Source organism: Achroia grisella, unplaced genomic scaffold, assembly GCF_030625045.1.
Source record: "Achroia grisella isolate CSIRO2021 unplaced genomic scaffold, CSIRO_AGI_Agris_v1 utg1295, whole genome shotgun sequence".
In the NCBI taxonomy this organism is placed as follows: Eukaryota; Metazoa; Arthropoda; class Insecta; order Lepidoptera; family Pyralidae; genus Achroia; species Achroia grisella.
In genome coordinates, this window is record NW_026712613.1 from 842,522 (window position 1) to 986,700 (window position 144,179).

Here is a 144,179-nt window from a genome sequence, read left to right on the forward strand (position 1 = left end):
CATGGTCCAAGTAATTACCTGCGGTAGGTGTCAAGCACGAAACGTGGTGGCATCGTACGATGAACAGGGCGGGCGGAAGCTGCGGCGCATCCCGCCCTCGATGCAGTCACCCCGGCGTGCCCCGGTCCCGGCCGGCCGCCCCCTGCGCCCCCTCGCACACCCCGCGCCGAGCACAACCCCCCGCCACCCGCCCCCCACGCCGAACACGCGAGCACAGAGCGCGTGCGCCCGCCGGCCGGCACTCAGTTCACCGCCGCGTCGCGCGAACACCACACGTGTGATACATGACAAATCGCGGCGTTTAAAACGATCGACTAATTCATACCAGTGACTGAGAGGGCAACCTCTCGTAGCCGACAAAATAGCTTCACAAGTGGAAATGCCTTCGAGCCTGTTCGGGGACTTGGGAGGAGGCGGCAGCCTGATGGAGGACCAGCGGGCGTTCCAGCTGGCGCTCGAGCTGAGCATGCTGAGTTTAGGAGAGAGTCTGCCGACTGCTAACCCGCTGGCTAGCCCGCTCGGATTTGCGCCGCCGCCCGACGACCGTGCGAAGAAATCCCAAAACATGACTGAGTGCGTGCCCGTCCCGTCTTCGGAGCACGTCGCGGAGATCGTCGGACGACAAGGTAGGTTTGGTAGCGGTGGCCAGCCTAGGGGTGGGCTGCGATGTGGACATGACGTGAGCCTCCCTTACATAAGGGCACGTGACGCGCCGGCCCGAGAGGTTATGTTCGATCACAACCGACACCCCTAGCGACCGGATTTTGCACAAATTCGCACGAAAACCGTAGAATAGCATGCGTTTTTTATTTGTTTACCCCCCATGTAAACGTTGTAACCGTTTTATGTTTTGCTAGTACGTAATAACGGCTTTGCGTTACGTAGATAACGTGCAGGTTCGAAATAATGTCGTTATTGATAACATATTTAATATCGCAGAGGAAAGCTCGCGTTTTCTTGTCGTTAGGTTGTCGAGATGTATTTTTCACGTTACTAAAATTTAATTGTACATGTAGCAATTTAGACATCTGTACAACTTACATGAAAATAGTGTCTTGTTGTTTCATGACAGAAAGTCAAGGACATTCAAGATATACTTACGTTTTTTAAGCTATTAGTTTAGTTTTTAACTAACTAACTAACTATTTTGTTTTTTAAGCCACGTGCAATTTTTATAATATAGAACCAAAAATTGTCCTGTTTGGTTAGGTATTTTTGTGTTAACTTCCAAATTTTGCCTTAAAAGTAGATAGTATCAAATTTAGAGTAGAGTAGTATCAAATTTATTTGCTAGAAGACAAGTTAAATTTATTAGACTACATATATCGATCTTATTGTTCCTAGATAATATTGAGAAGTTATCAAAAAACTTCAAATCCATACATAATGTACCTAAGTTAAAATATCTTTGTTCATGTAAGTAGGTAGTATATAACAGAGTCGAGTCCAAATCTACCGACAATTTCAAAATTTAGTTACAGAGGAATCGAATTTGCTATTATGTAGTAGAAATAGTAGATATGTAGACACATATATTTTGTTTTTTTTATAATAATATCTAGTAAAAAAATTTGGAATGTTTTTATGTTTTATGGAAAGCACAGTACATTGAGTAATTAGAATTAGAATGTTCTAATTTAATTTATGTTTATGTATTAATATTTTAATGCTTAAAATACTCGCAATATTATCATCTGCATTTTTTTTTCTATTTTAAGCATCGTCTTAGTATCTGTTCTGTTGTGAAAATCTAATTTAAATGCTTCGTAAATCTCATATCGCAGCTTCACTATCATTTTCTAGGTTTAGGTCGAGTAATAAAAAAAATAGGGAAATCTATATATTTCATACAGACTGGTCTGTTAACTCTTAACAACTAAGTTTAAGGGGTCAATTTATAAAAACTTAAAAAGGTAGCTTATCATTTTATAAATTTCTAAAAATACGAAATAAAACTGAAATTTTTCATTCTCTAAAAATATGGAAATGAAATAATTAATATCAGTATTTGTTGTTCTGACATAACATTGAATATTAGACATTTCTTGTTTTTATAGATATGAGGCGGGGGAGGGGGGTAGACTTTCATAATAGAAGTATTCATTTAAAGTACATGAAGTAGGCGTATATACTTTGTATAAAGTGTCCCTTTAAAATTGACCAGAGGGAAGACTTCATACAAAGTCGTCGACGTGGTTCTCTTTGTACCACCTGTTTATGTTAGTAGTGTAGTTTGTATAGACAAAGGAACCATTTTCCTTCAGGTGGTCCGTAACCTTGGTTGCCAATTTTGTCCCATAAGAATAGGTATCCTTACTAAGAAAGTTACGAAAATAAAAAAAAAATCCAAATTACGAAACGTACCAACAAAGTACAACCAAAACATAAATATTTTAAATTCTTTGTTAGTACGTAACAAACATAGTAAATGTCTATCTATAGACACACCCTCCTATAGTCGCAGGTTCGATCCCGGACGTTACAAATTTGTCAGCGCAGTTTTTATTTTATGTACAAAATCGTCTTCACAATATCTATTATTATATTATGCGTATATTAAAAAATAAATTCAAGTATTATTAACGAAGACCTCGGCGGTCTAGTGGTTTATCACACCGCCTTACACCCAGTCCCAGGTTCGATTCCCACACAGTACAAATATGTGTATTATTGTGTATAGTATTTATTTGCATGAGTGTATGTATTATTCTAGGTGTTTTTCTGTATGACATACATATACTACCTGACGGCCTCGGTGGATTAGCAGAAGAACACACCTTACCTGTTGCAAGTTCGATTCCCACATAATGTGTTTTTCTATGTGTATATTAAAAAAAATAACTTCTTCAGTCCTACACTCTTGACAGAGTGAACGTGGCTTTCATGATGGTATCTCTTTGTTGTCCTTCTTGGGAATCCTCCTTCTCCTATCCTACAGCTCCTCACAATCTGCTTCCATCTGGTAAGTTTTGGGCTGTAAAAAACGTAATTGTATTAAATGTCTTTATACGTATCTGTAAGTTATGCCTTGGTTTGGTACTAGATGGCGCTGTTTTTACTTGCCTACTATCTATACATATAAATAGAATTGGAGTGTCTGTTTCTAATATTGAAATAATCATTTTTTACTACATGCATATAAATACGGTACATACACCAAAATAACATTTTTTTAAATTGTTGTCTAATCTCTGAAATGGCTGAACCGATTTTGACGGGACTTTTATTTGACAGGTAGCTGATGTAATAATGAGTAACTTAGGCTACTTATATTTTAGAAAAATAAAGTTAAATTCCACGCAGACAAAGTCGTGGGTACAGCTAGTGATACATAAACGTAAATACTAATTAAGTTCACACAACACAGATTAGATATGAACTGCGCAAGTTTATTTACAGTCATCAACTTACACTACTACATTATCACGTTTCTTTTTATTCCACCGCTAGCATTGAAATGTTTTTTGAGTACTAAAATAATACATACAAGGAAATCAACTATACATGTTTAAATAAAATAATACATACAAGGAAATCAACGATACATGTTTAAATATGTTATACTAATAATAAGCTCTTGCCTGCTACATGTTTGCTTTATGGATTTTTTGTTCACAAAATTTGACGTAGACAATCCCGTCGTACCGGTACTAAATAACTAAAATCTACTTAAAAAATAAAAAAAATGTTTAAATAATATCCCTAATAATCATATATATATAAAAAAGCTTGTATTACTAGACAACGAATATAAATAGGTACTCCATACTACTACATACATACTACATACTCTATAATTGTTTAACAATATAAATTGATATCGGCATTGAAAAATAGGGGTTGGTCGTAGAAGGCTAAAAATCGGTATTTTTAATGCCACATCTTAAAAAAGAAAAAAGATTCAGTACAAAAATTAAAAAAAAAGCTCGAGGTGGTCTAACTTTATTAGTTAGGGGCATAAAAAATAGATAACAACCTCAGACCTACCTATGTATACTCACATATAAGATTTCATCAAAATCAGTCAAACCTTTTCGCAGAAAGAAGAAAGAAAGAGAAGTGGCAACTAACACTAACATGAGAATTATATGTATATACTAGCTGTTCTCGCGACTTCGTTCGCTTGGAGTTTAACTTTATTTTTCTAAAATAAAAGTAGCCTAAGTTACTCCTTATTGCATCAGCTACCAGCGAAAAAAAGTCCCATCATAATCGGTCCAGCCATTTCAGAGATTAGCCGGAACAAACAGACAGACAGACAGAAATTGTAAAAAATGATATTTTGGTGTATGTGCCGTATTACATTCATAAGCATGTAGTAAAAGACGGTTATTTCAACATTACAAATAGACATTCCAATTTTATTTATATGTATAGATATACATACATACATACATATATGGCAATATGAGTACACTATCAATGAAACTGACGCTGACGAAGTTACATGGATCATCTGGTTCTCAAGAAATCAATTGCCGAATGTATCATAAGCGGTTAGTCAACAACGAAAAGTCGAAATTAATTCTTACCCTCTTTATTTTACGGTTGCTAATGGAATGATACACCATGATCGGGACAAATTAACTACGACTTTATCACAATGATTTCGAGGGAAAACTGCGTGGAGGTCAACCTGACTTGTTACAGTTCTAACAACTCACGTCCCTTCCTAACAAGCTTTTGCTCATGACTTTCCAAATTGCATGGGATATATCGATCTCCATCCAAATACAAAGTAGGAGATAAATACAAACATTGATTTTTACATAAAAATATTTAAGTCGGCTGTATAGGAAGATCTCTGCGTTTCATCTAAAATAAAAAAAAATATAGAATAATAGGAAATATTTTTCGCCTAAATTAACATGCTTTACAAATAATATTTTTAAGGACAAATGAATAAAAACTCGGGATATAGACAGATTTCTAAGCGCTATGATTTGCAATTTTCAATTTTAATTATAAAAGTATTAAATCAATTTTTCGCGCCGAGCAGATACCGTGCGCATTTTAAAAAAACCTAGTCCCAGATATGTTCTGCCCGGAATCACTTTGTCGGTATTTTTTGTTCAACCCTTGACGAAAAAATACCAACATCCCTCAGGGGTTGCCTTTTTTGTCCAAATGGTATCATTTAATTAACAGTGGAGATATTTTTTTCACACTCGAGTTTCGAGAAATGTAGGTTGTTTCAGAATTTCTGATCGACATTTTAATACTATATTAATTAGGAGTATCGGAGGAAAGTGTTTTAGGATCACCAATACCCAGGTTTATTCGTAAAGTATATACCGACACAGGAAACTGAACCATTGTCACCAAGAAATAAAGCAGAAATTAACGCAATCATATTCAATTTAGTATGAAAAAAATATTTTCACATATCTGATCCTTATGTACTACAATAGGTATAAGTACATACGTTAGTCCAAAATCATTTAGAGATTGTCTCAAAAGGTCAACTGTATTACTCTGCTTTATCAATTTTTTTTTCTAAATTGGTGATAATGGAATGAACCCACCCGTCTTTGCTATCGGCATACCCTGGCGGAGTATCAGCGACGAATCATATAATAATGATTAGAAGTGAGGTCTGATTGGATAACTGACCTCATCCCCTATGAGAGAAGGGGATTGTTAGTGATATGGATTGATGATCTTATTGCTAGCAATGTACCCTGACAGGTTGACCTCCACGCGGTTCCCCCAAGAAACCACCGTGATAAAGTCTTCGTGAATTGTCACGATGGGCTAACTGACCTGACCTCATGCGGGGCACCAGTAGAGGATGATAAGATGAGCATCTTATCATCCTCCGCTGGTGCCCCGCAATCGTAAACCGTTAGCGCAGCGCACCATTCCATTATCATCCATGGAAAAAAACCACATAGTCATCTTATCATCATCCACTGGTGGCCGCCAGTGTAGGCAGTGTCCTCTGACCGAAGTCTTATCCGTCAACTAGGTTGATTTTCAGCCGCTCCATAAGTCCATAGTGGTATGGGCTAACTGACCTGAACTCATAGTCACCTTATCGTGTGCATCATTCCATTATCATAAAAAAATCTTGACCTCCTTTAATTTTATGTCTCCCTAATTTATTAATAATAACAATCTTAATATTCAGTTAACAACCGTTAACCGACACGTTAGAATTGTAGCAGTGTTCATACGCACAGAAATGGATTATTTTAAACTGGTAGGGAGATATGCAGACAAGTACCTATTATAGTTCCGACCAGTCTTCGTAAAGCGGTGGCTCCGAGGCTCGTTTCGCTCCAAAACCTTTCCCATAACTAGAGAACAATACGATATACTCATTCAGCTATAGATATACACCGTCCCTTGCATTTCCAGACAAGCGTCGTAAAACCAAAGCAAAAAAACGCAGCTGCTCCACTTGCAACCTTGTCTAAACCACCGTCATCGCGTTCGGCCAACGATCTCAATGGCGATACTCCGGCCGCTCAATGCGACACGGTACCATCGCGACGTATTTCATGTATTGTTATGTAGGTTACGTTATATTTAGGGCGTTTCGTTTTGTTTATTCATTTTGTTTGTGGATTTTTGTTTTATTTATAAAATTATCTTTGTAAATCGACGTTTAGGATTAAGAACTGCGCTTTAGATGTTCGTATGCGAACTGTACTATATATTTACTAAATCGCTGGGTGTAGAATTAGTTTAACAAAGTGGCAACTAATTAGTTGCGTTTGTTGTTATAAATTCATATTTAAACAACTTCTTAAAAAGAAAATTTATATTGTGTACCACAAAACTCATTCAATCTTTTTAAAGTCAATAAAGTCAATAAATATAGTAACAAAAACAGACCTATTTAGAACAAGCTATTAAATAAGTTAGAATTTTTTTTTATTGTACACACAAAATTTGTAATATCTCAAATATTTATTTTTATATTATCCATCGCAAACATACGAAGAATAATCTCTCATATTTATAATATAAATATTTGTCGTATTAAGAACACAATTATATAACAGACTAGTTGATACCCGCGACTTCTTTCGCTTTAATAAATAGTTAGGTAGATAGTCTATATCCGTATTGATTAAATCTATATTCAGTGTAAATTTCATTAAGATCCATTCGGCCGTGAATTCGTGAAAAGGTAATAGATAAATAGACAGACAAACTTTCGTTTATATTATTATTTAGTACTAGCTGTGCCCGTAGTTTCACTCGCGTTAAATATCAATACACAAATTTCAATAAAAATTATAGCCTGTGTTATTATGTTACATAGGCTTAAGCATAAGCATAGCGTAACAAAGATCCATCCATACTCATAAACTTTCGCGTTTATAATGTTAATAAGAATGTAATAATAAGTATGGATTCTTTAAGATTTATCCGTACATATATCTGTACATGATTGTTGCGCTTCGAAATAATAACATGGCCTACCTGCGAACAGATAATTCCACAAAAAAAAAACTTTCCTTTCAATTTAACACGCAATCATAAACATAATACGAAAACAAAATCCCAAAAGGACGTTCTGAGAATTTCTATAGAAAGTTAATTTTTTTTAATGTACTCTGCAGAAAGGCAGGCTAGAAACCCAATATCTTTGCTGAATGTTCCGTCTACTGGAAGACTCATTGTGGGACATACAATTACCTGATGTATTACCAGGTACCTACATGTACGATTACCAATCCATCCTTATATCAATAATATTATAAACGCGAAAAGTTTGTGATTTGGATAGTTATTTGTTACTCTTTCACGCAAAAACTAATGAAACGAATTTTGATGAAACTTTACAGTAATAGCTGTACATTAAAAGGCTTATACATTAAAATAGGCTAAAAATTTGACGCGGGTGATTGCGCGGGCACAGATAGTTTTATCTTTCATATTTATGAAAGTAACTCTGTCTCACCTAAAGAAGAAGATCTGCATCATATTTTAATGGAATGTGTTCGTAACGCATATAAAAGAGAATATACCATCCAAGCTTTAATGTTAAATAGGTTAGACGTAGGAGTATTTCATGAAATATTGGCAGAACCCTTCCGATGCAGCCAAGTTATTGTTCTGAATGGTATCAAAAAAAAAAAAAGTATAGGTACGATGGGATTGTCATCGTCACATAGCACAAAAATCCCCACGTATACAGAACCTGAAAAGAGACATAATACTTTTTAGTGCGAAAAAAATATTGTAAGTGATTGAAAAGGGAGATGTAAGTATCGTCATTTTTGAAGCTTATTTTTAGGCTGTCAGTGATAAAAATAATTGATGCTAAATTACAAAACACTTTGTAATTTAATTTCAAATGATTTTATACATATTAAAGTATATATAATATAATTTAAAGTAGGTTCATTAAATGTTACGTTACAAGCGTGCATCATAACAATATTTCTGTCACTTTCCCTCAAATTCTGTGCAAGTATTCCTTGTAAAACGTAACTGATTTCCTGAAATTCAGAAGTTTTCTAAAGTTTTGCACGAATTCAGCCTCGGGCGGTAGAATACTAAATATAAACTTTTTCATGGTTGTTTACAATTTTATACATTGTCGGTATAATTATATATTTTTCCTGTATTTTTCTATACATTTATATTGTTGTGATCTATTTGTCTCTCCGGTGATGGTAACGCAGATAACAAACGAAACTAATCCAAGAGACGGTGCCACGTTGAATTCACATGACTTATACCTACTGTGATAACTGTCGTGAAGAATTATGCTCTTTTGCTTCTTTTTTCCCCTCACAGGGAAAGGAAAAAGGACCCGGCCTATACAGCCATTGTCTTCAATAATATTCTGATTTTATATTTCCTTCGATTTATTGTCTTAACAAATTATTGTGCACCGTATATTATACCATATATACCTTGTTATAATATTGAAAATTCCTATTCGAACTACCTCGACCTTTTCACTACGCACTTTACTTACGATGAATACAAAATAATAATATAATACTAACGATTCTCAACCTTAACGCGTCCCAATAAAAGAAATAAAAAGGCGACATCTTTGTTTGTACCAATGACATCTGTTCGGCGATGTACCAAAGCTTGTTTAAAATGGTCGCGACATCGCGTGACGTCACGTCCGGCTGTCGACAATCGTGTCCAGTGCAGACTATCGATGTCAATATGATGTATCGGTTTCGATCGTGCCTCCTGTCGGTCTGTTTGTTCTTATATTTAAATACTGACGTCGGTGCTTTGCGTCTGTTAATATTGATTCAGGAAATATCCTAATATTGAAAGTGACTATTATAGTAAAGCGATCTTAGTAGAATAAGAAAAGCAGAGTGTACAGTCAACCCTAAATTAAAAAAACCACGATTTGAATTTGAAATAACGAAGACAATGCCGTTTGAAACCAGGACCTAGTAATAGAGCTTCAATAGTTAAATTAACACGTAGTGAAAATAGGTGAAATATAATTCAAGTAATTAAAATTTTAATAAAAGTATTTCAATAAAACTCTACGTGTTAAAAACTAGTTAGAAAAAAAATTTCGCGTGAAATTTAAAAACTCAGTACATACGCTGATTAAGAACTATTCAAGACGTCCCAGGACACGTCAAAGATTAAGGCATGTTCTGGGAAACCGGGACAGTTAGCAACTCTAATCTTACCTATTATGTCGCTGTAGTTTGCTTTGCATGCTGTGTTCCAGATTCAATGATGAGATAGATCACCTATTTCGTCTGGCGGAAAAAATCTTAGTCTTCAGCAATCAATGCATTGGAGGTATACTGGGTCTAATAATGTATTTTGTGGTAGCATATAGGCAACGGTTATCGTTTCCAATAGGTGGCTCTACAGTTTCTTGTCCATTCCTGATATACAAGAAAAAAAATCCATCTTATTATCCAAATTTATGTACTTTTAATTCGATCATTTATAGAATTCTACATCTTATTAATATATAAACGCGCAAGTTTGTGAGTGTGGATGTATGGATGTTTACTACTCTTTCGCGCAAAAACTTCCGAATGGATTTTAATGAAACTTTACTAAAATATACATTAGTATAATTTGTTGACACAACCAGTACGCTTTTAAAGTATAACACCAGTGTCTGTTGATTTATTTAAAAAAAAATAGACTTGCTTGCATAAACTTCACCCGTGTAAAGCCAGGGCGGATCGTTAGTGTTATCTAAATAGATGCAAGTCATAACAGTGCTCCCAAACTGCGTTTCGTGTGAGTAAATCATCGTTCATCCCCGTCCGTCAAGAGCCGGTTCCATGACGAGTCGCCAAGACCGGTTCCACATCAATGACTGCCAACCCCTCTCCCGGCCTCGTATTTACTTCTTCACTCCTGATACTCGCCTATATTTTTTGTACACGGCTCACAATAACTCTCGATTTTGACTTACCCGTTCGTTTCGACGTCTGTTAAGGAATTTGTCTCTGTTCTATTGTCAGACAATCCCAAGTTGCTTTCGTAGATTCTGGCTATGATTCCTGTTTAATTATTGTTTAGTGATATTGAAGCAATAACACATTGTTATTTTGCCCCTTTACGTGTTGATCTAAAAATCTTATTTGAAAAGTTAGAACTCAGATTCTTATTGACTCTTAGCTTTATACTACACTAGCTACACGCCCCTCTTCGCAGGGGTGTACATGTATTATACATATTTACCTTCTTGAATCACTCGTATCTACTGCTAAAAACTGCTTTAAAACCAGTTGCGTAGTTTAAAAGATCTAAGCGAACAAACAACGGAAGCGACTTCATTTTACACTAAGTAAAGATTAGAGTCTATAATAAATTCACTTGAATAATAATATTGATTCATTAGCAGTTACGTTTAGTTTTAATTAAAGATTGTTAAACTATTACAATACATCAACGAAAGAGAAAACAATCTATCTAGTAAACCACACATGTGACCGGAATGTACTAAGACCGCAATGTTAGCTAGGCGATGTGCGAGAATCGACAAGATTCGCAATGTGCCTCAGCGTGCGTTCCGGTCGACGCCACCGCAGTCAGGGTCAAGGCTTCCACTCCTGCACACTGCTGCATGCCTAGTATATGCGGGAAGCACCGAGTGACTTGCTCTCGCCTCACCAAGCGGAAATGGATGTACGCTAAAAGCGAAACTGATGATAGTAGAATACGCGTTTTCTCACGCTTGTAGTATTTAGTGCATACAATTGTCACCTTCGAAGAGTACCAAAAAATATTATAAACGGGCCGCCGGAATTTGATATCTTATTTAGATAAAATTCTGAAATAAAAGTAGTAGATATTCCTTATAACCTGCGAGTAAAAGTTGCGTCAAAATAGGTCAAACCGTTTCAAAGATTATGAAACAGTCAAGACAAAAATATTTATTTTTTGAAATAAGTATATACTTTCATATGCATTTATTGGAAGGCTATTAATATGAAATCACAAACAGATATTTCATTTTTATTTATTTGTATAAGTAAACCTCATATTTTATTAAAGTAAATCTATTTTATGAAAATTTAAAAGCTTAGTTTAACTTAACGGTTATAAACGTCACCATTGATTGTAAAGGGTCTTCAATGATCGCTAAATTGGTTGTTAAAGGGCTAACTGCTATTACTTTAACAAGATTACACAAATCTCCCTATCCGTTGACAATTTTTGAATGAATCTACTCCAAGGTAAAAAATAAACGAGCATATGTCCCGGCGCTGTGGAGACGTCCCGAAATTCCAGGGTTCCATTTTTTGTGTACCTTGACAGATGCATTCTGGGATGCCACTAACCGCATCTTGCGTCCTTATCGCGCTTTCCGAAATGAGATCTACGCTTGTATCTACTACGACGAATTTGAGGGTTATTTTAAGGTGCATTTCTCCGTCCTTGTCACTCACCGTGGCGCCACTGCCTCGGAAAGAGGAGAGCTGCAAGTGACTCGCTCCTGTTTGTATAGTGCGCTCCGTCGCTGTAGCAGCATTCTTAAACATGGCTACTTTTTTGTTTTACAATATCTGTGCAACTGTACACTAGTAGGAGAAAGAACAAGAGATGATTGCGTATCGTGGCCTGTTGCAAAAGAAGCAGAGTGACGTAACAGTGCGACGGCACCCCCACGTCTGCGAAACTTAGGGACCCTAATGAATGACTTCCTAATTGCCGCGGCAGCACGAATAAGCCCATAATCCGGAACGAGAGCTGATACTTTGTTTAATTGTAGACCCTGGGCTCTTTTGTTTCTAAGTTTGAAATCGATTGTCAAATGTCTCGCGACATGTACTTCTGGATGCGAGCATTAATCATAAAGCCTGTTAGTCATAAACGGTATATCGTAATAAATAAAATAGAGTCTTATTATTTGCGTAGTTAGGTTTACTTTTGGATGGGATATTTCGTTTTTGATCCTTTGTATCCTGCGCGAGGTGACACGCGATTGTAGAGCGACAAGTCGAAATGCTCCCGCACTAATGTTGACAACAATCCATCTCGGATTGTCAGTATTGTCAGCCGACGGCGTGAATTGAACTCACTCCCATTTCGATTTACTACCATTGAGAATGTAACAAGTTGCTAGCTTGCAAGCAACTTTCATTATTGTACTACCATTTGTTCTACTAGTGTATCAGAAGATTGCCAGAGATTTCAACAAGATATTAATTGCCTCGTTCTACATAGCTTTACAGAAAAAACACGTTCGTTTTCTCGAAACTAAAGGTTTAATGACAGGATATGATGTTAATGTGTTGTCTTGGAGCCGGGTAGGCAGATGTGCGAAATGTCGCCTTGTTCGTTCTGCTCTAGCACATGTGTTCATTATTGAGCAAGCGTAAATGGTTAGTTTATAATCTTTATAGCACAAGATTTTTTATATTTAGGTATGAATTATGGAGTTCTTACATTTTTTTGTATAAGGAATTTCCTATAGTTTTACCTTACTAAATCTAATATCACCCGAGGTCTTTGACCAAACAACTATCATCATTAAGTACTCTTGCTAGGTTTAAAATATTAACTAATTATAGTTAAATGATATGTTATAGAGTCGTAACAGCATGCGACATTACTACAAACATCTGCCAACCGTCGCTACGCGGTGGGTTCGGCAAACCGTCATCGTACACACCTGCCGCGTGCCCGCTGCCCCAACCGTCGTGACTCCTAAGGAATTCTGTTAACCTAGTAACTGAAAATGACAACGAAACCGTCATCAGAATATTTTCTTGCCTGTTTGTTTATTGAACAAAGAAGTTGTTGATATTGGAGTTCTATATCTCTAATCGTGAAACTTTCTTATTTGAGAGAGCAACACGCAAGTTTCTTTTTCGTTCTTCTTGTGATGAGTCTGCTTTCCAAAGGACTGGTAGAATATAAAATATTCAAAAATGCTTATAATTAAGTTTATTTAAATAAAGATTAATTATTCTTTTTTCTTTCTTATAATACGATTTTGTTCGTCAGTCTGTCTGTTTCAAAATACAAATTTTGGAAATTAGAAATTCGGTATAACTATTTATTAATAATAAATTATATTTTTTGTCCTAGTAGATTCAAAAATATAGTCTTTAGTATCTATTAGTTCTTATTAAAGTAACGCTACTAGTGATATTTCATTCTACAAAAAACCATGAGGACAATATTATTTAATAGTGCAAATAGGGAATAAACAAATTTTGGACCTTATCTAAATTATTATGAAAAGTATAATGTTTTCAGCCAAAATTATCAACATGAAAGGCGTACGATTGTAATTTCAAAAGCCGATTTGTATTTTATGTTAATAACTTAAGCCTCTTCCAAGGTCCACCATTATTATGTGCATTATAATAATTTAAAACAGTTATATTTATTTACATGTGAATGTCATACCAATTTATATGCCATACTTGAACATGGTTTAAAAGTAAAAATAGTCTTCGAGCGTACAGCAGGTGTATCGTATACTTGCAATAGGTATTATACCAACAGCGGAGTGTCCAGAGCCCTTGAATGTCAGTCGTTCTTATTAAGGACATTGATCATATGATAATGACTGTCTGTAACTTTAATAGTTTCAGAACGCAAAAATCCATAGCTTTATGTAGTCGCGCAGTTGGAGACATGACCTCGAAATAGCAGGGCCATGAACCTTCTCCAACACTTAATGCAATTTACGATTTAATTGCATCCTTAATATATAGAAGAAAAATCCATTATACTATACCACACTTTCATTCGTGAAGAATATTATGATGGTTTTTGTATTGCGCATTTCCTGACAAGAAACTTTCGACATTCCTCACATGCTGATTTTTTTTTTATTAATATTTGTTCTCTGAATCGTGTATATTAGAATATTTTTAGGTGTCAATGTGCATCTTGACAAATTGCAGGACGAATCATCGTTTATTCGTTACTTAAATTAAAATCTGCTAATAATATAAATATTTCAATAGATTAAGAAACTTAGTAATGTCTTTACCACAGTCTATACCTTGTAAGTAATGAACTAAAAGCCGGTTAGCGTCAACTAGCTCGAGGGTCTGTTTAATGAAAATATATCAAAAAGGGTAACAACAATGCATACGTTTTGTCCGGGAACTAACTACCGGCAACCGGCCATCATCGGCGACCGGGCGACACAGCAACAGCTGCGGTTTCCGTTACAACCACCTGAATCGACAACGGTCGAAATTAACTTAAACGATCATTAACTGTAATGATATTGAGTATATTACAATTACACAATTGTCGACGCTAATTCGATGGCTATTGAAGACCAAGACATCGATTTTATTGATTTAAACAAAGTGCTTTTATAATTTTTCATTATAGAAATTATTGATTTATTTCATATAGGAAGAAGTGATTATTCATAGCAGATAGTGAGACCTGATTTCGCAAATTTGTTATTTTCGCAAGTCTTTATTTCAAGGAGTAACGTTTACGAAATTGGCATGTTAAGAAGGAATCATTGATGTATTGTGCGATTCGACAAAATTCGGTAAAGTTTGCAGTCAATCCAAATTTCCAAAATTTATGTTTTCATCGTTTAGGAAATCACTTAATTCGAATACAATTCTGCGTATACGCATAGGTGCTTTTACTTGTACTGAGAACAAATCTATCCCATGTGAACGAACGGGTGTAATATATCAATCAAACGTGTGATTCATTTTATGTGTTACCGGTGGCGGACGCAGGGTTATCGCGTCTTACTCGTATCACAATAAGCGGAAATTTACTATGTACGAGTATGCGTAGGTATCTGGAAGACAGATCAAAGCCAGTGGACCTTCACAAAAGGGCTACTGCGAGTACAAGGACGACCATGCCATTCATATCAATACAGACTACTACGCGCTTAAAACTTTTGTATGCAACAATAAAATCTTATCTATCGGTCAGCAACGACACGTATTGTCGAATTCCTTAACACTTGTAACAAAAGGACGGACGGTTTGCCCAAACAATCGGACATAACTGTACTAAAATCATCATTGAAAAAAGTGGTTTCTTTGCCGCTGCTACGCCGGTCCTCACCGGTCTGTTATTATCTCTGGGTTCCTAAAATTCCCGTGAAAGGGTCTACCTTACCTGCTCGGCCGCGTGGTACCTGCGCTAATCAGCCTTATACTATTGACGATAAATTAAATACACGTTTAAATGTTTCGGCTGAGATTTATGGGCATCTGCGAGTTCATTATTCCTGCATTTGCGTTTGTTCTTTTTTCCTGTCTCAGGTTAGTGGACTTGCAAATGAGTAGCAAAAGGACATTTTTGTGTTTACTGTGCAAGATCCAGTTTCTCAACAAATGAACTAATTTCTTTATCCGTCCTCTGGTATTTTATTTTTATAAGGCGAACGAGGTATAGGAGAGGTCGTTGCGCAAGTTTTTTCTTTATTAATAAAAATTAATTAAAAGCGAGTTAATAATCAGACAATAAGTACTAGGCGCGTATACGCACCGAGGAGTTCTAGTTTTGAAAGGCCACCGTCAGCTTAGTGGGTGGCTACTCGGCATGTAAGCCGATATTTCCCTCGTGAAAATATGTTCAATAGCGGGTGTCGTATTGCCCTTCACCGCTCTCTGCGTGTCGAACCTTTAGATTTTCGCCTGGCATGCTGGTACATTATTTCGCGTCATTAATTATTGTGTACAGCTTTTTGTGGCGACTCGCATAAGCCACCTGTCGGATCGGAGGCTGGTGTAATTAAAGATTGCGCGTAGGCTCGCTCGATAAAAGAAGTATCTCCGGACTCTGGTATGAATACGAGTTTACCTTCATGAGACGAGTATTTAATTACGGTATTTATAGACGAAATTAATTTGCTAGAGGCAGACTTTGCACAAAGTTCTCTAAAGGTATCTCTGTCTTATTTCTGCTAATAAGCATCTTGCTAGCTTGCTAGGCTATCTCACGGTGAGCTGTAAGCGTCTCTTCTTTATACCGGAACATCAGTACAAATATGGTAATCTTCAATCCATCAACCCTGAAGACTAAGATATTACGCCTCTTATGCAATTTAACAGTCTAATCGCCCTACAATAGAACTACACAACTTTTTACATCGTCTATATACATGAACATCAATACAAATATGTTATCCTGGTATCTTCAATCCTAAAGACTAAGATGTTATGCCTCTAATGCAGTAATTTCACTGTCTAATCGGGGCCTACAAACTAGACGACTTTTTACAGACTACCTCTTGGATCGAGCAGTGATCGAAAGGCGGCCTTAAGTCGGAGTTCGGTTCCGCTGAGCGGAGGCGGCCGCAGCTGGCGGAAAGGCGCCATCTGCCGAACGGCGCCCCGGAAACGCAATTTGTTTTGTTTTCAAATTTCGACTCGCATTCGATTCTCGGTACAATGTAATATGCAAAGGAATCAACGGTCGATACCACTGACAGTTGCGGTTGCCGTCAAGTCACGTGTCCGTCCGTCTCGCTCACTGATCAGGAATTATTATATTATGCATATATAATATACTTATTTATTATAATTATGTTTTTATAATCATTTTATTATGTAGGTACAAGTCAAGTAGGATATATTAACACAATCACTCCTAATACAATTTCCATTAATTCACAATATTAAAGAATTAACTAAAGGTGGATTTAGATCAAGCTATCGATATCTCTTTTCTATATCCTCCATTTCTTATTTAATGTGAATTGCCAACTTTTTTCCATCTCTTTGTTCTTATAAATTGGTCCTAATTGTTTAAATTTTCCGATCGAATACAAATAAAATAGGTACATGTTTGTAGCTAACATGTTTATGCTTGTTAAAAAGAATTAGTCATAATCAATAAAATTGTTAGAGCTATTAATGATTTTACACCTCGGTTCTGTTCCAAACCTTAATTTCCGATGGTTACAAAAGTAACAAATATATTTATTACACGTGGTATACCTTCGATAATTCATATACTTGCTTACTAAATTTATGTCTTATGTCGTTAATTTTAAAATACAACATTGCTATTAACATATTTTAAGGCGACATAAATTTTACGAACAGTTTTCGAAATTTAAATTTCTTCAGAAACTTACAATATCTGATCACCACGCATGCGTGTTTAGGATGGTGGAATATTTGTGTTACTAATTATTGAAATGCTTCGTGCTCTTCGTTCGTCAGTCGTCATAATGCTCGAGAACATCTGCCGACGCACCTGCCTTTGTGAACCCACCAACTTTTTGCCGCCTTAACAAACTCGCACACATGGATACGAATAGACGATGAGACCTTCAGATAACTCATATTGTCCTGGTACCTATGAATTTATTTACGTTTTATAATATTTTCTTATAATTTTTATCGTATGTGTATAATACGATAAAAATTATAAAAAAAAAATTTTTTAAACACATTTTCACAACATTAGAAATTTTATTAACGAAATGTTTATGAGTTTGTTTAATTTATATTGTTTAGGGAAGTCAGTGCTCTAGTGGTTTAATTTGCATTACATGCCATTCATCTCGGGTTTGAGTCTTAGGGAATTCATGCTTCATTGATAATCTTGGTCTATTCTTCTTTGTAATATTCGTATATAAATGATGAGCGTAACAGACATCACGTTATCAAGTCATCAGTTTTTAGATGGTACCATTCGGAGGACTGTATAATACTTTGTAATTGCATTATTGTCGCTAAAATGTTTTATAAAATGGCACTTGGGAATCCACACGGTAATATTATATTACATTGTAATTATGGAGACCTCAAAATTGTTCTGTAATACAATAACATCACCAACAATTTATGTAATACTTGACACTCGAGGCATGAGATGACGTTTGCCTTTATTTGCCACAATTGAACAAAAACGCGTCCATCTTCAGGCAATCACGACGTCAACCTGTAATTTCGGCATCGGCAGATAATTGAAAAAGTGTCCCCGCTGATTGCTCGACTTAAGACATTCCGTTCGAATTATAAGTTATTGTTACCTTGACCATATAAAAAAAAATTATGTAAGCCAAAGAAAAAAGTCACATCGTCCTAAGATTAAAAAATAAGGATTTTCCTTACAAACTTTCATTCCCTATTTGATTTCACCCTATTAAGGGTAACATTTTTACAAACATTGAATTTTCTATTAATTTATATTTAATCAACAGCCTAAAAAATAAGTTTCAAACTTCTAGGTTTAAAAATGCTGATTCTTCCATACAACCTCCCATCTCCCCTTTTAAACCCTTACAACCCTTTTTTGCAATAAAAAGTGACCTATGTCCTTTCACAGCGTCTAGAGTATCAGTGTACCAAATTTCATTTAACTCGGCTCACTAGTTTTGGCGTGAAAGCGAGACAGACAGACAGAGTTACTTTTGCATTTATAATATTAATAATGATAAGGATTAAAAAAATTTTTGTTTTGAAATTTGATGCATAGAACGTACCCAAGACTATAATTAATGGAGTCATTTTGGGACTTGGGACAAAGTTGTCTGCAAGGTTACTGCTGTCTCACCTATTTCGCTGAGCAACTTGCTTTGTATACTGTATTCCGGTTTGAAGCGTGAAAATGACAGTGAAATTGCAGGCTACGCAGGTACAACTTAGCTCTCAATATAACAGATGGCATGTAACTAGGGCGTCATGATCTATTTGTAATGTCCGTTCTCATGTACATAGTGTAATTGCGTAGTTTTACAACTAACTGCCAGAGCCGGTCCTAAATCTGCTAGAAAAAGATTCAAATGTCTTATAAAACACTTGTTAGAATTCATAGTGCAGACAATATTATCTGATTACACAAAGTTGCTTCAAAATCAACTTAGAAACCTGCTACGCACTCACGTAGTAGCAACATTCTAAGTTGATTGTCGCATGCCTAATCTTTGTTCACGTGTATTTTCTTAGAACAACATTTATTTAAAAGAGCAACACGTAAGTTTCTTGCTCGTTCTTCTTGCGATGTGTCTGCGTTTCGAAAGAGTCGTAGAATCAAAAGAATGTGACTTCAAAAGTGCTTATATTAAACTTATCTGAATAAAGAATACTCTATTTTAAGATGAAATGATTTTCATCTTTACCATTCCAATTACAAAAAAATGGTACGATAGTGGAAACGATTACAAAATAAAGTTGCCAAACTTTATGCCAACACGTCAATCAATACCAACACTTATTGGTGCCGCATCTTTATATCCAGAGTCGTGTGCGCTTTCGTCCGTACAATAATGGCCATATTAAATAAACTATAAAACGATTATATCACCGACCGTGAATATGAACAGCGGCGGCGGTAGAAAAGCGAGAGCCGTGGGGCGGCATTCCGCAGTAATAATCCTTAGAATCGAGCGGCCGACGCATCGAACTCATCGATCCTTTTGCGACAATCGATTTCGTTTTAGGAATCCTTCACACTGGACTTCAATTATTTTAAAATTTCGTACGCATTTTTTAATGATGAGCCTACGGTATACGCTGGCGATACACCAGTGGAGCATAAGGTCAGGTTAGTTAGCCCATAGTGGAAAGTTTACTAGAACTTATTGCAATGTTTTCCAGGAGGAACCGCTTGGAAGTTTGGAGGCTACCAGACATGGTACATGGCTAGCAATGGGGTCATTAGTCCCAATTACTACCCTTCCTCTCTGCTGAGGTATTCGGAATTATGTATATGTTATGGACTTTGATTGAAACAAACAGAAAATTGCTAGGAAACTATGGTCAAGTTGGTTAAACAGTTTATGACTTTAAAAAAGCAAACGCACTTACAAAGAGACTAAAAACAATATTTTTGACAGCGTTAACGTATATGTACAAACTGTTTTTTTAACATATTTAAGATACGGTTTACGAATTTATTATATGTATAACTTTCGTAATATGTGTGTTGTTCTTACTGTTTTGGAAGTACAGTTGCATCAGTGACAAGAAAATTATTGTTAAACGGACCTCTTTCATTTGCCATAAAAAGTGGGAGACGACGTCGCGTCAAATAGTCTGATAGAAGTAGCACAAGGGAAATGTATGTAATTTATAGTAGGTTTGTATAGAAAGGGGATATGCTAAGTTATTTGAAAGCGGTTCATGTTACGTCAAACAATGTATTCACTAAAATTTCCTGCAAGTTTCAATGGACTGATGAATACATAGATGAGTTGACTGCCCTTGAGATAGTTCAACATTACCTGTCCCTTATTTGTATAACACAGTTGCAAACTATTCACAATTGAAATAGATAAGATCTACAGATTTGCGATTATGTATGGGTAATTTAGTTGGTTAAAAAATATAGATAGATTAAAATTATTTAAGAGGATTAGGTGTCATTTTATTGATTAGTACAACGTGTGAAACCGGGGCTAGTTAATTACATTTTGCAATATCGCCTCCCTAGTTGAATTTACCGGAGTGTATGCTAAATGGCTAACCTTTCTGGTGGCTGTATTGAACAACGATTTTATTATAATTGGCAACGCGGCCAACGCTTCTTGGAAACAGCTTTTTTTTCTCCCTTTATTTTCAACATTTAACCGATCTTGTTTTTGCGCCGGAATCGCTCGAATGGACCTTTGTTCTCCGCTATATTGTTTTTAATGGCGACGGATTGCCAAGGGAACTACGAAAGTTAAGTGAAAGTTCGCAATGTTAGGTTAGCTATCTATTGTACTAAATAATTGTTTCCGATTTGAATTTTATCCGCGTATATCCTAATAAGAAATTATCGATAGGTATACAAATACAATATAGAAACCAATAAGAGTGAGTTTAATGTTTAATACGGCCGATAAAGATCAGGGGAAGAGGACACCAAATAATGGTATAAAAGCAATGAATTAATGAATTTTTCTTTTTGTAATAAATCATAGCTTATTAAAATTAGTATATATCACTAGTAAAACAATTGTCGTACAAACAAATTTGAACCCGATTTTAAAGAGTCTCTTAGTGAGAAGTTGAAATCGATTTAAAAAATTCTTTCACATCTAGAAAGCTCAATTATCAGCAATAATATGGTACTTGCTTGTACTTCAAAAAGAGCAACACGCAAATATCTTGCTCGTTCTTGTGATAAAACACCTTTCGGAATGAGCGGTAGATTAAAAAAAAGTAATGACTATTCAAAAGTGTAATGTAAGTTTATTTGAATAAGGAATTTTATTTTCTATTCGAAAAAAATATACATACCTTCAATAAGACACCTGCGCACGACCATATTGTTTCAGAAGCAGGTAGAATAGCTGGCTAAAATAATTTTGGTGGACTAATGGCATAAAGTAGTAGTTTTATACATGTATTGGGTGACAGGACCTCTGCAACTGTCAGTCAGGTGTCGGCAGTTTTTTTTATTTCCAACTGGATTTTTGACACAGAAACACACTCCCCGTAATTAGGGGTAAGAGAGCGAGGTGCGAGTGTGGGAGCCGCTGTGTGCCAGGGGGAACGGCCAGCTGACACGCCGCGCTAGCCGACCGTAAACGGCGACCATTCAAACAGAAAATTTTATGCATCGCTGCCAAGTAAAAAACGAATACAGATGAATATAATATTAAATTATCACTCATGTATTATGTAGGTATACTGGCTAGGTATAATAATAATTTGAAATATAAAAGGACCCAATAAACTTTTGAATTAAGTTTGTATAATGGAGGACTTTGACTGGGAGATAAGAGAGATTGAATTTGAATGGAAGAAAATAGAAAAGGCTGACGGGAAGAATCCATGGGAATCGATTGGATTCTTCCAGTTAACCTTTATAGTAATTACAAAGGTTTTATAAAACTTTTAATTCCTTACTATCGTTAGAATTTTTTTGGTTTCATGAAGAGCATAAACACGTCTACGAAAGCGTTACCATTGTTTACTTGGATAATAAGTATCTGATCTTAATCTAGACAGATCATATATCTGTCTTTTAACAAATTTAATTTGAATAAATCCAATAGTTTTTGCGTGAAGAGTAACAAACATCAATCAGTTATCACAAACTTTCACGTTTATAATATTTGTATTATAGTAGACTACAGCCGGATCTCGAGTCCCGGAAACTGCTCGGAGTTTCCCTCTCCGCCAATGCTAAGAAGTTCGTCTCATATTAAACTTTTGTCAAAGCTTTATTATAGTAAAATAAGCATAAACTGAATAATAAAATGTGATTTAATTAAATTGACCTATGCATCCATAAATCATGAATTTAATTATTTTGCAAAACAAAGTGCAAAACCTTGCCACATATTTTTATCTCAACACAAAGGCAATAAATAACAATTTCGATATTTCAGGTATGTCCGAACAATCATTAAAATGCCATCGTCATTGTAACGAAACAGACTTGTGTCGGATTCGCCTAATTCTATATTCTACGGAGTATCTCACTGCGGACGGCGAATCAAACGCTACCGTCCAGCTTATGGTGATCTCCTCGTTTCTGTGGAAATCTTAATATGTCACGTGTGGTGACCATCAGTCCAGTTTGCTACGGAATTTCGTCATTATTGAATATTATGCGTTGAAAAAATAATATTTAATTATTCAATTTTCTCTCTACTTAATCTTTTCTTTTTGTTCGTCTGGCCAATTTCTTTTATTTGTAGTAGAGTTCACCAAAAAATTGCTCATACAGAAAGTAACTAATTCCATGGAACTGATGGAATAGAGACATTGTTACTAGTAGTTGCTAAGAAGCGAGTTTACAGCCATCTTAGTTTACTAGTTTACTTAGATTTAGTATCATGTCTATGATCAATTCCATCAGAACAATTTAAATTGATAATGATAGTTTCGGTGTCGGCTATGTATATCTGAACCCACTTCCTGTGTCCAATCTATAAATTGGGATAAATTAGCCCGTAACCCGATAACAATGAACAATCTTTGTTTAGCATTTTCAGCACTCATAGATCTTAAATCATAAAGTTTGTAAAGCTTTAAAAATGTAATGTTCTGAAGTCCACGACTATTATTAGGAAGTGGTAACCCTAGTCACACGTATGTGATTGTCATTGCAAAGGTCACAGTTCTTTGGTGGTCTGCAGTAGAGCAACCGCGCCGTTTGATCTCACCGCTGTTTCATCGGACGATTTATTCCACATAAACATCGTCCTCGAACAAAACGATTCTCAATTCATTTAGATGTTTATCGCTTTAAGAAGAAAAACTAATAACGTCATAGCGTCTGGAATTGGTTCAGACTCGCGTCCGCGGCAAATCCGTGAGCATGGTCACATTATTTGATTTATAACGTCGCCTTCAAGCAATATATAATATGAACTCGCAGTAAACAAAGACTCGAGTTTAAATATGGGATTTAATAATTCCATATAGAGCATTGATGTATTATATACCAACATTTCACATTATTTCTTCATTCTTGTTATTATTTTTAATATTAAGGTCTTAGGATATATATACACACACTATAGTTATTTTCTACCTTGTTTCTATCTGTGAAAATCTGTAAGTGATTTAACTTACTGATTTAATTATATTTATTATTGTTTCTAAATGGCCTTTGTTTTTCGAATACAGTAAAGAAATAAACATCTAAATATAGATGTTTATTTATTTATTTTATTAATTGTATAGTCATCTCTTTTTTAATCTTAAGTAATACAAATAGTGCTTACTCACTGTAACTTTAAAAAAAAACATGTAGATCCGGGGAGTGTGGCTAATACTAGCTAAGATATAATTGCACGTTTGTTTTTTAATTCAATTTTCTCACCTTTATGAGAATACAATTAAACTGCTATTAGAGGAGAAAAAATAAAGTTACTTCTCTTTCCATTTTCATTCCTTTTGTATTTGATTCCAGCAAATTGCGGTTACGACGCCGCAATGGTTTTGGACAAAATCACAAATGCGTTGTCTCCTGTTGCGGGTGAATAATAAGATGTTGCTGGTCGAGACGATGTATATTACTGATGATGATAAACTGACAATATGTACATAGAAATAATGATCTTATATACTAAATAAAAGTAGGAAAATGTAAGGTGGGGTGACACAGTTTAGATACAGTATTGAATTTGTCTTATCTCAATTATTATTTTGATGTATCTAGGTGATTGTGTCCCATAGATATTCCCCCCTTGAGAGAAGAGTTTGTTTGTAATATATATATATATTACAAACAAACTAAAAATTTATAAAAGTTAACTGTAAAATTTAATCTTAAGTAATACCAAATAATGATAGTGTCGTGGGTTTTACTCGATTGCTTGTATTTTTCTTGCGTCGGTTTCATCCCTTGGCTCGTTATATGATAAAAAAAAAACATGTAGATCCGAATAATTTGGGCGTGTCTGTGCTTGTTTTTTATTCATAATACTAGCTAAGATATTGAGAGCACGTTTGTTTTTTAATTCAATTTTCTCACCTTTATGATGATATAAATAAATAATAGTCACTGACTATGCAATAATTTGACCTAGATCGGTAGTTGCTGCGTCTGTTTGTGTGTGGCGAGCGCTTTTCGCGTATATCAGCAATTTTTGATCGCAGTGTCGCAATTAGTGACGACAGGTATGCAATGACGTCGGCGGTGACTGTTGGCTGTACTTTTGTAGACAGCATTTTTGCTTTATTTTTCCAGTTTCAATTTTTCGTCCAGAGATTATATCCAGCAGGCAGTTGTGTTTACTGGGGGTCAGTAGCACGGCAGGATCCTTGTTGCGCAGTATTGCCAACGACTTTTATGCCTCTTGAATTTCCGAGCCGGTGAGACCCGCTTCTGGGAAGCCGGTGGAAATGTGCAATCGTTGGTGGTGCGCAGGATGCCGTCAGACAGAGATCTCTTGTTTGATCTCGTCGTTTTCCCAGGTATCGTCTCGACCACGTCGGCCAGATCACGTCGGGTCACCACTATTGCGGGTAAATATTACGATGTTGTTGGTCGAGACGATGTATTTTACAGATGATAATCTGACTTGTGTATTTGATCTTATATCTAAACAAAGTAGGAAAATGTAAGGTGGGGTGACACAGTTTAGATACGACGCCGCAATGGTTTTGGACAAAATCACAATTTTATGCGTTGTGTCTTCTAGTTATTTATAATACTAATGCTCAATGACCTGTCTGTTACAATTCCAATAAGATATCAATCCTTATATATAAATGTGGAAGTGTGTTTGTTTATTTGTTACTATTTCACGTTTCATTTGCTTATCTAATCATGAAATATCACACATACCATTTGGGATAGAGAGGTATGTAGGCTATTTTATAGGGACTGTCGCTAGTACAAAATTACAAACGACAATTTTATACAATTTTCGACCAAAAAGATTGTGGGGAAGGAATTGTTAGTAATAGAGAGTAGTGTAATCCCATTGCTAACAATAGTACATGTCAGGTCGACCTCCACGCATTCGTCACTGAACTAACTTCTTCCTATTCTTCTTCATCCTATTCTTCACTTGTGCCCCAGCATACCATTAGCACAGGCGGGTGCACTATTCCATTATCATCCATTAAAAAAAAAATATTTGAGACTTATTAAATCAAACTTCGAATTATGTAGCTCATTAATACGTCCATAGAGAAGTCGTGACGGATTTTTTTTTCGATGTAATTTTCGGCAACCGCGTTCGGGTCGGCTGCGCCATAGATCAAAACGATTAGCCGCCGGTTGACAGATATTTTGATAGTTCTCCGATTATCTTAATTTATACATGGATGACTTACCGCGCGTATTGGAGGCGTGTTTTTTTAGCAAAGTTACTTGTAAGTGACTTTGTGACGGTCGCGCCGAGGTGGTCTCATTGCGCCCCACCACTGAGGTTACCACCTGGCGTACGAACCCGGAAACTGAAATGTCACTACCACTGAAACAATGAACACATTTTTTTCTTTATTATGTTTTACGGCTCTGGATACATGTCCTTTTGAGCCTACTACTTTTTGTTTAATATCACATATAGTGTACTATTGCAATATATTTCTTTGTCGTTCCTACCTTCTATACCTATTATTCACCCTGTGCAAAACATTTACGGTCGATAATCGCTTAATTAATTAACTAATCGTTCCCGGCATATTCTAAATTCAAACAACTTAACGTGTGACGGTCACGTGGCCCGTTCGAAATTCGAATATGTAATTGTTTACGGTTCGATTGGGTGCATGTTTGTAGCGCCCCCCGCCATGGGTTGCCAACCTGAAGCGGTCAAGTCCCAGTGCGTTGCACTCTGTTACAAAATAACTTAATGTTTTCGTCATCAAATCTTTTTGTCGTGTTTTCCCACAATTAAATGTGCATTTTTGGGTCGACCCCAGATATTAGCATAAGCAGTTAATTAATTTTAAATGGGACCTGTTTTATTGATTTGTTTTATTTTATTAGTCGCCCTTAATAGCTGCGAGCAACTAATTTGCATTGTGTATTAAAAATGTTTGCAATGATTGCTTAATAAAGCAATAAAAGATGTAGCATCTGTTTAAATAACATAATTGGTTGATGTTTTGCGTATAAATCTTTACATAGTATAGAAACAATGTCGCCGTCGCTGTCTGTGCACTTATATCTTTTAAATTACGCAATCGATTTTAATGCAGTTTTCAGAAATAGATAGAGCGATTCAAGAGGAAGGTTTATATGTATAATACATGCGTGTTATAGTATAGAATAAGTCGAGAAATTCAAAGATTTGAAAGCATCCGTGCGAAGTAGGACGAGTCACTAGTTTGTTATAAATAAACGTATGGACATACAACTACTCAGTGTGACTATACTGACCATATGTATAGTCACAGTGGGGTGACATTAGCGACCTAAAAATGACCTATCGCAAACGAAAATAATGCCGCCCATTCACGATCGGATTCCGTAACCTTGAACTAGTTAAAATGGCGGGAATTTAATCTCGAGACATGGTAACACAGAGCGGGCGACGTATAAAAAGTTGCCCGTTTCTCAGGACCGTTTAAACCAGACGTATTATTAACTTATTATTATAATATGCCAGCTGTCCGCCGTCCGGTTTTGTTTATACGTTTTGAAAACAATAATATTAATAAAACTGAACATATAAACAAAGTAATATTTAATGTAACTACACTGATATGTTCAGTATCTATCTTAAATAACAATCCATTAACGTCCCACTGTTGGGCAGTGAGTCTCTCATTATGAGAGGAGGATTTAGACTATTATTACTTTTGTCAACCGGCTTGGTATCAATTCAAGGAAAAAGAATATTTTTCCTTCTCATGAACTGAAAGATTCAATTTTATTTAAAACCATTCAGATTAGGAATAAACTATATTTATAGCATAATGATACAAATAACGAATATTTTTGAATCTGTACGTATGTGAAGCGTAATCTCCGGAACTTCTACAACTATTTCTAGAATTATTTTATATGTAGACGTAGGCAGAACAACATTGTTTTGTAGTTCAAAGTTATTACGGACCATAGTCCTAAGAAGCTTAAATAAAACTATAATATTGTATAGTTGATAATGTAACAAGGTACTAAGTTTAAAACCGCGCACGCATAAATAAAGTGTCGAGTTTGCTCACCCCAGTCCAGAGTTCATAGTCGTTCCCTGAAAAATCAACTAACAAAACATTTGCAACACTACACCTACGATATATCACGTACGTACAACTCACCACACAGTCAGACAGCGGGACAAACTATATCTATTGAGAAACATAACAGTCGCTCGCAAGACTTTTTTGGGCGTTACGTCAGCACTGCACCGGTGCATGCTAGGGGTCACACGCGACCCGTTTGATGTAGGTTCTTTAATGACCACAAATCATAATCATCGAGCTTTTGAACCACAAAAAACTGATATTAATCTTAATTTTACCTCACCGTAAACAATATCTTTTTTACCTACCAGAGTAGACCATGAGAAACAGGCTCATGAAATATAGCTACATAATAAACCCGTCTTTTTTTACACTTCACGCCAATTTACCGATCAATAAATAAATAACTAAATAAGCTCTCGATTGGGATAACATAACCGTGTAGGTATCGAATTAACTCATTTTACTGTGAATGAATAAATAAGTAGTTATTTGTACACCGTAATGACAGGCTTGGTGATTGCCTCTCTATAGGATAATAATTACCAATCATAAACAAAGCGTTTCAAGTTTTGGAGCACGGAAAAAAACTGCCAAAAGCTAATCTGTTCACAGCAATTAACCTATCAGACATTATTTAGTGTTGAAGGTCATTAGTAATAAATACGTGCAAACACATTTCCTACATAACCGACCACCTTCAGTCAGGTAAAGCGGCCAATTACACAGAATAATCTGTAGGTACGAATCGCGTGATTAAATTCGTTATTAAAAACTGTTAACCGTTTATTTCGAATATCGAATAAAGAATCGAACGCTCCCATTATTATTAAAATTGCCACCGAACAAAGAAGGTTGGAAAGCGTTTTGTGTTTTGACATCTTTTGATGTTTTACGGCGAATGCAATTTGAGCGAGTGAGATTATGGTCATATTACTGACACGGTTGGATCACACAAAAGGAGTTATGTTTTAATAAGCGTTCCGTTACGCCCTCAAGTTTTATTGAAACGTTCGCAATGAGGTCGCGGCGATACTTTTTGCTATTTACCGCTGGTTACTCGCTCACTGAGTACTAGGAAAACAAAAGCAAGTGGATGCATCGCAGCACGCATCTAGTGGCCAGCGCATAGACAAACCTGTTCCGCGGTGTGTATCTCCCACACATAGAAGGTTTCGCTGCGGTAACGACCCGTTTGATAGATCGCTTCATTCGATACGTTCGAACACTACTTTTGTGATCATGACGCCCTAGTCAAATACCACATAATTCTGTTTTATGTTACATTGCTATTACATAGAAAAAATACTTGTAGTGTGTATATAGTATACAATGATAGTGTAATTAATTACCTAGATTTTAAAAATTGAAATATTTAATATTATTAAGTAATTTTTTTACTATTTAAATCTAGTATTACATAACATTATGATTTGTTGTAATTTATATCAATTAATTAAATGTGCAACATAACAAAACGACTAGTGTTATGGGGCCACTAAGCTTATAAACAGACATAAATGCACATCAATATATTTGCACATTACGTGCATCCGGTGCGAGCTTTCGTCCGCCTCCGCCGGCCTCATGCGCATGCGCCATTGTCCGCCGGATGTCTTGCGGTCACACGCAATTTCTCAACCTCCACCCATTCTCCCATTCCGGTTAAGTAGTCCTGGCAAGTATGACTCCGTAATGAAAGGAAATTAACGAAAAACTTAATGTTTTTGTTGTACTCATTTATTTTTATTAACGTGTGTAAGAAGTGTTCGTACCGGGTAGGCTTTATACAAAATCGCCTGTGGACTAATGGAGGTTTGTAGCACCAATTTCTGCTGTGGAGAAGTTTACTTTGTAAGCTGTATTATATACCAGCAATCCGTTTGGCCTTCGCATGGATGCATCAAAAATCTTTGAATTTCTCATCTTGTTCTGTACCCGTGTGTTACACGCTTGTGTTATACATAAATATAAACCTTCTTCTTGAATCACTCTATCTAATGCTGAAAACTGCATTAAAATCCGTTGCGTAATTTAAAAGATGTAAGTAGACAACGGGGACAACTTTGTTTTATACAATGAACAGATTAAAAGATGAGTTCGTGTAGTGAAATTATCGGATATGGATCTTAATCCTGCATAAGGCAAAGCATGAGAGATAGTGGGCGTCGAATGATGGTGTGATAGGTCTATGATTGGCCGTTTCCATCAAATAGACCATTAGCTTGTTTGCCATTAATTTGCATAAAAAAAAATACTCCGGGTGGTCTCTCGGCCGGCGACAGAACGAATTAGCAGCGTCTGTTCCATTACAATGCATCGATCACTCCACATTGATGTCTTAATATTAAATACCAAACGAGACATGGGTGTCCGGTTTCTTATACTGGCTGTTTTGGTACCTATTTGTTTTTACCCCGACCTACCTCGATGTTCGTTTACGTGGGCCGCGGCCTTCTATCGCGTTTATGCATTTATAAATAGCTTTATCATATGCATGGGCGTTTAACATCAATCAAGGTATTTATAAGACTGTCTGCGATGCAATAAATTCGCTTTTATTGTTACTATAACATCTTAACTTATGTATTTGCTGACTAGCTGAACCGCGCAACTTCGTCTGCGACACTTTCCACTTTTTTTATAACATTTTTGATATTTGCTCCGCTCCTATTTGTCGTAGCGTAATGTTATATAGCCTATACCTGAGTTATAAATAGACTATTAAGCACTAAAATATTTTTCCATTCGAACTACTGGTTCCTGAGATTGGACGAGCTACAACAACAACACAACAAACTTTTCGCTATATAATATTTGGGTAGATTTACAAAATTGTAATTATAGAAAGAAGATTGTTGAGTAACTAGTTCATTAATTAGATAACGTGAAGAGATATTTTTTACAACACGGCAATGTCCGTATGAAGTTAATCAAAAGTTTCTTTCATTTCGCTACCGTGTCGTTGACTTATTGCTTTCTCGGACAGATCAATATGTCATTCGATAACAATATTATTGTAACTTTGACCTCATCGATCACGATCGCTGTAAATTAATTACGCCTATATCCCGATGATATTCGATATTATAAAGCGTTCTAAATTCAATTCTTTAATGTATTGTAAACCATTGTATGCCTAACAGTAACCTCGGGATCGAGGCGCAGAATAAAAGTAAAACGCAAAAACAGGACGCTCGACCCTAACGCCCTTCGTTTGTTCTTAAAGTCTCGCTAGATTTTGTAACGGTAAAATGGGCGTGACTTTCGCCACCGTACACCGGTCATGGCTCGATGTCTTTTAGTTTCGACAACTAATAATCTCTGATGGGACTTATAATTTATAAAGCAGCTCATGAGACCGCTTTTTACCTTACTTGCCTTCGCCGCTGTCTGGGAATCTGCAACAAAGAACAAGCGAAATTCCGTTTTGCATTCCGCGTCGCATCGAGTCTGACGGACCATTTCCAACTTTGCTTTGAAATTGGCGACCGGATCGATTCGATTCGATCACAATGCACTTCACTGCACTCGAGTATCAGGAAATCTATTAAGACAATAAACACCAGTATATTTTCTACAATGTGATGTCGAGCACGCGCGCATTTTAATTTTGTCTCGTATTACGTCTCACCTTCAACGCCTTCGGGCGATGTAAAAATTTGCGAGCTTTGTTAGCGGTGACCCACTTTTGACGCCATAAAGTGCGCCATCAAACTTCGTCCCAGCGGTTTCGGGTTAAACGCTGTACACGCCGACAATTGGTTAACTTTTGGTTTTTTAGTAACATCGGACCCGTTGCATTCCCGCTTTTACGATCATGACTGACCAACGTCTGACAGAGTGATCGTAAAAGATCAGATTTTATTTCTTATTGTTCGCCTTTCGCGAAATCTAATTGAAGACGGCAGGGTTCGGCCTGAGCCCACCGCAGACTTTACGCATTTTTAATTTTACTGCCGCGGGAACGCTGAATTATGTTCCTACCAATGGTGGTGACGAGCAAAGAGAATTTGTTCATTACGTTTTATCACGCATAAATGTTTAAACGGTTAGCGCGCAAACTGGTCGCGAATGTGTCACGCTGTGGTTTGACCCCCGACGGAACAGAGGAGTCTTTTGTTTGTCTGTGTGTTTGTACTTTAATTATATCTCCTTGTGGTCTTGTAGTCCGCAAATAAGCGGACACTGAATCTCGTGGAGAGGCTCTAAGGTATGTTTTACAGAAATTGGGTCGCTCTAAGCGGCTAACATCCCGAAAGTCTAATCTGGTAATGTCTGGTGTTCAAATTAAACGCAGCTACTGCTACTAATTTAGACCCATTGAAATTCATATTTTCCCGTCGTGACTCAATTTTAATGATTCGTTTAATATAAATGTTTAACTCCCGGGTTGTATTGGTTCTATAAAGATTTTGACAAAATTAAAGTTGTTATTCTCGCTTTCTGCTGGCATTGACTACGCCCAGAACATACAAGTTTCCCACCTGTCGCTCGCCTCTATAATAATTATTTATTAGTAACTGATCGATTGTCTTTTTTCATCAATTATTTTAATAAGGAAAGCCATATTAATCCACGGCGATATTCCATCACGTAGCACATAATTGGACGAAGCGAAAAATGGTTGTGCGTTTGCAAGTTTATTTCGATATATTATAATCTTGTTTTCAAGTTTACAACTCGTATTCTGTTTATCGTAGATGCATTCACTTTTCCCAATAAATAATAACGCGGTCTCCTTGACACGACACGTATTGTAAGGTTTTTGAGACAGTGGCCCTAATCGCCTAACAAAATTAGGGGAGAAGGAGATTGTTCGCAATGTTGACTAGTCGACATCTACGCGGACCTCCTGGACACTATTATGATTTGTTCCTCATCCTATCGTCCTTTACTGATGTCCCCTCAGTGTATACCGTTAGCTTACTTTGTTAGTTAGTTTGGATTAATATGGATTGGTGCATCTGTCAATATGCACCAATCCATATTAATCCAAAATTGCTGGTAACGGAGAGTATTCAGACCATCAGGTCTACCACTTTGTATATGCAAATTCGTATAGCAGAACTAGTTTACAAAAAAAATCTTGAACTTAATAACAAAGAACGTCATAAATCAAATAACTTTTTTATACTAATTAATATTTATTAATACTATTTTAATTTATGATACAGAGCGGTAAATGTCTCGCTCGTTTAAGATGTCGCGCCTGATAAATGAACGCAGCCTTATATGAACAAAATATATTAATTTTGTACCAATTAACTTGTATATTACAGCATAAATAATTGTACATATTGTTTATTTAGCAGTGGACATTATTCACTTAAATTCAGTTTTAAATGCAATCTGATGATTATCATGTATAACGGCTTTGAATCGACCTGAAATACTCATTGTTAACATTAGTCAACCATCGCCATTATCAACCCGTCGACTAGAAGTCTAATTGTCCTTCAGAGGGTAGGGGGATTACTTACACCTGTACCAGACTAATTAAAGATTGACCTGAAGGGTAGGTAATATACCTAATTTTATTATTATTATTACTACTCTTCTGGTCCATTTAAAATTACTAAGCATACTAAATCCTGGTGAAGTCGCGACAATTGACAAAATTATTTCATCTTCACTTTATTATCCTCCACTGGTGTCCCACCAGCATATAGTGCCAACAGAAGTGAGTTCACAATAATATTTATTCATAAAAAAAATCGCACTGGGTACCCTCATTTTGCACAACATCATGCAAATTACTCAGACAATGATCATACACGATAAGGATAAGAGATATGTAAAAAAATGTCCTTTTTCAAAGTACATACATACGCAGTGTATGTACATTGGTTGGTCATACAGATAAGGTTTACAGCAATGTTCAGTCAATACAAACCTCATACAGTATTGTGCATGCTTATCACCATAATATTATAAATATTTACCTCCTGTTCACACACAACAATGGTCTAATGGCCTAAGATATTAAAATGTTTAGTCTATTCCTATCATGTAGCATTCTTAATTAAAAAAAGAATTAAATAATCTATCAAACAGATTATTAAGCTTAATATACCCTTCTTGAAAACTGCCATGCTATAGTCTCTCGAGAAAACCTCGGCAGGTAGTTCATTCCACAATTTAAGTGTACGCGGGAGGAAGTTGATAATGGAATGGTCCAACCGCCTGCGCTAACGGTTTATGCTGGCGGGGCACCAGTGAAGGATGATAAGATGAACATGAAGTCAGGTCAGTTAGCCCAACGTAACAAATTCAGCGGGAATTTATCACGATGGTTTCCAGGGGGAACCGCGATGAGGTCGACCCGGGAGGAAGTTTCTCTATAACCGCAATGTCCGAGACCACTTAAGTTCCAGCCTGTGGGGATGAATTCAATTAAATACATATTTTATTATAGGCTTAATAAATTTTCTCACAGTACGCTCCGCTTACTAAACCCGCCATTAGATATTGTCTCGAGCTGACCCTGGCTGACTTGTGACTCACTTTATATTCGCCATACATCGCGCTGCGTCACGCGTCTATCGGAAACGCTAACGGCCGGTCGCGTATTTAAATAAACACTCGCCAGCTTTATTTGAACCATTATTACATACTATTTTATACATACTTCATTTATAATATCAAAACAATTTAGCTGAACAGGGCAGATCTATGTACACTGGTGGCGTAATTCCATACAATCCTCTGACATTGGGAATTCTTAATAAGCTTTTTAGGAACAGATTCCTTGTTCCAAATTTGAATTATCTCATAAAACGTGTTCTGTAGAATTTGAATAATCATTTGTTTTTAATTATTTAGTGATGTGGAACTATAGAATAGAGATGATGCGATAAGTGTTAATCGATTAATCTGTTAACGATTATTCGATATTCTTCGATAAACCTCAAAATGGTAACTATTATAATTTGCGTAATCCCATGACTTTTGTTATAAATGAATTTTGTATAATCTAAATTCAAAAGTTCTGTCGTATTGAGTATTAAATTGTAAGGTTCTTCCATACAATCGAATACACGAATTCGTGGTATTGATCGAAAGAACAGAGATTTACGCAATCGTATGTTTTTTGTTTGCATTCGTTTGCATCTCGCGCCATTTTGTTTACTGCATAACTGTCATATTTTCAGGGACAAAAGATTGTGCGTAAATCGATACGAACACAAGATATATCGAAGCTCATTAAAATCTTAAAACAACTTGTAACTCGATAGGCATTCATTCTTATTTTAAATTGACCATAATAAGAGATATTATATTTTTAATTAAAATAAGTGTTAATTGTTATGATATTGATAAAGTATATAATGAATATGGTTGCTAATTTGATCCATTATTTATTTACAGGTAAATCAATTGGATAATATAATAGCTGTGGCAGTTATTGGTAATTATATTTACTATTTATATTTGTGGGTTTACATAGTTCATTATCAGGCATTTTTGCGCATGTCATTCCGTGTTTATCTTAATGTCTTGCAAATGGAATCGAAGTGGATAATGTAATGCCATTGTAATGTCAATAAAATTTATTGTAATTAATTATTGATAATATAATAATAGGGTCACTATTATCTGAATTCTTTTTATTATTATTGGAAGGATCTTCATTATTTTTTTTAATTATTAAGGTGAAAGAGTTTCTAAAATCGCTATAGTTTCATTGTCTTTTCAATTACAAATAAAATATCGGATTATTCCTTATTATATACTAATATGATTTCGTTGTTTAGAATATTAATACGAAAGTAAACTTATTGTTACGTTGGCGTTATTTACGGCTGTACCAATTGCCAATGTATTCGGTAACAAGTATAGTAATTTGGATGATCTATGATAAACGATTATTGATGTTGTAATCGGGCAATTAGCAACATATTAATATGTCATATAATCGTATATATTCAATTCAATAGTAATTCGATTATGTTAATCGTATATATTCGATTTAAACGCAATTCGATTCTGTAAAAAGTTATCCGTCTAAAGTAGCTTGAATTTTAAAATTGATGTAAGTTATTTAATAAATATTCTGTTTTCATCTGTCTGTACATGAGTCTGTGTGCATAATTAATTTGTTTATCGTGATAATGGCGGAGGTCGGCCGCTTTCTTGAAACATCTGCATTTTTTATTCAACAATACCCGGAGATGGCTCGTTGCTTTTGGTTAAAATTCGCATTTACGTACAAGTATTTATTGAATCAGAAATAAAATATTAATAGTTAAAGAACTTGAATCATTTATTATATTTGTATTTAAGAAAATATAATCATATAAAAAACTACTATTAATAGGTAATGAAATTAAAGTTAAATTTTAGCAACTACATCGGTATAATATGTACTAGAAATACATTACTTCATAGGTCCGTTTTTCAAAGTTGGTTATAATACAATTGAATGAAATCACTATTTATAATGTCTGATCATCATAATAAATAAAAAAAATGTAACGCCGAATAAATAAAGCGGTAGTAAATCGTAGGTAATGTAGGCGAGTGATTGCCAGTGGCAAGTGGCCACTAGTGGCCAGTGGTGCAGCGAACTGACCTAGCCCACGCGGACTAGTACTTTCTTCTAAACTCAAAATGTAACCGTAACTATGAGGCGGACAATCGTTTCCGGCGCCCGTGACGTCACGCCCGTCTCGCCGGTCGCCGCCCCTACCACGTAACCTTGGCGCTGCGAGATGCGCATCGCTCCGCGCTCGGCGACGCGCGGCGCGGCGCGGCGGCAGGCTCGCACGCTCCGCACTCTACCATCACCGCTTTCGTTTTCATTATTCTCATTTTTTTATAAATCAATTCAAATTTTGCCCAATCCACGGATGCGGCTAACCCATTCGACAAAAGAAGTTCATTGATCCCCGATAAAAGGCGATCGACGCCGAAAGTGAGCGTGCACCCAAGCTCCTTGTTTAATATTCGGCCGGATACAAAAATTACACATATCGAATGCCACTTATAATGTGAAACAAGAGCAAAATCTTCGGTAATTTTTCACACGACTCGCCCGGCATAGTTGCCCTAAGCGCGGCGTGCCGGGGTGAGCGAACTCGCAACCTGTAATTTCGGACCGCAAAAGGAACAAAACGCATCGAGATCGGTGATTAAAAACCTTTGTCGGTTCTACTAATATTTATATTTTCGCAATACGACCGACATCTAATTGGACGCTCGTATATTTTGAGGTAGGTATGAACTTGCGGCCGCGGCGCCGACCACCAGCGATTCATTAGTTTTCCTGGTATAGAAATCATAAAACACTCAATTTTTTATGCCCAGCCGTTTATGTCACGACGTGACCTCTGAAGACAGCGCGTCGCGCGCCCGACCAGCGCACACCCGCCCCGTGGAAAATTCCATTTCCTTTCCAAATGTCACAAAAAAACCGTTTCCGTCACACAAGTCACAACACCATTCATATTCACCGCTAATATAACTCGTTCCGTCGGTCAATAAGGCGCTAAAAATAGTGACTAAATTATAAATTATTGCAGGTGGTAGGTATGAGTAACTAGTTTTAACTGGCCATTGGTTCTCTCGATCGTTCCAAGGTCTGGGATATTGAACCTGGCTCGGAGCAACAGCACGGCAAGGTCCGCCGTGAAAGGGACGGATACACTATCACTCATTGTTATGGGGGAAATGTCGCGGCCACACACACCGCTCCGGTCGTCGTCGTCGGTCCTCTCGATTGACTTTCCTTAATGACTAAACTTCTAGCACTAATCGGCTTGGTATGCGATGCAAAGCAGCGGCTACCAGACCAATCCTATAGGCACTTCCTGAAACAAGCGCCCGATACGAGCGGGACAGGGGCATAAAAGGGCGCATGCTGACATTCGCCAGACAGAGACGGCTATATCATGACAAGTGGTTTTGTTGAGACGACAGGGATAGCAGAAGTGTGTTGGGCTGACGCATCACGAACGTCTGCGAGCTTTCTTGATTTTTTTGTTAACACTACTCCCGCGGCTTTCGGTTTCGTTATGTTAACGACATCGGTTTCGACGAATGTCGTTTATGCCAATATTAATCAGCGGCGGTGTAATTAAATCTGCTCGTCGGACCGGTCGTCTCGCTTGGCATTTATTCGTTCCCACGCGGTTTATGTCATTTTTGTTATGAATGAAGGCCTTCGGTACTGGCATGGCGATGGAGCATTCGTTCCTGTGTCGAGTCCACTGACCTACTGCGCCCGCAGTTGGCTTCTTATTTTTCGCTGCGTCAGCGTACGCCACCGTCGCCACGATCGGCCGGTTGGTTGGTTGAATGAGTATCGAGTACAATAAAGGAATCATAATTTACAAGTAAAATGTACCCGTTACATGAAGTATGAATAAAGTACATGCAAATCGAAGGTCGCGCAGAGCTGATACAAGGGAAGAAACACGGCAAGCGTTCATTGGCATCATTAAAAATAAATAATATTAGTTTTGGAATGCCGGCCTCGTCAGTTCGCCCTCCCGCTGAGATCTCATGAACTCTTTATCGGTCGGGAGCACATTCATCATTCCGGTAATAAAACAAAATATCACCAAATCTTACGCAAGATTGCCCAGCCTTAGATTGATAACCAAATTTGGGTAACATTGCGCAATTTATAAACCGGCGTGTAGGCGCTTGCGATGTTCCATCGGCCACGTGTCGCGTTATCGTACATAATAACTACGGCTCCTAATACATACGCGGTAGTCGCGTTCTCACGACGCTAACCGCGTGCGTTCACACCCATAAAGTACGGGCGCTGTACCGGCTGCCTTCTTCGATCCCACCGGAGTGTTGATGGGCTGCTTATTTATGTCGAGCAAACATTCGACGAGATAAGCAGTCAACGCCGCGCCTGTGCTTCCCACATCTGCCGCGACCTTGGCTCCTTCAGCCCGTTGTGTAACCTCCTTATCAGTCACGTTTCCCTAGTACCTCCGCTCCGCTGCTCACCGGCGAATCTTACCAACTTTTCCGGTCTCGATAAATTTATCGTGCTTATCGAGCGGTTAGCGAGGGAGGGACAACGCGTTACGGCGGTCGAAACACGTGCGTTATTGACATAAAACTAGCTCAAAGTTATGAAAGCATCTTTCACTATCGTTTACGATCGTACTAATAAACCGCAGCCACGTGGCTCTGCATCGGCCTCGTTAACATAATTACGGAGTTTTCGGCTGCGCTGACCGGTTTCGAAGTCCCGGCACTTTAGTATTTTTTTGTCGTTCTGCTCTAAATCAACAAGTTAGTGTTTATGCGAAACCGAAAGTTACGTCGCCTTTCGTCGCTAACAGAATTAGCGTCTCATTAGCGTCGATCTTGTCACATAAGTAAGAAAGAAATAATTATGTTTGTTAACTTCTTAAGAAGTATCTTACAAAATATACCTTGCACTCTAGGCGAAAGGCTTCATTGGCACTTCAGTTACCAATTATAAAGTCGCGGGTATGTACGAGTCTGTGCGCCACGGCGGTCCTTCCGTGAACTTTATTATTCCGGTTATAAATTAAACTGCTCGTTAATCGGCCCTTTAATCCGTCTGGGCGTTGACTCCGGGCGGCGACCACGCCTGGGCGATGAATGGCTCACTTATCCCCGCGACATCGCAAGTAGTAAAATCTAGTAATGAATACTTATTTGTAGATGGAAAAGCACACAATGGTGGTCCGGCACGGGGCGAGTCATCGTCTTGGAATGTGGTTGCATCTCGCATCAGTCCAGATATAAAAGCCTACCTACTACTACACCGGCGCGGGCGTCCCGCGTCGCGACCGATACTGCACCGTGCCACGATGCTAGCCGCTCGATTCCCATTTGATTATTTACAGGCCAACATACAGATATCGACGTGAGATAATTCGATCCGAAGTATTTTTTGTACGTTATTGTTAGCCTCGAATGATACACTGTTTGAATATTTAGCTATATCCGCTGACTTCACCGCTTATAAAAAATGGCGAATAATTAGTCAATAAAAATTCCGCCGATTATATATACTCGTTGTTACACGGGTGTTACGTAATTGGAGTAAACGACCTAAGAGTTTGTGGTCCGGCCGAAGGTCTCCGGCGTGGAGCACGTGGTGGCAGTATGCCTTTCAAAACCGACTCCTCGCTAAGTTCATACCTAACCGATACAACAATAGCACAACAATATAAGTCAGTGTACTATGCGGGCGGAGTATACCTAGCGGAACCAGTTTTTCTGACCCGAGCGTAAATTAAAGACGCAATAATAGATCACAAAGCAATTTTGTACAAGATGTTACATAGATAGTATGAAAAGTTTCTTAATATTTTTATTTATCCTCGTTTACGACGAGGATATAAGTTTTACATCGTGCAAAAAAGCAAGCCAATCTCATTATTCACGGCTCAAAAAATGCTCCACTATCATGCAACGCCGATATCCCCTTCGTACGTGTATTTACGCGTTGTCGGCGAAGTTCGGCATATGTAAACAACAACACAGCATTGCACGCTCGAGGCGACTGTACACCGGTGGACGAGCTGTCGCTCGGTGTGTTCGCACTGTAACAATTTGGGCAAGTTTTGGGCGTGCGATGGACTGCGCCCTTGACCGCGGCGTCGCGGCGACGCGTCGGCATACGCGATGAGTCCGAGTAAACAAATTGAATGAATCGCGTACGCTCACGTATGTATGTACCATTCATGTGTGCGCGCCGTTAACGCATGATAATTCAAGTACTCGTATGTTTGACTAACAAGATTACGTACAGCTGCGTCTGCTGGCGTGCTCGGCCCGCGCCGCCCCAAGCTCTCCGCACGCCACACGCCAACCGTTTAACGGCTTTAGAAAACAAGTACGTAATTTATTATAATTTGTATCTATATATACAATTAATATAAAACCAACACGAAAACGAACGTTATCTAGTGCAAAAAACATCTTCGAAATCAGCACAGTTTTGGTGAAAATATCGCATAAGATAGATACCTAAAAGGAAAATACAGTCAATCGAAAACGTCAGTGTTCATCAGACAGTTTACAGTGTTATACAATTTACGATATTTATATCTATAATCGGTAATCGTAAATACTACTGAACAAATAAATGTGTGAAAAATTAATTCCGCTGCGCAATTCTTGTTATTGACAAGGTGATAACAAATTTACACTGTTGACTTATATTCGATAGGATTTTTTGAATCATACACAGAATAGCTTAGGGTCATCAAATAAGTGACCAATAACGCATTATTATTGTTAATTTTTCTTCAAATTAAGATTTAATTGCGGATACTTAGAAACGTGTAATAAAATATACTCCTATTTTAATCATCAAAATTAATGTTGACATTGATTGGCTTTATAGATCTACTTACTAATAACTGTACAATACTATTAAATATATCGTGAAAAGACAAAGTTTTGTATACTTTTAGCTATAATCAGTAGGTACGAGTATAGTACACGAAATAATACAATAATATGTCTAATCTAATCGTAGACCCTTTTGCTTTTTAATTTGGTCAAAGGCAAGTTATTGTCCGTTTCCAAGGTCCGTATGTTACGTGGCGAGCGGAAACGAAACGTCGCTCAAGCGTCACGGCTCGCGAGGCGCCCCTCGAAGACGTGCGCGGAGTTAGCACGACGCGACGTGTTGCCGACACCGACACCGACACCCCGCCGCTGTTCCATCTCATTTGAAGCCATTTCCTCTTATTTGCCAATCAGTTCGCACAAACTACGATCGATTGGCTTGCAAAGTGCAGCGGAATGGAAAACGCCTCGTTTAAATAAGGAGCGTGTCGAATAACTAAAAGTTAAATACTTAAAATGCGCACGTCGACGTTAATGTCACGACGGGAGCGCACCTACATATTTTGCGGAAGACTCATAGTGCAGAAGTGCATCGTACTGGCAGGAGTGCGCGGCGCGGCGCTGCGGCGGAGCGGCCGGCTCCAGGCGAGAGGCGGCGGCGGGTCGACGATCGCCCGCACGACCGATCACAGCCGAAGGTCAAGGCTACCCGCGAGCGATCGAGATCCTACGTTCCGAACGCACGGCACTAGCACCGCCGCGGCGCCGCAACGAAAGAAAAAGTGACAGCCCAAACCTGAATAGAATGCGAGGACGTATAAAAATGAAAGCAGTGTTTATCTCGTGCGTAGTATGCGACGCTCGCCCTAAATCATGATCGAGTACTACGAGTAGCTTCCCGAATCTCACGACACTGAACGGCTCAAAAAACGATCGTAAACTCCAGTTTTTGCGGCAATAAAATGGACGTATTAATCGATTGTTAGTCATTATAATGACTTGCTCGTTTATTCTTATTCGGAGAGTGGCGTGCGTGCGAAACTCCAAACAGATCTCGATAAAAGCGACTAGATCCTGGTAGTGGTTAGGTCACCAGCGGCGGTCGTCCACCCCGGCTAATTTGTGTGTGTTCAATCAAAATACCCATTAACCCATTTTGCGAGTGCATCTCGCTGGGGAATCCGATACTCTGGAACTCGTCTCAAATTGATCGTGAAGCGGTCGCCCGGTCGTGTGTACCGACAAGCGGGCTAATTGTCGGACGCGACGTAGTGTAAAGAGATCAACATTGGTAAAAAAAAATTCTGCGAAGCTCATTTGGGTGTCGTCGGCGGCGCGCGACCGGTCGTACTGCGCCCGCGCCGCTCCACTCATTTTGTACTTGTTCTGACTTTGTCTGGAAACTGTATCACATTATACCGCCGAGCACTAATTAAAATGTTCGGAATTAGATCTGTTGCGGTTGTGTTTACGATCTGTATCATTTTTGTTTAATGAGATATTCATTCTTAGCGAATTGGTATAATAATCGGCCTGATCATCAATCTCTAAATGATTGGATGGACGCCTCCCTATGCACCTTTTCTGGGTATTTTCCTTAATCACATGTTTTTAACTTTATGTGTTCCCAGTATTGGAAATAATTGTATATGTTTTGGAATTTTATTTATATGTCGAAAAGATCCACTTAGGAATGCAATGTGTAAATTTGAATTTAGTTATATGATAACAATGAAGTCGTAAGATTTTGAAATTCGAAGGAAGTGAAGCCTACCGCACAAAACTTGCATGATGTACCCAATATCATGCGGGGTCAAAAGATCACATGCCGATCTAGTATAAAATAATGTACTCCATATAAATTTGGTTCATTTGATTTGTACAATGACAGCTTAAATAATGTTAACCACATAGAAGTTTATTTTTGAAGTGGTTTCAGTATGTGTAATTATTTTTAAATGTATGCAACTTCATTATAATAACTCATTATCTGTGGTCTTACTGTTGAGCACGTATCACTCGCCATACGTGGAGGCTATTAGCATACTATTACCGCGCTGGACAGGGGGTATATCATGGAATTTTATTTCCAGTTCACCTATTCTTGGTCTATTATGCTTTGACTCATCAGTAGTAAGTTACGACATTCTAAATTTAAATGATAATGGCATAGTGATCTCGTTGAAGCCAATTGTTTATGTGCAAATATGGGGCAAATTTGAGGGATAAAACAATGATAGCAAGTAATGGTTTGAACTTGTCTTGAGAATTCACTACGAATTAACGCATTTACATTAATGGTCGTCGCGAATTCAGCAGGATTTAACGCATTTACACTGCTGATTTTAGATATCGGCTATTATCAACCATCTCGATGACATCAGGTTGAAGTTATGGTATAATTTGGTACTCGGTAACCAAGTTCAGAGTTAGCCGATAAAAACCCAACAGTGCGTGTACAAATATAATAATTAACTTAAAAATATTTCCATCCTCTAATACGATTCGCCACGCGGTCGAACACGCTCGTACTGTACGGCGTTTGGAATGTCGTTACGTCTAAACTAAACATCCTTTAAGAGGGTATTTTGTTTACGGATGATGGAATAGTGCTCCTGTCTCATTTGTTTATAGCTGACAAAGCACCAGTTAAAGAAGATATTGATGAGTCAGTTGAGTTGGCAATTTCTTCCTTCGCTGATGAGTTTCTTAACAGAAGGACGGTGATGTTTTCAAGACTGAAAGAAAGAAAGAAAAAGAATATAGCAATATCTCCTGTATCAACTTAAATTCCTTTAATAATTTCACTGCCATATACCACTCTTTAAATATTTTGTACTAGCTACTCGCCCCGGCTTCACCTGGGTACATTACATATATTATACATATAAATCTTCCTCTTGAATCACTATTAAAAAACCAATTCAAAATCCGTTGCGTAGTTTTAAAGATTTAAGCATAGGTACATAGAGACAGACAGACAGCAACAGCGTTTTTGTTTTATACTATGTAACAATGATATACCAAAAAATAACATGCAAGAAATCTAGCTCTCAAATTATAGTTATGCGAAATAATAATAATAATTATATGTGTTATCAGTTTCTATGTACTCGATATTTCTTCTTGTTTTAATTAGTTTTGTCTTCACTTATGAAATTAATTTAAGTACCTCGTTATTCAATCCCTGTTGTTACCAAAAGGTTGACTGAAGAATGCATTTAGCATTAAGACCGCTTGTCCTACCATATTTTGTTTGGTCAATAAAGTTAAATAAATAATAAAGATACAGTCTACAGAAAAATATTTGTGAACGATATTTTCTTTGGCATTTTCCGAGACCTTTCGTATAGTGGCGTCCTATTCATAGTGCTCAAATTATCTATACTAGTTGATAGTACAGTGTCGGATGCACCTAGCCGACTAAATGTCACTCGGTGAGCCGCTGCCACATTTAGTCGCTCCAAAATAGACCGGCCGCGTTCATCAACCCCTTACATTCGTCATCAACTACCGACCACTACTCCACGCCTTATGCATTACCGCTTTTCACACAACATATCCAATTCCTCTACAAACAGAGACAGCATTGAACAGAACATAATGCAATAGAAACACTACATGCGCATAATTTTTTCACAACTTTTTTATACTATTAGAGTGACAAACAAATTGTCAACTCTAAAGAAATGGGTATTGGTAACGATCATGTATACATGCCCGTATAACTGACGATACAAAGTACATTAGGACACCAATGTTTCTGTCATGCTTTGCCATTCCAGAGTTTCAAGGTTTTGGAGAGTAAGGGACCTCCCTTACACTCCAAACTACAATTGAAATACAGCAGTACATTAGTACACCAATGCTTCTGTCATGCTTTGCCATTCCAGAGTTTCAAAGTTTTGGCGTGTAAAGGACCTCCTTTACACTCCAAACTGTATTTGAAATACAGCAAATTATAGAAACGGTCCTAAAGAGAATTAGGCGAGTCAATGGCACTCTGGTTTAGACCTCTTTGACGCATGCAGGTTAAAATTCGCATTACAAAAATGACATTCCATCGCGGCGGATTATCCAAATGTAATTTGATGCTGTCAAATCGAATTCGAAATTAATTGAGTGTTCGTTCCGAATGCAAAACCCGACCGCAACGATATCACTGCAATTTTCGACCCGTCATAATGACGGTGCAGCAAAAACTTATGACACCTCCGATCCGTAAAAAAGCACAATCGATTATTTAATCTCGATACTAGCTGAATCACTCGCGGTAAATACACATCGATGGCTTTGTAACGGCCACATAATAGTGAGTGGATCACATAATCGTTTATGCGATCTCATTGTGTTGTAAAGATGCTGAACGCCAATCGTGAAACTTACAACTGAATGTTTGTAAACAAATCCCGTGGAATTTACACTTTTTGTATGGCGTCTCTCCAAACAGCTGACTTTTATTACACAATCGCAATTTTATAACGCCCACCGTATCTATTAAGAATGCAAGAAGCAGATTCGCGAGTCACGATGGCAATAACATTGTTAAATCGTTTGAAACATTCGAATGCGTCCCGATAGTCGATATCGTAGTCCACAAATCGATCGTGGCGGGAATGCCCGCCGTCGCCGGTGCGTCACTCATAGTTTGGACATCGACATTTCTACCAGAGCTATGTTATTTCTAGCGTCGTCAGAGGCGCCAACTTTAGATTAGATACAGGGCTCATCTGCATTCAGTGGCGTTATTTGTGGAGCTTAATAACGTAATCCCCCATTCAGATCCTGAGGGACGGAGGGACGTACGATCATAAGATTCAGATGGGCTCCGCTCTGTGCCGGATTAGTGATTCCCGAGAAGGTGTCCCTAATGTTACAATTATGACATTCGAAACAATGGCCTTCGAATTTCAAATTTAAATCGATATCGAATTAAGTTTCGATATATTTGTTTATTCACTTGATGTCATGATGATTAAACTACTTGTAGTGCACATAAAATTACAATTTAGAAATTCGAATGAGTAGTGTTCTAATTTCAAATTTAAATCAAAACAATTAAAATCAAATTGCATTTATGACCTATATTTGTGACTTTATTCATTTATTTACTTGATTACGTACATGTAATGCTTTTAAAGTTGCAAATTTAAAATTCGAATGCAGTAGTTGTTCGAAGTTTAAATTCACATCAACTAAATTAAATGAGAGAGACCATACTCAAACCTATTTATAATAAAAAACTATTTCTATTTTTGATCACAATATATTTATGATGATGAAAATTACTAGTGTTGTTATAATAATAGTAATATTTGGAGCCTGAGTTTCACGTATCTATTATTGTTGTGGACGGTTATTTGCGTTGGTTAGTCGACGTGACCTCTCGAGGCAGGTCAGAGAACACGGAATTCTGCACACTGGCGTAAAGTTGTCAGTTTTTTTGGGTCATAACCGCGTTTATCCGCTTTGTAGTCACCTGGGACGAGTAACTTTATCTATTAATGGAGCACTTTGTCATTGTAATTTGTCTACTGAAATGTTTTATATTATCACTGAAATGATGTAGGCTCATGACTGTAATCCCAGAAAAGGTAATCAGAGACTTTTCGCAAGCAGCTATGATATAATTATAGCTTGCTGGATCTATAATATAATAAAAATATGTTATTTACTTTACTTTATTTACTCTACTGTTCAGTTCAGGTTATTTAAAGGTGTAGATTGTTTCTGTATTAAATTAAAATTTTGTTAAACTTTAGTATTAATAATATAACTCCTGAACAATTCACACAACACCATCTAGTCCCACGGTAAACATAGACATATATAAACATACTAGCTGTCCCTGCAAACGTTGTTTTGCCATATAAAAAAAGGGGTTAGTGATAGAAGGGTGAAAATTTAGGGTTGTATGTATTTTTGAATGGCACATAATAAATATATAAATAATTTTTTTTCTATAAAAAAAATGTTAGGGTTGGACTACCCTTATCACTTATCACTTATATGCATACGAAATTTTTTTTAAATCCATAAATAAGAACTATATCTATGAAAACACCTAGATACACCGCGATACAAACAATAATACTCATAAATACAAATGTTTGTACCGTGGGAGGAATTGAACCCGCGACAATAGAAAGTAAAGCGGTGTCCTAAACCGCTAGACTACCGAGGCCGTCAACTTGTCATATATGTATGTTTCAATTAATTCTACGTATGGACAATATCTATGTATATAGGTAGCGTTGATATCTTTTGTACTAATAATCATATAAACGAATAAAAATCTAAAAATAAAATTCTATACGCTTTCAATTAAATTATAGTTACTTTGTTATTCACTATTAAATTTAGACCATTGTAATAATTATAAATGTTATTTAAATTATATTATAAAAAGTCTTACTAACTCATTGACTGATCAATCAACCACTGGACACATTTTTTTTACACAAAAAGTATTTCCTTAATTCTCACGGGAAGACAAAAACTTTATCGCAACCTATCCACTCAATAAACATTTCAACCTGTTTTAGAAAGAAGGAAGCGAAGTACAGTGTGAAGTGAAGTGAAGTAATGAAATCTTTTTTTTAATGAATATTCTGTCTATCTGACTAATTATACCTTTTCTTGTTTTTTTTTCGAAATGCATTTTGTATATCAATATTGTGGCAAGCAAGCTTTGAACTAGCTATAGCCAACCATCCCAGCTTCTCACGGATGCATTACAAATCTTTTAAATTCTCGGTTTGTTGTATATTATAACGCACATGTATTATACATATAAACGTTCCTCTTGAATCACTCTATCTATTACTGAAACTGAAACTGTAGTAAAATCCGGTGCTTAATTTAAAAGATATAGACGTACAGATAACGGCCGCGATTTTGTTTTATACTATGTAAATATTTTTCTTTGTCTATTACGTACTAGCTGACCCACGCAACTTCGTCTGCGTTTAATTTCCCAATATTTTGCGATATTTTTCATTGCAGCTCCGCTCCTATTGGTCGTATCGTAATGTTATATAGCTTATAGCCTTCATCGACAAATGGACTATCCAACATAAAGTTTTTTTTTAAATTCGAACCTTCTTGAGAATAAAACAAACAAAAGTTGAAGATTAACTTTATAATATTAGTAGTAGATAATAGATACTAGATACCTTTCCTCTCTTCCGGCGTCGTCTGCTCATACCTATCAATATCCATTACCGCCTGGAGGAGACTGAAAAAAATGTATTTACTTGGCCTGGATTAACCCCAGACCGACCCCAGGGCGGGGGTTAAAAAAGGTCTGTACGTAGTCAGCCTCCAGGCGACAAGTACGGACAAGTTCAACAGTCGATGTAGACGTGAGGGTTTAGATCAATTTAGAAAAAATAAGATTCGATTCCAATAAATTTCTTAATTGAATTTCTTGCTTCTATATCATGCACAAATGAATATCCAGGGACAATTTGCGCAGCGTTATGCACCCGCATATATTGCTCCAATTTGTGAGACTCCCACTTCCCAGTGTCACATGTTAGATATTTTGAAATTTTATTAAATATGGAAAAAAGTTCAATTTATGTCATTCATAATTTAAGAGCTCTTTGTTATTGATACGACATAACTCGTCGATCTAGAACAATTAGTGCTTATCGGTAGTTTGTATTCACACACTTAAACTTAAATTGTAAAATAAGAATAAAATTATTTAAAAGAGCAACACACAAGTTTCTTGCGGGTTCTTCTTGTGATGGGACAGTTTTCCGAATGAGCGGTAGACTAAAAAAAATGTGATGACTTTTCCAAAGTGCAAAAAGTTTGTTTGAATAAATGATTTTCTATTCTATTCTATTCTTGATCTGCTTGATATAGCTGTGTCTTGATGTGTAGGTCAAATTTCGTGTTTTAATAAGTAGATACATAATTTTTATAATTTTTCGTGTTTAATATACATTATTTATATGTATTATTAACCGGGTATAATATATGTATACTCTATGTATTATTATATTTACCTCTCTCGTATTTGTCTTTCTTTCTCTCTACCTTTATTTGCCATAAAATTATTCGTGTTAAGACCAGATCAATAATATAAATAATAGATACATACAATTCTCAAAAACCTTTCACACAATGTCAAATTTTATCTAACTTGTTTTGGTAAACCTGCATTATCTGCAAGTAATATGACTATTTTATTTCCAAAAAACCTTATTGATCAAAATTAAAGATTTGCACAGTGTGAAGTCGCGGCGTATTGCTAGTAAATGATATAATAACACCCATTGACAGCCTCTAAACAAAAGCAGTGGCTACGTCACGTAATCGCGACGGTTTGAAGCGGTTACCCGCTGGGGCTGGGCAGCGCATGCGCAGGGTCATTGCCGAATGTTGTTCAAGGCCGAGATACTATCGCTTCTAGTGTAGCAAGCTCCATGCCTTTGAGGCCTCAGCAGATAAGGATACCGATAAAAAAGTCTTACTAAAAATATTTGTAAAAAAAAATGCGATAAAAATATTTCTGAAATGGACAAGGTCATGTTTTACTTTTCAACTAGGAAGCATTGTTGCCTGTTTACCTTAGCCCAATTTGTATTTGTAAAAAACAAATTATAAATAATATAAAAAGTCATAAAAAAAAAACTGTTAAAAAATCCACATACTCGAGCTACATTACCTATCTAGATAGCATTGTTAAGATTTTGAACGAGGAGTAATGAGACAGATTAGCTCTCTTATGATTTCAACACCGATAACAAACTAAACCAATCGCTACATGTCGGTTTACTCGTTCTCTACCACTTCATATTCAGTTTATTTTTTTTTATTAATAAACATACCCACTGAAATATGATCATGTCCAGTGTATTCTCCACGACGTAGATAGTTGACCTCTGTCTACCCCATCTGAGATTGCAGTCGTGAATGTAAATTATTGTAAACTAATTTAAACAGCAATCTATGTAGGCGACAAATGTAGTAGGTATTTTTTACATCGCAGTGCAATGACCGTCGACCTTCACAGAATCGCTCTTGGTGTCTTGAATTTGTTATTCATTCAATTCGCTAGATCGCTCCGATCTTGGTCCATGTCAGTAAATTCCTCAGCATCAATAAAATGTCATTTTCGACAATACGTGACCTAGGTCCCGGTGCAGTCGTGTCACGAAACAATTTTCAAATGATCCCCACATAGCCGTGAATATAAATTAAGTCCATACTCATTTGAATGCAAGAATAAATTGTAATTTGTACCTATTATACCCTTATTCGACAATTTACATTTATATATTCCTTTTTTATATATAATTGGAATGACAAACAAACTCACAGGCCACCTGATTGTAAGTATGCATACAACATAATAGAATCACGGATATTACAAAATGTTCGTACATCGTGGTTACCAATTTGATATGATTATTGATTAATACGTATAATTTGGGATCGAAATCTCTATATCCCCCCTCCGATCAATCCGATCAATTCAAACGGGCATCGAACGGCCTAAGTCTAGTTTCGAACCCCTAGCTGTGCCCTCGGACTAAAGTCGTATCCGTCAGGCGGGAATTGTCTTCAGCCGCTTCATAAGACCTTCCTCGGGATAAAATGCTAGTCATTAGTCCCTTATCGTTCGGTGAAGCTGTAAAAGACAATAATAGTTCGAAAAGAAAACTCACTCCATCTCCTTCAAGCCTCTTCTACCCTTGTAAGATTCATATATATTTATGGGATAAGAGGCATAATACTTTATTCCTGGTTGGTCGTGACGGTTGTTACATGGCTGTATATAGGCGACGGTTACCACTTACCACCAAGTGGGTCATTTGTTTGTTTGCCATTCTAATTACACAAAAAATAAATATAACACTTAAAAGAAATAGGATTTAAACGTGCTATTTATAGATATGTCGAATTAGTTGTGTAACTAGTAACAACCTTCAACTTGAGATGGGTTTGCGAATGCTTAGAGCCGGAAACGCGTTCATATATCATACATTCGGCAATGAAGCAGGTCGTAGCCACTGACTTATCAGCATCTAAACATGACTCGCGACTCATGACGGCCTAGTACGCAATAACATTCCGACTGCCTTATACCTAAAACAACTTTTGATATTTTGCCGGCGGACCAATAAAACTTACGCGTGATGTTACCAAGTTTTTTAATACAAAAAAAGCGACCGCAATATGTCACTGCACCTCGTTAGATCACAGGATTATATGAATATACAGAATGAAAATATTCGATTAGTGCGCATTCTTGAAAATTGATGATTAAAACAGTAAGACTTGTACGAGAGACTGCCAAAATGGGGAGCGTCATCGTCCAGTGGATTATTACTTTGATTACACACTCCAAAAGTCCTAAATTTAAATCTGACAACTTAATAAGAAATTACTAAGTGACAATTTAATTCTTAATAACTCATCTGCTAATGGAAACGCATTTCTTATCAAATAGTTAGTAGGTTCGTAACGTATTAGATTCCAATATAATCAATGTAATGTAGGTGTAGAGTTTTCTATACTACTTCGAAAGTTGACTGCACTATCCCATTTGGGATTAGAGTCGTGATGATATAAATATAATACTGCAGATATCACCGTTTGACTCCCTAGAGTGGCACAACATTTTTCATATGTATTTTATATTTTTGAGTGACTAATACCACTTTCCATATTAAGCTCAGAAGTTTGCTCTCTGTATTTATATAGTCCTTGTGAATAGATAATCCGGGTTTATTAACCGATAAGAATTTATCGCTCCAATGTAAAATCTTGTGCAACACAAAAATGACAGTTGTGCATTCGAGAAATTTATATGCATAATGAAATTATAAAGTGCCTACAGTAAATATAAAATCCTGTAAAAGAACAAAACAAAACTCAGTTAGTATGGGACCACCAATGAAGACCTGGCATATTGAAAACAGTAATTAAAATCAACGTCAAAGAAACAAGATTACCATATAATAAATATATTTTGTGTATCAAGAATGCACTATAAGATACATTGTGTAGATTACAATATATGCAACTGAATACTCTGTGTATTTATATCTGTAATTTTTTCGTTTTCTACACGGGAGATTAAAATAATTTACTGTTTTCTAGGACTAAAAACCAATATATATCTAAATCAAATTTTTAAAAGACACAAATAGGCCAATTTCCTATAAAACCTGTTACGACCAAAACAAAAATGTATTCACTTAAGTCTAACTACTAAATCCTAAATTAAACAAATAATTTATGAATGTACAACAGTTTAGTTGCTTATGCAAAGTCAATATTTTTCTTTTATTTCTTTTCCCACCGTCCAGTTCAGTCTAATGTCTAATTATTTTCTTCGAACATAAAGTAGTGAACTGCGAGACAATTCGAAGTCACTTCAATTTTAGTTTTTATTCTTAATCCCTTTCTTTTATTTTTACATATATAATAAAGTCATAAAACCGTGACGTGCCGAAAGCTGTCTGTTTTAGTTGGGAATTCAATTTAATTACTTACGAATTAATTAATTCATTAATCTATTACAAGTAATATATGGTGTTGTTGTTTTATTTATTAAAAATTATTACTATAAATAGTATTCTTTATTAATACATTTTTTTAGTAAATAAACATTCAAATACATACACACAGATTGTAATTTAGTTGAATCCTCATAAAAAATCTTGTGTACAAAGTGATCTACGCGTTAGGTACAATGATTAAGCGAACACTAGGCGTCTATAAGCTATCAGGAGCGTGATTAGATGCGTTAATCTTACAAAAAAAAATGTTTTACATTAAAAATTACATTTACGTTGCATCCTCATAAAAAAAACTAGTTTGTGGACAAAGGAAGGATCTACGCGTTAGGTACAATGATTAAGCGAGCACTAGGCGTCTATAAGCTATCAGGAGCGTGCTAAGAGTTCAGTGATTAGATGCGTTTACCGTGAGAGCTGGCGGCCTGCCAACCGGGGCACACCGGTGCGTTCACCCACGATCCCCACGGGCATGCGACATTAGGATAATAATTACACACTATTTGTATTGTGTATTTGTTTGTATATTTTAACCGACTTCAAAAAAAGATGCAGAAATTGTTCTAAAAAAATAGAGAGCTCTATCGCAACGAAATAGTTCGAGATTAGGGTTTTCGATTACGGTGTATTTTATTTGTCGAGTTTCGAGAATTATCGACACTCAGAAATGAGTAATATTTATTATTATTTATTTATGAGATTTTTTTTATCTTAGGATTGATAGCCTAGTTTTAATGATTCCGTGTTGTATTTAGATGAGCGGGTGCTCGCTACTACGACATGGGCTAAAAATTTTACATTCTTGATAATCGTTATTTGAAATGTTTAAATATAGACTATTTTATTTTTCGGCGCTTTATTAAGTTCGATATTTGTGGTTGAGACTGTTTGAAGCAAGGCTAAATACCTAGTATCATCGCCTACACATAGTACTGGCATAGAGTACAAAGAGCGCTTTTGTTAAAATTTACAAATTTTATTAAAATAAAAAAAATATCTTGATTTCTTTAGTTTTCCAGTTATTTTTCTTGTCTTGACTTTTCGCTCGGATTTGCTCGACTCGAGAAATCCCGAGGGAAAACCCTATACGGGACTAATTCCTATAGATTCTAATACAGTTTAGAATATACAAAACATATTGCATAACATACGTACACACAAGATGTTCTGACCTGTCTTTTTGATGCATGTTAACATCAAACAGATGTAATCAGAACATCATGTTAGAGGAAAAGAACGTATTACTAACTTGTGTTTTACCAAAATGCGTTCCGGTAAAACACAGCAATTTCACAGTAGGTAAACTTATTCTCAAGTCAGCTGTTTTTCTAGCTACACCGTAATGAATGCCTATTTATTGTTTTTTTTTTATATTCCCATATAATAGGTATTTTTGTTATATTTTCTACTAGCTGCACCCGTGACTACGTACGCGTAGAATTTAACCTTATATTTCTAAAAAAAATATATTTTCTAAAATAAAAGTAGCCTAAGTTACTCCTTAGTACATCAGCTACCTGCCAATAGAAGTCCGTCAATATCGCTCCAGCCATTTCAGAGATTAGCCGGAACAAACAAACAAAAATGGTAGAAAATGTTATTTTGGTGTATGTACCGTATTTATATTCATATGCATGTAGTAAAAAACGGTTATTTCAATATTACAAACAGAAGACACTCCAATTTTATTTATATGTATAGTTAAGAATCTTTCTTATAAACTTAATAAGAATATAAAGGTTAGTCAACATTTTTAAATATTTTTTTATGTAAAAGTAAATAATTAACCCTAGATTAACACAGCGCCATCTAGTCCCAACCTAAGCTGAGTTTAAGTCAAATACTTAAATTTTTTTTTTAAATCAAGTATGCGTTTAAGGTCCATGAAACACACACACACATTCATACTCATGAATACAAATGTTAGCACCGTGCGAGGAATCAAATCCGCGACCATCGGAAGTAAAGCGGTGTATTAATTATTATTAGACCACGGAGTCCGTTATTGTAAGTAAAAAAAAATTGAAAATTGTTAATTTGAGATTACAAACACACATTTCAATTTTATTTCTTCGTATAGATAAAAAATATCTGGCAATTTTATGGAATATATTCTAAACTAATTAAGACAGAAGATATATAGCCAGCCGACTTGTTATCCATAACAATTCATTGACGAAGCGGTCACAAGTTTTGTTGTGACATACGCACATACGATGTGTATCTGTCTGTACTCACACCTCAAACTTGATGTCGATGCACCGAGAATACTGATGCAAATTCTCAAGACGTCTAGAGCATTGAACAAATAATTGGAATTAAAAAAAAACGTCATCTAGACTTATTACTACTACCTCTATTTAATAGAGTAAGTTGCAAGTTTCTGCTCATTCTTCTTGTGATGAGTCTGCGTTCCGAATGAGTGAATAAAAGAATGGTAGAATAAAAAATATGACTATTCTGCTTCTATTTCAATAAAGATTATTTCTATTTCTACTAGCGGCGGGGAATTAAGCTCTCTATTATACATAGACTTAAATATAATTCCTAATTGAGTAGCACTCCAATTACCTAGTGACGGTTTACATCTCTTCAGTTATTATTGTTTCCTAGTACATACTTTCATTCCCTTTTGAAACAATTCAAGCTTTTTCGCGACAAAAAGAAGTAGCCATTTTTACAATATGATGGTGGCTATCAACCATACGGCCCATCTGATGGTAAATGGTTAACCGTAGCCTGTGAGCTTTGTGATGATCCCATCTATATCTTTATTAAAATTCATCAAAAGTGGTTCCGTTATTTTGGCTTGAAACGGTAACAGAATAAGCACTACATTTCGGTATTTTACTGTAAAATTTCATCAAAATCTGTCGTAGTTTTTGCGTCAAATAATTACAAACATTCATCCACCCATACATACTCACAAACTTCCGCGTTTATAATATTAGAAAGATTCAAATTGATATAAAATTAACATATTAGAATATTACATATTCATATATGTGTATAATAATTTTGTTTACTTTATATTTATATAATTTATATATCTTGTATAGTTATTTATATATATGAATAAATTTAAAACAGTCCTCGCTAATACCCCACAACGCTTTCTGATCATACCGTAAGGTTAACTGGGAGAGAATGCCATACGACATTAAGCTTGCCTGTAGTTTTTGTTCAATGAAGAATAAATAAATAAATATTAGGGCATTAAATCATTTATACCCTTATTTATTTAAAACATAGTGTAATATTTATGTATATATAAATTACAAACTTCTTTATATTCTTTGTTCGCGTACACAAGTCGTATCTCACAATTCTGAGTACGGCATGAAACTTCCTTGACACATGAAATTATTGTTTGTTTTTTTTCAATGACTCATAAATTTATTAAGAGTGTACCATCATGATGCAAACGTGGACTTTATTGAGTGTAAACTGGCAATGAATTATGTATATTCTTGATGTACTTTATTGCCTCCAAACAGTATTATTTAAGTGTATATCTTATGCACACCACGAATTGTAATATCAGTGCATGGATCTCTTGTGGGGAGTATCAAGGCTAATGAAATCGAATGGGTGAATTGTTTTAAAGAAAAGAGCGTGATTTTAACGCAGTATTCAATTACCTCACAGTTGTAATATATATATGTATTAGAGACTAAAGAATGTATGATAAACATTTGTGGTTAGGTTGGCGTGTTGATATACAGACGGAGTGGTATTAATAATAGATTGAATATATGACGGTGTATATAATATTAGTATTCAAAATAACAAATAATCATTAATTTAACAACTTATTTAGATCAGTAATTTGCAAGCGAATAAATTATGACAAAAATTGTCACGCCAACCATAACCAAACATTCTTTAGTCTCTAATACATCCGATCATAAGTCAGTAGAATTTTTTTATGGGTGATAATGGAATGGTGCACCTGCCTGCGCTAACAATTTACGCGGGGCACCAGTGGAGGATAATAAAATGAGCATGGCATCAGGTCAGCTAGCCCATGACAAATTCAAAAGGAATTTATCATGATGGTGTCCAAGGGGAATCGCGTGGAGGAAAGCTGACATGGTCCATTGCTAGCAATAGGATTATTAGTCCACATAACTAACACTTTGCCCCCAGTCAGTAGCATGTAGCATCTAATGAATTGCTGGTGTATTATCCTTTAGGAAATCAATACATGTTTTTTAACCATCATTTTCTACAACCATCGAAAGTAAAGCGGTGCACTAAACCGCTATATCACCAAAGCCGTAAAAATGAATATAAATTCAGGATAAATAATCAAAACGACAACAATAAAAAACGTACACAGCCATCGACATGGAACCTCCTTTTTTGAAGTCGGTTAAACGTAATCTCGATTAAAATATGGACGTTACTCGTTATGACCTTCATTTGTATCTAACAATAATCGCCATTGTTTAACCGTACGTTTAGTATTCAATTCGAAGTAAATGGCGAATGATCGGCGCCTGCGCATCCATAGCCAAATATGAATGGGACCACGTGGCGTGACGTCACGGGTGCCATGTGAGACGGATTACCATATATACATACAATATAACAATCAGATTTGACGGCCTCTGTGGTCTAGCGGTTTAGAATACCGCTTTGCTTCCGATGGTCGCGTGTTCCTCGCACGGTGCAAAACATTTATGATTATTATGATGAGTATGAATGTTTGTATCGGTCTGGGTGTTTTCTATGTATATTGTGTATGTATTTAAAAAAAGTATCTAAGTTTTTATATCAGCGCTCTAGTACCTATAACAGAACTACTAAGCTTGAGACTACATGGTACTGTATCTGTTTACTACTATTTTACAAATTTCTAAAACAAAAACAAATATATAGAAAACATCCAGACCGATACAAATAATACTCATGGATACAATTTTTTTACACTGCTAGGAATCGAACCTGCGCATTTAGACAGAAAGGCGGAGAGCTAAACCGCTAGTCCACCGAAATCATCAAATATAAAGTTGTCTTGAAGCCTTATATCGTTACTAAATGTTTTGAATATTTAAATATTAGCTTATATGTTTAAAATAACCAGTCAACACCGTTCATTAATCATGTCTCGCCTAGATGACGTTGCCACAGCTAGGTCTACAGCTAAAACATCTTGTTTATCAATGCTTTGTCGAAACGGAACACAGTTTGTTGCAAACTTCTAACAGTAATAGAAATTTAAAGTATACTAATATTATACGTAAGGTCACGATTTGAAAAAAAAAAACTTGAAAATAGGCCATTTCATTAAGAATCCCTCCGATCCTTTCCTCTTTTCAGAAAAGATTGGCTAACATAGCCTATCTTTTCTGAAAAGGGAAAGAATCGGAGATGTAAGTTTTTTATGTGGAATCAGTCTATTGAAATGCTTTTAATTACCCATACGTATAACTAACTTTGCGGTAAATAGTATTACAAAGTTTTTGCTTCACTTTTAATATATTATGATAAATAATTAAAATATACATCACTTCACGTTGTAACTTTGAGATTTTTTAAGGATTATATCTTTTAAATTTAAATTAAAAAAGAATGTAATCGAAAGGTACCTTTAGGTACCAGTACATAAAGAGTCAATTTACGGTCCCACGAGGTTGAGTACGGCGTACTGACATGACAGTTCACTGTTGCGAGGAGGGGTGGCGCAGGATGGGGTTGCGGCTTTATTGTACACGCAACCTTGACCTTACCTCTCCTATTAAAACAAGTAACTAGTCTCACAAAATAATCGTACATACTCTAATGATTATGAAATGAATCAACAAAATCAGTTCAGTTTCACCAAAGACATTGAATAATATGGAAAATACACAAAGGTCTCAAGAGCCAGCGTTTGATAGCTCTCGTCGTGTTATGATATCCTAGTACAATAAATAATATTTCTCTATATTTTCGATACTTATAAAAGTTGAAATCAGTTTATACCGCCTTAAAAACGCCTTCAGCGATAAAGCTGCCTTATTTTTAATACATTTGTGTTTATTTAATATAAATATATTTTCTTTTATTATGCAATAAAATTGTTCTATGTATTTTTTTATTAATAACCCCAGCTACGCTAATGATCTTATTTAAAAAATAAATTCAATTTTTCAAATTTGCTAATATACGAGTACGATATAAAGAAAGACTAGTTTAATTTTATTTTAATGTTAGTGAGAATGTATTTTGCTTACAATTTTTCTTTTTCATTTCAGGTAAGATACCGGTTGTCTACACCTCAACAAAGTTTACGATAAGTACTTAAAATGGCTGCCGCAGATTTGGCGCCATTACTGACATCTACTTTAGCTTTATTTCATTACATTTTCAAATATTAATCTTTTTCTCTGTTGTTGATGACGGTAAATGCAATCAGGCAGCCCATCGTGGCGAAATTGCCAAGAACTAAATGTAAAAAATATATTTAATCATACATTATGTAAAAGATGAAAGAACATGGAAGTAATCCCTATACAATACAAAAGGAATAATCAAAATCGGTTATAGATAACGTAACAAAAATTTTCAATTAAGAGTTACTAGTCGAAATTAGAACAAAGTAATACAAAACTGCCATTATATTAGTTCCGTGAATATCCGTGTGAACCCGGGGCGATGCGTTAATAATTTACATTTTAATTTTCTTATGTATCCAAAAACACGGGATCGAAACTGTAGCTATAAAATGTTGAAACTGGCACAATTGGGAAATCGGCTCGTAGAGAACTGCGTTAGCTGGAATCTCCCTGAATTAGTGTAGGGATATGTACGTACTCATATTGTGTACATTTTTTTCTATTTAAACACTAAAATCATTTTATTTCTGAATGACATCCATTAACGGAATCTTATAAAGAATATTTCTCCCGCATTTTCAAATACAATCTACCATTGGATAATGACATCGGCTATCTGACCCAGCTTTGCCCGGATATTTATAACTTTAAGCGTTTTGTATGTACATATTATATTTACATTTAACTTCAACGCCCATAATGGTGGACTTAACACCATGCCGCATTTTCTACCAGGCAATCATAAATAGTGAAGGGAATAATTATTGGTGGTGAAATAAAATAAATGAAAACATATATATGGTAGTTTAATCCAGAATATTGTACCTTCTCCCTTCAAACAGGGAAGAATTTGTCAAATCAATGCAGTAGTTATTTTACTATACTAACAAATATTTATTAATACTAGCTAATTATATCCCTGAGCAATTAACACAGCGCCATCTAGACCCAAGTTAAGCAGAGCTTGTGTTATGGGTATAACTCATATAAATACTTAGTTTTTTTGTAAATACATATATAATATACATACAAAACACTCAGATCAATACAAACAATCATACTCATGAATAGAAATGGTTGTATCCTGCAAGGAATCGAACTACCAAGACCGTCTAATATATATTTCTTGACTTACCACTACCACACGTTACTAGCTACTCGCCCCGGCTTCATACGGGTGTACATGTATTATATATATCAACTTTCCTCTAGAATCCAAGAATTCAAATTTAAATTCAAAAATCATTTATTCATGTAGAACATTTTAGCCGCTTATGATGGTCAAATTTTTAAATTATAATTTTTTCCCTACCGTCCAGTTCGGTATATAGATCCAATTGGCAAGAAACTCAATTGAATTACTTTTTTTTTTAAAGCCAGTTTATTTACAATGTATTTTTATATAGGTGTCTATGTCTAACATTAAATGAAAATTCAGTACATGAACAACTATTGCCATGCACACTCGTCATTCAGGTAATCGTTTAGTGAGTAATATGATTTAACAGATGTTTTGAATTTATTTAAGGGTAATTCCAACATATCCTTTGGTATCTTATTGTAAATTTTTATACCTATTCCCATAAAAGACCTATTAACTTTTTCTAAACGATACTTGGGGACAGCAAGTTTGTCTTTAAATCTAGTATTAATATTATAAATATTGCTGTTTTTGGAAGAAGAAAAGAAAGCACATTAACATTCCCATTACTAACAATCCCCTACCCTCTATTACGTATCGTGGGTCACGTCTATCGGGACTAAAATAGTCAATACCTAACCAACTCGCTCTGGGGATACAATGAATATTAGAATGCCACGGGAAGGTCGATTTTTAGGGTTCCCTACTCAAATAAATAAACCATAACTCCAAACAACTATGGACTATCGTATTATAAGTTAATTAATTTTAAAATCAGTGCAAATTTATAAATAACTAGCGATGTCTAGCTGGTTGCACCAGCGTTAAATTTCAATAAAAAATATAACCTTTGTATTATTCTGATGCATAAGCTATATTACTGTAAAGTTTTATCAAAATCTGTTCAGTAGTTTTTGCGTCTGAGAATGACAAGCATACTCAAAAAGTTTCTCCTTTAAAATATTATTAAGCTTCAAATAATTTGGCAAAAATGTTATACTTCTTACAGTTGTCAAGTTATATAGCGAAAAGATTCCGAATTTAAACTGTGTAATTATTGTTATCTGTGGCAATATTTTCAATAAAATACGGTTCTGGCTTGACCCCTTCCTTCTTGGATGATTGGCCGATTAAGTAACGGTTGCTAAGAACGTGTTTTATTATTTAAAACCTAAAATACAATATGACCTATGGCCTAATACCACAATAGTATTAGAACATTTTTTATACTGACTACGGAACCGTACTCTGACATCATAGATACGACCGAAAGACTTTTTACTGAACCTGTTGTTTCATAGCCAAGCCTATACGTTGACATTTAATTAAATGTATGACTTGTCATACAATACAACCCTATTTGATGTGTATAGATTCAAAAAGTCATATGTTTAAAGGATAATGAATTAAATTCTGTCATTTGGGTACTATGTACCTTATTAACTGCGTCTGTTTCAATTCTCTTCTCTTGTAAACTCTGGTTAAGAAAAAAAACTAAAATGTTTGCGACGAGTTCTAATATAACGTTAATCAGTCAATCAATACTTAAATACATTAATATCAATAATAATAATTACTATTATTATCTATATAATACCTTAATAAAAGGTAAGTAGGATATTTGTTACCTGTTAATTTAAATTTCAAGTGACGTAGTTACAATGATGATAAAAAGGGGCAACACTAAAATAACCACTGACTCGTCTTACCATTTCCCTTTCATCGGGAAGATGTCTATCTCCGGCAATCAGAGCGAAACCGCCTACCACTCTCTCCTTCACACCTTCGCGACAATCCCTAGACGCCACGTGTCCATCCCCAGTAACACAATGTATCAAGTCGTTAAACCATCGTAAATGAAATTAACTTTTATTACTTACATGACAAGGTTACTAATTGTTTATGTGAGTTCTCATCGCTGGAAATGAGCTCCAGGATACATAGAGTCGTGGTCTAATCCGTTTCATTAAATTTTGTGACTTATTGTATTCATTTCAAGGATTGTATTCCTTTGAATATAATATCAAGTAGCTCGTCTTGAAGCTCGAACTGTTCCATATTCAAATGTTACTAATTTTGAACGGAAAGAATGTCTCGCTGTATCTATATGATCTTTAGATTTTTACGTTACCGTTTGATTAATGAATAAGATTGTCTATTTAAAATTTGTATAATTTTGTAATAAACTTATAAAGCAGGCCTATGATAAATTACTTGGTCAAAGAAAACAAATGTTGGCCGGGCGTTGAACGCTGCCAATTTCAGTTCGATCAACCCTTAACTCCCCGCATTCCGCATCACACCCCCTATGTCACCCAAGCTCGGTAAGATGCACCATTAATCATACTACAACACATCTCTTAACTTTATCCGTTAAAATATAAGATTTATTTTTGTTGGACTAAAGCTCGTTTTGGGCTGAATCGCGTCATGTTTTTCCGTCCATTGTGAGTGGAGGCCTGCTCGCGGCGGCCTACCTCCTGTTACCTCTGTGCCCCTAGTGTTATGTAAGTCGAGTGCAATGGCCGCCCGAAAACACCAGGAAAACATTTTCCCCTCCGTGCTTAAATATCCTTGGGTAAACCTTAATTTTACGCGTTTTCTGCAAAATATGATGATGATTCCCGTTTCATCGCTATTATGACATGCTTTAGCATAATTTTTTAATAAACATTGTAAATAAACTGGGGAGCGTCTGTTTAAAATATTATAATAGCTTTCCTGGTAAGTGGCCTCACCACTTGATTTAAGATATAAATGTATGTAGTTTATTTTTTTATTGTAGCATGCAATATAAACAAATTTTATAGACGAAAGATTAGATTTTTTATTTGCCTAACTTAATCAAAATAAAATGTAACTGCATTCTATGTAGAAAATATTTATACATTATTTACAATGATATATACTAGCAGTTACAGCAACGTTTATTTCCAATCAGTATTAATGAAAAAATCCACGCGACTGAATCCCCTTGATGTTTCGTGACCTACATTCGGTGGTTACAAGCATTGCATATTTCAGCATAATACGCTCGTAGTAATTAGCAGCGGTTGGCGGGTCGTTGTGATCTCGCGCGTCTGAATATGGGTTAAATTCGCGACCGCCGAAGATCGGCAATGCAACGGCCGCGAGCCGCTGCCGGGGTCGTTGACCGTTATCGATCGCGGGGGTGCGACACGGCACGCGCCCCTGCGGCGCCGCGCCCCCCGCCGCCCCCGCCGCACTACCCCGCACACGCGGTGCCACTAAGTGAACTCTTTCCGCATGCGACATTTTGGTCACTCAAGACGTTCTAGATTAGTTCTAAGCGAGTTAGAGTACACCTGCTGCCATATGCTGACCTCCTGATAACATGGTACTGAATTTTTTTTTGTATTAAAAATTATATATTATAAAATAAAGTAACTTCCGCTGTCTGTTCGCTTAAATCTTTTAAAATACACAGCTGATTATAATGCAGTTTTAGAAATAGATTATAGAGTGATTCAAGAGTAAGGTTTATATTAGTACCGTGCGAAGCCTGGACGCGTAGCTGGTTAGAACATAAATGAAAATAACAGGCTTTGTGATAGTTTTCCTAGAAAGTGTGGTCAGTACAGACATAATCAGCTGTTGTGGTGAACGCAACACTTAACTTGACACTTCGCTCAGTATATTTGAATTCAACGCGACAGGGGCGGCTACACAGTTGTCTGCCAGATTAATTTGGTGTTCTTATCACCGGAGAGTCAGCCAGAAATTAAGTTAAGCCACAGTTTGGTATCAGTCAGAGACTAGACTTAATAAAACATATTGTCGCAAAACATAAAGGTGTTTAAATCAAATAACCACTCGATTAGTGCAAATATTATTATTGGTATCGAGTACACATCTCGAATATCGAACTATTTGTTCAATTCGCTTAAGTGTTGACAATTTTTTCGTTAAGTTCATTGCGGTTCAGTTTTTATGAACATTGATCTGATGAGACCGAGCTAGTTTGGCGCGCCGCCAACGTGCTATGACGAAATGACGAACGCGATTTCAACATAATTCCTGTTTGTTTCGCTACATACCTAAATAACCATTTAAAGTAGAGTATTCTGGCGCAGTGCTCACAACTGTGAGACGTCACTTCGAATCTGTTTTACAACAAAAAAATATTGTGCTCAAAATCACTGATTTGCTGAGTGATTCACCACTGAGCTATATACCAGTTTTGTATTGCAATAGGTTTACCCTAACTGGATTGTTATATTTTTTATCTATTATTGTTTTTGGACGAAAAAAAAATATCACTTAGGTGATAGATTTTAATCCGGAGAGGCTTGTCGTAGTTCGACCGCTGCCAGGTTGAATTCAAATATACTAAACAAATTGTGGACATGTCAAGTATTGTGTATAGTGTAATGACCTCTCACCACCGCATCTTACCATAACAGTTGCTAAAATTAGTACAGCTATATCCTGAAAGTTCGACAACAAAAAATCCTTTCTCACAAAGAGCCAAAAAAGCAGAATAAATGGAAACGCGTTCCCGGGCATCTATTATAGGCAGGAAACGGGTCTATAGCATTGTATATAGAAACAGCTGTAGAGTAGGGTGCGCGGGAAAACAGCTTGCCTTCGTGCGGGGTGCGGGGGGCGGGGGAGCGCCGGCAGCCACGTTGGCCACCCTACACAGCCTTACTATGGTTGTTATGGAGACGTTCTGTGATTTATGCTCGCCCGATGACTAGTCGGAGCAAACTACTTGTTTATTACTTAGATTTTCATAACTTGTTTAGTTTGCTTGTTTTTTTTTAACATATTAAACTTTTGGTCGTTTGTCATTAGTATTGTTCATTTAACAAGTGTGCGTGGATGCCCATATAAATAAATATATATAAACTGTATAAATATAATATAATAAATGTGTTTATAATATTAGTTTGAATTTGTAGAATGTCAAAATTAATATTTTAATGAAACAATTTTTATAATAAAAACAAATTAGCAATTTTTTTATCTATATTTATTTTATCAATTAATAATCAATATATGTATCTAATCTTTTCATAATTAGGTATACATTTGTAAAGTTTACACAATAATGCTCAAATTAAAAGAATGTTATTAAGCTAAGAAATATAAAAACAAATCTGCTTTATTAAATTTGCGAGCAAAATTATACTTACATTATAAAATAGAAGGTTCGAAGCATTGCTAACATAAGAACCGAATGAAATCGCGGACTGGTATCGATCACTCGGCCCGGCCCTTATCCTAGTCTGTCGGGGATAAAATAATATTTTATTTACGCAAGACAAGAGAATACTCCCCCTAGACTAATCAACATACAAATTACACGGCGGTATGGAATAAGTCAATGTTTATCTTACGGCGATAACGAATTTAAATAAATAATTGGGTTGTTGAATCGAAAATTAATCAAACGCCGGGATCGATTAATCAAACTAATATAAGACGTAGACAAGAAGGGATGAGGGATAAAAGAGACGGCGCTATAAGGCTTTCGTCTTCTACATTATTCAGAGTGACTACACTTTTCACTGTTTTCCTTCCCTTTGCTCGGATAAATAGATATAGCTACGTATAGAGTTACAGCTGACCCAAATAAATCCGATAATTTGGTTAATGAGTTAACAATTGCTTCATATCAGGTTCTCTTAGACGTGAGATCGATTCACCAGAAATTGAAATATATATCATATATTAACTTATTAATTAGAGGATTTTTTTTTATCTTTAACGGCCTCGGTGATTTCAGGGTTTAGCACATTGCCTTACATATGATGGTTGCGGATTCGATTCCTCGTAACAAATATTTGTACCGTTTGTAATGGTCTGGGTGTTTTCTATGTATATTATGTATTTAAAAAAAAACGTATCCATGTTTATATGAACGTGTATTACAGATTTTTCAACCGTTCTGAGATTTTTCAGATTTTTCAACATTATTTCATATTACTCCTAGAATAACATATTAATTAATACAATTACGTTCATATATATCAAAATCAGAAAGTTACACGATAGCGAAGCCGGAACTCAAAAAAACAAATTACAAAAACTCATCACAAAAAGCATGAGCAAGAAACTTGCCCGTTACATTTTTAAATAAATACATATTAACAAGGATTAGGCATGCAATAATCAACAGAAACCGCACAAAATCTTTGTGCAATAATTAGGGATGCCTAAAACATTTTGAATCCGTGTGACTCCGGGCCGGATCGCTAGTATAAAGTAGGTAAGTATAGAACCAATAGTTAATTAGGACGATTCTTCTTGTCTGCAAACTTAAGTCGGACACGTCCGCCTCGCTACCCTTGTCAATGTCTCCTTAACAAAGTTCTACCTATACTATAAATACTGTCAACGATATAGGTAAAGTGCTCCCCAATAGCTCTCATTGTAGTTACTCATATCTTCGTTTGCATAATTTTCACCCCCTATTACATCCCTTCCAGAAAAATAGAAGTTTACGATAGCCTCATATTCGAAGTGCAGTTACTTCGTCTGCATAACTTTCACCCCTTATTACATCCCTACCAGAAAGCCTTTTTATCGACGGCTTTGGAGGTCTAGCGATTTAGCATACTGCTTTACTTCCAATAGTCGCAGGTTCGAATCCTCGCGTCCAAATATTTGTATTCATGAGTATGATTGTTGTGTTGATCTGTGTTTTCTACGTATATTAAATATGAATATTGGAAAAAATCTTAGTTTTTATATCAGTTGCTCAGAACTTTAAAAATACGCAACGGATTTGAATTCAATAGACAGATTGATTCAAGAAGAAGGTTTATATGTATAATTCATGTACGCCCGTGCGAAGCCAGGGCGGATAGCTAGTTTACGATAAACTGATTTCATTCAACTTCATCCTTTTACCAGTACTCCAACTGGGAACAACATAATGCAAAAAAGAACTATGGTCTTATAACTTAATTCTGGTCAACATTATTTCTTATGCTAAGTTCTAGACACATGTTTATGTACAAATACACAAATGTTTTCCTAATACATAACCCAAAAGCTTTTTGCGATTGAGCGACCTAACTTGTGTACAGTAATGTAACACACGATTGAGTTCTTTGATGTCAACAAAATATACAGAAGTCGAAAATACACAATATTTGAAAGAAAGAAAAAATATTTATTCAGTGCTTTTCAAGAATGTTACAATATAAAACTAGATGGCGTTGTGTTAATTGTCCAGGGCTATTTATTTATTATTATTACATATTATAAAAAAATCCATACGAAAAACAAGATTAAATAATATGTCTATATAATTAAACTTAATTTGACATGTAGATAATTAGAAATTAAGATAAAAAAAACATTTTTTACGTACATATAGGCACTGAAATTGTTCCATGAATAGAGACTATTTCTACAATTACTGATTAATATCATTTGAGTTATTGTAAACCATTCCGAATATAAATAAATAAACAATTCAATTAACCAGTTCTCAATAAAATGTTTTTTCCTCAATAGAAAAACGAATACGAAATGCCTACACAAAAGAATGTAAAACGTTTTACAAGTATGAAATTCAGAATTCATAACGTTACTGCAGACAAACATCGAAAAGCAAGGCTTAAATCGTGAATATAATGTAGAATGCAAGAGTACATTGCTACGCCGCGTGGCTACGGTATACGGCAGCGGGCGGGGGGCTGCGGGGGTAGGGGCGGAGGCTCAGTGACCCGGTTATACGGCGTAGAGTGCACTGGCCGTAGCCGCGTAGACACCGCGCCGCGTAGCACGTGACGTTTCTATGTAACAACTTGCTTTTGAAGTCGACTGCATTAATATTGTGATGAAATGATATATCTGTATTGTTCTTACAAAATATTATATTATTGTATAGAAAATACAATTACATAATCTGATATCTCTCGCTCTACCTAGGATCCTAACTATGTAGCCCACATAGTGATGGATTATTTTTCATTGTTTTTGTACAATATATTTTTTATATATATACAATTATGAAAGCAAATATAAAACAAGCAAGATAAAGCTAATGATAGCGTTTTCGTTAAATAGAGAACTTATATTTGGTTTTGTTTATAAATTTATTATATTATAGATTGTTAGTTGATATTAGATGCATTGTAACCGTAGAAAACATATTTATTTATCTATGTTACATACGAATCACGTCTTACTTTTTTAGGTATAATAAGCCTATGACTATTGTCATGTTACGATCTATTTTCACGTAAAATTTCATTACGAATGGATCACCCGAGACAATTTTGCAATTATAATACTATCTGTCACCCGCGATATCGTCTGCTTTTAAATATACGACTATGCTCGTAGTACAATCTATATTTATTTCAAGTATCAATGAAATTTGTCAGCCCGTTAATATTGAATATATAACAAACAGAGGGAGACACTTTCTCATTCTAATATTAGTATTGATTAGTGTGAGTTCTAGTTACGGAGGCGAGGGCAGAAATAGAAATAATCTTTATTCAAATAAACTTAATATAAGCACTCTTGAATAGTATTTTTTTTTATTTACCACTCATTCACTTAATTCATTCAAACTCATCACTAGAAGAATGTAAAGAAACTTGTGTGTTGCTCTTTTATATAAATATTGTTTATTTGAAAGAGCTACACGCATACTTTCTTACACAAAATTCTTAACATTTAAATTTTTAAGAATTGTGAAAAATTTTATTTAAGTTATTACTCGTATATATGAATTTCAAATAAGATACATCGCACATAATAACACATAATTGGGTAGGTGCAGTAACTACCGTTTCGTCTGCTGGCTACTTGCCAGCACTTGAGCTAGACTTACATACTGTTACCGTCGATAAGAAGCGCTGCTACTTTAATTTTAACTCTACCTACTTTTATCTAACAAAAGGTTGCCGAGCTCTGTCGTAAATGATTATCATTAAAAGGACGAAACAGGATTTGACGACCCCAGTGGTCCAACGGTTTAGCACACCGCTTTACTTCCAATGGTCGTGGGTAGGATACAGCTAAAAACATATTATTGGTTCACTATTGACTGACATATCTCTTATTAACTTCTTTTTTTTTTTCATATGTTTATTGCTGTATCAAAAGTAGACGGCGCTATGATTTGGTTTTGTCACTTTATATAAATAGTCTGATATATAAAGTGACAAAAGGAAATCATTCAAATTTTTATATAAATAAAAACAACATCGCTTGTTGTTATCTTTCTTTTTAACACCAGAAGGAGCAATCGTAGTCCAGAGTTCTGTGCTTAATTGTACACGGTTAAAAATATCCCTCTATAAAGCAGCGTGGTAGAATATAAATTATTAGAATAAAAACAGCGTTGAATCAATTAATTATCCGCACCTTGAATCAGAGGCATATTAATCAGCCCAATACGATCCTACTAATTTAAATCATATCGAAAAGCGATCCCTCTTCGTCGCGCTCTTTTATTGCCTAATGAAAAACCGATACCGTGCAATTTTACACCTTAACGTCTTCTCCATTGGTTTACAAATATAACAGCACTGAACTCTCGACCCTATTAAACGAATATCGACTCAAAACCTACACGAACAAAGTAGGCGCATAACCGTATCAAAATTGAGTTTAATGTCCGGGTTCGATGACCCGTGATTCACAAAACTACCCCTGTTACGTTAGGTTTTCCCATTTGTTACAGCTTTGTATTGTACTAGCTTATGTGGATGGTAAGAGGCAATGCGGATCTTTTTATGTGAATAGAATGGGACGGCAAACAAGCTGATGAAAAGATGGATGAATTTGTTTTGAATGAAGAAAATAATTCAACCTTTTTATTCTTGAAGATACTTTGTAGAAAATCGTTTACGTGGATTATCTCTGTCTTGCCTAAATCTGTTGCTAGCAGCTAGCTCCTCAAGTTGTTTTTGTTAAAGAGATAGTATGTAATAACAATGATATTACAGGGTAAGAAAGCATAATAAATTAATTTCCAGAATGGCAACACTTACTACACAAGTTAGTTAATAAAATAGTAAAGCGGCGGTTACCATTTTCCTTCAAATGAACCGTCAGCCCGTTTGTCATTTTAATTACAAAAAATATATTTAAGTATTATTATTGACATGAAACAAATATAAAATAATATTTATAAATTATCTGTTACTGCTGATTTCGTTTGCGTGGAGTCTAACTTCTTTTTTAATTAAAATAAATATTTTTTCGAAAATACATGTAGTTTACGTTACTCTTTATGATATTAGCTATCTGTGAGTGAAAGTCGTGTCATATTGGTACGGTCGTTTCAGAGATATACAAAGAGAACCAGACAAAACTTTTTGAATAATTTTTTTTCATGAAAGTATCAATACTTTCACGTGCATTTAATAAAAAGCTGTTAATTTCAAATTATAAACATACACTACAATTTTATTTATTTGTATAGATTTAAATATCAGCCTCATGCTTACAGCTAAACTGAGATTGTACCACATTTCTATATATACCGCAAGTACTAAGTCGCTACACATTTTCTTATATCAAGATGCTGTGCTCTGTTTTTGCCGCAGTGGGGTAGGATGAGTAGGATAGATATATACATATAACATGTATCAATGCAGGAAAGGAGCCGCAGGGACTTTACACGTGCCGTTTTGCCTCTTAGCAACTCGGACGTATAAATAGTAGAGTTGAAATACTATTATATTAATATTTATAAATGACATTATTAGACCAGTATTTATCTCCGAATATAATATATTATATGACATAACGAAGAAATGTGGTCATATCAGCTGTCGCAGTTTCTGGCACATAGGACCGTAGTGCGCTCGTAGTGACGGCCGGCGGCCGATTGCCGTAATGTCGCCGCGCCGGCCGGTCACATGCAGTAGTCTGGACACACCTCACCTCCCCGACACACTGTCTCGCGCACTACGTCGACATCGGGTGACTAAGCGGCTTCATCTATGCAAAACCAACGTTCACTACTCAAAAGTCTTCAACGTCATGCAATGCCACCATCGCTATCGTTATTTATGTATACGACCTTCAATTTAAAGGCTCTGTTGGGCGCCAATGCGTACCCTATGCGCTGTCCTTGAACGTCGCGTAAAATAGAATGTCCTTGTGATATTTACAGACATATTTTCCTTTGTTTCAGGCTGCAAGATCAAAGCTCTCCGGGCAAAAACGAACACGTACATTAAGACCCCAGTGCGTGGAGAAGAGCCGGTGTTCGTCGTGACCGGCCGCAAGGAAGATGTCGCTCGAGCTAAGCGTGAGATTCTCTCGGCGGCCGAACACTTCTCGCAGATTAGAGCGTCGCGCAAGTGTGGCGCTGCACCGCCGCCGCCCGCTGGAGCTCCCGGGCATGTGACTGCACAGGTGCGCGTGCCGTATCGCGTCGTTGGACTCGTCGTCGGACCCAAGGGTGCCACCATCAAACGCATACAACACACCACCCATACATACATCGTGACGCCGTCGCGCGAGCGCGAGCCCGTATTCGAGGTTACGGGATTGCCAGAAAGCGTGGAAGCAGCTCGTAAAGAAATCGAAGCGCATATTGCACTACGCACAGGTGCGGCCGGCGGCGCCAGCGCCACGCCAGTAGAAGGAGAGCCTCTGGCACAGCTGTACCGCAACGGTATCGCGTCGCTGTTACGACCTGAACAAGAAGCGGCGTTCTCGTCTGCCGGCTCGTGCTCATCGGGCGGATCGTCGGCTCGGCTCGGCGACCTGCTCGGCATCTGGTCATCGACGGAGCGCGATGAGGGGCTTGGGGAGTCTCCATCGTTCGAGTCGCCGGGCGGCTGTGCGGCGGGAGTGTGGGCGTGGGGTCCGACGCGGCCCTCGCCGGCGACGTCACCGGCGCGCGCGTGCTCCGTGTGCGGCGAGCGCGGCGTGGCGGCGGCGCTGGTACCATGTGGACACAACCTGTTCTGCATGGAGTGCGCGCAGGGGCTGGCGGCAGGTGGTGCGCCGTGCCCCGCCTGCTCGGCGCCCGCGATGCAGGCGATCCGCATCATCTCATAAGCGGTGCGCCGCCGGCCGACTCGCATCTCGTGTCGTCCGATGGGCAGCCGTGGGCGCGTGGTGGGCGCCAGTGACCTCCGTTCGCCCCACGCACGCGGATCTCGTCGAGACGCACATTCTCGTTGTAGGAATCGATCTTTTTTACTCGAATCGTTATAAAAATATTAAAAGAATAAAAATTGTGTAATCGAAATCCTGGTGCCAAAAGTCGGCGCCTCGCCGGCACGGCCCGTCCGCCGCGCCGTACCTATCGTAAGTCGGCAGAGTTGTTCACGATATATTTTCTTATTATGAACGTTTTTTATTAGGTCGTCGAGCGCGCGTCGCGCTCGTCGCCGCAGAGAGACTCGAAGTACGTTACGATAGAATTTCGAAAAAAACCATAAAATTTAAAAAAAGTTGTATAATTATTATTGATAGCGTAATGAGAAATCGAAAATTTATAAAGCTTACTTGACGTAATAGCGTAAAGTATTAAGATAATATTATAATAGGCGAGGGACGGGCGGCGCGGGAAGCGTGACGCGCGGCCTGTTGTCTGTTCAGAGTCTAGCTAGCGTAGTGTAGTGCATGCGCGCGAGCGTGCCAGCGTGCGAGCGTGCCAGCATGCCACGTGCCGCCATCGCCGCCGCTGTGTATGGCGCGCCGCGCGCCTAGCTAATGTGTTGTTTTATAGGTAATGAGTTGGTTGGTTGTATGAAAGCCGCGCCGCGCCCGCGCCCCCAAGCAGCGTCGACCGCGCGCTCTCGCCATAGATTAATGACTGTGCTGTGCCGTTTGCGGGCCGTGCCCGCAGCTGCAGCGCCGCGCACTTTGCTGCGTTGCGTTGCGTTGCGTTGCGGTGCGTTGCGTGACGCTGCGCTGCGGGCCGCGGCGCGCCGTACCGTAGCGAGCTAGTTAGGTCGGTCGCCGCGTGCGCCGCTTCCCCGCGCGCCATGCTCACATTATTTTGACTATACGATTATTCGCTTAAATGATATTATACGTACACACTATACTATGATTATGATAATATTAATATAATGTTTGTTTTAAGTGTGTTTTAATGTTTAGATTTTTATTGTAATGTTTTTATGGATGATTTTTATCTGTATGATTATTATTATTGATTATTATTTTATGTGTTGACAATGTTTTTTTGTGATTATGTGTGCCCGAAGTCGGGCCGAGGCTGCTGTATGTTCGTTTACTGGTATATCAAGTAATAATAAATTTAAATAATAAATGATTAAATAATAAAGAACTAATACGACATTCATTATTATAAAGTATAGTAGTCTGTAGCTGGACATTGACTTATTACCTATTGATACTTATTAAGTATTATTATTATTATATTATTGAATAAATTTAAAGAATGCATAATAATTATATTTCATAGGAATCATTATTCTGTATAACTCTAGTTAAATATAACGATATAATAAATATGTTTGTATATGTACCGGGTTACCGGCGGAGCGTGAGTGAGTGAGACAGAGAGAGTGAGAGCGAGAGCGTTGTTGTCTTGTGTTGAGTTCACCGGGGGCCGGTTTTATGGATTGATATTTTTTTATTTTTTTACCGTTATTAGTTTTTGACTTACTCATGTAAAGATACGCGAGATATGATTGCCTATTAGATTATATTTTAAAAAATAATGGTTGCGTAAAATCAGCCCCCGCCGTACGTAGATCCAGTCAGTGATTTCGATGATTTTATTTTCATATAAAATGGGTAGACGCTTTAGTTTCTATAAAGTTGTGAAAATTTGTGAAATTTTGTAGACTACATATCTTATTATAAATGTAATATAAACTATAACTTTCGAACTACCCTCTTTTATTTTATCAGACACCATTAGCTTGGTATGTACGTATAGCAAGCTAATGGTTGAAATCCCAATTTAAAAAATTAAGCAATATTTTACAGCATACTTCTGTAAAATATTATATAATAATAAATAATTTTGAATGTATATCTCACAGCGTTACGAAGACCCTACTCGGGTCTTATAATATGATATATAATATATGTTTGGGTGCTTATAATATGAGACAAAAAAATGGATAGAAAATAATTATAAATTGTCATATATTATACATATCTTAGTTGGCTAGAACATTTCACTCTACAGTTCGCCAAATATCTGCCTTTCTTTTGTTTCCACTTGGATTTGAAATTTATTTTGTTCCTTGAAAAACATGCTTTGAGTACCTGTCAAACTTACAGTAATTTAAAAGTACATGAGATATAAAAAAGATGTAAGGGTAACAAAAATATCATTTTATATAAGAAAGTCAATTGAGTTTCTTACCAATTCTTCTCAATTGAATCTGTATACTGAATTGGAAGGTAGGGAAAAAATTATAATATAAAAAATTTGACGTTCATAAACGGCTGAAATATTCTACATGAAATTTTATTTGATTTTGAATATGTAACTGTATTTGCAATTTTGCTACAAACTGGCAAGTGGCAATCGTCTACTTCATACAACTGTGAACTGCATCATAAACTCGTTATCATAAGACTACCGTGCTACAGTACCTTGTAATACCGAAGTACTTAAAGTCTCATGCCTCCATACACCTCAACTTTACTTCCATACCCTAAAACCGGATTATATCTTACAATATAAGCCGCTTGGCGTCTGAAGTAGGTCACACAGATATATCCACTCAGAAATAGAAATGATCTTTATTCAAATAAACTTATATCAGCACTTTTCAATAGTCGAATATTATTTTTATTATAACACTTTCGGAACGCAGACACAAAATGAACAAACAAGAAACTTACGTGTAGCTCTTTTAAATAAATGTTGTACAGCAAGATACTACACAACATCAACACCCGTTAAGTAACTTTATACAAAGTAAAACTACTCTATAATCCTTTCATAGAGTAGTCTTTACTTTATATGTACTTGTCTGTATATTAATCTTTATACAAAGTAAAAGTTACTTTTAAAACATTATATCACTTATTCATGAAAATCCATCATATTCATATATGCTATCAGGTGAACAACGCAGTCCTTCTGGAAGTCATCGTGATAAATTGATAATGAATTCGCATCGCCAGTTTAACTGACCTGAATTCGATCTCAGATCATATCGTCCTTCACTGGGTGAAGCTGTGAAGGCCAACTGCGGTCAACAGCATTAGAAAAGTTCAGATAAAGTCTAACATCGCCAGCGATTGCGTTAATGATGTTAATATTCGCAAATAGAATTAAAAAACTTTACTGTTGTTTGACATGTTATAGTGAAGTTACTCGCTATTAAATAACTACAAGTATTAGAATGGCAATATACAATAATAAGATCCTCACACAGCGCCATCTAGGCCCAAGTTAAGCAGAGCTTATATTATGGATACTAGACAATTGATATAATTATAACGTTCTGGGTGGGTATACACGTATGTATGTATTACTAGTTAGTAATGAGTTCGTAATATACAGAAAATGTTGTATTACAAAATTTATTAGGTAAATCTTAAATTACTTCTAATATATTAAACTACCAGCAGACCAGAGAAATGTCGTCCTGTCCGAAAAAACTTTGGCGGTTGGATCTCTTCAGTTTTATTTTCAAATCATCATACATATAAAATGTTATCCAAATCGATCGAGACGTTTAGGAGTCAGGTGACAAGCACGCTGAAGAACTAAATAATAAGATACATATATTAAAATACTACGAGAGCTTAAGTATAATAGGAAGAAAACATATATCAAACAGGCTTCTAAAATAAAATATTACTGACATAAAAGTTAAAAATTACACAGTTATTACCAATTCGTGAATAATCCCGCAAGAATCTCGTAGACTCGTAGAACATGCGTAGCGCTGCGTAGCGGTTCTTGGCTACGAGTCACGTAGCGCCTGGCCGCCGCCCTGCCTGCCCCTCACCCCGCGCCGCGCGACTGCGCGCCTCTACGCAAATAAAGGCAACTACACACGATCCTTTTTAAGGATAATTGAATGATGCACCTGTCTACGTTGACGGTATAAGCAGGGGGGTACGAGTGGAGGGTGATATAATAATAATAATAATAATAACCCTGAAAAATTCACACAGCGCCATCTAGTCCTACGCTGATAAAATGCTTATGTTTTTTGTAAATTGAAATATAATGTAATACATAGAAAATACCCAGACCGACACAATCCATCACACGTTTAAAAAAAAATTTTTTGTACCGCGCGAGGATCGAATCCGCGGCCATCGGTCATCTTAGCGAATTCACCTGGAATTAAACATTATTGTTTAAAGAGCCGACCGCGTGAAAATCGCCCTGACGTGTTACATTTTAGCAGTGAGAGCACATTACTAACAAAACAAACAAACATTACAAAAAACAATTATAAAAATTTAAGATTTCCTATACTAACTTTAATGCAAACGTTCCTATTGCATGTTTGAACAAGACGCCAACAAGTGAGTAACAGTGGTCACAAAAATTCTTTCAGTTTAGTATGTACTACCATTTTATTATAATTAATTTTATAACAATATATTGATGGAGATGCAAATAAAGTAGAGAAAACAAATTCAATTATAGAAAAACTTGGCGGGCCGCATAAACATGTTTAATGGGCCGCATTCGGCCCGCGGGCCGCCTGTTGAACATCTCTGGCCCAGCGCTCTCGACCACTACTACAATTTGACTCGAGTACTACACTGATATCAGGCTCGTGTGTAGATGGTTTAAGTTTTTAGAGATTTGCAGTCGACAAGAATCCTTTCAGAGTCTGAGATATGAAACAAGAATGTAATATTCAAATAGCGTTTAATTTTAATAAAACTAGACCCTGATAATACGGTCTAGACATAAACATTTTTAAATAAACGTTTTTTTTGGTACATGAAAAGCATACCCCACAATTACACTTTAGCTATAAAAAATCTATTGTTACTTTTAACAGTTGCTGAATTTCACTAAATTCACAAATGCAACTATTATAAAATACCATCCTGATCATCTGTTCATATGGCGGTCTTCCACAGTGCGTTTTTCCTCCACTTTGCCACGCACAACCACATTGTGGAATCACCTTCCAGCAATGGTATTTCTGAACCGATACTATTATATATTGTAACTTTCAAGATAAGACCTTATTCTTTCGCCGACAAAGCACTTGCAATTCCCCTAGTGCATGGGAGCTCATAATCACTTACCATCAGGTGAACCGCAAGCTCATTTGTGGACAAATATATAAAAAGTAACATATATCAAGCGACTGTATCAAAAAAATCATCGTAGTAAGTTCTATAAAAAAAATGTGCGTGTTCAGGGCCGCGTTTGAGTTGTCAGTTCAAATCCAATGTCTTCCTGCACAGAAAAACGTGTGATCGTGTTCTAGTGCCTAATATCACGGCCGACAGATGCAACACCCTCTTACCTATAAAGTAGCTATTAAAAATACCACATTGCTCATACACTTATCTCTGTACTGCTATAGAAACTACAACTTTATGTCGACGTGACAGAATACAGATCGGTAACGAAGCTGTCACTCAACAGCAAAATTTATTTGGTTTACCCGTGGTGTCAAGTTTCACTAACATCCTGTATTGAGATGTTCAATAAACGGTACTTAATCTAATAAAGAATGGGTACATATTTTAAAACAGCAAATAGTCTATTTAACAAAAGTGCCTCTCCATGGCTACAATAAAAAAAGAACAAGGCAGGCCACCACCTGGTGGAGTAATGACCATAGAGAAATGATAGAGTTGGGCCTGTCAAATGACTAGCAAAACCGACATAACGGGAAGAGTCAAGGATGATGAAGAAATAGTATATGTATATATATATATACTTCGTGTGCTGTGGTGAAGTGAGCTGACTTGTCACCACTCCTTTTCTTCCCCAAAGTGCATTAAACAAGGGAGCTCTAGAGAAACAATTCATCGACAAGTAATTCATTCTCACACGTTGGAGTCTAAGTGCGAACAGTGCGGTTTCAGAGGAGCTTCCATCCACGTACACTTAGATTGTAGAATGAACTACTTGCCGAGGTTTTCTATAGAGGCTATAGCATGGAATTTTTCAAAACCCTCAAGAAACTTTAATATATGTATTTAGCTTACATATATTTATATATATATATAATAGCTTAACTTATATATATGTAATTTAAGCTTGGCACTAGATGGCGCTGTGTGAATTGTCTAGGGTAATTATTATTATTATGGCGAAGATTACAATTTAAATTTAAGACAGTTCTATCTATATTCACGACAATTATTTTTCGTAATTATGACACAAATGACGACTTCGAGACCGTCATGATCATGTTGTCACTATCCAGACAACCAAAAGGTCGTACGTTCGAATCTGGGAGGTACCAATAAAAATTAGTGTTTCAATTAATGTGTTTACTTGTCTTATCGCGTCGTATTAATAAACTTTACAATGTCATTGTCTCAAGCAGGAAATAGGCACGTCCCGTAGTCATTCTAATTATCTCGTGTGTTTTAAATTAAGTCCAGTTAGACATAATTATTTGGTGACCCACTATAGTGGATAAGATGCTAGTTTAATTTTGGTTAGATTATTATTTCAATGATAAACTGCTTTAATAATGGAGTTGTTTAGCATCTTTGTTGACCTAAAGTGCATGGGCGACAACGTTTCTCTCGGCGTCTTTTTTAGATTATTTTTTTTCTCTTACATATATAAATATTAATAAAAATGTATCCACATATTTTTTAATCCATACTATAATTTATACATACATACATAACATCCGCACCGATACCAACTATAACTATATATATTTATGAATACAAATATTTGCATCGTGCGAGAATCGAACCAGATAGTGGGTAAGTGAAGCGGTGTGCTAAACCGCTAGAACACCGAGGCCATATACTTACATAAGCAGTACTCATTGATATCATGTCATTATATACTGGACGCAAGCAGGCAATTTAGTGCCCTCCGATCGATCCTTCGTCAAATTCAAACGGGTATCGAAATTACGACGTCCTGAGCCGAAGTTCCACCCATAGCGGTGCCCTCAGACTAAAGTCGTATCCGTCAGGCGGGAGTTGGCCTTCAGCCGCTCCATAATTCCTTCCGCGGGTTTGGAGTGCCATCTGCACTCGCCTCCTATCGTCCGGTGAAGCTGTAAAGGCCAGTTGCGGCCAACAGCATTAGAGTAGTCAGAAAAAATGACAATTTAGTTCATCATGGTTTTAACAACCCATTATCGTTTTACTGTTAGATATGCGTATCTCCTAAAGTGCAGGTAGACTGTACAAACTCATCGCTTTCTCACCTATAATTCGATTACTAAGCATTACAAGTTCAGTTGAAGATTTAAATAAGGAAGTGAAATTACAAGAAATAGAAACGACATCTTACAGTTAGTCCTCTTGAATGACGCGCGGTGGTAGTGAGAAGCGTCCTAGGCGACACATGTTATTTCATATATATTGTCTACTAGCTGTTCCCGCGACTTCGTCCGCGTGGAATTTAACTTTATTTTTTCTAAAATAAAAGTAGCCTAAGTTACTCCTTATTACATCAGTTGCCTGCCAAAAAAGTCTCGTTAATATCGGTCCACCCATTTCAGAGATTAGCCGGAACAAACAGACCGACAGACAGACAAAAATTGTAAAAAGTGGTTTTTTGGTGTATGTACCGTATTTATATTCATATGCATATAGTAAAAAACGGTTATTTCAATATTACAAACAGACTCCAATTTTATTTATATGTATAGAAGATATTTACCACATACCACAAGTTGGTGTATTTGAATGTACCTATTGAAATTTCTATCATCCATATTATTTTTCTTTCTTACTTTCTTCTCTCTTATTTGTATGCAGAAAAGGTTAGATGGAACTACTATGATATTTTTTTAAATTTTATACTGACTGGCATGCATGTGGGTAACAAAACTTAGAGTAGATTTTCTTTCAAACGTAAATACGGGAACATTATTGAAACTTGTAACCTTTCCTGTGTCCTGTTTTCTCATTGTTTTTTATTTTTACGTATACATTTTTTTTAATTCCATTATTTGTGGCAGTACATGATATTTCATTATCTGATTATTAAATATGTATTTATGTATGGTTTATGTATGTATCTTATATATAAAATTCTTGTGTCACAGTTTTCGTTCCCATACTCCTCCGAAACGGCTTGACCGATTCTCATGAAATTTTGTGAGCGTATTGAGTAAGTCTGAGAATCAGCCAACATCTATTTTTCATCCCCCTAAATGTTAGGGATAGTCCACCCCTAAAGTTTTATTTTTTAATTTTTAAACACTATTTTTAGTATCTAGTTTTTTATGATACAACATACAAAAATACATACAATCCTAAATTTCACTCTTCTATCATCAACCCCTATTTTTTATAGCGTTATTAATTTATATGGCAAAACAACGTTTGCCGGGACAGCTAGTATATATATATATAGTTATTTATTCATATATATTTTTATGTGTATCGTTTAATATATTTTTTATATTCGCACCGCCAACAATTATTCTCTGCACCACCCATGGTTGCCTGATAGATAATGCCACATGGTGTTAAGTTCGCCATATGTACTTTCAATTATGTGCATTTAAGTTTTAATAAATAAATAAATAAAACTTAAGAACCAATTACTTTAAAAATTACACATCATCATCATATGCTTCTTCCTTATCCCATTTATTAGAATCGACGTAATATGTTTTTCTCTGTTCGCTGTCAACTTTTTATTTAATCCCTATCTTACCATATCATCTTTGATGAAGTCCATCCATCTCTTTTTCGGCCTTTCTCTGCCCTTATTATAATCGTCCACATTTATATATAACACCTTCCTTAAAATATTAACTTCATGCTTACGCACTCTCACATTAAAAATTACTAATTACTTTAAAAGTTGACGTTCATAAGAGGCTATTTAATAATTGACAAATGATTTTTGATTTAATTGATTAATTGTCATTCAGTCAATACAAATCTGTTCATGTTTGCGTTACCAATAAACATTTTCAATATTCCTTCGATAAATAACAAGATATCGAGTAATTATGAAATGTGTAAAAAATCTCTCGCATCCTGTGTGCCGGGTCATGGGAACGGATGAAATAAAAAAAAGGCGTGAGTAACGTGAGGAGCGGAAGTAAACCGGCCGCCGTCACCGCAGCCTCCCATCGATTGAGGTAATCGCATCACACACCCTATAACCTTAATAACTAATAAATAATGTATCAGAATTATCCATTTTAATAAAAACAATATAATAATAATAACCCTGGACAATTAACACAACGCCATCTACAGTCCCACGGTAAGTGTTTGTGTTATAGGTACTAGACAACTGATATAAATAGTTAGATATATTTTGTAAATATATATATATTGTTTCATTATTAAATTTAATTTTTGTTAAGCTCTGATAATAATAATAATTATACTAATACTCTTGAATAATTCACACAACTCAATTACCAAGAAAAGGAGAGCTTGTATGATGGTACTAGACAACTGATATAAATATATACTTATATTTATATGTTTTTATTATTATGTAAATAGATATATAATATACAAAGAAAACACCCAGACCGATACAAACAATCATACTCATGAATCATGAATACAAATGTTTGTACCGTGCGAGGAATCGTACCCGCGACCATCGAAAGAAAACGTTGTCTTGTACCGATAGACCACGTAGGTCGTAGATAATTAATTTTAACTACTTCGCGACCTGCAGAGGTCTATTAGGCTCGCACTTTTTCAGAGTTCGCTATCTAGACCCGTCAGGGACAAGAATAGAAGGATATTCTTAGGAACGATGCTTTTTATCTCCTCATGATAGAGTATTGTACTTCCCAAAAGAGATATTTCGATTATGCGTGCGTGGACTACAACCACATAGGATGTGTAGTGGCGTTTCTTTTTAGACTTGGAACTTCTGCTAATCTTTGTTAAGGCAGTCATTTAACACTCATTATAAAAAATATCAATTATAAAAAATGTGCGGGCACTAGTATTGTACAATGGAGCGTATATATACTAATTTTATAATGAGGGAATACTTTATAGGAATAGAAATAATCTTTATTCAAATAAGCACTTTTGAATAGTCACATTTTTTAATTCAACCACTCATTCGGAACGCAGATTCATCACAATAACTTTGTTGACACACAAGAAACTTGAGTGTTGCTCTTTTAAATAAATGTTTTTCTAAGTGAAACATTAACGATTTAAAAAATTCGCTCACCTATTGAAAGATATTTTTTTAAATTTAATTCAAGCAACTTTATGATCGACCTACTTAATTATGAGCGAGTAACACAGAGTACCGTCGTGGAAACAGCTAGTATTATGTAAAAAATAATATCGGATTTTCTGCACTCGTGAAAAACCACCAAAACTATTAATGTAACATCAATAATATTGTTTGTTTTTGTTTAATTACTACCGAACATTAATTAGTGGATTTCATGTAGCTAATGATTATTATATCAAAACGTGCAAGTCAATTGGTATATTGTGCAAATGCCCTTGGACTGAGGCGCACGTGTGCCCGCAGGCTTTGCGGTTGCCTAGCAACCGTGTGAGAGATCATCCGTCTCGGCAATTAATGTGACTATACATTATTAGTGTTGATATCGTATTGTTTGAAGACATTCATGTTAATAATATTGTAAACGCAAAAATTTGTGTGTATGGATGTTTGTTACTCTTTAACGCAAAAACTAGTAAACGGATTTTGATGAAACTTTTCAGCAATATAGCTTATGCATCAGAATAACCAATAGGCTATATTTTTTATTGAAATTTATATACTGATTTTAATAGATACAGGTGAAACCGCGGACACAGCTAGTATAATATAATATCTCGGGATAATTCACACAGCGCTATCTAGTTTAAAGCTAAGCGAAGCTTGTGTTATTGGTACTAAATTACTGATATAATAAATACGTACATACATTATTTTTCTAATGTGTATGTATATAATATATAATGTACCTACATTATACATAGAAAACATTTAGAGCGATACTAATAATCATTGTCATAAATACAAATGATAGTATCGTGCGAGGAATCATACCCGCGACCATCAAATCCAGTTGGTGTGTTAAACCGCTAGACCATCGTGTACTATAGCCGTCATATGCCGTTAGGGCAGCTTCGAAATGCCCTTAATCTGGTTAAAATTGTTGATGGTGGACTCAATATCAACTACCAACATTCCCATACCATCGTCATCAACATTCTCATACCATCATCATCAACATTCTCATACCATCATCATCAACATTCTCATACCATCATCATCTCCATACCATCATCATCAAAACCACCAACATCTTATTTGTTTTGTTATTTTGTTTAGTCTTTTGTTATTTGTTTTGTTTTACCTTCATTGTTGTTTTGTTTTGTTCTTGTACTTCTGTTTCATATTGTTTTTATTGTCTTCGTTATTTTCCGTTACTTCGTTATTTTTTTTTATGTTCTCTTATATTAATATTTTCATATTTATAAAAATGTACATATTACTATTACAATAACACAATCCAAATCTTACACCCAATAAAATCATAACCTCACAAATCCGTTCAACCCTGCTGAAACGAGCGTAGGCAACAGGCGCAAACGCTGAAGCATAGAGCACACCAAACAAAAATAATTATTAAAAAAAAATCAACTATCCCACTGTTTTAGGTTGACTGGAAGATATCTCTTCGTGACAAGTCCACTTTTACTCACATTATCTCTAAATTATAATGTATTAACTGTTGTTTATTAATGAATCTTCTATAATAACAATGAAAAGTGTAATCACTAAACATACAATGTCTTTATTTTGTAGCTTAAATATACAACTTCCAACCATTACATCACTTCAAAATTGTTATAATATATTTAAATAATAAATTTGACAATATATATATTTGCTCTAAAGTTCGCTTCAATCTCTGTAATATTATGTTTTTTTTTTGTCAATATTTTGGCGCCAAAGTTATTTCACTTTTTTAATATGGACTATAGGCAACGGAACAAAACCAAACAGTTATGTTTACATTATTACAATTAACAAATTAATAATAATTATACTATTGAGACAATATTTAACAACTATGCAGTAGAGAATATATAATAGGTATTTTGGAAAGTACACTGAGCAGATAAAAACCGTCGCTCCTAAGAACATCCTTTAATTCTTATACATAACGGGTTTCGGAGCGAACTTTGAAAAAGGGCAAGCACAATAGATCTTCGCAGTTTGCAGGGCTGTAGGTCTAAGCATCAATAGCTCAAAACCCTAAATAAAAAAATATTTGTTCATATTTTGACGGCGTCGGTGGTCTAGTGGTTTAGTACACCGTTGATCTCCAATGGTTTTGCATGGGTTCAATTCCTCGCACAGTGTAAATTGTATTTATGAGTATGATTGTGTGTATCGGTCTGGGTGTTTCCTATGTATGTTATACGCATGAAATTTATAGTCAATCTAATTATTGTAAAGTTTTTAAATCCATTCAGTAGCCTTTGCGTGAACGAGTAACAAACATACATCCATACATCCACACTCACAAAACTTTCGGGTTTTATTATTAGAAATATAATATAATAATAATAATTATACTTATGAACACAAATGTTTATGTGGCACAAAAAATTAACCCATGACCATTGAAAGGAAGGCGGTCAGCTAAACCACTAAACCACCGAGGCCAGAGACAATTACCACAGAGAAACGATTTCATCCCTTCTTTCTCTTATCATAAACGTTAATCCCCAAACATGTCAGCAAGTTCAACTGCGGCTGACGTTATCATTTGCTTTGACCAGTGCCGTAAGGATTGAACTGACCTACCATTCAAAACCCATGGCTTTACTGCTCTAAAATACATTCATTCAATTCATTCATTCATAATAAAATAGCTCTTTTCGGTGGAGCTCTTGGCAATATTCATGATCTTCCATCATGCTCTTTAAATGTTGATACGACACGACTCAAAATTTGTCTTTAATATGCTTGATGTAGGTGTGTCTTGGTCTCTTGGTCTTTCGCTACTTATCCTTTTCTATTTTTTCTCAATAATAATGGTCATAAATCCAATCCAATCCATCTTTTTAACCCAGCAAAGAGACTAAAAACAACAAAGCTGGATGAAAGGTTTCCACTTAGCCAAAATATGACTTTTTCATTGGATAGAGATCCTCCCACGGCAATTTCCAACTACTCACCTGCTTCTAGATATACTGATTGCATATAACAAAAAAAAATTGAAGATAAGTTCATCCAAGAACTGACAAGAAACTTAGTTCTTGTTCTATTCAAATGCAAACATGTATAAAATTACAGATTCATTTTTAAATTCAAATTTGGGAGAATAGAGGGACCACCAGCATATGCTATTACAATTTTGTCAATAGGTAATAGTGTAATCAGTGGTCGTGAACAGATCACTGTTAAACACATTTAACTTTACCTTTTTATCTCAAGACAATTCACACAGCGCCATCTAGTCCTAAGTTAAGCTACCTAAAGCTTGTATTGTGGGTACTAGACAACTGATAATTATATAGATATATATTTTTTCGTATATACATGCATATTATAGAAAACAACCAGACTAATACAAACAATGATACTCATGAATACAAATGTTTGTACCGTGCGAGGAATCAAACCCGCGACTATCGTAAGGTGTTGTGCTAAACCGCTAGAGCACCAAGGCCGTCAAACTATATAAATAATGTGTATTAAACGCGAAAGTTTACGTATAAATGAATAAATGATTTCTAAATTTATTTATACATTATTATTTATATAAACGCTGCGAAAGGGTGATTTAAAATGGCCGGGAAAGCCCTGACTCACAGGTTTTCCCGGGTACAGTCTCATTTATTATTACTGCAACCGCAATGTGGGGTATTTGTATTACACATAAAGAGTTGGTGATGATCTGATGTTTAGAAGTAAATCATTTATCGTCATACTCGCGAACGAAAGTTACTGTTGTTTAGAAATAAATTGACGACCTCGGTGGGATAGCTAAATCACACAGCTATAGTTCCGATGGTTGCGAATTCGATTCCTTGCACGGTGCAAACAGACAACCTCATGAAGAGACGATGATGTAACGACCTCGCTGGTGTAGCGGTTTAACACACCGCTTTACTTCCGATAGTCGCGGGTTCGATTCCTCGCACGGTGTAAACATGAATATGATTGTTTTTATCAGTCTAGTTGTTTTCTATGTATATTATGTATATATTTACAAATAAAAATTTCTAAGTAGTTAAATCCGATATCTAACACCACAACCATTACTTACCGTGAGACTAGATGGCGCTGTAATAAATGTCCAATTATTTATTTATTTATTCAACTGGGAATCACACTCTACCCGCGCCGCGTCGTAACTTTTACCACATCCGTTCATAATCTTCGACTGATTCTAAGATGGAAATAAAAAACTATTGTTCACACTGTAGTTTCTCGAACGTTCGTTCGTAACAGTAAATATATTTGTCTTGTCAGCTATCAAACCAATTGGGCATGTACACAAGAAACTAGGCGAACAAAAGCTCAATGTAGTGAGAGCGTCGCTTCAGCGGCGAACGCCAAACGATGATTACCCTCGGGGTAATATACCCCGCGTTGATAATTTATAAATCGCGTGCTGAGATTATAGGTACTTTTTAAATCTATATCTATATATATATATATATAGATAAATATCTTAGATATATTATAGATAGATAGATAAATATATCCAGAAACGAAAACAAATATGAAAGTACATACTGTACTCACTTAATTCAAAAATTTTAGGTCGTCTGACTGTTAATTCTTGTTCTTCGATTTTGACGGGCTATCACTTTCAGATAGTTAATATTACAAGGTACTTACGTAGACTACTTTTATTTTAGAATTTTTATTTATTTTATAAATCGCGTGCTGAGATATAAAGAGAAATTATATTAGACATAGACAGATAGATAGAGATATCCAAAGATGAAGACAAATATGAAAGTAAATACTGTATTTACATCAAAAAATAATTTTCAAAATTTAAAGTCTGCCTGACTGTTCTTGCTCTTCGATTTTGACGGGGTTTCACTCGCAGATTTCTAATATTACAAGTAACTACTAATAAGTACTACTCTCACTACTAATCTTTTGGACATTTTATTCACTTGAACAAATAAAGTTTAAATCCAAGCGGACAAAGTCGCGGATAACAGCTAGTTATCAATATAATTATGACTGCAATACTTGTATAATGTAAAGATATTTATATTCAATCGCATGTAACTAGGACAACGGCACCCAACTTACCTGTCTGCTTTTGTCTGCAACAACCACAATGAAAACATCTCCGGAATATGGACTTCAGATAGCAGGACAGTTCTCACTGCAAACAATAATATATAGGGACTTTATTGGATATAAACACAATGCTGGTATTGTTGATGACAATTCGATGGTTAGTTATAAATAAGCAGCAATGTAGAACAGCCATCGCGAGACGGTCGGCAAACGGCGGCAACCCCACTGGCGGGTGTTACGGAATTGTATCGATGACGTCATACTTACGCGACTCCATTGTACGATCGATACGATCAATAATATCGGACGTGCCATTATTCATTAAATTGATATTTATGACATAAGTAATAAAGTAAGTACAATTCACTATCCTAATTATGTGAAGAAATTCCTAACTAATATCATTTGAAAAAAGAACAATTTTTAGAATAGTTTTATATAGACATTGTGTAGCGAACTCCTTGATAAGCTTTTATATTATTTTTAAATTTTATAATAATATTCTTTGACATATTCATTATTGTAACCTTTTCTATTATATATCGCTGTCATACTAGTCGCATTTTATTTAATCTCCGTATTTTCCACATTAAAACCTTCAGCACCTTTCACTCATCAGACACATTTGATACCTCCGGTTCACATTGCACACTTCTTCTTTGTCGATTCCTCTGTCGAAAGCTACTCAACATTTCGCTTCCAACCAATAGTCGACAGGCACCCCTATTTTGTGCCAAGTGGATTGCTGATTGTATGTCGCATGTCGCTTATTTTACACTTGGAGTAACTTAGACACTTTTTTTATAAATATATACGTATACTAATATACATAATATTCGTCGAATATGCCCCATTAACATATGAATAAAATAATCAACCTATGAGTACAATACTTCTCATCTTGTGGAGAAAGACAGTCTGAAGTTATGTATTGTCCTAATCACCAAGACGTTTAATGAATGTAGAAACAGTATATTCAATTCAATTCAATCAGTTCTTATATATTAAATCATTATTGAGAACGCTTACAGATATTTAATTTAAATTTGTTTATAAATATAGAAATAACTATAATATTTCGTCTGCATTATATGGACAAAAATATCAACATGAATATATTTTAGCTGTAGATGACAAATATATATACACATATATTATCAATTACACCGTATCGTGTAAGCAACAATTTACAACAACATGTTTTAAAATTATTACTTTATTGCACCAGAATGTATTAGATAATATAAATGAATAATAAAATAAATTAATTATTGTCATTGTCTAGATTATCGTGTCGTATCGTGTGCCGTATCCCAGAATCAAATCAATAATGTCGCGGTATAATGGAAACAGTGAGGGGTGGCCGCCCTCTACAGTGTATCGAACCCGTACGTCACCACCCCGAAAGTCAAGCCTCCGCCACCGACCGCCTAGTATTCTTATATAACTACCAGCTGTGCCCGCGACTACGTCCGCGTGGAATAGTAACCTTAAATAAATAAAGATTTTTTAAATAATGTAATCCAAAAAAGGCAAATAAATAAAGTTTCATTGTTGTAGCTTCAAAAATGACGAATTTCCATAAAAACTTTCATCCCCTATTTTATTTTACTCCCTTAAGGATAAAATTTTTACAAACTTTGAATATTGCATTTATTTATTTTTAATCAACGACCTATCTGTGTACCATATTTTATAGAAATCAGTTTAGTAGTTTCGACGTGAAAGCAAGACATACAGACAGAGTTACTTTCGCATGTATAATATTATGACTTTTTATATAATTGGAATAGCAAATAAGCTGACGGCCCGCTTGATGGGAAGGGGTAACTGTCGCGTATACACATGAACTGCGCTACAGATATGTTACATATACACGTAATACCACTCATAATAACAATAATAATCTCAGGATAATTCACACAGCGCCATCTAGACCCAAGTTAAGTTGGCTAAACCTGTGTTATGGGTGCTAGACAACTGATACAAATACATAAATTTTTTTTCGTAAATACATACATACATATTATACATAGAAAACACCCAGACCGATACAAACTATCATACTCATGAATACAAATGTTTGTGCCGTGCGAGGAATCGAACCCGCGACCATTGGAAGTAAAGCGGCGTGCTAAACCGCTAGACCACCAAGGCCGTTATCATCGAATCCTGTTACTCACTCAGAGATGACTTTCCAGAGAAGTAAGATGTTATGCCCCTTATCCAGGTTGGGTCATTGGGCTCCCTCAAATATGGTTGAGCGCAGTGATGGCCGGGTCATCCATCATACTCGTGAACGAGCGCTGCTTGTAGGGTCTGATCTGCCGTAATCACTACGACTGATTTAAGATTATTTAATTACTTAATCAGTTGATTATGTATTAAAATTTTTGCTCTAATGAATTAGGGCAACGTGGTATTTTGTATTGACACATTACAACTTAAAAATGTTAAATTACAAGAATTATCTAAAATATCGACACACAAGTTTCTTGCTCGTTCTTCTTATGATGAGACAGCTTTCCAAATGAGAGATAGATTTAAAAGATAAGTATGTAAAAAAGTATTCAAAAGTACTTAATTTTTTATAAATAATTTTCTATTCTATTCTATATTTCAATGACCACAAGCATATGCTATTGTACTATAGTCCAAATGGAATAATATAATCAGTAGCCGTAACCTGAACAGACCAGGTCGTTGGAATTTATAGCATCGTGATATTTTTATATTTAGACTAGCTGACCCAGCAAACGTTAAAATATGGGTTGATGGTAGAAGGGTGAAAATATTGAAGTTGTATTTACAATGCCACATCATAAAAAATGAAAAATATCAATTTCGTCAATTAGGGGTATATAATAAATAGTTAATAAGCTATTCTCAAACTTCCCGAGTACACATAAAGAAGTTCATCAAAATCCGTCAAGCTGTTTTGGAAAGGCAACTAACACTGTGGCCCGAGATTTTGAAAACTACACTTCCTTTCATTGGTTGTCGGTTAAAGCTAGTCTACGTCATCAGGGTTTATCGTATCATTTCAACACGATGCTTGTATTTTCACTTTATATTTCCAGCGACAAAGTAACAGTAGCAACTTTTGCAACATTGTAACAGGCCGGGCTTTTAAGTGGAAATATTGTGACGTGGAACACTTTATGATCCACGATGATTCTGTATTACTAGCAGAGTGCTTCTATTACTGCTGTACGTTTGTATTATTTATTTATTTAAGGTTTGCATTCCATACTTTTACAGTAATGCAGTTGGTAGGTATAATTCAAAGTAGATCAATTATCGACTCAGTTGGGCATAGCATGCAGAAGAGAAGAGATATTTCATTAGCTGCGTCCTCGTTAAATTTCAATAAAAATATTGTCTTTGATTTCCTTGTAGTGTAACGATGTCAGTTCACATACCTGTATTAAATATATATCTAATCTAAAATAATTCATTTTATTATTTATATTGTATTATACACATAAAATAGTGTACACACAAAGTTCTGTCACAAACAAATATAGCCTAGGTGTATTCTGATACATAAGCATATTACTGTAAAGTTTCATCAAAATCCGTTCAGTAGTTTTTACATTCATACTCACAACTTTCGCGTTTATAATATTAATAAGATTTTATGTACATCTTTAACTTATTTACTTGCTTCTACTCGTAACTTTGCACGTTTAACCTTTATATGAGATGAAAATTGTGTCATATTTCGTTACACTTCCGTTGCAATGTATGAACATTTTCATATTACTTATATGCATATTAAACAGTCTCTAAATATGTTTTTATGATGATGGAATAGAGCATCCGCATGCGCTAATTACGCTGGCGGGGCACCAGTGGAGGATGATAAGATGATCACGAGGTCAGGTCAAATAGCCCATCCTGAAAAATTCACCAGGAATTTGCCACTTGCGAATCACTGGAAACCATTTTCCAGTGATTCGCAACTGGTGGTCAACCTGACATGGTAGATAGATAGATAAATTCTTTATTCACAATTACAGACACATGACATACATGAGTTACAGAAAAAACACGACTTAATAAAGAAATGTAGGTGGCTTTTCTTTAGAAATTTAGTAATAACAGCACTATACAGGATGAATAATAGCGGCCCCAGAATTGATCCCTGCGGGACTCCTCTGCTCAAGAGCCTAATTTGGGAATATAGTAGAGTGGCATCGTTTTGAGTTACCTTTACGAGCTGATGACGATCATTGAGGTAACTGTCAAACCACAGTATTGTCTGCCCATTAAATCCGTAGTACCTGAGTTTTCAGAGTACCAGGTTCATATTTAAACATTTGAAAGTCCTAGAAAAATCAAGCAAAGTTAGTGTAGTACCTTTTCCCTTATCCACAGCTGTCAAAACATTGTCTACAACATCCAATAAAACGGTAATAGTACCTCTACCTTTCCTAAATCCAAATTGAAAAGATGGTAATATGTTATTAGATTGAAGGTAGTGGGATACTTGAAGAAGTACATTTTTTTTCAGGATCTTAGATAAAAATGGTAATATACTGATCGATCGCAGATCTGACAAATGCAGTGACAACGCAAGCAATGAGTTAAAGAATCCACATTACTAACAATCCCCTTTCCTCTGTATATAAATATTGCGATATTTGTTTTAAACTATATACAGGAAAATTATGGTCAAGACAGTTCATTCGTACACATTCTGCTTTTAAGAGTATATAACGCTTAATATACAGAAAGACACACATACAGTTTTCTCTTCGGTATTATTTTACCTTAAGAATATTTTAATAAAAAATAAGCGAATAATTATAGAATGAGGATGGTGGGATTATTTAGTTGATCATAAATGACGACGGCGTCGGTAGTCTGGCGGTTTAACACACGGCCTTACTTCCGATGGTCGCGGGTTCGATTACTCGCACGACACAAACATTTGTATTCAGGAGTCCGATTGTTTGCGTCGGTTTGGGTGTTTTCTATGTTTAATATATGTATGTATTTACGAAAAAAATCATATCTATGTATTTATATCAGTTATCTAGTACCTATAACACAAGCTTTAGCTAGCTTAACTTGGGTCTAGATGACGGTGTGTGAATTGTACTGAGATTATTTATTATATTTCTTTTGGAAATAAATAGCGTGGGAATTATTCAAGATCAGTATAAAAGATATAAACTCCCTTTTAGATTTAAGCATACATAGGGACAGACAGCGACAGCGAATTTGTTTTATACTACGTAATGATTTTCTATTTATCGTAGTTTCAATTTTTTTATAAGTAATCACTACTCAATATTGTGCTCCGAGCTGCTCAATCCATTTCATATTTCGTAGACTATACAAAATACATTAGAGATCTCAGATTAACTGTCATATCACCCCATACATAATACATGTAACGAACGAACGTAAACATCAAAACACATGAATCCAAAACATAATAGTAGTGCCACGTGATTGATACCTCGTGATTCATAGGCCGTTAATCCGGACTACACATGAGTCGTACCTTTAAAACATGAACAGGATTATGGCGTTTTCAGCGGATTCTGATTAATAATTCCCCTTGTTGTTGAGAATAGATGTTTAAAGTTGTATGAAATCGCAAGTGAACAGACAAACTACCTGATAAAAATGAATAAGTAACAATCTTGGACAATTCACACAGCGCCATCTAGTCCCAAGATGAAAGAAGCTTGTGTTTTTTTTATACTGCAATGATGACATACAAGCATACGGCCCATCTGATGGTAAACGGAGCCTATGGACGCCTGAAATACCATGTGCGTCACGTGCGCATTGCTGATTCTAAAGAAACTTTTGTTTGCCCTTCTTAAAAAACCATGCTGTGTTATGGGTACTAAACAGAAGAAGAAGTATTTGAATATATTTTTTTAAATACATATATAATAGACACAAAATACCCAGATCAATACAAACAATTATACTCATAAATATAGTTTTTTTATTATTTAATATTTTACGGCTCTGGATACAAGTCCTTTTTAGCCCAACATAAAATACAAAACCTTAAAAAAATTTACAATTTCTTCCCAGTGTTGGAAATAAATGTTTATATAGTGTTGCCATGTTCTAAACCGCTAGACCGTCCGTCGAGGGGACTGTCATATTTTAACCGTTCTGCTTACAATAGCATTGTAATACTAGGAGCTCATAAATGAAAACATCATCCAATTTATTTCTCGTTATATAATAATGTATTCCTACGTACAAATTGTAAACTCTGCATTTAGTTTATCAGTACATATTTTACATGTAGTATATGGTATTGGTAAACTTCATGAACTTTGATTAAGACTATATCTGTAGAATTATTAGGTGTATGTTTACACCGGAATTATATCGAGCTCAGTAACACGTGTCCCCGACATCGTGTCGAGAGAGAATATCCGAACTATTCTGAAACTCCCGAGCGCATGCCTTCAGAGGAAATGGGACTACTACCGGTAAATACCTATCTACCTTTGTAGTAATATCCGCTGTGCTAATTTCGTTAGCTGCAACGATAGATATAAAATAATTAAATTTAAATTGAAAGTCTCAGTGGTCTAGCGGAGTAGCCCAACATTTTACTTCCTATGGTTGCGGATTTGATTCCTCACATGGTTCAAGTTTCTATTCATGAGTATGATTGTTTATATTGATCTGGGTATTTTCTATGTATGTATATAAAGTATATATATATATCATAAGAGACGTCTGTAATATTTATTTATTTATTTAACTTTAATGCTCAAAAACAATGTGTACATATGGCGGACTTAATACCATGCGGCGTTATCTACCAGGCAACCATGAGTGGTGCAGAGAAAGTTTGTAATAGACCTACATGAATAAAGATATTTTGATTTGATTTGTTTTTACAAAAAAAGTGTATCATGATATATCTATCGGTAGTACACAAGCACTACTTAGCTTAGGACTAGATGGCGCTGTGGGAATTGTCCAGGGATATTATTATTAATATAATTAATTTAAATCAGCAAATAGGTATCAGGGTAACATGTGGTAAGAAGTCATTATTTTATTATTGCAGCTATCCGGAAATAGTTCAATCTTACAAACGAGATAATTAATATATAATCCAGGATAACTCATACAGCTGACGATAGAAATTTCTAAAAGAGATATGTTCCAGTTACCCCATTTAGCGGAGTTAGCCCGTTATGTAGATGATGCAGGGCAAGCCCCATCTCGTTGTTAGGGCGACCTATTTTGTCCTATTCGCCTCAGACAAGGTGCAGGTAACACTAGTGCAACTTATAATTGGAAGATATGTCTAAATCTAACAAGAACTATTTAAAATTCAACGAATTACGGTTTTCACTTTATAATATTAGTTTAGGATAATATCGTAAACATTTATTTACTCTGTTTAAATTATGCCGCCCTATTCCTCTCAGCTTGTCAATTATGATATGAATTATATACAAAACAGATTAGAGGCTTCGCAGTGTGCTATCAACCCTCTTAGTTATAATATGTGGAACAATGTAATTATATAGTATTTGACATACATACGCCTCCAAGCATTTCTTTGCAGCTTGTAAAGAAAAAATAGAATAGAATAGAATAGACTAGAACTTACTGACTCACACAAAAAATTATCGTATATAAAAAATATATATACACATTATAACTGTTGTGTGACTTCTGTGGTCTAGCGATTTAGCATACTGCCTTAAGTCCGGTGGTCGCGGGTTCGGGTCCTCGCGCGGTACAATTATTTGTATAAATGAGTATGATTGTTTGTATCGGTCTGGGTGTTTTCTATATATAATATGTATGTATTTTTTCTATGTATGTATTTAAGAAAAATATATAACTATGTATTTGTATCAGTTGTCTAGTACCCATAACACAAGCTTTAGCTAGCTTAACTTGGGTCTAGATGGCGCTGTGTGAATTGTCCTGAGATTATTATTATTGTCAATGTAGTCTGCAACTCAGCATGATTTCCTCCCCTGAATTCTATTTTTAATTTTGTATCATGTATTATAACGTTCGTAGAGCTCTGTATCCCACGATATTTCATCATTCTCTTTTAATGTCGATACGTCACGACTCTAATTAGGTCTTAATTTGCTTGATGTAACTGTCCCTTGGTCTTCCCTTCTCCCTCGTTTCTTCTATTTTGCTTAAATAATAATATTAACAAATTGATCGTACTGTATTAGGTGTAATGTAATCCTGAAACTATGTTACACCTAATACGTTGTAATATAATTTCAGGATACAATATACTTCTTGTATTACATAATTATACTTAAAGAAAAGAGATAGATCTTGAATTATCTTTATGTAATACAAATATATATAATACTAGCTGTTCCCGCGACTTCGTCCGCGTGGAAATTAACTTTATTTTTCTAAAATAAAAGTAGCCTAAGTTACTCTATATTACATCAATTACCTGCCAAAAAAAGTTCCGTTAAAATCGGTTCAGCTATTTCAGAGATTAACCGGAAGAAACAGACAGACAAAAAGTGTAAAAAGTGTTTTTTTGGTGTATGTACCGTATTTATATTCGTATGCGTGTAGTAAAAAACGGTTATTTCAATATTACAAACAGACACTCCAATTTTATTTATATGTATATATATAGATATGTATAGATTTAATTCAATCGCAGTTCAAATTGTAATATGCAATGGAAATTCCTACACAAATACACAAACTGTATGAGATCCAGTAAACAATTCTTGCCGTCAACAGAGCTTTTCTAGTATTTAACAAAAATAAATAAACTCTTGTTTACACGGATTCTTTATACAAAAGCTTGTTAAGCTTATTAACTTCTTAGAATTTAGCAATTTATAAAGAAAAAATTATAAATTTAAATATACTTAATAAATGCTGTTTGTTGATAAAAACGTTTTTAAAAATGTTGTATGAATTCAATTTGTCAAATAGCAAAGTGAAATAAATGAATCAATAGACTTGAGTTAACATAATTACCATCATTATCAGCCCACTGTAGTCCACTGCTGGACATAATTAAGTCTTACTAATATTAAAATACAAAAGTTTTTAAGTGTGGATTTAGTATTATAAGTAAGAGAAGTTAGTCTGTTCTGGGCTGTGTTATTCATTCTTGCTCACAGACTAGACCCTAAAATCCATTGTGGTTCTAATGGGTTTTTCAGTTATATTATTACAAGTAAGAGAAGTTAATCTATTCTAGGCTGTATTGAACATCCATGTACACAGCCTAGATCAGCCGCTACAATCCACTGTAGTTCTAATGGGTTTTTCAGTTATACTATTGTAAGTAAGATAAGTTAATCTAGGCTGTGTTGAACATCCATGTACACAGCCTAGATCAGCCGCTACAATCCACTGTAGTTCTAATGGGTTTTGCAGTTATACTATTATAAGTAAGAGAAGTTAGTCTGTTCTAAGCTGTGTTGAACATCCATGTACACAGCCTAGACCACACGCTTCAATCCGCTGTAGTTCTAATGGGTTTTTCAGTTATAATATTGTAAGTAAGAGAAGTTAATCCATTCTAGGCTGTGTTGAACATCCATATACACAGCCTAAACCAGACGCTACAATCCATTGTAGTTCTAATGGATTTTTCAGTTATACTATTATAAGTAAGAGAAGTTAGTCTGTTCTAGACCATGTTCTACATCCGTGTTCACAGCCCCGGGCGAGTGTTTGTGTGAAAGCCTTTCTCGCAGTAATTACTTGTGTACTGCTCGATTACTGCCGTCTCACTTACTGCCCCAATTAATGTAGCTTACCCAGTTACAACTATTATAATTATTACTTATTCGACGGCCTTGCTGGTCTAGCGGTTTAGCATACCGTCTTACTTCAAATGATCCACGTACGGTAAATTTTTTTGTAGTCATAAGTATGATTGTTCGTATCGGTCTGTGTGTTTTGTATGTATATTAAGTATAAATGCATACTTAATAAATAATACAATACAAACTTGTCTATTTGTATTATTTGTTAATATCTATAACACTACTTCTACTTAGTTTGAGAATAGACCACTTAGTCTGTCGATGACAAGTAGTTCAATTATTATATGCTTATAAGTAAGATTACCATATAAGTAAGCTTATCCTATTTTATTACTGGATGGTCGTACGACCATTTACTAACTACGTTTGTATTCATGAGTATGATTGTTAGCATCAGTCTGGGTGTTATTGATGTATTTACAAAAGAATAATATATATTTCAGTTATCAGTAGTTTAATACCCGTAACATTAGCTCTACTTATATTGACTAGATAAAATTGAAATCATTACATAATACAATACAAAGACGCTGTCGCTGTCTATCTCTACGTATGCTTAAATCTTAAATTTACGAAACGGATTTTGAAGCGGTTTTTTTTAAATAGATAGAGTGATTCTAAAGGAAGGTTTATATATATAATACATGTACACCCGTGCGAAGCCGGGGCAAGTAGCTAGTTATTAATAAATGGAATAGAAAGCTGTGCAAATCGTCTAGGGATATTATAATTATTAGTATTTAATAAAACAAGACGACACGTTTATCATTTTATTAATTACTATATGTTCACGCGACTGCGTCCGCGTGGAGTTTAACTTTATTTTTCTAAAATAAAAGTAGACTAAGTTACTCCTTATTACATCAGATACCTGCCAAAAAAAGTCTCGTCAAAATCGGTTCAGCCATTTCAGAGATTAGCCGGAACAAACAGACAACAGACAAAAATTGTAAAAAATGTTATTTTGGTGTATGTACCATATTTATATTTCATATATGCATGTAGTAAAAAACGTTTATTTCAATATTACAAACAGACACTCCAATTTTATTTATATGTATATATATCCAATAATTTTAATTAATTTACTATTAACTATTAATGTTTTTGTATCTAAAAATATTTGCCGTATCGTATTGCCGTCACCGGCGGCGAAAGTCAGTTCAATTAGTCGTCAATGTGACAGCAATCTCAAACAATGCCCCCAGAGACAAATATTTGTCAAACAAAATGGATAGCGCTCAGGCGGAACCTTTAACCTTTTGTAACTTCAATAATCTTATTCCTTGGGCAACTCAATTGTGAGAATAAAAGTTGGACTCTCCCTCCCTGGAAACTGTTGCCATGCGGAGAGCTGAGGGTACTATTCTTAGACTATTATCTTCCCCCGACTTTTTTATGGTGTAGAAGACAAACGAGCGTGCGGGTCACTTGATGGTAAGTGATTACCGACTATAAGCACCCACCCGCAACACCAGAGGAAATACAACTGCGTTGCCGGCCTTTTAAGAATAAGCTTTTTTCTTGAAGGTTTTAATATCGTGTCGGTTCGGAAATACCATTGCTGGAAGGTAATGACTTTCCTCTTACTATTTTTACTTATATATTTATACTTTTAAGTAATTGGAGTTACAAACAAGCTAGACCACCTGTTGGTAAGTAAACGAATCTACAGCTAACTAACCTGACTTCATGCTCATCATCCTCCACTGGTGTTCTTTCAGCATCCGCATCTACAAAAAAATCCGTCGCTTCTATACATCATAAAAAACCATCGATATCACTCATATGTTGCCATTCCCGAAGACGAAGATGTCTCTTATCCTATAATTACACTCCTATATCTCTTTTTATCGCTTTTATAAAACTCTTCTTACAGAGCAAGATGCTTGGCGCCTGAAATTGCTGAGTTATGGGTACAATTTCTGCAAATGCCTCAGAAAGGCTTCAAAATACTGGGCTCAAGGGTAGCAAGGCTAGAAGTCATTTTTGTCGGAGAAGAACAACAACTTGCGTTTACAGCGGAGTTAAGAACATGAACATTATAACCAGGAAGAATGCATACAATTCTGAGGTATCCACGCAAACAACTTTGTACAAAGCGTAGACTTTGGTGACTTTATTAATTTTGTTTCTTCTAATAAAAGTTATACTGGGGAAATGGTGTTAGACTATTCGTTTTCCTCGACGTTGCGCGCTTTACTTCAACCTTTTTGTCTACTATCTTTGAAATACGAGGTTTGGTTAAATTTTGTAATAACAGGTAAACAAAGACATGAAAGTGTAACAAAACAATGAAATTCTGCATTACATATTACCAGTAATCTGAAGCGTTGCCTGCACGAAAAGTTATGACCTATCTGTGAACCCAAATTTGTTCTAATATGTTTAGTAGGTTTTAAAGTATCCACATAAAGTTTCACATTCACAATATTAGTAAAAAAACTGGAGTATGTATGTATATAATAAGTTATAAAAAAGTCTACAAAAAAATACGTGAAACCTTAATTCTCATAAAAAATGTAGGCGGTCGGTACTAGGGTCTCAAGACTAGCTCGGAGGTAAAACCTTAATAGTCCCGAAACCCGATCGCCGTTGCTATGCAAGCTTCATGAAGTTTAAAATTCAAACTCAAAAACATTTATTTGGAGTGACAAGATTTTGAGCCACTTCTCTGTACATAGCAGTAATTTATTCATAGTATTAGTAAAAATAGCTATATATTTAAAAGCCTACAAGAAAATTACTTGAAACCTTCATTCTCATAAACAATGTAGGCGGTCGGTACTAGGGTCTCAAAGCCAGCTCGGAGGTAAAACCTTAATAGTCCCGAAACCCGATCGCCGTTGCTATGCAAGCTTCATGAAGTTTAAAGACATTTGAGCTACTTCTCTGTAGGTAGCAGTATTTATTCATAGTATTAGTAAAAATAGCTGTATATATGTGTAATAAATTATAAGCCTACAATAAAATTGAAAACATTTTTAAATTCTTACATTAACAATGTAAGCGGTCGATACTAGGGTCTCAAAGCCAGCTCGGAGGTAAAACTACCTAAATAATCCCGAAACCCGATCGCCGTTGCTATGCAAGCTCCATGAAGTTAACATTTATTTATTTGGAGTGACAAGACATTTGGGGTACTTCTTTGTAGGTACATCAGTATTTTATATTTTAAAACTCTAGCGTTCAGTTGAAGTTGTTTAAGGAAGTCGATTGTTTCGGTATTAAATTAATATTTTGTTAAGCTTAATAACCATACTCCTGGATAATTCATACAACGCCATCTAGTCCCAAGGAAAGGAGAGCTTGTATTATAGGTACTATACAATTGATATTCATAATATATATATATAAATAATATTAAAAAAAAAACACCCAGATCGGTACAAACAATCATACTCAAGAATATAAAAATTTGTGACGTGCGAGGAATCGAACTCGCGACCATTGGAAGTAAAGCGGTGTGTTAAACCTCTAGACCACCGAGGCCGTCAAATAGTATACCTTATAAATTTATTATAATTATATATAATAATGGAATAAACGGTAACAACTAATAAATATCATAGATGTAATTGATTGTAATTGAGTCATGTGATGATTTCATTCCTATATTTTTGGTGTAACAGCAATAGCAAACAGGTTAATGGCACGCCTGATGGTAGACAGTAACCATTGCATGAACATGAATACGCTATAATGACATACCATTATCATTTGACACTCATGATACCACTTATGCGTTGCTATTCCAGAGAACTCATGTCATACCACTAATCCTGTAATTTCACTACCTAATCCCTTACAACTGAAACAGATCTTAAAAATCAAGCTATTTATTATTATTTAGTTGATGACATTTCGGCAAAGTACAATTAAAACAAAAAAACATAGGTATGTCTATGGTTCTGTTCAAGTTATTTGCCGCGGAGTGTACTTTGATTTTTATTGTTGTATTTTCAACATAACTGCGAATTTATGACATTAATTTATTAAAAAGCATTCGCTAAATATCTAGCATAATGCCAGTCATCAAAATGTTGTCAATACAATTTCCTCTCGTGTACTAATTAGCCACGTGAATGTAGCCTCAATGACCATCGCAATAAGGACTATTTCAGCACGATGACTGCTGGTTTGACAAATTTTCACCCTCTGTTTATTGAACACAGTAATCCTCTGAGGGTGATTTTTAAAATCACGTACTTTTTATACTTTATTTAAAAATAAATTATGAATTTGTTTTACATTTATTTTATTCTCACTTTAAATTTAGAATCTAATTTTATTTTCTACTAAAATCATTAATAAACGTTCTTAGGCCATTTTTCATCCAATTTATTTATCGATAACAATACTGGCTATCATGAATTGTAATTTAAATTTCGAACAGTCATTTCGAGACTACAATAGAATGGTGGTGGTAAAAAATCGTAGTCGGTACAAATTTTATACAGATAATGTTAGTTGCAGGGCTCACTCACTGTGAACAATCATTCGCCGGTTTCAAAACAATAATAACAAAACAAACAATAATGTTGGACGTTCCTGAACGCACCACAATAACAAACAACCCCACACAGATAACCAATTCACAAGTTTCCCGCCATGAACATTCGAAAATGGAACACGACTCCACGTAACACTCGCATAACTAACACACACAGACGAAACGCCCGGGGAAATTCACGCACACTACAAACTTGACCAGAACGGCTGGACCTACCGCCCTTCCTCAGTGTTGTACCTTTCGTAATAAATACGAGGTACCGCTACGTTACGTTACGGTGCAAACTGTATTGGTCGTAAAGACATAGTAACAGCAATACAACTGTAGTGGGTACACATACATGGACTGTAAGATAGGTTTCCCGGGCCCGGGCGTAGTACTAGAGACACATTGATCCACAGGCGGCAACACAGCGTCTGGCAACATCGATTGTGCAGTTTCCTGCAACCGTCCGTTACCATGACGACCGCCCACCTTCTGCAACCCCGCCTTGCTTCAGTTCCTATTTAGAAACTTTTCTATTACACGCTTTTATTAGTCTTTTTACATCCGTTAAATTCCTTTGAAACGAATAAAAACTTTGCATTTATTAACATGTTGTATATTGACTTTAATGAATTTAATTGTGGATGTCTGTGAGGCGAAACAACAAAGGATAAATTATAATTATTTCAACGCTACATTGTCTACTTCACTCATATATTAATCGAATATTTCCTCCATTGTTATTTGTTGTCTGTGGACTAATAAAAGCATTTATTTATACAGGTTATTTTTAGCTATTTGTCCAGGTTAGTAGACATCCATCTAGTGCTAGTCTGCAGTCATCTCTCGATATATAGATTGTTTGGCTGTACCAGCCATCTTCCTTTTTGTTAGTCTTCGAATATTGTCATTAGTATTCTGTAAATAAAGGAAACAGTAAGTTTTACTACTGTAGTAATTTATAGGTTTTGGTTATTAGGGTGTATAAAATTGTGAATATAAATCTACAGTATAAAGTATGTTTAGATATGTATTGCGATATCCTTATTTCGAAATTCAGAATACCTTTATATTGGTATGTGAAAATATCGACACTCCTTAAATAAAATTAAAAGACTTCCTTATACAGTTTGTCATAGAACTTGTCGCGAAAATGACTGGCCATCATGAATAATAATTTAAACTTCGAACTGTAATTTCTCGACTACAATAGGATGGCGCCAAAAATCACAGTCCTTTTTCTTCTTTTATGCCTCCAGCGATTTGGATTGCCATTAGCTATAACAGTTGTAAATCGTATCTATGACAAGTGTTACCACCCTGAGAGCTCAAATCCTCCCAGTAGGCACCACAGCGGGCGGCTAATATTCACGGATAATGTTCTACCAGTGTTGCCACCCTGTAGAAAGTTACCATTAATTAGACGCTCTTGATTTAATTGCGTACTTTTAAATTAAGGTTCATAAATTTGCCAAGATATTTCAAGTATAGAGTAAGTAATAATGAATTAATTAAAATAGTTTGTTAATAGTTAGTTTTGACAATATTAGAAGTATTCTCAATACTTCTTAAGATATTATACATACAGTACTCATTTTACATGGCGGATTTATGGCTGGTTTGAAATATTGTGTTTACTAGATTTTGCCCGTGACTTTTGGTGTTTCCTTTTATGAAAGGTCCAGTCATGTAATTTATTTTATATTTAGTACTTGAGATGGACGGTAAATACTACTTTTAAGATGAATTAATTGTATTATTGTCAAACGACTAATTAACATATTTTATTTTTTTATTTATAGTCTGGAGCCAGATACACAAAATAATGGATTTTACATGAACTGATACAATTAGCAGTCTTATTTATGTTATGACGAAGTAATTACCTACATTTTATCTTTGGATAAAGAAAAAATAAAAATAACTAGACATCCTTTGGGTAAACAATAAAAAATTAGAAAAGAATAATTTTAAAATTTAAAATCAGTTTAAATGACTTTAGTGTATATATTGAAAATATATAAAAACTATAATGTTCCTGTACATACACCTACGTTCTAAATATTGTCAATGGGCAGACCACAGATTACACACGAGTACAAAGCTGTATGGTTATGTATATTTTGCCATCCAATTTCGAGGGATTATTTACTCTATAGAAACAAGTTTTGGATTCATGCGGTACGGTGGGGGCTCGTGGAGCCCTGTATGCCTCCGCAGACTCCCGGGCTCCGGGCGACGGCCGACGGCCAGACTGTGTGACGCCGGCACGTGCTTGCCACTGCAACGTAGACTTTGAAACATGTAAATAAGGAAAACTGTGTACTAGGAATTCAGAGAATTGAGGATGTAGTAGAAATATGTCGTCTCACAAATATAAAGAGGAATGATTTGATATTTAGTTCGCTATGGGTAAATGCAATGCAACTTTTTTTTTACACTGTACCATAGATATAGCTATCCTCGATTAAAACATTTTTTATTAAAACACCGTTCGTCTGTAATTCCAGATAGATTCAGAGGATCATATTTTTTTTTAATTGTCGCACATAATCGTTTCTTTAGACAGTCTAGCAGTTTAACACTGCTTTAGTTAGAATCGTCTCGGATTCTTTTCCTAGCACGGTGCAAACATTTGTTTTTCATGAGTATGATTGTTTGCCTGTGTGTTTTCTACGTATATTATGTATTTACATAAAATTTAATAGAGAATTCTCTATTAAATTTTGCCTATAACATGCACATAATGCCTATAACACAATCTCAGTTTAGCTTGGAACTAGAAGGCCCTGTTTGAATTGTCCAAGGTTATTAATATATTACTATTCCAGTTAAATCAATAAAAACTAGTATAGTAACAAGGTAGATATGGCACTGAAGGGAGTTTCAATCCAAATAAGAGCATTTAGGAAGAGCTACGTACGTAGATATATCATGAAGTAACTTTTTCTATAATAAATTACTAATTAAAAAACCTAATCACAGGAAAACGCATAACTAAAAAAATTACTACGAATATATTTTAAATATATATAACTCAAAGGTGACTGACATAGTGATCTATCAACGCACAACCCAAACCACTGGACGGATCGGGCTGAAATTTGGCATGCAGGTAGATTTGATTAATTCTACTCCCGAGGGGATAAAATAGGGGATGAAATTTTATATGAAACTTTGCCAATTTTAAACTGATCGGGCTGAGACTTTGCATGGATAAAGCTACTATGACGCTATATGGCATCCTCTAAGAAAGGATTTTCCACTCCTCTCCACTCCTAAGGGGATAAATTAACGGGAGCGAAGCCGTGTGCAAAAGCTAGTATATAATAAAATCGCTTACAACTTTTAGCCGTAACTATCCACGTGACCATGATTCACAACAAAAATTTTCGCACAATCTTCTCTATCATTATTAGAACAAACAAGCTTCACTTTTAGAATATCAGTTATAATAAATGATATCTTCCATTAAATTTATGTACGTGTACGCTATGAGCTAAATCTACTTCCTATCATGTTCTGCAAGCCTGGTACGTTTCGGAACTATTCGTGAATACAGCCCTAGTCGGATGAACTCGGCCGCCTACGTTCGGTCGATAGAACACGCAGACACAAAAGAACTTCGATGCCTGTCGGCTGGCGGCTGCATTTCTACTTTGTGCTGTCGCTATGTTACATTAAAACATTCATCTGTGCTATACAATCTTACCTTGGCAATCTATGCACTCCTAGTGCTACGATGTAAAAAATATTAAAAAAAATACAGGAATAAGAAGACATAGGCCAAGGATGCACACAATGAAATTTCTACAATATAAAAAATTAGGAATTATATTATGTTATCTATTTTTTTTCATGAAGCATTTAAGTAAATATACTCTTCTTTCTAATTTTTTCTTTAAAGTAGTATTTGGTGTGTAATAAAACTATTATTCCTATACTGAATGCAAGACAGTATGCTCAATATCTTAATCGTAATTCCTGCTTTTAAACGACCTAAGTTGTAATTTATGGTTGTTCTATTCTTGATTCCACATGAACGCATGCATAAAATGCATCCTGAGATGATAAATGCATTCAAAATTGCAATAATGGTCTTAAATATTTTATTTAAGACCATATTTGTCACAAATATTACTTATGTAGAGCAGAATACATAACAATCTATTTATAATTATATTTTCATATGATTTAATTATGTAAGTTTACTTTTTAATTAATTTTACGTATTATAATATTATGTTATCTGTGGCAATGAACGTTGTTGGTTGATGACGTCATCAACAAGGTGACACAAATGATTAAATAAATAAATAAAAAAGGTAGTATGTTTATTCAAAAGAAATCATGTAGAACATTTTATTGTTATGATTATATATATTTTTTCTCTATCATCTATTTCAGTATACAAAATCAATTAAGAGAAGAACTGGCCAGATACTCAACTCATTTTTTTTCCATATTGTTATTATGTATTATGAAAAAAGTTTAAAACAGTTTTAAAATAATGGTGAAGATTATTACATTTTATATTTAAATTTTTTTTCATTCTCTAATTCGCTCAAGTTTGAAATTCGTTCAATCCAATTCTTGTGGTATTTCACACGCGTTGATTCCGTACAAATATTTTGGCGGGAAGTCTCAATTTGTTTACATATGAATTTTTATGCTGTGTGTAGTTCGTACGTAGCGATAGAACGGTGCCATGCTCGGCGGAAATTGTATTTCTATCCAATATTAAAATATATTATAATCCATATGCATAGAATACAAATATGTGCTAACCGAACAAAATGTATAGCAGTAGGTGCAAAATTTAAAGATATTGATAGATTTTATATAATGAAGAGTAAAAAATAAACTTTTGTAAATGCTTAAAATGTATGCTTTAAACGTGCTTATACCGTTAAATAAGCTATACTTTATGACTTTATTTTAGTAGGTACTAGCTCTCACGCACGGCAAACAATATAAATTAATATCCCTATTAAAAAATAAGGGTTGATGGTAGAGTAGTGAACATTTAGGGTTGTATGTATCCTTAATGCCGAATCATAAAAATAATAAAATAAAAATTATGTCAAAGTTTTTTTTCGGGGAGGGCAACCCTTATAAATGCAGGTATAAAAAATAGATAACAGACTATTCTCATGCCTACTAAGTACACATATAAAACTTCATCAAAATCGTTTCAGTAGTTTCGGATTCCATCGCAAACAAACAAGATGACACGAAATTTTTATTAAGATATACAAAGACCACATAAGTTATAAAAACTCGGCCGTAGCAGGTTCGGGTCACAAGTATAATAAAATTAGACATTGATTATTATTCGTCTGGCCACTATTCTGACTATAAATATACTAGCCTGAAGTCGTCTGTATATGTAAAACTTATACCTATATGTTATTTATACGCCAAGTTCCCGCCCGATGCAATTCGGCCCCAACTTTTTGCGGTAGAACCGTCAACGGCACGAGTCTGCATTATTTATTGTGTTATCTCGCCCGCACACTGCACTCCACTCGATATCTACAAATTCACGTCTCGAGCCGACAAATTATCGCAAGACAAAAGATTTATATCGGCAATGCATTCCATAATTTTACAGGTAGCTGTTGGTAGATATAATTAGATGAATTATGGACCCTGTTGGACACAGCAAGCAGAAGAGAAGACAGCATGACGAGTTCATTTTTATATAATAAATTTATATATATAAAATAATAATAGAATAGAATAGAATAGAAAATCATTTATTCAAATAAACTTAATTTAAGCACTTTTGAATAGTCAACATTTTTTTTAAATCTACCGCTTATTCGGAAAGCTGTCTCATCACAAGAAGAATAAGCAAGAAACTTGTGAAAAAATAACATCTAATAAATTGAAAATATTGTACAATATTTAGTTCATTATGTCATTTTTATATTCTTAATAGTATAATAACATTTTTTAATTATAACATTATCATCGTATAATAAATATACTATGTTATGTTTTTTATACGATGATATAACATTATGTTATCAATGGTTTCCAGAAAAGACCGCGTGGGGGTCAACCTGACATGGTGCGTTATTGTAATATTGTTATTAGTCCACATTACTAAAAATTTCCATTCCTCCGCTATTGAACTTTGACTTTTATAACTAGGTAACAATCAAATAAGGGTACACATGACTAGGGATGTTAAGGAGCTTCGTAACCGTAACCGAAACTATCTGATATCCGATATAAAATATCCGTAACCGTAACCGAATCCGAAATAAAAGTTTCGGATAAAATCGGATAGGGGCGGAGCCTAATTGAGACACGTTATGTAACCATTTAATTAGTTATTTGTATTTTACTTTAGAAATTCCTTAAAAAAATAATATTCATAACTGATATTATCCGAAACTAACGGATAATCCGAAATATTTTCATATGCACATCTGTATCCGTATCCGGTATAATAACCATTCCTATATTCCAAACATATCCGTATCCGAAATTTCATATCCATAACATCCCTGCACATGACTTAATATTCAATAATTAGTATTGAATCCTTATTATTTCAAACTCACGTGCAAATAATGCGTGAACAAAGTTTGTTTTTGTTGGATTAATGATGAAAGTTTAAATAATATTAGTAGTAGAACATTTTTGTACCATAGGGAACAAATAAGCATGCTGCTCATCTGATTACATAATACACAATAATTGATAATTTTAGTGCTCTAGTAAGTCATTTATTTTTGCAATGGAGGCCTCGTTGGTCCAGCGGTTTAGTACACCGCCTTATTTCCAATGGTCGCGGGTTCGATTTTTTGCACGGTACCAACTTTTGTATTCATTAGTTGTTTGTATTGCTTTGGGTGTTCTCCATGTATATTATGTATGTATTTAGAAAAAAACTATCTGTGTATTTATATCAGTTGTCTAGTACACATAACACAAGCACTGTTTAGCTTGGAACTATATGGCACTGTGTGAATTGTATTATATACGGATATAATAATAATAATAATATTACAGACAAATATAAAAAAAAATATACAAATAGTTATATTAATTTATAAACTTGTAAGACTACTTCTTTCTAATTCTACGTACATATGTAATTTACATACAAAGTACGAATGTATTTTGATTTGCAAATAATGTATATTACAAACAAACTTGTGTACTTATGAATATAAATACTTATACGATATCGAACGCATAACCACCGAAAGGTGAGCAGTATATTAAACCACCATCCCACCAAGATTCAGTTTAGTTAGTATAAAATATTAATTAGTTCTTTTTAAATTTTCATAGTAACGAATGGTGTGATGATAATAAATATCATGCCCAACAGTGGGAATTTAGATCTGAATGTTCCAATATCGTTATGGTACGTGATTGTAGGACCATCATGTCAGTAATTATAAGAAAAATCAATAGACACACACATTAAATAAATATTGCAGTATCGTAGTGGTAGACGATTAAAAACCAACATATCAGAAATTAGAAGAGATCTGTTCTTAAATTAATAGACATGAATAATGGACTCCAGTATCGTAGTGGAACCTAATTGAAGCACCAACATAGCAGAAATTAGAAGAGATGTATTCTTAAATCAATATACGTGTGTAATAATAATGGATTCTACGTACGTATCGTAGTAGTACCTACCTGATTGAAGGACCAACATGTCAGAAATTATAAGAGATAAGTTCTTAAATCAATAGACACGTGTAATAATGGATTCTAGTATCGTAGTGGTAACTGATTGAAGGACCAATATGGCAGAAATTATAAGAGATGTATTCTTAAATCAATAAACGCAAGTAATGAATTCTAGTATCGTAGCGGTACCTGTTTTAAGCACCAACATGTCAGAAATTGCAAGAGATGTATAAATCAATAGACGCGTGTAATTCCGTCCAGGGTGAGTGGATCGAATCAGCTAGCAGCTAGCACCCAGCCACTCACACACGGAACACCATGCACTGCTGCGTTGCACACACATAAATATGTCTGTGTGTGCGTTTCGTAAAATTTGTGCAGCAAATTTATAGAACTGCAGCACACTACCGGGAGTGGAGGCTAATGGCGGGTTATGTAGCGTACTTATATTGGGATAGGTCACTTTGTAGTGTTACTATGTAGTTTTACTATCAGACACGAATTTAAGTTGGTTTTGTTTATATTATAATTTCAGTTGAAAATACCATCAAAATAGATGTACAAATTTCCTAGCTCATATAAAATATTTAGTAGCTCGTATAAAAACTTCACTTGAGTATATTAAATTTAAAAATTATAATAGTTGGTCAAATACATTAACTGCTAAATCATTTTTTTTTTATATAACACGGGGGACAAACGAGCATGCGGCTCACCTGATGGTAAGTGATTACCGCTGCCCATGAGCACCCGCAACACCAGGGGAATTGCAAGTACGTTGTCGGCCTTTTGAATATAGGTATACCCCTCATACATATATATAGCATATTGGAAACTATATGAAGTTTTTCTACAGCCCTTGCTCTCTTATTAATTTATTAACCCTGGAAACTAATTTCAATCCAACGACATTGAATTGTGTCATTTGGCATTTTTCTGTACTCATAAATTAAGTGGTGGACCGGTAAGGCGGACCGACGATATGGTCAAGATAGCTGGAAAACATTGGTTGGAAGGCCTTTGTTCAGTGGAAGTCTGAACAAAGGCTTTCCAATTGGAAAATGAAAACTGAAATTATGAAATTAGGGGAAATGGAATTGTTAGTAATGTAAATTCATGAACCCATTGTTAGCAATATACCATGACAGGATGACCTTCAGGTGGTTTCCCCTAGAAACCATCGTGATAATTTTTTTTGGAAAATTTGTCACGATGGGCTAACTGACCTGACCTCATGCTCATCTTATCATCCTCCACTGGTGCCTGCCAGCATAAACTATTAGCGTAGGCAGGTGAATTATTCCATTAAAGTAAAAAATATACTTTTTAATTAAATGTTAGCAACGTAGGTATTAATTTTTCGTCTCTAATGAAATAACTAATTGATATTAGTCTTCATTAAATATCAAAAGAATGATGCAAAATGGCCTGGATCGAAGCTATACAGAGATTTAGAGGTCTGATTCGAACTTTGAATTTATCTTCTACTTCTTGCTTTGTTCTAAATATCTTCTTTATGTTATGTGATTGTTATTATTCTTTATTGTTGTTGTTAATTTGTAGTAATTGTGTAACACAAAACTGCATTTATAATTCAGTTTTTACTTAAAGAGGGCAATAGTAGCGCGTCCTTTGTCCTAAAGAGAGAACATGCTTTACAAATCAAGTGGTAGAACAAAAAATAACTATAATATATATAAACTACAATAAAAGCGCATTTTTAAATTTAATACTGATTTTAAATTTTATTTGAATTATTGTCATTTAGTGTTTTGATTTTTGTGGTAGTTATAAATATTTAATAAATTGTTTAAAAAATAATTACAATGCATGGTTATGCTATATTTAAGTGTAAAAGTGTTTTCTTATTTTAATTTTAAAATTTCGAATAACAATTATTTTTAAATCGCATGGCATGGCATGCATTATACGTTGCCATTGTTTGGAACTCTTTGTCGCTGCCTATTACTGAGATTGTCCATGATCATACCATAGACAAAGCATCAACGTAGGTACTCATTAACTCTGTAGAAATAAATACAAAGTAAGATTTATTATTAAAAAGACAAGAGGAACTAACTCTATCATTAGCTGAGTATTCCATTTATAACGATGTAACTGGCAATATATAGGAACAGTGAGCTCGCCGCCGGGGTAGACGCGGACAGATCGAAACTGCACCCAGACTACCTACACAACTACGAATCGTTTACCTATATTTAATATGGCTACGGCGCGCCGGGCTGTGCTATTATGCTCTGTGTATATGATGGGGAGGGCATTGCCAATGTTTTAACAGGCAGTGTTTTATAGTACATCTTCATATGTCATGCGTTCCTGGTAACGTATTTTTATGGTATTCAATTTAAGATATTCTCGAGTATTCTAGAGTTTTATTTTTTTTATTTCTATTGTATTCTGTTTCATCAACTTCGTATACTACCTTTTTCGCGCAGTTTTAGCCATATGGAACGTGTTACTTCCAGAAAAATGCTTAAATTTAAATTTATTTGAAGAAAGAATGTTCTATTCAATTCTAGATGGTAGACTCTATTAGTACCTACATCTTCAAAAGTCATACGTTCCTGGTAACGTATTTTTATGTTTCAAAAAGTTTTATTTTGGTTGGTAGTAAAGTGGTAAGGTAGTATGAATAAAAGACAATGAAAGTATAATTTCACATAAGACATAATAATATAATAATGTCATATATAGCGAACCTAAAACTAAAAAAAAATTGTAGGTACATCCTTTCCATATATTTCTGTTACGGATTTTTTTAAATTTTTGTCTATGCGCTTATATTAATACAACATAACTGATTTTAATGCCATTTTCACAGATTCCAGCATATTATTCTAGCCATTAACATTTACTATTCAATGAAAAAAAGCAAAACAAATATTGACGATTTTATTCCTGTTTTCCCAAATAATTATGGTTTACCCACAAAATAGTTATAAACTAACTAAAAGCTGAAAAGTATTTGTTCTTCCGAATACCCCGCACGGATACGAGACGCTCAGCTAGTGTAGGAGTAATATAACTAACTTTAAATAATCATATCACCATAAATAACCCTTCTGGATATGTTTTCATCGGGAAGTCTGATAATTTGGCTGCACTCCCACCGATGCACTAATCCATCGACACATCGTATAACACATTACCACAAAATACATTGTACATTACCCCTTCTGTACCATATACATACCAATAGTAACATATAATAGCAGCAATGTATATTAAACGATTGTAATATTAGATGTTTTATCGATAATTGAAATGCTGATAGTATTGGTTTCTGTCTGGACGCCTCTTTATATTGGAGTGCAAGACCTACCCCAATGTAAAGCGCGTTGCCTCCGCCCCCGCACCCTTCTGACGCCCCTCTGAATTGTAGGAAGAAGGTATAATGACCACTTGCAATTTTTACAATGTATGCACTTTGTACGGAATGGGGTTTTTTATGTAATTTTTATGGTGAATAACTTGTCGGGCCACCTGATGGTAAGTGGTAATCGTCGCCAACATACCAGTATATCAGTTATCACATGACAGACGTGGAACCCTTCATCATCATCATCTGCTTCTTCCTTATCCAATTTATTTGTTGTTTAAGTTCAAATTATTATTATTATTCTTTAGTTTATTTGTTATGTAATAAAAAAAGAGATAAAAAATTAATTACTAAATCTTATTAATAGTATAAATGCGAAAATTTCTGAGTATTAATGATTATGTGGATGTTTGTTACTCTTTCACGGTACTGTTGAACACAATTTGATGAAACTTTACAGTAATATAGCTTATACATCAGAATAACACATAGGCTATAAATTTCATACGGGTGAAACTGGCATTCGGCTTCGATAAGTGGGCTATCCAAATATAATTATTATAATTGTTCGTATATAAATAATTTATTTATACACGAACAATAATATAATATAATATAAATAATTTATTTATAGACGAACAATTTTCAGAATAGGTTCAATAAGCCTAACCTCACAAAAACTCTAAATATAATTTTTTTTTTTCGGACTACTCTAATGCTGTTGGCCGTAGCTGGCATTTACAGCTTCACCGGACGTTCTGGGGCGAGTGCAGATGGCACTCCAAACCCGCGGAAGGACTTATGGAGCGGCTGAAGGCCAACTCCTGTCCGACGGATACGACTTTAGTCTGAGGGTACCACTAGGGGTTCGAACCTCGGCTCAGGCCGTCGTAATTTCGATCCCCGTTTGAATTGGACGGGGGATCGATCGGAGGGGCGCCCGGGGGCGACCTCTAAATATAAATGTAATAATCTTTCAAATTCAAATATATCAAATAAGCACATTTGATTAGGCATTTTTTTTTATCTACCACTCATTCGGAACATGGAGTCATCACAAGAAGAATGAGCATAAAACTTGTGCTCTCTTGCTTATTGCTCTTATCTTCACTTGCAGTCTACTACTATCTAACCATAAATACTCGTCTATATTTTTTTACCATACAAATAATAATACGAAAAAGAATTATTGCTCTATCTAAAATTCAATGAATGCGTTCAGTGTAAAGCCGTACTAAGTTTGAAAGGGAGTTCCACGTACCAGGTAACTATGGGTATATAGGAGCGCCGGCGACGGTAGTCATGACGACCGCCAGATTTGCCGGCAACGCTGGCTGCAACCCTGGATATTAGGGTGACTGTCTTTTCTGTTAATGTCGCACATTATTATTATAAATATTGATTTCATTTGAACTCTACTAAGCTTATACTATATTTACCTTTATAAAAAAAAACGACTATTAATGTAATTATAACTGCCACTATACAATGGAGTTTAGAGCTATTGGATGGTGATCTAGCGGATCAGCACACTGATGTACGTCTGATGGTCGCGGGTTTGATTTAAATTGAGTACAAATATTTATATTGCATACATATACATGAGTATCATTGGGTGTTTTCTATGTTTATTATGTATGTATGTATATACTTAGTATATGTATCAATTATCTAGTACCCATAACATTAGCTATGTTAGCTTGAGACTGAATGACGCTATGTGAACAGTCCAGGGAAATGATTACTTAATTAGTTTTATTATTTATTTTTTTATATAATTGGAATGGTCAACAAGCTGATGGCATACCTGATGGTAAGTGGTAACTGCAAAGCTGACGTTATCATGTGTATTCGCTGAATAAATTAATTTTTCTTTTCATTATACAGACAGAATTAATGCTTTTAATTATTATTAGATACTTACGTTGGTGACTCACTTTTAATTTTAACAATCTGACCTACTGTATAGCTCAATCTGAGGTACCGTTATAGATCAGATTGTTAACATTAAAACAAGCAGAATTGTCCACAATATAAACGGTGATTATTATTTGTTGTCATAGAATAGTAATTTATTTTTAATAATAATATTAATAATAAAAACACGCACCATCCACATAGTACCCATAGTTCTGTCATCCACAGGAATTATACCAAAAAGTCTTATCAAACACCTAGACACATTGCAAATCCCCTCCTCTACAATAGACCTATTACAAAAAGCCGTCATTCTCAACACATGCCGTATTGTAAGAAAATTTCTGTCTTCATCATAATATAACTAATCCACGCTTGGCTAAGGCCCGCGTGTTTGAAAGTATTAGCCTTGTGAAAAGGGAGATATATAAAACGTATATAAAGTAATAATAAAAATTTATTCAGCAGAGTACAGAGTAGAAATATAGAAAATTTAAAAACTAATATTTTGCTATGAGATAAAAGGGCCTCCACTAAAATACCATCCTGATCATCTGGTTGAACGGCGGTCCTCCACAGTGCGGTTTTCTAGAAACTTTTTGCCACGCGCAACCACATTGTGGAATCACCTTCCAGCAATGGTATTTCCGAACCAATACGATATTGAAGCCTTCAAGAAAAGAGCTTATTCCTTTTTAAAAGGCCGACAACGTACTTGCTACTCCCCTGGTGTTGCGGGTGCTCATGGGCGACGGTATTCATTTACCATCAGGTGGCTGCATGCTCGTTTGTCCCCTGTGTTATAAAAAAAAACTCAGCTGGTGCCGCAGCGTGTCACTACAGCGCTGACTTTCAGTGGAGCCAATTGAAAAAAATAAAAATAGCGTTTTTGATGATTTTTAAATACAAAATGAAGAATACATTAAAGTAAAGTATCTCTATGTCCTACTCCAGGATTGACAATCTGACCTACTGTACAGATGAGATTGTTAAGATTTAAAACAGGCACAATTGTCCACATTATAATTAGTAAATATTTTTTATAGGCATTAAAATAGTTATTAATATTTATTTATTTTATTAAATTAAAGTTTATCTTGTCCTACTCCAGAATAACATTTAATTTTAACAATCTGACCTATGCAATATATGAAACTTGAAACAGGGCCACGAACTTTGAAATTGGGCGAGCACTGTAGATACAAGTATATGTCTTACCTGCCAGTAACCCAAAACCGTAAATATATAAAAAAATATATAATATATTTTCGTATTATATATTGTAACAACTTTACATGGCCATCATTACATCTGGACTAAAGATATTTGCATTTGTACAAAGATTCATCGTCTGATAACAGCTAGCTCTCTTACCTCTATATACTAAAAAAATAAATAAGGTTTTGAACTACATATAATAATGTCAGTAGAAGAAAACGAATAAATTAATTATTAATACAAAAACAAAGATTGATTATTTTTTGATAATTAGCTAATATATTTACTTGAATGTTAAGTAGTTTACTAATTAAGTTTATATGTTAAAGTTCAAATATATGACGTCGCTATGTCTCGATAGATACAAAAGTCATTGAAGGTTGCTGTAATTTTCCGTATAATTTCAACTCATTTTATGTTTACCTATACACTAGTAATCTGCTACGGCTTCGCACGGCTACTGATAACTTTAATAATAATAATATCCCTGAACTATTCATAAAGCGCCATCTAGTCCAAATGTATGCAGAGCTTGTGTTATGGGTACTAGACAACTGAAATAAATACCTAAATACATTTTTTAAAATACCAATACAAAGTAATAGTCTTGAATACAAATGTTTGTGCTATCATTCGAAGTAAAGGAATGTGCTACACAGTTAGACCACCAAGGCTGTCAGAACTTTGTATGGCTTATATATATTACCATAATATCTAGCCTATGTTTACTAAGGGTCCGCAACGCGCACGTGACAATCCTGGTGTTTCAGGCGTCCATAGGCTACGGTAACCATTTACCATCAGATGAGCCGTATGCCTGTTTGCCACCATAATAGTATAAAAAAATGCGGAATAATGGACATATCATATATTGAAATAATTCCTCGCATATCCCTATGTATGCTTAAATATTATTAACTGCAGAACGAATTTTGAAGCGGTTTTTTTAATAGATGGAGTGAGAGGAAAGGCTTTTATTTATATATATAATACATGTTTTATTTTTATATACAGAATACATGTAGACACGTGCGAACTCATCTCACAAGCTGGTACCCATAACATAAGCCCTGCATAATTTGGGACTAGACAAAGATGTGTCAATTGTGCTCATTATTAATATTATTACTATACTTGGTGAATATTTTTCATATTCAAAAATGTGTAAACGCACACGATTCCAAACCATGGCTACCTCACGGATGCTGCATGTACATCTATCTGTAGCGGCTCGTAGCTGCATCCATGCCCGGGCCGCGTACCGTGCTATACCTACTTCACGATCTTCTATCAGTCTTTTTAGCTGTTGATATGACACGACTCCAACTTTTTCGTTGTATTCCTGTTAATAATGTGAGATATAGCATTCAAATTACATACTACGGAGTGTTAGAAACTCTAACAAAAATAAGTATTAAAATCTCTTCAATAATTTATGAAATTATTCAAATATAGAACGCTGTGTTTTCATGATTACGATTGCCTTTTGTTTTCTCATTCATTCATTCATTCCTAATTTAAGAGGTGAGCTCGTCTGTGGAGCTCCCGCCACTTTCCACGATCTTATATCAGTCTTTTTAGCTGTTGATACGACACGACTCCAATTTTTTCTTTATCTTGTTTGATGTAGCTATGTCTTGGTCTTCCCCATCCTCTCTTTCCATTTATTTCTCCTTCGATAATATTATTAATTAGTTCGTTGTGTCGTATCAAGTGCCCCAACATTTTTTCCCACCTATTTTTGTGTTCTTCAATATTTGTTAGACCCCTGATTATATCGATATTTTAATAAAAAAATATAATTACAATGCAATTTACAATTTGGTGTTTTATAATTCTTTTCAACGACTACATCCATTGAGATTATCACTTTAGTTCTTTTGACTGGAATCTGTATTATTAATGATAGTCATTAGCACAGATAAGATAATATGACATATTACCTTTATTAGGTTCATGGTGCCTATCAGTAATCATTTCCTGTAATGGGCCCCATGAATCTACTAATTCGAAATCCGAACAATATCGGGTATACCTCGCGGTTGCTCTTCGACAGCATGTATACCTATATATAAATGTGTGTTTACACTTGTAATATCAGCGCTGCAGAGTTATCTGTAGATTTATGCTGAGTTGGCTACCTTTTCACTTTTGCGGCACATAAAGTCACCTACATTTATTTTATTAATTCGTGTTTTTTTCTGTATCTCATGTATGTTATGTGTCTGTAATTGTGAAAAAAGAATTAATCTATCTATCTAATATTTCTGTCGACACTTGAGACGTTTACGTTTCCATTATCATAGATTTAAGTTAAGTGTAAAATCAGTCCCAACTCCGCGTCGACTAATAAACCATGTAGCAACTACCAATAAACTTAACAATGTCTAATAAATAGTACTCATCTTACCGGTATACTCACTACCTACATACTACAATAAATAATATATTATGTAGCGCCACCTCATCACAACATATAGAACGCTACAGTGATAAGGACAGTCCGCGTGGATTATAACTTTATTTTTCTAAAATAAAAATAGTCTAAGTTATTCCTTATTACATCAGCTACCTGCCAATAAAAGTCCCATTAAAATCGGTCCAGCCATTTCAGAGATTAGCCGGAATAAACAGACAGACAGACAAAAAATGTTATTTTGGTGTATGTACCGTATTTATATTCATATGCATGTAGTAAAAAACGGTTATTTCAATATTACAAACAGACAACTCCAATTTTATGTATAGATAAAACATAAGTTACTGTAACAAATTAGCGAACAACAAAAAGCGGCCTTATCGCTTAAAACAATCTCTTACAGACAACCTGGGATTTCAAAGCTTTGAATAAAGAAAAGGTATACCTAGATGCTTAAATGCATCAAAAAAATAATCAAAATTAATTGTTTCTCTGTCTGTTTGTTCTTGCTGATCTCTGAAACTACTGCACCAATTATGATAGGATTTTTAGAGAACTAATATTATGAAGAGTACATTAAAAATATATATATATAAATTCTATGCTGACAGGTAACAGCAAGTCGTAAATAATTTCTGAATTACCAAATTGACTTATTTTAACAGAAAACTATCAAAAATATGTATTTATCTGTTTTGTACTACTTAATTTAATTTTGTGTAAATATAAACTTTGGGAGCTTGTACACAAAGCATAAATTTAAAATATTTGGAAAACGTTACGTTACGTTTTACACTCATTTAAGTAATAAATAAACTGTCATAACTAAATAGTAAAACAGTAATAATCCCGTCTATTGAAATATGCAAGCAAATTGAAAACTCATAATAATCCCTTCAAAGGGAACGAAGCAATCAGCACCAGACGACCTGCACAGGCGTATTACTTCCTCCCGTTGCACTCACAATTACAGCCTGTTAAACTAATACAAGGAGAAAATATTTAATTACATATTAGTAATTAATAAACTTAATGAGTTTCAAATATATTTGGATGTAATTTAATTAAAAATATGTAGTCTTAATTCACTAGGAATACATAAAAATACAATACGCTGTTTTATCGAATTATAATTAAAGTTATCATTTGTGAAGCAGGGATGTGTTACTAGGAAATTAAAAATGAATTACATGTGTTCCCATTGCACTCACAATTACAGTCTGTTGAACTAATACATATTACAAGGAAAAAATATTTAATTATTTATTTGTAATTAATTAATAACTGAACTGAACGAAATGCAGCAATTTCGTATAATTAGTTATTTAATATAAAATATATATTTTTAATTGACTAGGAAATTTTAAATACCTACTTCTTAACTGAAAGAAATTAAAGCAAGATATTTGATATTATTTTATTAAAATTTGTATTCTTAAGTCACTAGGAATACATAAATTAAAAATGTAAATGTGACTCTTGTTTGATAGACAGTTTAAAAGAATATTATATCTTATTAATATTATAAACGCTAAAAAAAGTTAAGGATAGCTTATGCATCGGAATAACACATCGGCTATATTTTTTATTGAAATGTAACGCGGGTCAATATTAAAGTTATTATTTCAAAAATATATTATTGTCCGTATGAAGCAGGGACGGGATACTAGGAAATTATAAATTAATTTAAATGTTTCCTCTCATTGCACTCACAATTACAGCATGTTAAATGAATACATATTACAAAGCGAAATATTTAATTATTTATTTGAAACAGTTTCAACAATATTGTACGAATTTAATTAAAAATATGTATTTTTAAGTTACTAGGAATACATAAATGAAAATTGTAAATATCTTGCTTGACTGATATGCAGTTTCAGAGAATAATATTTGAAGTTATTTATTTCATTTAAAAATATCCTCTCACTATAATTGTTTGTATCCGTATGCAGCAGGGACGAGTTACTAGGAAAATTATATAAGATAAACTAGTCAAACTGAAGACAATGGACAATACTTCTTACTAGGATAGCAGGAAATTGTGAAGGTATGTATATATATATGTATATTGGATACTACTACAAATTCCAATACCTTTTACTAGGAAAACAGTAAGTTGAGAAGGTACGTAAATATTGTATTAAATAGTTGTTACTTTTACAAATACATTTGTAAATAAGAACAATGTAAATACTTTTATAAAACATGAATTTCTGAAATGGTAAGGTTTTCTTATTTCTCGCATTTTTTTGAATTAGTGATTTTGAATTTGAATAAGTGAATATTAACATAAATAAAATAGTACCATTCGCGTTTAAGAAATACTATTATGGACTTAAAAAAATGCATATTCTATACAAAAGAGTATGTAATTGTAAATATTTTATTACTAAAAGTAGACTGTAAAAAGTCTGCGTGAGTACCGAAGTCTCGCTTATTTCTGCCGGCATGCAGAACAAAGACTAACAAAGTAATAAAGTACCTACGCCGATTAATAATGAAATTAAACTGCAGGTAAAATAACAAAGTACAGCTAATCAATTATAATTTCATTTAGTTATCTTTAATAAATATGCTTTCAGATTTGTACTTTGTATCAATAAGACAAAGTCTAAAATGCAACTAATTAAGATACAGTACGCCAGCCGCGGCTAGCGCATTTCCGCATCGCCTTGCAGATTTTCCAGGGTAGCTGTCAAAACTCCCTCCCGGGTTTCGTGTATTTCCGTATAACATCGGTAGACTTCGATAGCATACCACCAACCTACATATTAAGAGCCGCGGCGGCAGCTGAATACCTCACAAAGCTCGTATAAATTGAACACCAGGGAGCTCTTCGTAATTTGGCGGCGCAGCGTGTGCATGTAATACGTTTTATGACAAGTACGTGTGTGCACCGTACTAGTGAACTTTGATAATGAACCGAGGGGCAATTGCCCGGGCAGGGAGGCGGCTGGCCGGAGCTTTAGCCCCCGGAACCCCCCAGTTACGTCAGCCGGGCTGTGCAACGACCTGCAGCCACTTCCGAGTAGATAGCAAGTGCCTACCAACAATTTCATGCGGAATATGGACCCGATATTATTAAAGTCAATTGCAGAAAGCACTTCGGTTTTCTGTTTTCCTGGTATTGTTATATGAAAATATTAATACTCTTTATCAATTTATTCGCTTTTAAAGTTATATCTCCGGTCGAATAATTCTGATAGGAGATGATTAATCTTAAATTCAAAATTAATATTAAAATAAAATATTTACTTATCAGTCATTATTAAAGTTTGTGCATATGTTACTACGTATTACTCGCGACTACGCCTGTATTTTTTTACATGAAAGCCTAAAACCGTCTTCTTGATATAATCTATCTTCCACGACAAATTTTATTCAGATCCGTTCATCCATTTAGTCGTGAAATATGCATAACACACGAACACACTTTCTCTTTCAAAAATTACTATATTTTTTAGTTTCTATTATAGTTATATTTTTTTCTATATTTTTCTAATAATTTATGTAGTAATATCATTTAGGAAAAATCATAAAAAAGACATCATAAAGTAAATCTTAAGAAAATTGGCTGCGTAAAATTGCATTTTTTTTTTTCTTAGATTTTGTTATATATTTTACAATTTAGTTAAACATGTAAAATAAAATGAAACGAAAACAATCGTAAAATTTAATAAGAAACCATTATTGACATTGAATCAGCATTGCAGGACTGAACTGCTTCAGGCAACTGTAAAAAAAATTAAAAGTACCGTTTATATATAATGATTTTAAACATTCTAGGAATATAATAATTAGTTATTTATATGACAGCGTCGTGGTCTAATGGTCTAGTGGTTTAGCACACCGCTTTACTTACTTTATCGCATGTTCGATTCCTCTCACGGTACAGACATTTGTAATCATGAGTATAATTGTATCGGTCTGGGTGTTTTCTATATATATCACGTATGTATTTACAAAAATATATATTTATATCAATAATGTATTTATATCAGTTGTCTAGTACCCATAACACACGCTCTGCTTACCGTTGCACAAGATGACGCTGTGTTGTCCAGGGGTTATTTATTTATATGTTATTATATATTTCTAGTTAGAAGAAGTAAGTAGTGAAAACAACTTTGTAGGTACCAGTCTAACATATTTCTGCCGCAAGCAACCTGCTTTGAAAACTGTACTCCGGATGTACGGGCAGATTGTTTTTCTCTCTTTATTTATGTGGACGTCTTCCGGGCCGCGATGATGATGATGATGAAGCTTTAGGATCACAATAATGAGCATGTTTGCTCCGTTTTGGCTCCTAAATTAATTACATACTTACATATTTTATAATTACTATACATATCAACTACACTAGACACAAATATTATTGATTTAAACTTTTATTTACAAATCTATAAATTAAAACAGATTGTTTTTATGAACTTTTGGATAAAATACTTTGAATTGCCTAAATTAATTTTGTTTCAATTTATTTCTTTCAGCAATATTTGGTCTCATTCTTAACGTATTCCATCAACAATCAAACAAACAATAATAAAACAAATCAAATCAATGCAACAAATAAAATTATACCAACACAGTGATTACTCTTATACATATAATTTAGTCTTTATAAACGTAGAATAGTAATAAAAATCGATATATACTTCATGTAACTTCAATAAAAACTTTGTATCCCTTTTTACAAAAATTGCTCGGATGAAAGAGTACGATATTTCGCACATTTATAATTTATATAGAGAATGAGTGCACTGTAATCTCACACATGCTAATTGTAGCGGAATTAAACAAATAATAAATCATTTAAGTCAGTGAAATGGACTTCCGCAAAATACAACCTAATTCGTTAAAATATATTACTACTAGCTGTCCCGGCAAGCGTTGTTTTGCCATATAAAAAATAGGGATTGGTGATAGAAGGGTGAAAATTTAGGGTTGTATGTATTTTTTAATGACACATAATAAAACAAAATTGTCCAAAAAATAAAAAAATAATGTTAGGGGTGGGCAACCCTTATCACTTAGGGGTATGAAAAATAGATAATAGCCGATTCTCAGATCTAATGACTATTCATATAAAATTTCATAAATATCGGTCAAGCCATTTCAGACGAGTATGGTAACTAACATTGTGACACGAGATTTTATATATAAGAAAATATAGACGACAATGTAGAGTCTCCCTCTCGTGTCAGATCAAGGTCAATGCCAATCAAATCAAGATATATCGATAAACATACCTAAATCATTCTTTAATCTCACCCTCTTTGAGTTACTAAAAATTCTATTGTACAATTGAATTTGTTCCTTACTACATCAGAATAAGAACATTAATATAGTTAAGGGATGGTTAAAAATTATTAAATAACGCACACGCATACACGATAGGGTTCGTCTATACATTGGAGAGAACGGCGAGGGGTCCAGACACAAAAATGCACTTGGAACCCCACGTCTAGACTACAGACAGTCTGCTAGACCGTCGCTAACACTGCAGACTTGGGACAATAAATCAAGGTCATAGCATAGCAACTAAAACGCCTATATTGTATCAGAATTAAATATGAGATCTCTAATATCTTGGATTCGTCAAAGTCCGGTCAGTATTAGCATGAAAGAGTAACAAACATACATGCATACTCACAACTTTCGCGTTTATAATATTAATAATAAGATATATCAGAATAAAACATAGACTACAAATTTCATTTGGGTGAAACCGTGATTACAGCTAGGACAAGAAATAGTAATTAATATATGTGAAGAAAAATTACTCTATTTAAAATGTAACAATAATATTTGAAATATAACATTTGTACCGTTTATATTTTGTTTTCGTTGAACTGAATGATCATGTTAAACCCTGTTAATTAACCACAGAGATAAGCACAATAAAGCCGCCAATAAACAGCTTGTGTTAAACGCTTAACTGATAACAATGTAATCGAGATCATTAAAACATTTAAATTAGCGCTTTTAATCTTTACTTCAGCTTTTATACTTGTAATACTGTACAATTTCTTATTGTTTTATTTAATACTAGCTGTCCTCGCGATTTCGTCCACGTAGATTGAACTTTATTTTTCTAAAAGAAAGGTAGCCTTATTATATCAGCTACCTGCGAAAACAAGTCCAGTCAAAATCGGTCCAGCCATTTCAGATATTAGCCGGAACAAACAGACAGACAGACAAAAATTGTTAAAAATATTATTTTATTGTATGTACCGTATTTATATTCATATGCATGTAGTAAAAAACGGTTATTTCAACATTACGACCAGACATTCCAATTTTATTTATATGTATAGATTAGCTGTCCCGGCAACGATGTTTTGCTATATAAATTAAAATCGCTATTGAAAAATAGGGGTTGATGATAGAAGAGTGAAAATTTGGGTGGTATGTATTGTTTAAATGCACATTATAAAAAAATTATTTAGCCCAAACTATAAAAAAAATAGGGTATGAAAAATAGATAGTAGCCGATTTTCAGACCTATGCATATATTTCATAAAAATCGGTCAAGCCGTTGCGGAGGAGTATGGTAACTGACATTGTGGCACGAGAATTTTATAGGATTATCAACTTCAAGGTAAAATAAACCAAAAATGTATATAAATGGGATAAAACTCGTTATACGTTCTAAAGTTTAGTGTTGCAGTTCAGCGAGATAACTCAGTCAGCTTGGAACTTTGCCGAATGGATTTTATAACTCGTTTTTTTTTTAATTCCTAACAATTATGACTTTTATAATTCTATATTACTACTGTATATGTAATAATAATAAAAATATCTCACGACAATTCACACACCGCCATCTAGTCCCAAGCTAAGCAGAGCTTGTGCTATGGGTACTAGACAGCTGATATAAATACATGGATACATTTTTTTTGTAAATAAATACATATTATACATAGAAAACACCCAGAGCGATACAAACAATCATACTCATGAATACAAATGTATGTACCGTGCGAGGAATCGAACCCACGACCATTTGATAGTAAAGCGGTGTGCTAAACCACTACACCACCGAAGCTGTCAATATTTTTTACAACTTATAGGTATAAATTTATCTCCAAAATATAGAATACAAGACGTGTATTTTGATTTAATACAAGTAGTATTCATTCCATTGTCTGGAAGTTGTCATAATTTAAGACTGGAAGTCGTCCACTGCTGGACAAAGGCGGGAGACCTTTGATCACAGATCTCCACGACGCGACAATCTAAGTCATCACAGAAATAAAAACCTGTTAATAGTGTACAAATAAATACAAATACATATATCTTTATGTTGCCTGAAAAGTTATTTTCAAGATTTTAAAAATGTATAATTTATGTATCACACTTGTCACCAGAAACTGGCATCAGAATTTAACAGCGTCCATTTATTATAACAGTATACATATTTCTGTTTCATTTTTATTTTCTTCATTATTAAATTAAATTTCTGGGGAAAGTACTTGGATTACCTACTTCATGTATTGGGTACAAATGTAAATATCTAATAGTAACTTAACCTTCTATAAACCCAATAAACTACAGATCAATATTTTGTCCCAATCTTTAAAATTAGGAACATAGCTATAAAGAATTATAAGATAGAGTACAACATTTTATTTTAGAACAATTTTAAGTAAATATTTAATTCCAACGTCACAACAATGCATACATTACCTGTGATTGTGCAAGAATTTGCCTATTATATACATATGTATGTTATTTAGTGAACTGACCATCGGAATAAATCTTTGAGCTACACCAACGAGGTCATCAATTATAAAACTCCGCCAAGTTCACAGACTCAGTGGTATCACATCCATCACCGACAATAAACCTAGTGGTGTATAATTTAGTATCTGTATAGTCTGGCGGTGTATACCAGACTGTCGGGTATTGGTAGGTAGGTATAGTGAGGCACGACGCGCGACGCAGTAAGGGTAGGTCAGGCACGTTGCAATTCCATACTATATATACATATATTGGTACCAAATACTGGTACTGTTGCATAGCAGATATTTTACGTCAGCCTCAGTAAAGCCTGTTTAACTATAAATAATAATAATTAATCAAATGTGTTAATATTACTTACTAGCCACTCGCCCCATCTTCGCACGGGTGTACATGTATTATAATAAACCTTCCTCTTGAATCACTCTATCTATTAAAAAAACCGCTTCAAAATCCATTGAGTAGTTTTTTTAAATTTATTTTTCTAAAATGAAAGTATCTTGAGTTACTCCTTATTGTTTCAGCTACCTGCCAAAAACAGTCACGTCAAATTCGGTGCAGCCATTTCAGATATTGGCCGGAACAAATAGACAAACAAAAATTGAAAAAAAGTTATTTTGGTGTATGTACCGTATTTATATTCATATGCTTAGTAAAACGGTTATTTCAATATTACAAACAGACACTCCAATTTTATTTATACGTATAGATAATAAGTATGTTCATAATGGCATCAATGGCCCATTTGTTAGCATTTTTTTCCTAATCTAATGTCAGTAAAGTTCTTACCTATTTAGTGACAAATACACTTAGAAGTGGTTACAAATTGTTAGACCTCAGCTGAACAAGAAAACTTACAAAATGTCGTATCATTAAGGTAAGGTAGATAAAATTCTCTCATTAATATTTTCAGAATGTACAAGTTACAGCGCATTCTGGTGAATAGAGATTATTATTGTAGTATGCAATATGTTTCTTATATTTGATCGAATTAGGTGTTATTTTACGGAAATCCATTTCACTACTCGATAGATTTATATTTTTTTATTTCATTCCGCTAAAATAGTAGCAGAATTACACAAAATAAATAAAAATCCATATATATAGTATATGTTTCTTATTCATATGCAATAAATTGGATTTGATTTGATTTGATAGATATATATTATACATTTGATACAGGTTATGTCAAATTATACTAGCAGACAAAAGTAGCAGGTCTGTGAATTCGTAGTAGTCGTTTTAAAGTTGCATTTGGATGAGCTAAAATGTAATTTTGAAATAGTTTATAAATGCGAAATACATTTTAATATATTTCAACTGAAAATTGTTAGCACCGGCAACGTAATTAAATGCCGGAACAATATACAAACGTAGGTGCAGGGCGACTGAGACCGACTGCGACTAACATTGAGAGGGAGATATTTGAGCAGACGTCTTTGTACACAGTTCCCCTTTGATAAACTAGGGTGGCAAATAATTTAGCAAATGTTAATAGTAATTATTTGATGCAATTTTTATAGAACAGAATAGAAAATCTTTTATTCAAATAATAATAATCTCAGGACAATTAACACAGTGCCATCTAGACCCAAGTTAAGCTAGTTAAAACTTGTGTTATGAATACTAAATAACTGATACATATACATAGATATATATTTTTTGTAAATACATACATCTAAAACAACCAGACCGATACAAACAATCATACTCATGAATACAAATGTTTGTGCCGTGCGAGGAATCGAACCCGCGACCATCGGTCGTAAAGCGGTGTACTAGATCGCTAGACCACCGAGGTTGTTAAATAAACTTAATTTAAGAATTTTTGAATATTCATAGTATTGTAGCTGTGATGTGGTCGAGTGGAATGAGTAGTCATGCTCACTAAAATGTCCAGACATCTGGCGGCGTGGTGGGCCGGGTCATTGGGCTCCCTAAAATATGGTCGCAGTGATGTCTGGCTCATCCGTCATACTCGTGAACGAGTGCTGCTTGTAGGGACTGGTCTGCTTTTATCACTACGACTGATTTAATCTTATTGTATATTTATATTTGACCCAAAAAAATAGTGCTGGTTGGTAGTTTGTATTCAGACGTTTCGACTTGTAAATGTAAACTTACAAGGATTATTTAAAAGAGCAACACACAAATTTCTTGCTCGTTCTTCATGTGATGAGACAGCTTTCCGAACGAGTGGTAGATAAAAAACAAATTGTTATGACTATTTAAAAGTGTTTAAATTAAGTTTATTTGAATAAATGATTTTCTATTCTATTCTATTCTATTCATAGTTATCCTTCTTTTAATCTATCGTTCATTCGGAAAGTTGTGTCATCACAAGAAGAATGAGCAAGAAAGCTACTTGCTACTTTAACTATAAAGTTATATTTTTAAGTCGAAACATGTGAATACCTACTACCAACAGGCACTAATTCATTAGGGTCAAATTTAAATACACCATAAGATTAAATCAGTCGTGATGATTAGAGCAGATGCAAAAGCTATGATAATTGTGGTATAGGTACTAATATGATACGTGATACCTCACTCAGAAAACTGTCTGTCTGTCAGTCTGTTTGTTTCGGCTAATCTCTGAAATGACTGGATCGATTTAGACGGGACTTTTTTCGGCAGGTAGCTGATTTAATAAGGAGTAACTTAGACTGCTTTTATTTTAGAAAAATAAGGTTAAATTCCACGCGGACGAAGTCGCGGGAACAGCTAGTTTATAATAAATTCATCAACAGTATTTTAATTAGAAAAATTATAAGGCTACGTTTTCAAATAACAACAAAAGTAGATTTAATCAAAAATCAAAGCTACCCAACCACCCGTCGAATGTACACGGCAGTGCATGAGAATCAATCTACATACTGGTTGGTAGATGCATTGCGTAGCCAGTGTTGCGAACATAGAGCATGGAACAAAACTGTAGATATGCTTGAAAAAACTGTAAATATCAAATTAAAAAACTGTAAATCACATTTCAGATTTCGGATTTATTTATTTGCCATATAAAACAGGTTACATTTGGCTCGTCATTTATAAAATTTTAAATTAACAGTAAACGTCAAGATAAATTTATGTTTCGACTTTGATATGTATTCATTGATGTGATAAAATGGATTATTCTCAAATAATTACTTTGTATATACATATTTATCTATATAATATATTTTGTACAAATTAATTATAGTAATAAATAGAATTATAGGGAGAATTAAAAAATAAGAAAATGTAGTTATCAAAGTTTTAATCAAATTGAATCTTAATATCACTAGCTATTATGTCATTTTCAATTTGTAAGTCTTAATTTTCGCTTTCATTTTTTTTTATTTTCATAAACTTCTACATAAAGACCTACTATTAAAACTGGCTACACTGCGCGTAGCGTAGCGTACATCTACGCCGGGCGGTGTTCCCGCCCTATCCCGGCGTAGCTGTCGAGTCACGTAGCACATGCTACGTGCATCAGAACAATTAACACGCTATTCTTCCGTCCAAATGATTTGATTGTCACCAAAACTTTTCCGAGACCTAATTATTTGATTTCTTGTTTGCAATAATAATATCTTTGAAGTTTATAGTTTGTGTGTTATTCTGATGTATATTGTGTAATATGTATTATATATATTATATATATTATATTGTGTAAATGTAATTATACATATTATAATTTCATTAAAAGCCATGTAATAGTTTTTTTAAAGAGCAATAAACATCCATCCATCCACACTTACTTTCACGTTTGTAATTTTAATAATATGCATCCCAGTTAACGATTTTTATCTCCTAATTAATATTATTTATATCTACCTGCCAAATTAATAAAAATACTGTATCAATGTAACTAAAAAATAGTATGTGATTTTAAAATTCTTTACTATTTTAATCAATGTGATTTTTATTGGCTATGTCCGTATTTTATTTTTAATTAATTAGAGTAAAATTAGAAAAGCAAAAGAGAGAAAAATATTAATGTATTGCAGTATGCAGAGTACTCTGCTTAGTTTGGGACTAAAGGAACAGGTTTGAGATGTCATGCAATTTGTCCTTTGTTCCAAAAATAATTGCACCCGCGCGGGTACAAAGGTTAAAATATAATTTAATATTTTATTTAAATCGTATCTTCAAAAATAATATATTCCTATAATCAGATATAGTAATCCCGCGTCATTACAATAAAATATTGTTTTATGAGACAATGCAATTTTTAGTGCAACCATAGATTCATTATGAAGCTCTCTTCCTAATGGTAGTGCAAACTTTTAAATCTACTTTTTTAATTATCATTACAATGACAAAACAACTAACCGTTCATCGAATGGTAAGTGGTAACAGTCATCTATATACACGAAAAACACGTGCTCATGGTAACACGCACGTGACTCCCCTGATATACGAGTACATAGCCTACGGAAACCATTTACCATCAGATGAGCCTTGTGCTTGTTTGCCACTGTCATAGTTAAAAAAACCCTCAGCGATTCCGAAAGACTAATATGTCATGCTTCTATAACCGTAATTTCTGCCTTATCCCAACCCTTCAATAGCTTACAAAGCAAGCTTGGTAGCTGAAACAGGTGCAACCAGGTACCAGGACTAGTTTGTGCAAAATCTACCAGCAAATAAGTTAAGATACCAGTATATCAAAGGAAGAACGATATTTTTTATTCTATTGTTTCTTTTTTATATTAAAATTCCTTTTTAAACATAGCCCGAAGTACCAGGGCGTCATAAATTGTGAGCTAGTGTGTGCACGTTGCTTGGTAGGCGTGCGGCAAGGCGCATTGCAGGCGGGTGAACGGCCCCGCATCGATCCCACGTCCCGCGCGCTGCCTCCCGCATCCCCCGCGTGCCCCGCGCCGCACTTGCGTAACCCCCTCCCGAGTTCCGCTTATGTAACAATTCCGTGATTGTATCCTGGTTGCGTTTGATGATCGAAAAATTGAAACAGTCTGTAAATAACAATAAAATTAGTAATTTGTTTCTATACATATTTTCACGGGTATTATTTCGGATAGTCAGAGGGATTGTTATGATAGCCTAGTGAATATAACAGGGGCCCAGCCTACGAGGAGTAAAGGTGTTTTGTTAACAGTGTGATATATCTCCGTAGTCGTCACCTCGTCATTTATTGTATAAATTAAAAAAATATAAATATTTATCCTAGATAGACTTGTTGATGGCGTAGTGAATGTAACAGGGGTCCAGACTACTAGGAGTAAAGTTCGGACACTCTTCAAGGATGGAACAAACACACCGTTTGTTTCCATCCCTGAAGAGTGAGCGAAATTTCATACTCCTCCGCGCAATGCTTGTAAAAAGGGATACAAAGTTTTTGCATCACCTACTTAATATAATGATAACAAACCTAATAAAATATTTACTCTTTAATATATTATGCAAAATTACTCCGCAATAATTCCTTGTTACTACTGTATATTTAATTATCAGGATGAGATTATATATATACACACAATATACGTATATACATATAACTTGGAAAAGCAAAGATCTCGTTGCCTATCTGAAAATAAGCAGTAAGTCTTATATCTATCTATACATATAAATAAAGTTGGAGTGTCTGTTTGTAATATTGAAATAACCGTTTTTTACTATATGCATATATAAATACGGTACATACACCAAAAGAACATTTTTTATAATTTTTATCTATCTGTCTGTCAGTCTGTTTTGTTCCGGTTAACCTCTGAAATGGTTGGACCGATTTTGACGTGACTTTTTTGGCAGGTAGCTGATGTCCTAAGGAGTAACTTAGGCTACTTTTATTTTAGAAAAATAAAGTTAAATTCCACGCAGACGAAGTCGCAGGAACAGCTAGTATAATATATATATAGAACAACACAACGGCCATCACGTTATCATGTGATGCTCGTGATACCACGCATGCGTTGTCATTCCGAAGGACTAAGACATCATGAATCCGGAGAATAAAAGATATCTTATCCTATATTTTTCCAACCGAAAGTCAGTTTACAAAGTAAGCTGCTTGACGGCAGAAATAGGTAAGAATGGGTATTGAATCTGCGTTTCTGGTTTACAGTCTGCAAAAAATTATAGAAAATTCATTATTACACGTGAAAAGAATTACTTTGTAAATTAGCACGACCTATATACGTCTTTTAAATAAATTGATGTATTAGGAAATACTTGTTGAATAAAGCCTATTACACTGTTAATGATTACTTGGAACACGGCTGATATTTTGATCAGTCTCGCAATTTTCCATATAGAATATTAGAGATGTATATTATTTAAAAACGCTCATTAAAAAAAAATATCCTCAGATAATTCACACAGCGCTATCTAATCCCAAGCTAAGCAGAGCTTGTGTTATAAGTACTACACAACTAATATAATACTACCTTCTTTTTTTTAAATTCATAGAGAACACCCAGACCGATACAAACAATCATACTTATGAATAAAAATGTTGGTACTGTGTGAGGGATCGAACCCGCGACCATCAGTAATAAAGCGGTGTGCTAACGAGGCCGTCAAATTATTATATCACTTGAATTTTTTGACCAATTCTTCTTGGTAAAGTAACCAGCCCAGTAATCTGCCCCGTAGGTTATAAAGGAAGACATTGTAACGACTTTGTAATTAATATGTTTAGGCTATAAATATATATATAAATTTTCTTACTTACGCATCTGAACAATCACTGTTGATTTGTATATGTATGTATATGTACGAGTATATTTTTCATATTTATAAATATTGAGTATATGTGTAATTATTTATTTAATATTATGTATTATATATAATTATGGACTAGTTTATAATCTTTGTCATTATTATTATTTTTTTAATGTACTTCCCACATAGTTCTTCTTCATCTCTGTTTGCCCAATGGTTGACTGGAAGAAAATACCTCATGGTGTTAAGTCCGCCATATGCATCTCTATTTGTGTATTTGTGCATAAAAGATTTAATAAATAAAATAAAATAAAAAATAAATATACGACATTGAAATTAAGGGATAAGACGCAAGATATCTCATCTTAGTTCTCTGGCGTTGGCGTCCCAGTTGTCACATGATAACATGATATCCAAGTGCTGTCCATATATATAAAGGACGGATACAACTTACAAAACTTATCATAAGGTGGAGAGTCAGTTTGTTTGCCATTCAATTATTTAAAAAAATAAACAAATGAAAACATGTCCGATAATCCATTACTATCACATGGCGGATTTATTTTCAGTTTGTTTGCTATTCTAATTGCACAAAAAAATAAAGAAATTACTAAATATCGTAAATCCTAGAGCACTGACTAGAGTACACTCTGGACTCTCACTGACCACGGTCTGGACCGTAAGTGCTTCACATTTCCACGTGGACTCCGACACAAAAGTAGCAAACGAGAAAAACAGCGGAAATTGAATTTGACAAGTCTTGATTCATCCGGAAAAATAATGCCATTAAATAAATATTTTGAAAAAATATACTTCTTCAGTCGTACAGTCTTAACAGAATGGTCGTGGCTCCCATGATGTACCTCTTCGTTGTCCACCTTGGCAACAGAGCTCCCTGTAATTTGCCTTTATCTGATTCGATTTTTGCCGGTACGAAAACATTGTACAATGGAGAAATATATACATACTCGTAAACAAGTCTACACAAACAAGGATTATTCCAATTAAAATTTATTTCAATAATATTACCAAGTGATCTAATTATATTAATACCTAATAACATCGTTTCGTATTTTTTTTTCTTGTTATTGTACTTTTCCACTGTATTTCTACTTGATTCTTATGGATAGTACTTCACTTCAGCATCCCTAATTGTTATAAGACTTTCTTATACGTTTTTCTATTTGAAATATCTTATTTTCTTTTAATTCCTTAATTAGACTGTAATGTCTTGATAATACTTTAATTTAAGCCCCTGACGCAAAGAAAGGAATACTATCGTGGCTGTGGTCGTCTGTGGTGTTGTAGCACCTAAACGAATAGACCGATTATGCGGCGTCTTTTGTTTAATGACATGATCGAGAAGGTTTTACAATTTATTAAATATTTTTTGATTACATAATTATTATAATTAATTTTATAGCAATGTACCATGTCAGGTAGAACTCCACGCGGTCTCCCCTGGAAACCACCAATCATAAATTTCTGGGGAATTTGTCAACATGAGCTGACTGACCGAACATCGTTCATCTTATCATCCTCCACTGGTGCCCGCCCAGTCTATGTATGTATGTATATATATATACATATATACCATTAGCGCGGGCAGATGCACCATTCCATTATCATCCAATGGAAAAAATCATATAAAAATGTTTCGAAAACTTTAGCAAACAAACAAGCAGACGCAGAAACTTCGATTAATGTTTGTTAATTGTGTTTATTGTTGTTGTACATTTATTTGCTTAATTGAAAAGCCAGTTTCATATTACCAATTAGATCAATTGAAGAAACTAAACTCTAGAAATGCTAAAATCTTGTCAAAACATTTCATTATTTTGATTTCTCGAAATAACAACACTGTTCTAATTTGTAATATTTTGTCTTTAAACTAGGAAGTAGTTAAGTACGGCAGTATATATACAAAAATACTAGCTGACACCACAAACGTTGTTTTGCCATATAAATTAAAATAGCATTTAAAAAATTGGGGTTCTTGCTAGAAGGATGAAAATTGATTTTGATTGAAGAAGGGTTGTATGTATTTTTCAATCCTAAATAATAATAAAATGAAAATAAAATGTTATGTAGAAAAAATAAAAAAAAATATGCTTAGGGGTGCCTATTCCTTACCATTTAGGGGTATAAAAAATAGATAATAACCGATTCTCAGACCTACTGAATATACAATAAAGATAAGATATATGTAAAATTGCATAAAAATCGATCAAGCCGTTTTGGAGGAATATGGTAACTAACATTGTGACACGAGAATTTTATATATGAGATGAATCATTACTAAATACATCATTATGTCCTCGGTGGTCTAGCGGTTTAGCACACCGCTTTTGTTCTAGGTTCGATTCCTCGCACGATACATACATACGTATTTGTATTCATGAGTATTATTATTTGTATTGTTCTGAGTGTTTTATGTATATTATATAGGTAATTACAAATAAATGTATTTATATCAGTTGCTTAGTAACACAAGTTATGCTTATCTTAGTACTAGATGTCGCTGCGTGAATTGTCCAGGGTTATTATTATTATTATTAGCTATTAATATTTCAATGTGGTACATTTCATATAGTCATAGCTGTGAATAATTAAAATAAGTCCAATTCCAATCCAATTACAATAACGATATTCAACATAAAACCGATTGGAAGCGTTGTACACATAAACGATCATTACTTATGACCTAATAACTAATGATTGCTGTAGCGTGTAGAATTAAAACAAAAGAGGAAGCTACGGGCCGTAGCTCGTAGCGGGGTTACGGCGTAGCCCGGGCGCGGTCGGCGACCCCTGGCCGTGAACGGAGCGCCGGGCCGGGCCGCAGCCGCACCCGCGCCCGCGCGCCGCACTCCGCCGCACTCCGCCGCACTCCTCCGCACTCCACCGCACTCCTCCGCTGCGGCAGACACGTGCGCGCCGCACCCATACACCCATGCACCTACAGGCTGCTGCCGCCCTAGTAATAATTATTGCTGATTTTTTTATTCTTTTATGAAATTTTTATATTTTGCAATGATTTAATCAATTGCACTTTATCATTTGATTTAAGTACTCACTCGGTTTGCTGTTTATGGTTTACTGTACTTTTCAGCATTGTTTTAAGTAAAATATACTTAAAACAATGCTAAAAAGTACAATATGGATATATCTGTTTGTATAATATGGACCTAAATATTTTTGCAAAAAATATAATATACATACTACAATAATAAATTTTGCAAACATATTTTATTACTTAGGATAAATAAAAAATATTTGTCCTTTTTCATTAATGTATACACGAGAGGATTTACTTAAATTGTAACTTACAATAATAATGTCTTATTGTTTTTGCTTTGTATGAAGATGTAATAGTGAGAATTTTCCTATCAGTAATTAATTAGAACAAATAATTTTCCCCAGAAATAATAAGATATTTCATTTCATTTTATTGAAACTAGCTATTTATAACAAGCCAAATACATTTCTATGGGTAACACATATACACATATAAGCATATAAAGATTTGGTGTCTCTGAAGTTAGCACTTAAAGTTGTGGATTAATTATTAATTTATTAATAATTTGTTTTATTTGGTTTCTCTTATTGGAAAAGATAAAAGAAAAATAAATAAACATCCGATAAACATTAAAAAAAAGGAATATTAATAAATGCATAATAATTTTCCAAATAATGCACACACTGTATTTCATAATCAACTGAGTCACACACACAAACACAAGGAGAACAGCACACTGGTGCCCGTTCGTTCTCTTTGAAGCTGGGCCGACACCGGAGACACACCCCCGCCCGTAGCGACAGGGCGGCACGTACACTCTCACAGTATCCTAGGAAAATCTTTGAAAGTGTGCAAACGAGACGTGTACACACAAGATGGAAGGTATCGCTGTGTGCGCGGAAAATGTATGTTAATGTGGGACTTCCGTGTTTTCGTGTATTCACACACACACACATACAAACGTGTCACACACACAGGGGGACTTCCGTGTTTTCGTGTATTCGTGTCACACACACAGGGGTTGTGCGGGGTTGTGTGCAGGGTGCATCGACTCCGCTTCCTGGTAGAGTACAACGGCCCCGCAGCTCTGATTTATGTCCGCTAGTTTGAAGGTTTGCGTGCTATTGTGACGTTTCTAGCTCATTTCGGGTTTGTATTGCCGTGATTGATCTACGCATGGGGTGGCTTAATGAAAATCGGAAAGAACGTGGAGTTTTAATTTCATAAAAAAATTATAACTAAAATTACTCACGAACTATAATACCGATGGTATATAATGTATATGTATATACTTGCTGACTCCACAAACGTGGTTTTGCCTTATAAATGAAAATCGCTAATAAAAAATAGAGGTATGTGATACGAAGGTAAAAATTTAGGGATTTGTGTATTTTTAATGCACCCTATAAAAAATGTCCAAAAAATATAAAAAAATGTTAAGCGTGAACAATCCTTATCACTTAAGGGTATGAAAAATAGATAGTAGCCTATAAAATTTCAATGCATATAAAATTTCATAAAAATAAGCTTAAAAAAAACAAGTTTGGGAGGAGTATATAAATACATATACATAGTACAGATAGGTACTACTATACTATTGTATATATACTATACTATTGTCTATCATACGCAGTAAATACTGAGATAAATGTGTACCTCAGTCTCACCTATTTCAGCAGCCATACAGTTTCTTTGTCTGCTGCGTTTCGATTGATAGGTGTGAGACGTAGCAATGAAATTATAACATGTGGATGCAATGTTATTTTATTATTTAGAACTAGTTATCAATAACATCGCTTGCGTGATTAGACAATACTGATTGACATAATAATATTGATATAAAATAATAATAATAACATCTGTTATATATATACTGGCTGTATTTTTTTATTTTAAACGATTAGTATAAAAATTCATAAGAAGTTTTTCTGAACGTATTTTTAAATGGTACATAATTAGTGTTTCTATTACTGTTTTTGTGTTAATCAACAAAATATACATTATTCTGGTTTCCGCAAACATTGTTATTTTTATGATATTAAGTTACAAACTGATAAATTATTTTTCAAACAGCATAATATGTTTTATAAAATATTTTTTGTTAATGTTTGGCGATATATTAAAAAAATCTATTTGATTACTAATAAACTATAGGTATCAATAAATATGATACAACAATATTATACTTATTGATACCTATACTTTATTAATTTTATAATAATGCGTTTTAATTAAACACTCAAACATTATTTCTGAATAACCTATGAAAATATGCTTTATACACTGCGAGGAATCGAATCCGCGACCATCGGATAGTAAAGCGGTATGCTAAAGCACTAGATCACCGAGGCTGTATAATATATATATATGCATTAAGAACTTTTGTCACTTTGATTTCGGCTTATAAATACTAACAAATATATACACATGTCATGCCTCCCGGCTCCCTCTAAGCTGTATTCAATATTTAATCTCCTCTTTCACTGCGACCGCCTGCAAATTGATCTGTCTGACTGTCTATAAAGCTACATACACTGATATTTATGTCTCTATTCAGTGAGGTAGGATTGTCACACATTTACACATTAGGAATGAAACACATTTGAATATTACAAAACATAACAGTTTTTGTAGATTTGTATATAGGCAACGAAAATAAAGCACTGAAAGCTATCTTAGTTATTACTTAGATAGCTTTATGTGCTTTATTTTTAACTAGATACTCGCCCCGGCTTCGCACGAGTATACATGTATTATATATATAAACCTTCCTCTTGAATCACTTTATCTATAAAAAAAACCGCTTGAAAATCCATTGAGTGGTTTTAAAGATTTAAGCATACATAGAGACAGACAGCGAGAGCGACTTTATTTTATACTATGTAATGATACACTGAGATACAATATATGCTTACAGATATATGCTCACATTGAATAAATAACAAATTTTAGGTAAATATTTATTAAAATTAAGTACATATATCATAATCATAATATTAATACGTGATTACCAGTATTTGTTGAAATGAGTTCAAAATTTCATTATATATATTTTTATTACATGTAAGTTAAAAAAATATATTTTTGTTTATACTTAATCTATACATCTATACATATAGGTAAATAAAATTGGAGTGTCTGTTTGTAATATTGAAATAACCGTTTTTTACTACATGCATATGAATATAAATACGGTACATACATTAAAATAACATTTTTTACAATTTTGTATGTCTGTCTGTCTGCTGTATCTTTCTAAAATAAAATAAAATTCCACGCGGACGAAGTCGCAGGAACAACTAGTAGTTAATATAGGAGGTATACTATACGCTATACTCATACACCAAGATGAACAATGTACCAACATTTGACACAAAAAGCAACAAAACGTGTCAAATTGCACTGCCATTCGTTCCAGTGCAAAATTAGAACCCACTCACCGCAGTGTTCCGTGAATATAAAACCGACCTCTCGCCCACTACACACAGCTGAATAATAATTTGCATATTTTTAAAAATTAATGCGAATAATTTTGTAATAAACAATACGTGCTATCACGACAAAAGAGAAAACGGAACGCATATTGTACAGTCATCTACATTAATTTAAGAATATTTTGACATAACTGTCAAAATCGTGAGTACTTAACAACTATTAACCTAACTTTGCTAGTTAGGTTAGTAATTTAAATTAATTATAATAGGTATAATATTAATATGGCTGATTTATTAAGAAATCAAGATTTATTTAAATGTTCAACTTTCTCTCTGATGATGGACAACACCACTAACAAAATTAATCCAAGCGATATCGTTTGATTGTATGCTTACATGGAGTTAAAATTTGACGGTGAAACGATTTCATTCCGATTTTTATTGTTAAAAATCTGTTTTTCAAATTGCTTCCCATTACCACAGATAACATTTATTTATATATTCATTTGTTTACATGCCGTTATTGAAATTCTAGTATAAAAAAAAGTAATCATAATATATATTTTTTTATTTTTGTATAAACACATGTATATTCTTACTTACGTTTCTTTGCCATTGCATTGGCATAAAAAAATCTGCACACAAGCAGCTTGTATTGTAAGCTGTTTGTCTGTAGGATGAGATAAATTAATGAAATTAGGGGATAAAGAGACACACCATCTTAATTCTCAGTTATAGGAATGAATAGAACTTGAAATAGGAGAAACAATAAATAAATAACCCTGGACAATCAATACAGCGTACTCATAGATATATTTTTTTAAATACATACATAATATACATAGAAAACACTCAGACCGATCAAACAGGCATACTCATGAATACAAATGTTTGCACTGTGCGAGGAATCGAACCCGCGACCATTAGAAGTAAAGTAGTGTGCTAACCGCTAGACCACCGAGGACACCAAAAATATGTCGACGTGAAACCTCGGGCACAGCTAGTGATATATAAATTATTCCACTTGACTGTACTTACATATGGTAGTTATAGAGTGCGTGTACACTGCACAGAGTAGAACGACAAAACAGTGAGTCAGAGAGCGGCGGTAGACGAAGCGCCAATATTTGTACTGTGCACCGGGATTAGGACTGTCCTCCACTGCAAACGCTATGCGAACCGATACAATGCTATAAAATAGTAATGAATCATGTGGTAATACACAAAATATACGCAACTGAATGCAAATTAAATCGAATATTCTAAGCCTAAGTTACTGATGTAATAAGGAGTACGTGCCAAAAAAAGTCCCGTCAAAATCGGCCAGCGATCAGCCGGAACAAACAGACAGACAGACAAAAATTGTAAAAAATGTTATTTTGGTATATGTACCGTATTTATATTCATATGCATGTAATAAAAAAAGGTTATTTCAATATTACAAACAGACACTTCAATTTTACTTATTTGTATAGATTAAACCTATAATAGTGCAGTGCTGAGAATACCTAATTTGTTTTTAATAATTTCTCTTTGATGCTTTACCTAAAGTAGCAGTTATCCTGCATTTAATAATTATTGAATTGATTTTACTTACTTTAAGACAATACGTAGATACGGTATATGCTATATATATTGATTACTGTTCTATAATATTGTATAATTATTATATTTATTTATTTAATTTTAAAAATAAATAAATATAATATATACATTAATTATAAAAATTATATCTCTATATCTCATCGTGCGTCACCAGCACAATTAGGTAAAATAAGTAGGTACCCACGACTGCAATCTATCGGTTTCCAAAGGGCTGGAAACTCATCGTTTGCTTTGTAAACTTTCACAGATGCTCCTTGGAACGTTCCCTATTGAAGATCAATACGGTGCTCCTCTAAACACCTGTTCGCCTGGTACCTGCGCTTACCGTACCGTGCTTTGTCTATTTAGAATTTTCACCCGATTGCGCAATTCAAAGGTATGATATTTTTTTCTATCGATTTGTCAGCTGGTCTAGCGTTTTTTCATACCTTTACTTCCGATGGTCGCAGGTTCAATTGTTAATTTTTTGTATCAGTGAGCAATTCAATTAGTGTGGGGGTTGTCTATATATTATACTAGCTAAGACTGTACCTTTATTTACCGTAAATTTTTTATGTTAAAACCCGGTTAATAATATTGAGTTTCACCACCGTACCACCCGCCAGAAAATGAAATACCATCCTGATCTTCTGGATGAATGGCGGTCTTCCGCAGTGCGGTTTTCTAGAAACTTTTTGCCTCGCACAACCACATTGTGGAATCACCTTCCAGCAATGGTATTTCCGAACCGATACGATATTGAAACCTTCAAGTATTCCTTTTAAAAGGCCGACAACGGATTGGTGTTGCGGAATACGTAATCACTTACCATCAGATGAGCCGCGTGCTCGTTTGTCCCCTGTGTTATAAAAAAAAATATATAAATAATGTATATTAAATACGAAAGTTTAAAATCACTATGTAAAAATACATTTAAGTTTATTTTAAAAAAGAATTTTGTCCTAATTGTTAAAATTTTTAGTTATTATCTATGCATTTGCACGCTAGTGACGGCTTAAGCGTTTCCCTTAATAATGGAGCATTTACTTTATTAAATTGTTTTACAAACAAAAATGTATTACAAATTACAAGCCGCAGTTTGGTAAAAGCATTTTTAATCTGTATCCAGGGATAATGTATCTGGGGTCGATTGATCGATAGGCCAGTGAGGACTGCACGGTGATATCTAGTGATACACGCACACAGTTACAAATCAATGTTCGAAATGACACAGGTCGGTGACCTCTTGGTTTTACTGCTTGTTATTAACCACCATTCTACCCTCCTACCCTCCAATATGTTATATATCGTACCAACCAGGTAAGAAAAACTTTTTGTAAAGAATTTATATTTTTTTTTGTTGGTTTTGTTGTTAGTAATGTGGACTAGTAACTGCATTTCTAGCAACCATGTGAGCTTAACCTCCACGTGGTTCCCCCTGGAAACCATCGTTATAAATTCATGTTGAATTTACCACGATGAGCTAACCTACCTGACCTCATACTCATCTTATTATGCTCCACTCGTGCCTGTGTGTTATCACAGACGTGTGTACCATTCTATTATTATACGTAAGAAAAATAAGTCCATTGCTAGTAAAATACCATATCAAGTTAACCTCCACAAGGTTCCCCCTGGAAACCACGTGGTAAAATGCCATTTGCCAAGATGGGCTGACCTGACTTCATGCTCATTTTATCATCCTCGACTAGTGGCATGTTAGCTTAAACTATTACCGCAAGTGGTACATTTTATTAAATTTAATTTACGGGATATGTGAGCAAAATTTAGGGGGAAAACCAAGACGTTGACCTGGCAACATTGCCTACAATTAACCAATTAAATCAATCGTTTAAATCCAGCCTTCGACCTCTTGTTTCATGCTGTGTCCCTGGTGATTTCGATTTGATTTATGAACTATATGTTCTTTCTTTCTTTTTTCTATATGTAACTGGGCCAAGGTTACACTCATAGTAGTGTAATATTGACTTAATTAATGTGGTCAACGGGTCCAGATAATTATAAATATGGGTCCATTGTAGTACTGAATAAAAAGAAGAAATCATCAAATCAACTTTCTTTATACATTTATCGAATTTTAAACAATTCAAAAAATATTTTTTTGTATAATATAACAAATTGACAATAATAGTTTATTTTTATTGTTACTTCGAAATTTATTTAATTTATACAAACTAAAAGTACATGCCAGTCCCGTTGTACTCTAACGCATAAATATGTAAGGAAATTAACATATGTATGAATTAAATATAATAAATGCTCATATATTTTTTTATTTAATGTCCTTTAGCTATACAATCAAAAAATCATGTACGAATTAATAATTTTTAAATTTAGAATTCTACAATTTTACACAATCGAGTCATATATATATATATATATCGAAAAGATCTATAAAAAATTCAGTTAAAAATACAAAATACAAAAAAATACAGATTTTAAATGTGGAACATCACGAGAATCACATAAAAAGTTGCATCTTTACATAGTACAAAGTGAAGGCTTCCGCAATATGTTCGCTTAGATAATTTAAACTACGCAACGGATTTTAATGCAGTTTTTAATAATAGATACGAGTGATTCAAGACGAAGGTTTATATCTAATACATAGTATACCTGTGAGAAGCCGGGGAGGGTAGCTAGTCTAATTATAAATGGCAACCCCAGTAGTCTAGAGATTTAACATTACTTTAGACGGTCATGAGTTCCTTGCACAATACAAACATTTGTATTCATGAGTATGATTGTTTGTATTGGTCTGGGTGTTTGCTATGTATTGCCATAAAATGTATCTAAGTATATCAGTTAACTAGTACCCATAACGCAGGATATGTTTTGCTCTACCAATGAAGTGTGGCTTGAGGAAGCTGCTCGATCAAGTATATGTCGTATTTGTAACTAGCTACTCGCCCCGGCTTCGCCCGGGTATACATGTATTATATTCATAAACTTTCCTCTAGAAACAATCTATCTACTAAAAAAACCGCTTCAAAATCCGTTGCGTAGTTTTAATTAAACATTTAAGCATACATAGGGACAGACAGTGACAGCTACTTTATTTTATACTATATAATAACTAGCTAGTCGCCCCGGCATCGCCTGCGTGTACATGTATTATATACATAAATCTTACTTTAGAATCACTCCATCTATTAAAAAAACCTATTCAAAATCCGTTGCGTAATTTTAAAGATTTAAGCATACATAGGGACTGACAGCGACAGACGCTGTCTGTCTGTATGTAAGCTTAAATCTACTTTATTTTATA

The 144,179-nt window shown here is 34.8% G+C and overlaps 1 protein-coding gene across 1 annotated transcript; it reads left to right on the forward strand.

Moving 5' to 3' along the window:
- Positions 1-213: 213 nt before the first annotated feature.
- LOC131855037 (RNA-binding protein MEX3B) lies at positions 214-73,921 on the forward strand. The gene is made up of 2 exons (XM_059206249.1): positions 214-626; positions 71,403-73,921. The coding sequence occupies exons 1-2, from the start codon at positions 380-382 to the stop codon at positions 72,275-72,277; spliced, it is 1,122 nt and encodes a 373-aa protein (XP_059062232.1). The 5' UTR covers positions 214-379; the 3' UTR covers positions 72,278-73,921.
- The last annotated feature ends 70,258 nt before the right edge of the window (positions 73,922-144,179 follow it).

Bases quoted from the DNA above. Each gene is read 5' to 3' on its own strand.
- LOC131855037 (XM_059206249.1), top strand. From the start codon at position 380: ATGCCTTCGAGCCTGTTCGGGGACTTGGGAGGAGGCGGCAGCCTGATG. The intron at 627-71,402 runs GTAGGTTTGGTA...CCTTTGTTTCAG, and splicing joins GGAGATCGTCGGACGACAAG to GCTGCAAGATCAAAGCTCTC.